Below are 144,179 nucleotides of genomic sequence, written 5' to 3'. Positions count from 1 at the left end.
CATTAACTGTTCCTTTAATTACATTTATGTCTTTTTACCAAACAAAACATCAACTGTTTACTTATATTGAATTATCAAGCGGAGAGGAACAAATTAAAATGTCATTGTCACATAAAAGTGTATACATGAATTGTTGTTTTAAGTTACATATATATATAATTAACATAAACACTTCATCAACTTGTGATGTCTAAGAATAATAAATACATTAAGCGAGAAATAACATGATTGCCTCAAGTTGAATGGAGAACGGTTGTATTTCTTGGACGCCCTTATTAGGGGTGGCCACTAACCGAGCTTCGAGATCAACTCAACTCTTATATATAGGTTATGTTTATTAATCAAGTCTAATAAGCTTACAAGCCTGATATAATAAATAAATAATTTATTATTATTATATATATATATACATATACATACACATATATATAATATATAATGCAAATAATTTTTATAATTCATAATTTTTTTGTATATAAAATTAAAACATTTTATATGTATAATAATAAATAATTTTTATAATTCTTAATTTTTTGTATGTAAAATAAAAAAATATTTTTATATGTATATTTTATTTTTAGAAAAAATTGGCTTGCAGTCGAACTCGAGCCAAACCGAACTCAAACTTGCACGCTTTGAACCAAGCTGAGCTCAAACTCAAATCTCTAGCTTGAATCGAACTTGACCCTAACATAGTTTCAGCGAATTGACCTTGAATAGCCAAATATTTGGCTTGGTTCAACTTAAATCCACCCCTAACCCTCATAATATTTAAATTGGGATTTACTCCTCATGCCAGCCTCACAAAATATCTCACCATGTATTAATTAAGAACATCTCCCATAAAAAATAACATACATTGACAGAAGATGTTTCCAATGTGGGGAGGAGACGTGCTGTGAGAAAGGAGCAAATCTGGACTGTTCGTATTTATATATTCTTGTTGAACTCTGTAAGAAGGGATCCTAATGTGTAGTTGGGCTTGGGCCCCCATTAGGTCTTGGCAACTAATGAACGGTATTTTACTGCAGAAGGGGGGAGTGGGTCCCCAACCTCCTCAGCCTCATGTAAATTTGCAAGCACATGTAGTCCATACTAGAGGTCATCATATGAGCATGTGTAAACTGGGTCGTGCTGGGCCGGTATGGCATGGCTTGCGAGCGGGCCGTGCCGTGTTGGCCCCCAGGTTGTCACAGGCCATGCCACCCTCCCTAATAAAAATTTTGAGGGTCGGCCCGGCCATGTGGGCCCATGCCATGCTGCAGATTGGACTGGCCCGTGCATCGGGCCAAAGCTATTGATTTTAAAAAAAATTGACAAAAAACTTAAAATTTTAATTTTATATGAATTTTGTGTATACAATTGCTTATATATATAATAATTAAATAAATTAATGTAATAAAATTAAAAAGTTATTTATTTTATTAATATATTATATAATTATAATTTATATAAAATATATAAATAATATATATGGGCTGTGCTGACTTGCGGGCCATGGATGACACAGCCCGCTTGGTTGTACCATACTGTACCGGCCCATGAACCTAAAACCCCAAGCCCAACACAGCCCACATTGATCATATTGAACCTGACACGGCACACAAACTGTCATGCGGGACTGTGCTGAGCTGGTCCAAGTTCATACTGGACCGCAGGCGATTTACACGATCATTGAGCAAGAGATTCCTGCTGTTACCCTGTCTTGCGTTTTTATTTTTCATAGTAATTGATTGATGGGTATGTGAGAATCAAGCCGCTTAATTATGTTGTGTGTCAAGTGTCAACTATGGGAAAAGGATTAGCTGGAGAAAAAAACATACACCCCCGGCTGGACTACCTATCACGGTTGAAAACAGCAGAATCCCATCTATGTCGTTCAATTTGTTCATATTTTTTTGGGATGATGTATAAGACTTATATACCATACATGAATGATAAATCTCTCTTCTTTCTCTCTTTCACCAGTCTCTCTTAAACATGGTTTTTAAAAACGAACTGGTTAGGGGTTCGGTTATCGGTTCAAATGGTCCATCCATTTGATTTGAACAATCAGCCCATTCTGACATAAAAAAAAATTAAAAATTGGAAAACGTTCAAAATCATTCGAATAATTAACCAACTGGTTCAGCGATTTATTGATCAAAATCAATGATTTTAAGAAAAAAACGGTTTTAGAATAAAATAAAACCAGTCAAGTGATCAATTCCCGTTTTTTCCAATCCGATACGGTTTTGAAAACAGTGCTCTTGAATTGTCAAAAAGGAAAAGCAAAAAAGTTACAACCCACCTAACCTCGCAATATCCAGTCCAACTCATCATCAAATGCCATGCTTATGTGCTTTTTTCCTCCCTATCTATATGGATAGAGATTGATGTCTTTTATATTCAAAAGAGAGTTTTGCCCCAACTTAAGTTTAGCCCATGAGGCGAAAGAGAAAAGAAAGAGGTAAGCACAGCTTGGAACTAAATGGGTGCAATCAATAGAATTGGAAGAATGGTAAGTTAAAAATATAAAAGGAGAAAGAGAAAGATAAGAACTCGAAGGCCTCCATAATCCTACCACTAATCAGGAAGAACCCCACCTCTTTAAACGTATGATTGAAACCTAATGAGTTCATTAAGACCCACAAAATGTTATAAATTTATTGAATAGACGAGAAATGGTTAAAAAGAAAGTTGGCCTTGGTATGTGTGGGTATTAGAGAGAGAAGAATCAATTAGACAGTGGGCATGGTTGAGACAAGTACGAATGGATATAAAGGAAGGAAAAAAAAAAAAAAAAGGCAAAAGCATGTCAAACGCATCGGATTCGATAAGATTGTGGAGGGGAGAACCTTTGAGAATTGAGATAAATGGAAGGAGGAAAGTGGCTTTGTGTCTCATTCATCCAAAATAGAATCTCGTATGTTATGTAGTGGGAATTTGTTCTCTGCGAATCTATCTGCTTAATCTGATTGATATCAAATTTAGCGACCCCACCATGTGTATTGTGTAATCAATTACATTGATTAGTTAAACCCTGATTGAGCACTGTTGCATCATAAGTCAACTTTTAAAGGATTTCCCTTACTAGATGGAAAGATCGTAACCACCCAGTCTTATATTGTCTCAAGAATAGAAAAGCGCGCACAAATAGGTTTGGCAGAAGGGATTATATATAATACTATAAATTCAGTTTTTTACTTTGTGAATGGAGAAATACGGCAGCCACGATTATGGATCCTTTCTAAACAATTGAACTCTATTATTGATGATGTGCAATTTAGTTGCTGTTTGCTGGAGATTGGTTTGGACGCCGTGTCAATCTGTAAAACAAGATAATCAAAGTGTTTTGGGGTGCTTTACCTAGTATGGGCAGTCCAATGCTTAAGTTAGTGATGGAGATTTTGAGAAAACTTATGGCTTGAAAATAAGAGAATGTGAGAGCTAAAATGTATGTATCTTGTAAGGCTGGAGCTGAAGTTTTTATATAGATAAACTGCCATAGACTTCACCAGCACATCTACCCGAAATTAATTTTGCACCCGAAAATGAACTCTGAATAAGCTGATAAGGCCTATCCAAGCCTGTCCAAATCAAACGAAGTCATAAAGATAAGACCCGTTGACGTACACTATAATCTCAAGAATATTAGAAACAACTGACTGACTTTTATAAGGAGGTTACATGACACCTCCATTGGTCGTTGAGTCATCCGAAGTAATCACTAGGATTGCTGAGATATCCAAGACCGCGGAAGTATCACCACATCATTCGATCGCTCCACGCATCAACTCATCATTTATCTCCAACCAAAATACGAAAGTAGTTAATTAAAGCCGAGTATATGAGCGTTGCTTTGTCCCAACTACCAAATCTGTCTCCAAAAGAAAAGACTCTGTGGGAAGTGCAATTAGGAATTTTAAATGTATAGGCCGTACCATTTAATTAACAGAGATCCGTCGAAAGATGTAGCTGCGTTTCATGTTTAAAACAGAGGTTTTTACTTAGAATTATATTGTGTGGCAACTTGGAAGAAGTTCAGATACCAATCGTTTGGGAAACATGGTGTGAATAGAATCTGATTACCCCATTTGTTCAACGGTCGAACAATAGACCACTTGTTCAAATAGACTTTTAACATCATTTCAAATAATCATTAAACTTCAAAACTTAAACTAAGAAAGGTCCTTGGAATAGGTTTTATTCTTCAACACTAAAGATTCAACCCTACCACACCTTTTTAACAATACCAAATTGAGAACAACTATAATAATTAACGCCATTGTCCTCTTCCAAAAACAAATTTGAATTCTACATCTAATTCTTGTACAAGGTGCAGGCCAGGGAGTTCCTCCTCACCTTCCTTATTTTTATTTCATTTATAAATTAGCGCATGTTAAATACTAAAAATCAATGTTTTAACACCCAACCTGGACTGGATGGTCAGACCATAAAAACTTGGGAATCAGTGTTTAGAAACCAGTGTTTTGGTGTATTCTGATTTCTAATCCAGTCTAAGCCTTAAAACAAGTGTTTAGAAAACTGGATCAAACTGGCTGGTTGGACGGGTTGAACTGTGACACGGGACCTTGGTTGAAAACTAGCTGAGCTGCCGGTTTAATAAGAAAACTAGTGAACTGGTCCTGGTTTCGTGAAACCGCCTAGGTCTTTAATCAATTTAAATTTTAAAATGTGGTTAATAAGATTTAAACTCATGGCCTATTATTTTCATATATTTCTTAATTACAAATACACTACCTCTTAACTTGTGTTAATTAATCACTCTTTCTTGTATATATTACTTTATTACATATGTATTTTAATTTTTAAAGAAAATACAAATTAAGAGACTTGAACCCTATTTATTTGTTTTAAAAATTATGGAACTTGCCATCTATACATCATATTTAAATATATTAACATTTATAAAATATTATATATATATCACATCATCACATCTCGATTCCATTGAACCTTTGACCTATGAACCACTCCCTTCTCCGGTTCCATGCACAATTCAATTCTCTCAACATTATTTAAAATAATGCTATATAAAAAATATTCACTGTGGTGAATAAGAAGAGCAGTAAAAATTAAGAGTCCTTTTCACACAACTTGCACTTGGTTGTTCAAACTTACAAGTGTTTAATTGACTAACAGATATGTACATGTACATGTACACACTCACATAAGAACCTTCCACGAATAGGCCGTTTAAAAACATTTTGGACATATATAAAAATATATATGTAGATGCATACAATTAATAAATAGGTGTTTCACATGCACAATTTATTAGGTGGGACCATTGTCAAAGTACAAGCCAGATATATCCATCATGTTATATATACATTTTGCATTGATAGCAAAAAAAGAAAAAAAAAAATCCCTGATATATACCAGAAATTAAAGTTGTCATCAGCTGATTTTCAATTGTATACTAAGAAAATATCAAAAAGGATTGAAAATACAAAAAACAAAAAGAATATTATTGTATTAAATAGTCAAAAGATCATCAAATCAACCCCTACAACATCCCACAATACATTCTTAATGATAATATAAAAAATGTTGATATTCTTAATATACAGTAGAAATGTGCTGTGAAAAGTTGTGGGGGGCAATCTTGGGGGGAGGGGGGGCTGATTAGAACTCCTCAAATTAATTGAAATATTATGAGGAGCATTAAATGAATAAATAAAAGTCATAATTGACGACCATGCAACTATGAATATGCAGTCTTGCTCGTGCATTACCCTGTTCATATCCCAAGCTTGCCTTTAAACTTTCTCAGGCGCTAATAATAACAACTTCCGTATGAACTGTGAAGAGAGCCAGAGAGGAGACACAATTACATATTGCACGTACAGCACATTACCTGCTGCTGCTTCGTCTGTTTTAAATACCTTCAAACTTTCTAAGGCGCTAATAATTTCTTCATCTTTCTTTCTCTGCAACCAACCAACAACGTAGCAAACAATCTCCCAAGTAATAAGTTGGTTTTGTGTTATTTTTAATGGAACACTAACGACGAACCTTCTTGGTAATTAATTAGCTAGCGTAAGTATGACTATACTTTCTAAAACATGATATATTAAACAATTTAAACTATTCATCTATTAATTAATTTTGGGTGGATGATTAATTGGTTGGAATTTGGAATAAGGAAATGGTAAAAGAAAGAAAAAAATGATGCATCAAAGCATGGGGTTCCAATTCCATCCCCCCTTTATTCTTTTTACCTACCATGTTTATAAAATTAAATAATGCCGGCAATTATTGACCCATCGACCAACATACTGATCGTTTGGGGTTTGGGTTGGCTGGTTTAAATCCGGACTGGTTTGGAATTTGGGGTTTCCAATAGCTGACTTGGTTTAACCACGGCAGACCCAATCCAGACACCGCCTCCTAAATCCTAATGAGAAAATACAAAGAGCTTCAATAGAAGTAGAAGCAGAAATATAAAAGGGTTTTGATGAGTTGGTCAAGGTAGCTTTCTGAAAAATCCCCTACCAATTTTGTAAAGCAAACTTGTGGAGATAGTAGTAATAGCAACATTATCGCATAAAGCTAAAGTCGAAGAAAAACATTAACATTCAAAACCCCTGTTTTCCTTTCTTCAATTGCAGTGGGCCTAAGCTGTCTCTCTCTCTCTCTCTCCATCAAGCTTAAAAGCACTTCACGCGACCTAAGTTGGAACTTTCTCTCTCTCTCTCTCTCTCCCTCTCTCTCTCTCTCTCTCTCTCTCCCCGTCTATCCATCTACAGCAGATGCAGATTCATTGAACCGTTAGTTCCACTCTGTGTTATCAGTGAACATTTTCAGAGATGAAGGGAATGGATCTCTTCTGTGCCTCTCCAGCTTCAACAGCAATATGCGTGAGCATGGATCAACGGTCCATGGTTCGCCATGGCGGACGAGCCATCGATCGCCACAATCCTCACCTCAGAGACGGAAGAAGAAGCATGGGCCTAGTTCCTTGTTCCTCCCAACCATCCACCAAGCCCAAGCCTTACCATCAAAAGAGTAGGAAGAGTTCTGCTAAGCCAACTGATTTCAACAGCCCTCCTGGTTCGTCCAGATACCTCTTGAGTAACACCGCTTTCTTCGACGTCTTGTCGGATTTTGACCCCGTCTCCGCATTAGTTCCCATCCATCCCGTAAAACCTCGGTCTGTAAAACCAGACGAATCTTCTGGCTTAAAGCATTCTTCTTCAGCTCGCTCTCGTAACCAGGTTTACCATGTCTCCCCCTCGCTCTCTTCTTCTTCTTCTTCTTCTTCTTCTTCTTCTTCTTCTTCTTCTTCTTCTTCTTCAATATGATGATGGGTTGAATGAGATTTGCAGGTTGTGGTTTTGAGGGTGTCATTGCACTGCAAGGGCTGTGAAGGGAAAGTGAGGAAACATATTTCAAGAATGGAAGGTAAATCACTCAAACATCTTACGTTAAATTACAACAGCATGGATTTCTTTTTTCTTTCTTTCTTTTTTGGAGATTAGAACGAGGATTTCTAAATGCTATCCCAGATTGTACTAATTTTGGGCAATGTCACGCCCACTTCTTTTCTGAATTAATGACCATTGACATACATACATGATTAATAATTGATGAGGTTCGGGGTGGTTCATTATATATCAGTGGCAATAGTTTACTTGATTTCAGCTCAGCTAGCTGCTGTGTGTATTAGCAATTCGATGGGGATCTGATGAATCTGATGATCTGAAAGTGAAAGAGTAAATTAAGAGTGTTAAGTAGTTGACTGATCGACTGTGATGGGTGTTGTTTTTCTTTTTTCCCTGGCTTGTGAGAGCAGGAGTGACATCATTCAGTATAGATTTCGCGACGAAGAAGGTAACCGTGGTCGGCGACGTGACGCCTTTGGGAGTGCTGGCGAGCGTGTCGAGGGTGAAGAATGCGCAGTTATGGCCGTCATCGTCGTCATCGACATCGTCCGTTGGGCTCGAGCTATTGACAGAGAGGCAGACAAAATTAACGATCAATTAGATTAGACATTAGAGGAGGGAAACGGGAAAATATGAAAAATTCTTCCATTGGGGGTTGGGGGTTGTTTTCAACTTAAAAGATGATGGTGTGGTGTGGATATGACATTTGAGATGTCAGATGTGTGTGTTAATCTAATATTATCTTATCTTGTTGTAATCAACTACTACTCATGTTGACCCGAATATCTGTCGTTCAAAACTCAAATTAAAACAGATCAAAGGAGAAGATGTTCCTCATTGGTTGTCTACTTGTCTCATGCTCTCTCTGGTCATCATTTCTTGGAAGAAACAACGGTGTCTTTTTCGGTGCTCTAAATAAATAAATCCGTTTCCGTGCAATTTTCCATGATTTTGCTGCAACAAATACCACGCCTTCGTACCTCCCCAGAACACCCTCCCCCCCACCCCACCCAAAAAAAAAAAAAAAAAAAGCTTTAATTTGTTCTGTATTCTGGTTTCTCACAATAAGTTTATATCTCTCTTTTCTCTTAATTTCTTCGTGTTCATTTCTCTTTTGCCTCGATCTCTCTCATGCTAGCCCCCTACCCTAGTCCCCAGCTGCTACAACTACAATTGATTCTAGACATTAGACATGGTTGCAGTATAACACACACATACACACTCTAGCGGCTTGCGGTATGCCGGTATTTGTATTTCTTTTCTACATGCATATCATATGTGCATGTGTTTAGTTTTCTAATTAGTAGTATATAAATAGCATCCACATACATGTGTATATGGCCGACACAACGAATTTGAACTGCAGACCTCCTCCCCTCACAATTGAGAATTGGGTCGATCTCTGGGTCCCACCCTGACTTTTTTTTTTTCACACGGGTTTGATCTTTAGCATTTTCGTAACCGTTGGCATTAAAAATATACTAAAATTCAAGAGGAATACCAAATACCTACATCTGTTCTGAATCCGATTGAAAATGGTCCATCAGAGATGGACTCCGAGAGTTGCTGAAGCAAAGCTGACTGAGGGTTTTGTGTTTGGTTAGTAACGCGTGCAGTGTGGTTGGATATGTTTCAAGTTGTCTGGTCCATCCATGATATGTCCATGGTCAATAATTCAATATCCCCTGTTTTTTTTTTGGTGGGTGCATGTGGTGGGGGGAGGGGGTGAAGTTGGAAAGACAATGATGACCAGCTTTTTCTCTGAGTGGTGTGGCTTCTGTTTCTCTGGCATCCAAACTGCACACTCAAGTACTCAATAACACAAGTGATCGATCGATGAGATGAGATGAGATGACAGCAAGGTGAGTGATCACTACTTTTACTGGTAGTCTATTCCTTATTCTTCTTTTTATTTTTTCCTCTTTGATGGTGGGGTTGTGACCGTCCTTGGCTTCCCCTTCTTTTCTGCTTTTTAGATAGTTTGGAAGGTTTAGAGGATTGATGAGAGGACAAATACAACCGAAATATGAGTGAGTTATCAAAGGCATAGCTTTTTAGGTCTAGAAGCAAGTAGAACTCCATTCTCATTTGATTTTGATGCCTTAATGACTTTAATCTCTTTGACTAAATTAAAAGACCTGAGCGGCAATAAATATATCAATTTAATTTAAACAAGATAAAGTTGAGATGATGCTCCCCATTATTATTATATATATTATGGGCCTGCGTCGTTCAATTTCAACAGACGTCGGTCGTCCTCCTCACTCCTCATCCTCAAGGGATCCACCAGAATTAATTATAAGGACTAAGAAGAGGCGATGATTTAAAAATAAAGGGAATTTCTTTAAAATTCATCATAACTTTTCACTAATTCTCTTAAACTCATTATAACTTTTCAAATCCATCAGAAAGCCCCATGTCAGTAAGTTAACGGCAAATGGTCTAACGGATGTTAATTAAATAGTTCCAAGCTCAAAGAAGAGGTTCAGAGTGCCCATTACTTTGCTAATCATAGGTGTTAAGAATTTGGGGGCAATTTGGTCATGAAAATTACATTTATGCTGATGTGGACAATTTTTGCCAATGAGTGAGTTTTGAAAAATAAAAGCTTATTAACGTGGGGCTCCTTAAACGTTTTGAAAAGTTAAGTGAGTTTACGAGAATTGGTAAAATATCATGGTGGTGAGTTTTAGACAATTTCTCTAAAAATAAATTTATATATTATCTTTTTCTTAGGTTTAAACTTTGACCACCATGTCGGCCCTTTTCCAAGTATCTTTTTTTATCCCCTTACGGACTGTTTGGTTGCATAATAACCCTACAAATGGAGAATAGATGTGAAGACATTTGCATACACAACTAAAGCTGATTCTTTGATCATAAGGCTTTTAACTAGAACTTACTTACATAGGGAGAGAGAGAGAGAGAGAGAGAAATCAGTGGCTACAAAGGAAGGATAAAGGCATTATAAGTGGCCAAATCTCCTCTGGTCATTGTTCAGACATTCTTTTGAATTTTCCACCAATATATATATATATATATATATATATATATAATAGATAATAGCTATATATCCTCTGGCCTTTCGATCCCCTGATAAATCAAAAAGTTGAATAACACTTTCTTTTTGTTGGTAAGAACAGTTGAATAACACTTGTGTGTCACAACTCTAAATTGGGAGAACGGGCGTGTTGCAGAAACTCGAGTAGCACTGTACACCTGGGAAAAAGACAAAACATTGGGCATTTTCATTGACAAAGTGATTCTGGTTCATTGTCTTTTTTTTTTTTTTTTTTCAGAGCAATGACAGGAGATGCTCACTATAGTCGTGCTAAGCTGGTGACTGAGTGTACTTGGTTTGTCCATTATCATTTAGCTTCTATCTGGTTATACAGATGTGAAAAGTAAAACCAAAAACATAAATAAATAAAAACTGAGTGTTTTCCAAATACTGCATAACTTAACTGTAGGAAAATTCAAGATTGTCATTCTTTTTAATAACTTTCTGGTATTGAAACGGCAGAAGAATTAGGACTGGCTAGGAAATCATTCAATTTCCTTTATTTGACATGCAACCAAACACTGAAGGGGGGTGGGGGGTTCAAGCACTCCAGAGCAAAGCAAATTATGTTAATGGTCAAATGAGTAATGAGATGGAATTTGTTATAATTGTACAACAGGCCTCTAACAATAATGTTATAGTTTTTGTTTTCCCATTGTATATAATTATTCTATTGTTTGTGTACTGAAAGCAAGTAAAACGAGAGTCCTAAGCTGGGAGGCACAGACACAGTGCTGTGTCTGTTCAGACCTGGGCGACAACTTTAATTTTGAAGGTCTTTACTGTGCATATCAATCAATACGCAGGGTAAATAGGGTATAAGACTGTTAAATTAAAGGGACATGATATGATCGAGCAAATGCACATGGAGATAGAGGACCACCTTCATCAACTCAATTCAAGGCATTATTCGTTCACAACTATCTAAGTTATATGGATTCGTTTACAACCTTCTACATTATTCGTTTACAACAATGTAACATTCTTCTTGGATAAATAATAGAATCACTTCTTTACCCATATAGAGTTAGTATTAAAATGGATAAAATTGTCTCATTATGTTGTATATATGTTTCTCTCAAATGGGAAAGTTATTTATCCACCTAAGGGATGGATAAGTTTTATCCGAATAAGTAAAGGTGATTTAATTGTAAGACCTACTTAATGCAAAAAGAACATTATAAAATTGGTCAATAGTAAAAAAATGGGTGTAGATGTAGTAGGCACATTAGATAAGTACAATGAGTGAGCATGTAATAGCTGTGTGATACATGTCCCGATTAATGTGCCTTTCATCCAAATATTTTTGTTCTGTTAGACAGAAATTATTCATTATTTTATTATCCTTGTCAAAATAATTAAAAGTAAAATTGATGAAAAAGGAAAACGTAAACGTCTTGGGAGTTGGAATTCATTTATATTTTCCTTTTTTATTATTTTTTATTTTTAATTATTTTGATAAAGATAATAAAATAATAGATAATTTCTATCTAACGAAATAAAAATGTTTGAATAAAAGACACATTAATGTGCTCACTCATTGTGCTTACCTAACGTGCCTACTACATCCGGACCCTAAAAAAGTACCATTAATCAATTTAACCATGCTTATTTAGGAGTAATGGAATGAGGCCCAAATGCCAAAAAAAAATAAAAAAGAAGGGTCTTGCATAAATCACACAACTTATAAAGGCCCAAGCTATAAGGTAATGGTGAAGAATTCTTGGTCAAGAGTCAAATACCCTACTGCGTGAAAAGCTTTGACAGTTTTTTCACTTTTTTTTTTTCAGTACGGCTGTAGGGGTAGCCAAGTGCATGTTGGTTTGGGTGACAGCATAAGCGTTCAAAAATAAAGGAATTCAACGAACAACGTAACTCCCAACTATCAATCATCCCTATCAACACTGCACATGCACGTACGCCACTTGAAAAAGAGGCCAAGCTCCGATTTCCTTTCTTTAATTTGTCAAGCAAGCACTCGAGGATAAGACATAAGACCACCTCAACGGCTTAATTTCTCTTTCCGTTTTTACTCTCGAACTTATGATGATATGCTAGTTCAGATCTGTTCCTCACAAAAGGCGCTTCACTCGCGTCTCACACGCACATCGTACTATGCATTGGGAACATCTTCCATACTTATGAGTTTCCAATGCACAGTGGACGTGGATGTGAGGAGCAGATCCCTAAGGAACTGATCAAACCTCAGGTCGAATACTGGACCGGGGGTTGAGCAATCAATCAATTGTCACATTCATACATTCATGTCACCCAATTACCTCCTTTCAAGTTTCAACAACTAGGGCGTACGATACGTGTTAAGTGGCAGTGCCACCAGCTTTCCACTCAAAACCTCTTAGCCCAATCCAACCCATGTTTTTATGTCAGAATTTTGGGGCCCAATCCTAATCCCGAAATCCGACATAAGCCCAGTATGTATGGTGCGCCTTACCCTTACGAAAAAAACAGGGAGTTGGGAGTTTACATTACTCCTCACAAATAGGCGCCTCACATGCACATCCACCGTGCATTAGGAGCATTTAATAAGTATGGAAGATGTTCCCGATGTATGGTAGGATGTGCGTGTGAGGCGCCAGGTGTGAGGAGGAGATGTATTCTCGTACGCGCTCAGTGGGAGTGGGGCACTGAGCGCGTAATGTTCGATCTTGAAGTGTCTTCAAACTTGCATGCTAAGGTAAGTTGTGATTCCATTGCATCCCTACTAACCCCATGAACCCATGCTAAATTATTGCATAATGTTCGATCTTGAAGTGTCTTCAAACTTGCATGCTAAGGTAAGTTGTGATTCCATTGCATCCCTACTAACCCCATGAACCCATGCTAAATTATTGCATAATGTTCGATCTTGAAGTGTCTTCAAAATTTTTCATGAGACGGTCAGAGAGAGATCATTTGATCTGGTCCCCAACTGCTTCCACAAGATAGAGATTCGGTCTACAACCAAACAAACACAGATTAATTTATATGAAAAGGAAAAAAAAAAAAACTAAATCAAATTTACCAAACGACTCCATTTTTAGCATTCTCCACTAGCGCCACTCTACCATTACATTAGTGTGGTGTGGTGGAGACAAAGCACAGCCCGTACTGTATATATACACCTCCCTTGCCGGTGTCTTAATTTTCATCCTCACACCAACAAAAATCACTGACAACAATGGCCGCCAAACGTCTCTCACTGACACTCCCTCCTCCCATTAAGATCCTTCGGGTTAGCGATTTACTCACTACCTGTAGGGAACATCTTATTTTAATTACCCATTGTAATTATGTTATAGAGGCGAGTTCACACATATGAGAGAGAGAGAGAGAGATGTCGTAAAGTCACAGAAACCATAGCATTCATAAAATTTGAAACACGGTCTCCCTCGCAAGTTGCAACAGCTATAAGTTTGGCTGGTGCAATCAAGATTTAAGAAGGAAGTAAGCAATACAAGTAAGGGGGAAAAACAAGCGAGTAAGGTAGACACTGAACTGAAGGAGGGTCTCGACGCCATCGGTCGTGTGTTGATCGGACGGATGAATGGTCTCTATGGTGGCATACCCTCGGGCGTTCTCATACTTGCCGATCCCTCCGCCAATGGCGATCTGAGACTCCACGGCTGCGGCTCGGTGGACACCAAAGAAGCTGATGGTCATCTTCATGATCACCTCCATGGAACAACGCTGTGAGTGCCATTGTGTGGCTGCTTCCATCTAAGGAACTGACCAGGTGTAGAATCCTTGCGCCTTCCCCAGCACCGAGGAACCGAGCTCATGTCCTTGGGCTAGTTCATCGTCAATCACGGTGATTCTCCCAAACATGAGCTTCTGAAGTGTGGCTCCGGCGGGTATCTGGCCGGCAGCAACGAAGGGGAGATTGTTGCCGCCATTGACTACGTTGTTGCTACAGTTGTTTTGAATGGTGGTATTAGTGGTTGTCCCGCCAAGGCCAGCCAGGAATGGAACGTTATTGCTGTTGATAACGCCGTTCGACGTTGCCACCGACGACACCATTATTTCCGTTAAAGAGTGGAAGTCCACCGTTAATAGGGAAGACACCCCCGTTGGGTCTGGAGTATGGGATTCCAATTACCATTGACTCCTGTGGTTGCAATGATGCCTGTGACCACCCTAGCCGATGGGGTTGATCCGCTCATCCGCCTAAGATATCATGCATGAGTTTCACTTTCGCTCATTCAAGGACGGACGAAAGCATCCGTCCCAAGATTTTTATTGGGCCAGCTGGATCTATTAATCCACGTCAGAGTTGCTTGTCCCAACGTTTAAATAAGAAACGATTGGTTACGGCGTTTGTCTACAATGTCAGGTTAGATCTAATTTGAATAACTCCAACTATTTTCAACTTTTACGGCTTACATCTTTACGATTCGAGTTTTTTTTTTCCCAAAATCAAAAAGCAGAAAGAAGAGAGAAGCCGAACTTACTCCTCCCCATCACATGAAAAGCACACCTATTTCCATATTTCGAACCGATTGGTTTTTATTTTTCTGTTTTATTTTTTTATTGTCCAATTTTTTTTTTTTTCATTCTGGTTTTTGTTAAGCCAATAAACCTTTTGTCTCACCATTGCAGAGAATAAGAAAGGACGACCATTGTTTTTGGTGGTGACGAGAACAAGCTTCTATTATTTTTGCTTTTTCAATCCAATTCTTTTTTTCTGTTCTGCCCATAGCACCTGTCATTTTTTATGTTTTTTTTTTTTTTCATTCTTACTTTTCTTCCACCATTGACTCCTTTCTTTCACCAGAAGAATCACATCCATTCCCGCCAATAACCCCTTTGTTTCTATTATTAAAACAAGTTTGCTTTAAGCCTTTAAACAAAAATTCTTCTTTCTCGTTCTCTGCAATGGTGAGACAGAGTTATTGACGTAACAAAAATCAGAATGAAAAAAAAAAAAACAAAATAGACAACAAAAAAATAAAAATTAACTAGTTCTTATTACGGAAATGGTTGTGCTTCCTTTCTTGTTCTTGTTCTCTGCAATGGTGAGACAAAGGAGATATTGGCATAACAGAAACCAATTCGTATTACGAAAACGGTTGTGCTTTTCATGTGCTCAGCAATGGTGATTGGGAGAAGTAAGGTCGGTCTCCCTCTTCTCTTTGCTTTTGATTTTGGGAAATAAAAACTCAAACCCTAGTAGATGTAAGTAGTAAAAGTTAAGAATAGTTGGAGTTGATTGAATTAAATCTGACATCGTAGACAAACGCCGTAACCAATCGTTTCTCATTTAAACGTTGGGACAAGCAACTCTGACGTGGATTAATAGCTCCAGCTGGCCCAATGAAAATCTTGGGACGGATGCTTTCGTCCGTCCTTGAATGAGCGAAAGTGAACTCTGCTGCATGACGAAGGTTAATGCAGTATTTGCCACGGGGGCACTGTTAGTGATGACAACCCCAGCCGCAGCAGGTGGAACCGCCACTGGTGCCATGTCAGGGACAGCAGGAGATAAACAGGTACATCAGGAATGGGTGGTGTGATGGGTTTGGTTACACCAGACGTGGTGGCAGGGGCAGGTGGTGTGATATTCCCCTCCACCAGGGTCCCAGCTTATTATCAAGAGAAAGTATTAGACTGTTAATGTAATCAAGGTTATTTCTAATATCCGTGGTTTTGGGGTCAATTACAGGTTCTACTTGTGCAATTTATTCTTTCTTTACTCTCCCCCTTAAAAAAAATTTAACATGTCCTTCAAAAACTTGATTTTCAATAATAATAATAACATATAGTTTAAAACTTATATTTTCTTTATTGATTAAATTGAAAATTTTAGTACTAAGTATCATAATATATTATACAGTTGAAAACTTGTCATTATGATTTCAATTTTGCAAGTACTACCTTTTACATTATTTATTATACACATACAAATATTAAAATGAAAACAAATGATAAAATCACTTAAGAAATTAGCTCCATGGCCAAGTTAGACATGTTTCTTTTAACCATGAGTACTTGGGCTCAAATCTTCAAATCCTTAAAAAAATTTTGGGGTTATTTAAAGACAAATTCAATTCCAAGGCCAATTCCACCAAGACCAACCAAAGCCGATTCGTTGAGTTGGTTTAGATAAGGTAAACCCTAGACCCTGAAACTGACTTGGGTGAGAATTAATTCCAAGAATTTGAAACTAAACCCTATCCTATAACAGATGAAATAAGATCGATTTAAGAACGATTCAAAATCGGGTCTATTCTATTCCGTGTAGAAACTATCCATTTGCTCACCCGATTACAAAATACAAAGTTTTCACATAATAATTAATAGATCATTACCTAAAGCTTGACCTATTTACTAAAAATCTACCGTATAATTTACCATCCATCAACTGTTTGTACTTTGTATTTTGGGAAATGATCATGCAACCTATTAAAAATTTATAACTAAGTAGAAAATACATAAGGGAATGGGCCAATGTTTTTTTTTAAACTCCAAGAAATACTCGGTACCGCTCCCATTTCAATAGTTGGAGTAAGGTCGATTTAAGACCGGTTCAAAATCGGTTCTATTCGATTCCGTGTAGAAACTATCCATTTGTTCACCCTATTACAAACTACAAAGTTTTCACATAATAATTAATAGATCATTACTTATAGTTTGACATATTTACTAAAAATCTACCGTATAAATTTGCAAGCCGTGGGCAGCATGGCACAAGCTATCGTGCCGTGACGTGCCAACCCGTGGGCCTTGAACCCTCAGCCCAATACGGCATGGACTTCCATGCCAAGTCTGGCATGGCCCGTAAGTCTTCGTGCAATGTCGTGCCTGATTAGTCCAAAATCGTGCCGGGCCGTGGGTGGTCCGGCCTGATTTATACCTCTAATTCAAATGATAAATTTCTTAAATTGTCTTTATGGTTTAACTAATTGAGTAGTTATATCCTTATTGTTTAAAAATTGACTGATGCTACCCCTATTGTTTTTGACAATTAACTAATTCTATTGTTACCGTTAACCTCCGTAAAAAACAATGCAAAATGCCTAAACTACTTCGGAATTTAGATGTTATCGCTGCTGAGTGGAGTTACAAGGCACTGCCGCCGCCGTCGCCCAGGAAGAAGAGAGAGAGATCATACTTCAGATGTTGTCGTCGTCACCTAGAGGAAGAATGAAAAGGACGAAATGTTTGCCTTTAAGTTAAAAGAAAAACTCCTTCCCTAACCTCTTCTCCCCTATTTTGAATGTCAAATATTGAACCAGCCGGAGGTTGATTCTTCTCGCATAGATGAGTTTGAGTCTGAGATCTAGAGTGGCATGAGTTTGAGTTGTGATGTGCAAAAGCCAACTAAGTTTTGAGTCTGAGACTTCCAGCAATGTGTAGCATGAGTCGGATCTCTAGAATGGAGGTTGAGATCTAGACTATATCTGTTGCGATGTGCAGCATGAGTCTAAGTTTGAGATCTGTAGGCGAAATACCTCCGTATCGAGATCAGCCACTCGAGCCTTCTTCTCTTCTCTAGATTCATCAATTTGCCTCTGCATCTCACTTCTATATCCTCTTGATTCTTCTTGAATCATTCGATATCCTCCATGAGAAACTCGATTTTCTCATCGTTCTCCCCCTTATCGCGCAACAACCTAGACTTCTCCTGCTCTAAAACTTCAATCCTCTTCAACTCAGAAACAACACCACCACCAACTTAGTTGGTATGTATCTAACTAGAGATCCCACACCTACTTATAAGGGTCTTTGTCACTGACCTTATGTTACAAGAGAGGTGATTGTAATTTACCCTGTTGTTCATGGTTACGATCAAAGTCACCTGAGAGGTACTCGGACCGGATACGAGGATAAAATGTGCAAAAGGAAAACTAAGAGAACCAGAGATTTTATAACTCCATAACCGTACGTAATTTAAGGCTAATAAAGAAATGTCACTACAAATGCATTTGATTGGGGTTGTTCCTTCTTATTTGATTTCAATATTTGACAGCAGTAGCTTTGGAGATCACATCTGAGTTGTGGGGCGTTTGTGGGACAGAGGGCGCAGGTGTGAATTCATTTAAAGTTCTTTTTTTTTTTCTTTTTTGTAAAAGAATTCATTTAAAGTTCAAAAGCAACAATTTATGAAATTAAGAGGGAATAAGAATTTCCAAGACCCCAACTCCATACATTCAAAAGAAAAAAGAAAGACGAACGTCCCAATAATCCAAACTTTACCTATATCCACATAATCAACAACACCAAGAAGTATAGGTACCGACCCTTTGATGTCGCTTCTTATATAGACAGAGAAGATGTTCGACATATTTCACAATTCACAGGCAATTAATGTTTAAATTTAATAGGTGAGATAGACAGTAAATTCCAGCAAAGTCTCCGCTCCATCGGTCTCATGGTGGTTCACGGAAGGAATGGTCTTCACCGTGGCGTATCCCTTGGCATTTACATACTTTCCGGTGCCACCCATAACGGCCAGTTGAGATTCCGAGACGGCGGTGCGATGGACCCCGAAGAAACTCAGGCTGTCAGCGTAATTGCCGCTTTGAAACATGGCGGTGAATGCCATGGTCTGGCTGGTACCGTCCTCCGAGCTGGCCACGTAGAACCCTTGTGCCTTTCCAACCAAACCGGATCCTAGCTCATGACCTTCAGTCAGCTCATCGTCGATCACAGTCATCGTCCCGAACATGAGCTTCTGGATGGTGGTCCCTGCAGGAAGCTGGGCTCCATTCACCAAAGGAACCCCGAAACCACCATTTATGACGCTGTTACCATTGTTCTGAATTACAGTTGATGAACTGCCTCCAAGGCCGGTGAGGAATGGAATGTTGTTGTTGTTGATAATTGCGCTGTTGTCGCTGTTGAGGGGAATGCCATTGTTGACGGGGAGTACCGCACCGTTTGGCCTGGCAAAGGGAACCTGACCGTTCATCGCTGGGTTGTTTGCAATTCCCGTCACGGCTCGGGCAGAGGGGTTCGACCCACCAAGTATGTCATGCATGAAGAACGACAATGGGTGCTGGGGGTCCGCATTCACCATGGTGGCACTGGTAGATGCAGAAGAAGCAACATCTGGTTGTTTGATGGCCGGTGGGCCCCCAGGTGCCACATCAGTAGTGACAGAAGTGGACACAGGTGCTATATCGGGGACTCGCGTTTCAACTCGATCGGGTATCTCCGGTGCTGTTGCCGGAGCCACTGGAGCCGGAGGGGATAATTGTTCGTCCGGTATTCGAGCTGAGGTGGCACATGTGACAGCGAGGGCTAGTAACAGTAGGTAGGCAGTAATCCTGACTGTCCTGGAGAGGGATTTGGGGAATTCCATATTACTTGTTACAAATTGCAGAAGATATCCAAAATTCTGAATTCAAGATAAGATCCTACTGAAGGATGGGTTAAGAGTTTCTATATATATACTGATGGATGGGAAGAAAGAAGAATCAATGCAGCGGTGGATTTCATGAATTGGAGTTGGTGCTTGTGGTTCCTCCATCACTGTGATGTTTTAGTTAGAACTACGAAACCTAAACCATCATCTTTAAATATAAACTAGCAAGTAAAGGCATGCAACGCAACGCATGGGGTTAAATGGAAATTTGGTTGTTTAAATTTGGGTTTGGACAATAGTTTGGGTTAACCATTCCATTTATTACACCCACTTAAAATTGGTTGAGAGATATAAAAAAGGGGATTTAACGGGGAGGGGAGATGTTATAAATTATTTTAAAAAATGATCTTATTAAAAAGAATTATGAGAGATAATAAAGGCCCATAATTTTTTTTTTGTTTACTTGTTACATTTTTAATAATTTAATTTAAAAAAATAACCACATATGTGAAAAATGAGAAGAGGAGGTCTGTGGAAAAGATTGTATCAACCGCCAAAGCACCCAAATAGAAATTACAAAACTCAAGAAGTCTGATCTAACGACTTCTTTTTGTGACAGTTTATAGTGGGCTTGGATTGGGCCTATTACATCTAGGAGTCCAAAACGTGGGCCGGGATGAACAAAGCTCGGAAGGAAATTAAACTAGTCAATAAAACTAACATAGACGAGCCACTATTGATCTCTTTGACATTAGTAAGACAATTAATCTCGACAAAGGACGTAGAGAATGCACAGAATGGTTGTGGTATCTGGATTCAATTAAAGGAAGAAGATGTAGTGAAAAAGATCAATGATGAATGATGAGAGCAGATTTGGCCCTTCAATGACAACATGACATATGGTATCTTGGAATAGCTGGATGACATTCAAACACCACATATGTGATGATTTGCCTTAGCCAAAGTGATGGAGTTCTTCTGTCGACCTAATGGGAACCTATTTGGCAGCCCCATCCCATCCACAACTTAGGGCGGCTAGCAGCACCTCATCACCAGCCAAAGTGACCTCAACATGATTGAGGTCTAGGTGGCGACCTGCAAGACGTGCTCGCCGACCAATTCTGCATGCATATCCCGTCACATCTGGGTTTCTCAGAATTTGGACCACACACCAAATATTCGAGAAAAAATCGAACAAGGCACGAAGACTAGTCTACGTGCACGACTACTTCCGAGGAATTCGAACCGGTTAGGCACGACCTCCTAGAGATCTCGAACAGAATGCACAACCTCCAACCTCAGGGGAAGCATGCACGATTTAGTGACTCTAGCTCTCTTACTCTCAAGATTACTATCTCGCACAACCAGATACTAACTTAAGCATCGGAGCGACCACACCGGATTAGCCACCACAAGTTCTCTGAGCTCTCCTATCTTGCAATTCGATCGGCCAACTAAGCAACCGACATCCGAGTTGCCATCCAACTAGGAACAACCAGATCGCGCACAATCAATGACCACTTAAAAAAAAAAAAAAACTAATTCTCTATAAAGCTTGACTAAAAGTAATAAAGAGGGTCCCTTGGAAACTTTGTTATCAAGGAGGGATTCAACACTTCATCTGCTTTGGATTTGGGACAAGAAAGCTTGTGGACTAGAGCAATGGGTGTCATTTTCTAAATCGTGTTCAGATCTCCCACCCACACATAGTGTGAAGTTGTTTTAATCATGTTTGGATCTCCTATCCTCAATAACCCTACCCTACCCACATCACTACATCTGCACATTGAAAACATCTCATGTATTTGCATGTGTTAATCACATCTATTGACATTCATCAGCTAGAACACCATATTTCAAGTTTACGACCATCTGGGTGTCTGACTTCATGCGAACTTTTAAGGTTAGTGCAGGAAATCACTAGAATTTTCATGGTCTTTGTTTTTAAAAACAAAACAATCCATGTTGTCCAACACCCCAAAGTTGTCCGTACTTGGTTTTTCGCGGATACCATTCCTTCTTTTGCTAGTTTAAGCCACTCTTGGTTTTCCTCCCACTACAGAGATAAAAGAATTAGTCTTTGACTTGAATCTAATATCAACTAAACATAAAACCTTCATATATTAACATATATGCAAAAGATGACAATTCAATCGTTGAAGATGTTACAAATTACAATTGCTTAGATTTTTTTCCTTTGCATTATATTCCTGATTTGCTTATTATTCCCTTCTTAACTGAGCTCTTTTTGATACATGTATATTTTACTATAAGCATACATGTTGTATCAAATCGGTCTAGAACAGTCCTGGCCTAGGGTTTCTTTGCACGCTCGTGAACTCTCCAATCAACTCATCGAATAACCACCTCTCAATTTCTGTACCCACCACCTCAATATCATCCCCAAGCTCCAAGCACACGTCTCTACCTAGAATTTTCTCGGGTGAATCAACACTGACGTCTCTTTCCTGGCAAACCAGCCACTTCCATAGCTCTTCCACGAGTGATTCTCTGCCCCACCCAAGGCAAACCATTTTAATTGATGATTTCACCCAGGGATGTGGGTCTATCTGTGGCCCTAAAATCTCCATCAACCCTTCGTTTATACGATCAAACAATAGCCTTCTATCTGACCTCAACCATGTCTGCTCGTCATACTTCTTCTCTAGCTTCTCAAATACCAAAGGACTGACAGGACATTCTGAGGAGTACCAGGTCGATAATGCCAATTCACGGTCCACATCACGTAAACATAAATCTGAGTCGAGCAACATATCAACTAGGTAACTAAAGCATTTATTCTCTTCAATTCTAAACTTAACTGCAATTTCTTCCGCCCCCATAACACCGAAGGAGCCTTCTCCAGTCTCTTCATCACTTGAGACAGCCACTTCAAGTCCCTCGTACGTATCTGATGACTCTAACTTGAGAAGTTGAAGTTGCAGACGAAGACCTAGTAGGGAGAATATGGGAAAATTAACATGTAGAAATGGTTAAAATCATATGATAAATGAATTAATTTGAGTCACTAACCACGGAGGTCAGCACTGATTTGCTCAAAACACTCAGAACCAGATGTTGTCTCTTCTGCAAATGGTGGTTCCAGAACTGAAATAGGACTAGGTTGCTCAACCCCTTTGGAACTTGCAGGAGATTCAGGTTCAGGAACAAGGCACTGTGCTGGAAGTAAACTTTCTTTATGACTCTTCTTCATTGTTTCCTGAAAAATTATAACGGATCAATTTTCAAATAAAATGATTTAGGAAACATGAAACCACAACAATTTTATTAAAGAGGAAAACCCAATGGAAAAGACAATAAACTGTTCCAAAGCTGAAGTGAGAAAAAAAGGAGTCATCTCTAATCTCTACAATCACCATACAACCATAGAAAAGAAGAAGAGTACCAAGCACACGACACAAGCAAAATTATCATCACCATTATCATGTGCCACTTGATGATTAAACCATACAACGCTTGTTAAGTCTAAATTCTGAAAAGGTTCCAGGGTAATTAACCTCAGCTGTGCATTCAGTAAAGATGCCGATACTGATTGGAGTTCAATTCATCTTGGTAAGTCAAATACATGCCAACCTTCAGACACTTGTGCACAATCCAGGCAATAATAGTGGTGTAAGAAAGAAGTAATGACTTGAATAGATTAAAAAAATCTTTCTCTGCATTCATATACAAATGCAAGAACAAAAGGCATAAAAGAGATCACAGTCAAAAGAGATACGCAGCCCAAAGGTAAGGTGAAAAACCTAGGGGTGTAAGAATGTAGTTATGACTTGAGTAGAGTAAAAAACATCTTGCTCTGTATCACTTGTATATAAATGCAAGGACAAGAAGCAAAAACAAGAGATATCACAACCAAAGGACATAATACTGCACAAAGGTAGGGTGAAAAACCCAGAGGTGTAAGAATGTAGTTATGACTTAAATAGATTAAAAAAAGAAAATCTTGCTCTTATATATGGATGCAAGGCAAAAAAGTGATATCACAGCCAAGGGAGAAAATGCAGCCCAAAGGTAGGGTGAAAAACCTTCCTAAAGTGATTATTCGGAAAGTGGTTTTACAACCTTTTGGACAAAGCTCTTTGGATGGATGTATGTTTAAGCATTCCGTGTGGAAAGCAGGAAAATAAAGAAACTGGTTCTGAAACTTGAAATTTTAGTATATTTTGAAAAACTGTTAGAAAATCCCTAGCAAATAACATAGCTAATACGTTCAATTCTAATTGCATCTAGAAATATCCAAATGCAATCTGCTGAATTATTTTCTAGTATATTTTATTAAAACACCAAAGATACCAAGCCCCCATAAAGAATGTTAAGCAGCAACATTTTAGTTCGATCAAATCACAAAACCTACAAGACCAGAAGGTCCAGAGCCAATATACTAGTTTAAGCTTGCACTAAGATACAAGGATGGAGACATTCAGAACAAATTTGACAAACCAACCTTTCAGAAAATCACCCAGCCCCTGGGCTGAGTAATAAGTTACTGGTATTTAAATTGTTCGAATTATAAAAGTCTCCATAAACAAAAAACATACCGTGTTAGTATGTTACAATATATATTGATACAAAATAGGTCCAAAGGATGAGTTACAAGTTTCAGCACATCAAGCAGGCCGATGTCCAGTTCAGTCCAGTGTTTAAAAAACTAATCAGGAAATGGAACCACTTTTCCATCTTGGTGAAAGATCAGCAGTTCTACAATCTAGGTCCACCCAGGATATCGAAAATCAAAAAATAAAAAAAAATATATAGACGTGGAAAAATAAAGAATATTAAAGAAAAGAATAAAAACTGGAAATGTATCTAACAATATATATACAACATTAAGTAAAAAGAGTGACAAATGAGAACTATTGTTATTAATATAGAAATGTCTAAAAAAATAAAAAGTCTGGGCCATGACTCATTGACTGGGTCAAGTGGTTCAGCTGTTCAACCAGATGGGTCACCAGGTCATTGGTTTAGTTTTGACAAAACTGCTAATAACTTAGAACTTGAGATAGGATGTTCTCAGGTTCCAACAAAAGCTTGCAATGCTGCAAAATGTTGACGACTGGTAGAGTCTAATTTTAGTGTTTCATTTGACTGCAGTGGTTTCAACATGGTGCATGATGTTTACTAATTACGTTGTTTGATAATTCAAAAGGAGGACTATAACATGCACCTAGGATTGGAGATGCTGGGATAATTAAGCACGACCTTTTCCGGTACCCTGTTTGATAATTCATAACAAAGGAGAGATTGGGGAGGATGTGCCCATGGAATTAGAGCTGCATAAGCAAGACAGATGGGTGCATCTGGAGTTTAATATGATAGGAAAATACCAGATAGATTAAAAGGAAAGTTCTATTAAACAGTTGTTATCCAGCTATAATTATGGAGCAGAGTGGACAACCATGAAACATGTCCAAAAAATGAATTTGACATAAATGTGTATATTGAAACAAATGAGCCATTCGAAAGAAGACCAGTAAGATGGTTTGGCCGCATGCATAGAAGACCATTAACAGAACCAATAAGAAGTGATTTGTTGCAAGTTACATGGGCTAGAAGGGCTAGGACTAGGAGTAGACCATAAAAGACATGGATAATGGTAAGAAATTATTTAAGTGCTGATGATTTAACAATGGATATGACAGTAAACAGAATGGAATGGCAAAACATGATTCATGTAGCCAACTCCATATAGTTGGGATACGGCTTAGATGATGATGTGTAAGATTGGGCGTGTAACATTGTGGTGATGGTGGAATTAGATAATACTTCTGACTGACGCTTTAATATCTTCTTCATACATAGTTACAGTAAATAGTGATTGATACTGTGAGTGTTTTTATAGGAGAAATGGCAGGAAGGAAGGTGTTCAAGATGCTAAAGGGAGAGAAAATAGAGCACAACAATGATGTTTGAATTTTAACCAAGTTAGTTGTGTTTAAGGCTAAGTTGACTTTGAGTCTGAGAGCAAACGATAGCAAAGATTAGGTGAATATCCAGTCCATGCCACCCAAGACCACAGATGGTTGGGACCAACATTGGGTAACAGCCTTTAAAGCTGACTTTAGATGAGTTGGGTAAAATTTGTCAAACCTGGATGATTCTATTAAAACCACCATTATTTCACAAAGTGTCTCGGTAAAAAGGCATTTTACTGGGTTTTGGAATTTTTGAAACTCCAAGGTTCGAAAAGCCATAAATGGAGATGGGTCATGAGTTGAATGGTACAATCATCCAGACCAGGCTTGACCATGTCTATCAACACTGAGTTTGATTATGTCTTAATATTGATATTCTACTGTTGGAGTTAGATAAAGCCTCCAATATCCCCATACCTTCATTCTACATGTAACTAAAGGTGGCTGCCTTTATTTACAGAGTAACAATTAGGATTAGATTTGGAAGATGCATTATAATAGAATACGAAGAAAACAAAATAATAGATTACAAATTAGAAATACATAGGAGTATAAAGATTTGCTATAAAGAGGTTAAATCCCCAACCTCCAAAGTCTCAAAGAGACCATAGATACTACACTTCTAGAAGTGATCTTGTCAATAAAATGATTGTAAAGTTTTTTTGTCCTCATTATTTTTCAGGGTGTTCATAAGATGAACTCCATCTACCAAGCACCTCAAGATTGAAGCCAGATACAGGAATTGGAACAGGATCGTTTACGATATCACATCCAAAGGAATGAAAATATAATACAAAACAAAGCATTGAAAAATGTTTAAAGATAGGCATCGATCAGAGTAAACAAACCTTCGGAATTGCTTCCTTTGGATCATGAGAAGAAAAATCTGCTTCTTTCTCTGATATGACACAGTTAAATGGTTTAGGCAGCTGCTCCATCTCCTCAGCAGTATTAGAAGGCATGGATGAACTCTCAGAGTCAGCAACAGCCTCCCTTTCAACAACCAGCCTTTTATCTGTGATATTAGCGGCCAATGGCCCAAGAGCCATAGGATTTTGCTCTGCTACTTCAAGGTTGTTCCTCAGTTCAACCAGGCTCTGACTTTCTTGTATAGCATGACTCATCTCCCCATTTGTCGCAAGAGAATGCTGAGATTTTTTACTGCTGCATCTGAGGTTTCTAGGCAAGGAATTAACTTTTTTTATGGAACTTACCTTTCTTGACCTGTAACTTTCCTGGTTGACAGTACCTCTTAGCATCAAAAACCCATCCTCATTGCCAATAGATTCACCTCTGGTGCTCGATGATAGACTTCCAAAGGCAGTAGATGAAGTGGGAACAGATCTAGACCTTGGTAGACTTCTGTTATACACATCCTTCCAACCATCTCTGCTGCTAATTCCCAAAGGACTGTTACACCTTGCAAACCCATCACTCCTAAACCAGTCCTCAGAAGTCAAGGTCATTGATCTGGTTTCTTTGTCAGACATAGCTAGCATTTCACCCAGAGTACTGCCCTTACTAACTAATCCCACTTCTTGAAACCTATGAGTCATCTTCCACCGCTCTGAAAGTCGTTTCTTCGCCTCCTTGGTCACGGATGACTCAGTTGAATATGAAGATGATGGGGACAGGCTAGATCTTTCTTTGCATTGATGAGAATACCTTGAGGTGGGTGTGACAACCTCAGAATCATTTTCTGAGTCATTTCCTGACATGCTATATGAGCTTTCATCTCCAGCATATCCTCTGAGAACTGAGTTTGGTACCTTTAAGGAGCTGTTGCTTACATTGTCCCTCATTTGCCTAGTGATTTCTTTAGCAATTTCCCTGGATCGCCTGGTCCTATGCCTAGTATGTTCCACATCACTCGATGAATTTTTGCGCTCATGAACTTCTGAAATTAAGTCACAGTTCCCATAATCTCGAACTTCTTTATGCTGCCTGTAATTTGGTTGCAGACCTCCAGAAGAACATGCCGAGGAGAGGGATCCTGTTGTATCTGGTACCTTTCCCAGATTCGGCTTCAGAACAACAATCCGTGTAGGAAGAAGGCAAGTCTCATCCTTTCCTTCGTGACGGGAATTTGATAACTTGTAAGAATTATGAACACTATGTCGGTTGTTGCAGTAGTTAACATTGACTTTATCATGCCTGTGATGAGAGTCAATAGCATTCTTCTGTTCAGTTTTTTTCTCTGATTTTTGGAAAAGATCACTTTTTCCATGCTTTGGAGCATTTGATGGCTTTAAGATTGTTACATGAGCAGACAGTTGAGCAGGTGGAACGCTTTGCAAATTATGGAGATGCTTTGCGAACAAAGAATCTGGTTCTTGGAGAAATTTCAGTAAGAGATCCTTGTTGGAATCTAATACTTCTAATGCATCTTGAAATTCCATCGAGTGTTGAAGCTTTTCATCAGTGGAGAGACATTTTGCATCCATGAAGTTCTCACGTATAAGTGCCATTTTTTCATCCCTCTGCTTCAAGTGTGCTTTCTCCTTCTGAAATATTAGGTTAGTTTTCTTTGCCACTTTTGACGCTTCTAAGACTTCAAAGACATCCTTGAATTCTTGCTGGTCGTTAGTACCCAATCTAAGTGACGGAGCATCATATGGTGGGGTCTTCTCATTCGACCCTATAGATGCCTTTCTCTGAAGATAGGTTTGTGAGAACTTTTTCTGTTGTTTATGTACAGGATGTGGAGATGGCAGTGCATCAAGGCCCATTAATCTAGCAATAACACTTGGAGTTCGCCGCCTGGATTCCATTTCTTTAGACAATTCTTCGGCCAGTAGCTTCTTCATTGGAGTTCCACCAGCTTGTTTCAAAGAATTACACCTCAGCTCAAGCGCATGCTACACGATAAAAAAAATACACTTGCAAAATGTTATGCTATTCATTTTTTGCAGAAATCATAGAAGCACATAGGCATAATTCACATACACCACTACAAAATAATTTTTGATATTTCAGAAAACAAATTTGAACAAAAAAATAACCAAGTTAAAGGACTCCAACAAGTACAAAAAGGAAAATTTCCTTACAGGGCCTTCTTCTAAAAGAACACTGCTGCAAGAACTGGAATCAGATGCAACCTTCAAAGTGTCTACCAGTTTTTCGTTCTGTACATTTCCTGGGAACAGAACGCCATGATATCAAGATGAATTCCCAGGAGAAAGATACACAAAATGGAAATGAAGAGAAAAAAATAAATAAAAAATCAACGACTTACAGTAATAGATCATAGGAAAAATAAGTCAGAACCATGAAATAGTTAAGAGGGTTTCTGAGCTCAAAATTTACGCATGATAGAAACAATCTAAGTAGGAAAAAGCATGCTTTGGAGGTAATATGTTACAACAATCTAACATAGGAAATCACATTCCTAAATAGTTTCTTTTTCTAAGTGATTCTCACCTTGAAACTTACAATAGGTGACAAATTAGTAGGCGAAATGAAATCAAAAAATGTAAAGCAAAAAGAAAATGAAAAGAAGGAAGAAACATAAACACCAGAGCAGCTCTTTCACAAAAACTTCACGTTAACTTCTATAAAGTAACGGGGAGAAATCAATCGCGAGAAAAAGTAAATCCACAAACGAAGCAACAAGATGCTTAAATTTCAGAAAAAGGAACAAGTTTGGATGGTAGGGGTGGGAGGAGAGTAAAAACAAACCACGGCCATCATATGCCATCATAAACCAGGAGTTCATTAAAACATAGACATAATGATACCAATACCACCGCAACAATGTCCGCACCTAACTTTATGTCGAAGTAAGGCTTACTACAGCACCACTAGAAGAAAATCAAAAGCATAACCTAAAATCTAAAATGGCGAACTCTATGTACTATAAAAGAAAAAACAAGACGAGAACCTAAAGTCTAACCTTGATTGAGAACCCTCTCCGTTAGGACAAGATTAGTGCCAGGATTCTGATCAGAAAAGCTTCTGATCTTGGCCGAACATCCGTGATATGGTTTCTCCTTACCAAGCGATCTCTTGTGCTGAAACCTCTCCATTTTCAAGCAAGCAAGGATAAAAACAAAAGCGCAGGAAACGAACCTAGAATTGAAGCATGGGAAACAGGGCAAGCCGCGGAGATAGTAAGTAGAGGTAGCTCAGAAGGATCGCAGAAAACCATGGTTAGAAACCCTCGAATTTTACGTTATTTAAAATCCGGGAAATACAGAGAAACGAATCTCGCATCTGATGAATCGGAGTGGAATGGAAGTAGAGAGAAATGAGATAAGAGAGTAGAGGAAGAGTGAAGAGTGAAGAAAGGGGTTCCCGATCCCCGTCCCCTGATCGCCTCTCCTTCCGGCTTCCGTGTGTGGTTCGATTTGCGTTTTTTTGAAACTGCGACACGCAATGGCCAACATTAATATCGTTCTTTTCTTTCTCACTAATCAGCTATCAGTAGTCCCCCTCATCCTCATCCTCAGGCCTCAGGCCTCAGCTAGAGCCTAAGTTAGCCACCCCCCCATAACTTTCGCCCCCCAAAAACAGTTTTTGAACTTTCAATTCAAAATGCCCAATTGAATTTGCCCATACATACCATCCAATCCCCAGTCACCACACGGCCACACTCACACACACTCTCTCTCTCTCTCAGTCAATTCATCCTCACCCTTGAGAGTTGAGGCCTTGACCTTGAATTCCGCCCACTTGCCCTGAACACCGCCGCTGCCAATCCACCTGTCCCACACTCCCACTTGTGACTTGTCTCATGCCGTAACATGCCACGTCAGATAATCTACTTTATTTATGCAAAATCAGGGGCATTCGCGTCATTGCGTAGTATGTTGTCCCCAACCGTCCGATCGTGACAAGGACAAACCTAACTAAAAAAGTCACGGGCCCAAGTGAAATAAAGTGCCCAACTGACCTGACCTGGCCGCCGGAGATAGGTGGAGTTTGGAGTAGGCTACGACGGTCTACTATCTCCAAATGATTTTCTTCCGGTACTCCTTTCTCCCATACATCTAGACCACTAATTTCACAGAAACATCAAGAGGTTTACGATATCATCCGTCCAAAGCACTCGTACTGAAAAGAAACTCAACTCCTACTACGAACACGAGCAGAAACGAAGAAAACCGATTCTACCTCTTGTTTGTTTGAACTTTGAACTTACAAAAATAACAACAAAAAAATGGTTGGGCACCAAGGTAATAGGAGTAGGCCAATAAGTATTGGGCCAGATTTCTTAAGAAATTGACTAAATATGCCCTATTGTTTTAGCATTATATTAAAAGTATACCTATTGTTTCTTACAATTGTTTAAAATCTTCCCTACCTTCAACTTTTCCTCACATTCCATCACATATGACCGATTTTTTTCAAAAATACCTTTTCAAATGTTTCTCACTCTTGTTCTCCCCCAGTCTCTCTCTCTTATCCTCTTCTTTTTTTTTTTTTTGCTATACTACCGCTTTTCTGGAAGAACGAGGGGTTTGAAGTAGAAGAGGGATCTAAGGCTTCCAAGATATGATTTATTTCTTTGCAAAATCTATAACTGAATAATATTTGAGGTTATTTTCTTAGAAGAAGGAAGCTGGAGGAGAGAGAGAGAGAACGGTGGAGAGAAATGGTCGCCACTCTGCATTCCCCTTCATGTCGAAGACGATGAAGTCAACCACGGCTGAGAGAAATCGCCACCGCTCTTCTTCTGACAATCCCATATTCTTAGATTCTTTGAAAAATTCGGCAACCATCGGAGCTTAGAAATTAAAGCCTAGTTACGACGTGCTTGGCCACGAATGCTACAGATGTGAAGTCGACCATTGCTGAGAGTCCTTTGAGCAATGGCCACAGATGTTGCATATGCGAAATCTTGTTCTCTAGATAAGTTTTTTTTCTTTCTTTTCCATGCCAAATCTAGTAGGAGATGTAACTGTTGGAAGAGTGGCCATAGGCCCCTCACTTATCAACATGTTCGAGAATACAAAGGACATATGACAAGCCACAAGTTGATGGATTTTTCCTTATATTATTACTTATCTATTTTCTATAAAATAAAATCTTTTTGGTTGTTTTCTACATAAGTATTTCTTGCGTAGAGATATTATTATTAGATTATTAATCAGATTCATTCTAGCTCTATTAGGTCAATGGTGGACCATTTGGTCTAATATAGACTGGATGGTCAAGTGACAAGATCCTTGATCAATGAGACATTTGTCTCAATCCAGAGGAGCTTTAACCTAGTGAACCAACGGTTCTTTTATAATGTTTCTGTTAGCATTAAATGCGTAAGGAAATGTTAGAGAATGAGCCTCATATATAAGGGGTATGCGGCTTATATCCAAAGCATGAAAAAGTTTTGTGTGAAAAAGAGTGAAGATAGGTCAAAGTTCGTTTCAGATTAGCTAGTCCCTCATTGCACCCTGCTTCAAGGGCTTGTGTCTTGGATAATTTTCTATTGCTTATTTTTGCAAGTTGGATCAGCAAGTTTCATTCATTGATATTTGGGTTACGTCACGAGATCGCTCATCGATTAGATCTAGCTGGGTTTATAGGCACGTTCAATAAGAAGATGAAGGAGATTATATTGAAGAAGAGGAGGGAACATTGGTGGATGAATTGTGTACAAGTAGACCTATTCATGGGCCGGGTCGGACTTTTACTCTTCATAAACAGGATTTTGTTAGGTTCGAGCCCGAGTTCGGCCTGACCAACGGGCCTACAACTTGGGCCTAAGCCCAACCCCAATAAAAAGCCTGAAACCCGACCTAATAGAAATATGGTCACCGGTTCTGAGTTTGCGTGACTGTTTGCCAGTGTTGAGTTCGTGTTGAGGTGTTAGCCTAAGTTCACCAAAGAAAATAACAAGAAAAAGAATGGTAGCAGCTGCTAGCCTATGTTCGTTGGAGATCATCAAAGAAGAAAAACGATTAAGAGGGACAAGGAATTGAGAATGAGAAGTGAAAATTGATGGCCTGTTTGTCAGAGAAGAAAACACTTGAGAAGACATGAACAGAGTGGGAAGGGGAAAGTCAAGCTCGGGTAGGGGTTTGAGAGTTTAAAACGATGAATGTTCACCACCACCGCCGTCGATGCCTGTGTTCGTCGCCTCCCCGGTGCCTGAGTTCGCATCTGAGATTCTAAGAGAGGAGAAATGAGAAGAGGAACGAGAGAGAGAGAGAGAGAGAGAGGACTCACCACCGGTCTGCCGGAGTTCATTGGTTGCGCTAGTGAGTGTTTGCCAATTTTGTCTGCCTGAGAGTGTGAGGTTGTGACTGTGAAAACTAAGAAGAGAGAATTGAGGTTCGGTGGCTAAGACTAAGAGAAAGAAATGACTGAGAAGAGAGGGGTTAAGATATTTAGGGCTAAGGTTTTGGGTTTAACCTATAGCTTGGGTTGGGTCGAGCTTTTTTGATAAATCCTAAGCCTGGCCCGCAACATAGTCGGGCTCGGTCTTTTAGGCCCGAGGTCAAGCCCATGAGCTCAAATGTGTGTTCAAGCCTGTCCGGGGGCCAAGCCAGCCTGTCGGGCTACCCGGCCCATGAAGGGCTGAGCAAGGTACACATACAGGAGGTGGAGGGGTCTGTTGTTGCTTGCGGTGATGAAACATATCGCTCCAATGGTTGCAACAATGCCTCGCATCACCGTTGTTGCTTGAATATTAGTCTCTTCGCTGCCACATATCACCACCCCACTTTATTGAACCGAAGACCCACCTCACACGCCCAAAGCCCTTCTTCCCGAGTCCCTCAATTTATGGTAACCCTTCGGGTCTTGTTTGGACCAAAACAATGGGGTTCTCATTGGATTAGGGTGGAGATATGGGGAGAGTTCCCACCGCTGCTAGTTCGATAACGATGAGTAGAAAGCAAGGGAGACAAAAAAAAAAAAAAATTGATGGGAATAAGAAGAACAAGGAGGAGGAGGAGGAGTTTAAGACAGTAGGGATACTTTAAGAAGGACCAAACCAAGGATCTCTTTCTTCTCCCTATCTCATCTTTAAAATGGTGGAAGGACTGAAGAGCGGAGTAAACCAAGGGACATCTGATGACAGCGATGAAAAAAAGCAAATGAAAGAGAGAAAGAAAGCCTTCGAAAATCAAGCTTAAGCTTCTTCAAGTTGTCCAGTACTTACCCAAATAGGCGATAACAATGACGATTCTTGGAACTTACATATTTGTTGCATAAGTGAAAAATGTGAAAAGGTGCTAGATAAGGAGGAACTAAGGTTTATGGGTTTCATTTCCAAGAGATGATGCCATAGTGATAAGGGTTTAAACAAAATAGGGCTGCTGACGATGCTGACAATGGGATTGCCGGTTGAGCTTGAAGATCATTGATGATGTCTTCCATTGATCCAGGAGTTTAAGTTTTCTAAATGATGGATAAAATCATCTTTTTAATCATTTTGTTAAGCGAATACTAACAATAAGAAAAAATTAACCAATTGTCAGAAACAATAAAGATACTTGAAGACAATACTGAAATAATAGAGGTAAATTTAATCAATTTGTTAAACTTACATATAGTTTAAGAAATTTGCCCCAAGTATTATGAATGATAGGTGGTAGGAGTAGGATTGGGGGTTTGAAAGGGATAGTTTGTTTGGTTGCGGAGAAAGTAGAGGACGAAGGGTATAGGATTGATGGGGGTTTCGGGGAATTTTGTCTTTGGTGTCCAAACTTCAACTTGGGTCCCCCGTCCGACCGTCCGGTCCCTACAACTTTATGTATTCTATTATTTTATCATTCAATCAACAAAGTCGTACTTGTTTGGCAAATTGTAATTGGCTATTTGGCTCATGTTCTTCCTCCACCTAAATGGCTCAATCTAAATGATTGGCGTCACACGTTTCCCGGTGGAACGGCGCTGGGCTAAAACCATCAATCACATCCCTACATATGGAATTGTGGATGTATTGATATGGATCCATGTTGAATGGACGCAGTGATTAGAGTAGAGTGGAGTCACAGCAATACACATCAAATTACGTCAGCGCTGTTGCAAGTGGAATTGGGAACATCCCCCTGCATAATATTATGTATAGGATGAAATGTTTTCGAGTTAAATAAATGTGAGATCTCCTGATTTGATTTCTCCATCATCAATCAGGGATTCACGGGAAGTGATATATGTATATCCCATCCATGGCTCTGACTCATCTGTATTGTCCAGTATTATAAATCATTACCTGCCAATTTTTGAATTTATAGGTTGAAAGTAGTGTTAAATAAATAGGTGCTAATTCGAAATTGATGCCAATTGAAGGACGGGCGTTGATGAATAGAATGTGAGTTATGGAGCTTTTGAATGTATAGAGGTATGCAGCGAAAATAAAAAATGTGCACTTCTCCGTTTTTTATTCTCCCCTGTTTTCAGGTTTGATTGACTAGGAATCCGCACGTGAGGAATGCTTTTTGACTTTGGATTCCACCGTGACCTCACTGATCTGTGAGCCTGTAACCTGCCCCGTGATGCCCCAGGTATTGTATTGAATATATTCTTATTAACTTGTAAATCCTGTTAAAACTTGTATACAAAGAATGACGAGTACTTGTAATTTGAGACAAACAATGGAAAAAGTGGTATATTTTAATTTTAGGCCACCTCCAAAGAAAAAGTTGCAGTAGCGCCTACCCTAACCCTAATGCTAATGAGCTGCCCCATTTCCAATTTTCCTTGAGTCTTATTCATTCAGCATTAGTCAATTGGAATCTTGGATGTGATGGAAATGGAATGTATTCAAGCATGTGGCCCCCATTGGACATGTCGGGAGATGTTTTCAATACAGCGTAGGATGTTGTGGGGTTGATTTGATGTCGTATTAGAAATATCTTCCAACTATCCATCAGCTAAGTTTTGAGTTTTTTAGCTGACCATTAATGATCAAGATCAAACTACACAAGCACATGGAAACAATACACATCTAGTTTACTTTGCTGACCTTATTGGGTTTTCAAAATGGAGTGATTGTAAAACCCGAGGCATTCAGATTTCAGAAATCAAAACATTCATTATGATTTTTGGGAATCCAAAATCCAAAATATGCGAGGCGAGAGGCGAGAGGCGACGTTATCAATGAGAAAAAAGAAAAAGGCGACGGTGTCCATGTTTTCCTTCCTGCTGTGATTTCAATTTCAAATGCATAAATAACACGATTATCGGCCCGAGTTTTCATGAAGGATGTGGTAAGGAAAGGTACATAGAAAATCGTTCAAGTTGGGCTACAAAGAATGGAATGGTTGCCAAAAAAGAGAACAATTTTCATGCGAGAAAGACGGAAAAAAACCTGTAACAAGGACCAACTGTGAAGTGGGAAAGCAAGCAGCGGTCGGACTGTCCAGAGTCCAGACTGACTCAATCCAATAATAATAATAATAATGTCAGTAGTCAGTTGAGCAGGCATACTTCTAAATTTAATGAACCATGCATTTGGGAATTGGTGCCTGGTGGTCATGAACTCAAGCGGTCCAATCGGACAGTTGGACTGAGGGAGGCTTTTGTGGAGGAATAATGTTGTGTTGGTTGGGAATTGATGGAGGGATGATATGAAATCCAATTGGAATACCTGTCTGTCTTATTGAGCTGCAACTGGAAAGCTAAGCTTTACTGGATTTCGTGTTTTTCGAAGGCTGAAATAAGAAACTCTGGTTTATTTGATTTTCACTACTTTACTTCTGTATGATGGAGATGGACCCAAATAGCAAAAATTTGGTAAGTCCAGTTATTGAATCCGGGCGAGCAAATTTTGCATTCCTCAGAAGTCCAGGCAACAGATTGTTGGTGGAAATATAAATACACCGGAGATTTGCTGAAATCAGAAAGCAAGGATATTTCACCCCATTCACTGTGCTCCACATATGAAGCAAAGTTGTAGTGATGTTTTGCCATTATTTATGTTTCTGCTTTACTTAATCCAGTTATTGAATCCGGGCTTATTTTATTTACCACCATTTTTTGTATTTTGATTGCATTAATACGACATGAACCAAACAAAATGATCTACATCTACCCACTGAATTGAAGAATAGCATGGGAGTCATTCATCATCGGATTGGACTTTAAAAAAAAAAAAAAAAAAAGGGAACAAGGTCTGTGGAAATTCCCTATGCAACCGTCACATTACCGTAAGATGAGGAATCATGCTGACATAAAGCCCATCTATTTGTCAAAAATTGTGAAGTTTGACACGCCAACCCCCTGCTCAGTACTCACCTATTCGCCTTCTCACTTTCTCACCTCCTACGGCCTATGCCATGATGTAAAAGGAAATTCATCCGGTCGGCCTTCTTTACTAAATGCATACTGGCATGCAAATCATACAACAAAGATTAATGATTTTCTTAATAAAGTTGGTTGGACCAAGTATTCAAAAAATAGTCTATATCAAGCTGTTCCCTGGTCTAGATATCTCTAGAAGTGTCTACAATATCTATCGCTTACTTTGTAAAGGTAGATGTTCAACCAATCGGGAACTATCACTATCATATTTACAGTACTACTGAGGTCAATGAATCTGTCTCCCTCTTTAATATACTAGGATTTAGTGTTGCCATGGTCTGATTTTAATATTTCTATATCAACCAGTCATAGTATTATAACTTACCCATCATACTTCTAAACGGATCGAATTCGAATAGAATCTTATGAATAAAATAATATTTGAATTCGATTTGATATCTAATGGATATCAAATATTGTAGTTCGAATCTGATTTTGATTATTAAATCGAATATTTTATTTAATTCGAATTCGATTGATGCGAATGCGATGATAGTATTGGACGGTGATGTTGGACTATTGGCACAATGACATTCTTGCAGTATTAGTTTGGGTTGAGGGCTTTGAGGCATTGAGCAGCTGTGAAGGAGACAGTAGTGGCCGATGACCAGTGCTCGACCACTATCACTAACGTTGCCGTTGATGATGGTGGTTGCTTGGGCGATGACAATGCTGAGTCTCAATCTCGAAATATGAGAGATAGAGGAGAAGATGAGAGACGAGAGAGGACTAAGGAGAGGCGGACAATGTGGGGCAATGGCCAATGATGGGTACTCGACCATCGATTGCCAAATCATTGATGTGGCCGGTGATAGTGGTTGCTCAGGCGGCAACGATGAAGGGAGGGTTAGGGTTAAGGTTTGAAAGGAGAGGGAGACTGGAGGAGAGGTTCAAATGTTCATCAATTTTTATTCATTTGATTCAATGAGATTCGAGAACCTAGAATCTCAAATTGTTTATTTACTTTTTTTTAACCTTCTTTATATATATATAATCAATTCGGATATGTATCAGATTGGATCAATGTATATCCAGATTCGGTCCAATAATTTAATCGATAAAAATTAGTTGAATTCGATCGAATATCCAATTCGAATTATCTGAATTTAATTCGATTATGCCAAATCTAAGATTCAAATTCGGATTTTCGAATACAGTTCACATGCGTATTCCTTACTAAGAATAATTATATCAAGAAAGAGAAATATAAATATGTCCACTCAGTATTGCTTGGGAGGAGGGGGCGGTCCATCCCTCGTACTAATAAACCCTCCAATCCTAGTGTCAAACAGGATTCAATTCCAAGTGTATGCTATAATCAGTTAAAGCAGATTAGTTGGGGTAGGGGGGGGGGGGTGTTTCACCAATGTACATATATAGTTTTGTTTTATGAAAGAAACATAATTGCTATATCAGAAAAAAATGTATATATTTCCCAATATGTTATTTTTTTTTATGGGGGGGGCGGTGTTTAGAGTGAGAAAATAAACACACAATAAATAATGAATGTATAAAACACCATAAAACTAGTTGGTCCGGTATGAAAACGGAATTGGATTTGTCCAACCCCATGTAACAAATTTAGCTCTAGCATTAGAATGCTCTAGAAAAGATCCTTACTAGTCAAAATAGTATAAATAGGGGCACATGCCCAAACGGGGACCTAGAACCCAAACACCTTAAGACTCTCTCCCCCCTCTCTCTCTCTCATCTTCTTTTTTTCAACACCGAAATTTTAGAACCGGTAATCTACAAGAGCATGATCCTTTATCAAAGGATATGTAAATAACCCTTCTAGGGATTCAGCCAATTTATTCTCTCCTGCCATTACGTCAGACCTTTGAAAGCTTGATCACTACCTTGCCACTAGGGGTGGCAACGAATCAAGTTTTTCACGAGTTGTTTGAGCTCGGCTTGTGAAAAGTTCGATTCGGCTTAGTTTCAGCCGGGTTCAAGTTCAATTCAGTGGCTTGATTATTAAATGAGCCGAGATCGAGCCTATTAGAGTTCGGCTCATGAGGCTCGCAAGCCTATAGTTCCTAATTTTTTAAATATAAAATAAAAAAATTATATATATATATAATTTTTATTTTTATAAAAAATATTTATAAAATATTTTTATAAAATATAAAATGAATCGAGCCAAGCCGAGACTGAGCTTATGAACTCTTGACTCAAGTTGAGCTCGAGCTCAAGGTTCTGTTTCGAACTGAGCTTGAGCCTTGTAGAATAGTCTTGAGCCAAGCTTGAGCCTGGTACTATTCGGCCTGGCTTGGCTCGAATCCACCCTACTTGCCACACTTAGGCGGTGTTCGGTTCTGTGTTCACCTCGTGGATGGACCGTTTCGGTCCATGCCACAAGATGAGTAGGGTGTTTGGATGGTCGTGGACAGGACTGGTCCACATTATATCATGGACCAGCCCTATCCATACTATATTGTGGACCTACCTTGTCCACACCGCATATTATTGGCCATGCCATTTTCTTGTGGAGGGGGTCTATCCATGGTTTAACTTTGATATCTTGCTTCACATGCTCCCTGGAAACCCTATCTCCGACTTTGCTTCACATCATTTTACCATTGGAGGTCTCCGTCGCCTGCCGAAGATCTCTGCGACCAAAGCTCTCCACCACCGATATGTTATCTTTCTTTGTTGTTGCTTTTCTTAAGAAGAAAAACATAGAATCGAACTTGTAGTTGGAAACATAGAATCGAACTCAATTGTTAGAAACAAAGAATCGAACTATTAGAAACAATTTGTTAGCAACTTCTTTCACGATTTGGATGCTATCAAGGTTGATCATTAATTTTTGATTTGTTTGTTGAAATTTGCTTGAGGTATCAATATGGTTGTTGATAATGGTGCTTTTATCTTCTCCAAGGATCTAATTAAAAGTTTGAATCTATATAGTATATATCTTGTTGCCACGGAATCCTCTCCATTGTATACCAATGTATACTTAATTCTATTAATTATTATATTTTAATATTTCTATTATTAAACTATTAATTTATTGATGTCTTTTTTTAATATATTTATCATATATAATGCAAAAGTTAAATATTTATGATTAAATGTTTAGGTCATTCATAAAATGCAAATGAGATACATGTAATAAAAAAGTGTAGTGTGGACTGGTCTAGACCATGCCTACATAATGCCACTGTGGGTTGCCACGGAATCCTCTCCATTGTATACCAATGTATACTTAGTTCTATTAATTATTATATTTTAATATTTCTATTATTAAACTATTAATTAGTTTTATTTTTTCAATAAAATAATATTTTTAAATATTTAAAATGTATTTTTTATTTTTAATTATTTTATTATTATTTTATTAAAATTAATATTTATTGGATAATATTAATTTATTGATGTCTTTTTTTAATATATTTATCATATAAAATGCAAAAATTAGATATTTATGATTAAATGTTTAGGTCATTCATAAAATGCATATGAGATACATGTAATAAAAAAGTGTGGTGTGGACTGGTCTAGACCATGACTACATAATGCCACTGTCGGTATAGGCTGATCCAATCTACATATTTTATCTACAATTAAGAACAAATGTAGACTGTGGTATGTTGTGAATTGGTCTCTATTATAGGGTGTGGTGTGGACTAGTCCATACTCACCAATTTTATCATCCACGTTACAAAACACCCCTTAATTGACTTATAGTTACATGCAATTGTGTTTGAATAAATAGGAGCTGGTTTTTATCGTATTTGAACAAGCCACTTTTCCAAATAAATAAATATCTTTATTTCATAAAAAAAAAAGAACTAAGACCTCTTTACATATTTAGAAGATTCAAACACATACACACAAAAACAAAAATCTATTTAAAAAAGGGGTATGTTGTTGTCGCTGAAAGTGCCTTCTGCTAAAACTTTTATAGAGAGAGAGAGAGAGGAAAAAGCCTCCCAAATGCTAGCTTTAACTTTCATCAGTTGCCTCTACCCTCTAGGCATACGAATTCCCATAAAAATTATCCTTATTATTTTTAATGCTCGGAATGGTTATCTTGTGGCTACTGGATTGGACTTGGTGTTGAAAATTCTTTACACCCTATTCTATTCATAGATTTTATGCCATGTCATTGCAATATCTGCTTGGGTGGAAATGTGGAACAGAAACTCTCCCAAAATAACCTAGGATTCTTCCGTGTTGCTACTCTTTTACTTTTTTGACAACACATTACAAGTTATTTCAGAACCTTGACAGAGCACGCTGTTTTCATTTAGCCTCAAAACACTTGCCAAATTTAATATTAAAAAAAAAAAAACTTAGAACAGTCAATATCTCTTAGATTAATCACCATTACAGGGTGGGATGTAGGACTATGTAAATGGGTCATTAACTCATAATAAATTGGGTGACATCTAGACCCAAACTGACTTTATTAATATCTGAACTAACAGATTTAGATTGAATTTAGATCACTCAAGGTTCAAAGTATTGATACGTAATGACCTGTATCAACTGATACGTATCGTTCTGAGACCCCTCCGATACACCCATACAGTAGATGTATCAGGGTCAGACCAATTCAGAGAATGAGACCTAAACCAGCCCCTCTAAACCAGTTGTAAAAAAAATAGAAAAAAATATAAAAATGCAATATAAATTCGCCCGATATATTTTGAAACTTGAGATCAACATAACTGGATCAATTTTAAGTTCAAATTGAGACAAACAGACACCATTTACAGACCAAGGTGTAAAGCTGGTTTGTACTAGAGCGATGAACACCTGGCCAATGAACAAGTGGTCCTCCATGAGAATAATGAACAGTTTATATTCGCCACATCGTCCTTCCTAATGGTAATGATAGAGATTGACAGGTAAAGGGTTTGGTACAAGGAACTGAGGCCCTCCCTGCATGACCTGCCTTATTTGTTATTCGACTTATTTCTGCTTGGTGGTGGTGGGTAAATGGTTGGGCCCATCCAAAACTAGATAATACTCGAAATTTTGTTTGCCTAAATAATTAATTTGACCATAATTTGGTTGGATGGATATCGACCCAATTTTCCAGCCATGCAGCACAAGATCCTTAATGAATCCCCTCATTTACAAGCCATTCCACACTTTCCACGTTTACTGTATGGCAATATGATCATACAGCATGATAAGCATCAAAATTGTTCCAATGGATTGTGGCTTAGGCTGCGTTTTTACACTGAACCTTAAATGTATATATGACCGTTATATTTTGAAATCGATGTAAAAAATTATTTAAGTTTTACATCGATAAAATCAATGTAACTTTTGTAAAACTTTAAATGTGATATGGTTTTTCATCTATAATCGACATAAAACTACACTCCATCCAAACGCATGCAAAACTGAACAGAAATGTAATTTTACGTTGATAATGATTACACTTGTTTACCAAACATGTACAAAAGCAAACCGATGTAAATTTTATATCGGTTCTTGATTTACATCACATCCAAATACAGCCTTATGCTTAGTTTGAAGAGTGCAAATGCATACAAAATAATACAAATACAAGGTTTTGTACTCTACATATTTGTATTTGTACTTATTCCAAGCTGAACCTTAAAAAAAAACAAACAAAATTGTTCCAACAGATAGCAGTATAACATGATCAGAGCAGCCCCTATTTCCCATATCAGCCTTCCATAACTAAATTGCTCCCTTTTATAAGTAGGAGACAAATTTCACATTATGATAATATCATCTGCATAAACCTCTATACTTACAGCCTTGTACACATGCAATGGCAATCTTTCAACATTTACTTCCACTAACATGATTTCAAAGAGACGAGGTATACACTTGACATGCTAACCTGTTTTTCAGCAGCATCTCTAGGTAACGTTCACATTCATCATCCATGTCCAGTAATTAGTAAAAATCTTCTCAAGGGTCGCCTCTATTCGTAATTCTTACCATAGTACCTCCGCTGGCCTACCATGAGAAGTTTAAGGAACCTGCACCTCAACCATTGACTTACTTATTTTTCTTGCTTTCGTTATCTCCACTCCATATGCTACGTTGCAATTTGTTTACCGGTATGATGATGAATTCTCAATTTCATTTTGTCATATAAATTCTCTATCTCATAAAACCAAAATTGCAAACATATATACGCTTCACATAATTATGCCTATTAAATTTATCACTTTCTGCACATTTGGCAGATTTAATTTTCCTGTTCCCACTAGGTAATGCCAATTGTGAACTAATCAAACTAATAAAATGGAGAACCCTTCATTTCCATGGCATGCAGTAAAAGACGGAAAAGTGTGCCATATTGGCACTTAGCTTTTCAGATAAAATAAGTTTCAGATGCCCAAAGCCATGGCATTCAGGTGGGTTTGCAAATGATGGTTCATCTATGGTTTTCTGGGGAGTAATCACAGGTAAATTCAGCTCCTTTTGTACACTACTCCACAGTAAGCTACAACCAACAGTAGAGGTCATGTGCCTTCCTCTTCTTCACCTTTTCTCCCTTTGAAAGTAGGTTAGCTTTTGACACTTCTATTTACATAACTTCACTAATAAGAGAGTGAAGATCATCTGAACCAAATAATTCCAAAACAAAACAACTAAACGAGTCAAAATTAAGGGCCTGTTACCATGACAACGGACAGCCTACTAGGTGAAGAATTTGAATATCTCCACTAGTATGGTTACTACTGAATTCATTGTCTAATAGAAAATTATGGATTGCTATATTTTTTTTTTTGAAACAGCACACTTATGCTCGAAGCCTATGTTTTCATTTTTTGGCAGACATACATAGATATCTATTTATTGGACAAAAAAAAGTCCAAGGCCAACTTCTTAAACCTTGTATATCACAAACATGCCAGTGAAGGATGCACTTCATTCCATGAGGTGTGATACAGTGGGGTTTATAATGGGTCACTGCCAACGGCTTATACCAAATGTCATCAAAACCTATTGCAGAATGATAGAACATATAGATGTTAATTCCAATAGAATAAAGAGAAGAAAGAGTCAAGGAGAATGCAGTAATGTCTGCTGGGACTGAACCTGGTGGGAAGATTGAACTTCCCACCCAACTACAAAGTATTAGAGATCAAGGGAAACTCTCAAGGAAAACAGCATCAAGAGTGAAAACCTCCATATACTTCAGATTCATAAAGATCAAACAGTTAGCAAAATAAATAGCTCCCACCAGATTAAGCTACCCTATTTTAATGAGTGGCAAGGTATGGAAAACAGCATCCTATGTATTTATTTTGAGGGTATCTAATCCTCCCTTTAAATACAAATTCTTATGGCCATTATCCAATGCAAGTCCCATCTATCAGTTTGGTCTGCAGGAAAATAATGTTCTTGTCATCTTGCAAAAGGTATTAAATTTTCATGCCCATGTAGTGAACCATTTTTATGCTCAAGTTCAAAGCATTGAGAGCATGACAAGAGAAATCCAGGTTTAATGGTCCACTACTTTCATCCTGATGATGATTTGGGCAAGACGATCCCCACCTTAAGAAGCTCTGATGCATGATTGTCATCATTTATTTACAAATAAAAGTTCCATAATCACCAATTTAATACAATAGGAAAAGAAACTTTCTGAAAACAAATACAAGAATTTTCTTTGTCTTCTTTGGTTTTGAAAAGAATGAGAAAATAAAAGAAAAGAAAATAGATCAAAGAGAAAAGAGAAAATTTTAACTTCCTACTTTGTCTTAGTTCTTTTCCTCTTCTTACTGCTTTTGTATCAGTGTTTTTTTTCCGTCTTTGGTTTCTCTTGTTAATGAAATTAAGGAAAGCCACTTCTTTTGGATTTTCTTTTTCCTTTCTTCCATTTTGTTTGCAACCAAATGTCATGTTAGTTTCATATCGTCCAAATCATATGCAGTCAAACCTAAAGCTCTCGCCTTTATGTTCAACTAATGTTATTGCATTACAAAGATCCTAAAAACATGATGACCATTTCTAGCTTAAAGCTAGCATTTGCAGCATCACAGCAACTGAAGCGGGCAGAGAACACCCCCTACCCAAAAAACTCAACCCAACTACATCACCCTAGTGTTCTAAAAGTGAAGGGTGCAAGGCAAGGCTCATGCCTGCACAAAGTTAGACGCCACTTGTAAAAATCCAGAGGAAGACATGGGCTCATTCAACATACTAGACACAATGTTGTGTAACTGAACATGAAGATAGCAAATTCACCATATCCCACATCCGATTAATTGACAACAAAGATTGTTTTCATTCTCCACTAATAAGTAATAACCAACTACAAAATTTGCGTTAGGCAGCTACAAATTGAAAAAGGAAACCATAAATTCTTAATAGATATATAAGAAAATTTTACTTAAATAAACCACTCTTACCATTTGCAAAGGCCGAATCCCTTTCCGCTTACTCAAAAATTTGGAGAGTTACTGCACATTTATCAGCTCTTAGAACCCACTCTCTGATTTTCCGCCATTTGCGAGAGCACCTTTGTTGCAAGCATATTATCATCAAAATACCTAACATAAGGGTGCTCCTTCGGGACGAGTCGCCGATACTTCCGAAACAGTTTCTTTGCCTCGTCTTTCTTTCTCAATAAAGTATAGATAATGCCCTGACAGAGATACGGCCGAAAATCCCTGGGTTCCTCCTTAACAAGCTCCTGATAAACCTTCAACGCATCCATATAATTCCCCTCAATAACCCTAACCTGCGCGACCAACAACTTAAAATCCCTCAAATCCTCTTTCTTCTTCTCCTTGCACCTCTCCATAGCGTTCTCAATCCTCTTCAATACAGCTCCCAATTCATCAGACTCCGACTGTGACGTTGCCATTACAAGACCATGGTAAGCTTCAACAAAAAGAGGGTCATTGGATAGAATCTCTTCGAAGCCTAATTTCGCCAATTCGACATCTCCACTGTAATTCTGAAGGTGAGCTTTCAGTAAAGGCCATTCTTTTTCGGAGGGTTCAATTTGGATAAGTCGATCGATGATGGCGATCGCTTCTTGAAGCTTGCGAGTTTTGATCTTGACATCCATAAGGGACCTGAGGGCTTTGACATCATCAGGATGGGAGTCCAGATACTCTTCGATGGTACGCTCTTTCTCTTCATCGGAGACGGCTTCGTTGGATACGTCGGTGGGTGAGGTGGTGGGAGCGGCGAATGAGGGTTTGCTGAAGCGGTTGAAGAAGAAAGCGGCAGCGGTGAGTGTGAGAACGAGGCCGGTGGTTTTGAGGAGAGAAGAAAGCGGCTTTAGAAAATCGAATGGTGGTTCCGGGTGGTGGTCTTGACGGGGAGTTAGAGGGAGAGGAGTAGAAGAGGCTCTGATACAAGTTTTAGGACTAAATTGGTTGCTGATGGTGAAGGAAATAGAGGAGACGGATCTTGAGGATCTTGACAAGGATGGACAGCAATACAGTGGTTGCTGATGGTTGTAGACTTTAGCCAGACTCTCCATTCCTCCTTTCTTCTGCTCTTCTTCTCGGTGTTTTGCCGGGACTGACTAAACTACTGAGGAGGAGTGCGGAGCGAGGGCCGGGGAGGCATTTCCAAAACCCTCACTCCGTCCGTCGTAGTCGTCCCTCCCTCCCAGTTGATGTTGAGCCGAAGCTCGCTTCAGCAGCTTAATACCCAAGTCATGTGGCAGGCGGCAGGCCCAACATGTCAACCTGACAAGTGACCACCAGGTCTACCACTATTCAGGCCCGGCCCACCAGTGTGAAGATGGGGAATTGGGATGTGATGACTGATCACTGAATCACTGATGGGAATGGGATGGGCTTCATTGGTTTGGGTTCAGTAAATCGGGATCCATATCACGTTAAAGTGGGTTTGGTTGGTTCAGTCGGGAGAGATATGACATAATTTTAGCCCATCAAAACCACTTTGTTTAATGAAAAATTCCCGATTAATATCCTATATTTTAGGCATAGAGTCACTTTTGTCTTTGAACTTTAAAATGCAATAATTCAGTACTTTAAATTTTAAAATGTGATAATCTAATATATTTTAGGCATAGAGTCACTTTTGTCTTTGAACTTTAAAATGCGATAATTCAGTACTTAAAATTTTAAAATGTGATAATCTAATATCTGTCGTTAACTAGCTGTTAACCATCCGTTAAGTGGTATTTGAAAAAGACACAAATGCCCTTTAAGTGTTATTTAATTTTCTTTATCAATCATGTAAACGTTGACAAAAAATTAATAATCCTAAATATTTGCCTTTTTTATTCAAGAAAGTTGGGGTCACGTTTGAGTGGGCATTCTAGTGACCTCAATTTTCTTGAATAGAAGAGGCAAGGATTTGAGAATGCTAATTTTTTGTCAATGTTTGGATGGTTGATAAAGAAAATTATATGACACTTGAAAGGCATTTGTGTTTTTTTTCAAATGCCACTTAATGGCTGATTAACAACTAATTAACAACAGGTACTAGATTGTCATGTTTTGAAAGTTTGGGTACTGAATTGTCACATTTAAAAGTTTAGGGATCAAAGTGGCACTAGGCCCAAAGTACAGGGTACTAATCGGGAATTTTTCCTTTAAGAGTACTCCAATGTTCAAAATGTGTCAATCCAATACCTATTTTTAATAATTGTTTAATTAGTCGTTAAGTGACATTTGAAAAGACACAAATGATCTTCAAGTGTCATCTAATTTTCTTTATCAAACATCCAAAGATTCGCAAAAAATGAACAGTCCCAAATCCTTGCCTCTTTTATTCAAGAAATTTGGGGTCACATCTGAGTGGACATTCTGGTGACCCTACATTTCTTGAACACAAGAGTCAAGAATTTTGGGAGTGTTGATTTTTTATCAATGTTTGGATGGTTGATAAAGAAAATTAGATGACACTCGAAGAACATTTGTGTCTTTTCAAATGTCATTAAACGATTGATTAACAATAGATACTGAATTAGCACATTTTGAAAGTTCGGATACTGAATTATTGCATTTTAAAATTCAAGGACCAAAGTGGCATTAGCCGAAAGTAGAAATTTTCCCTTTCTTAAATTTTGATGGATTTTCATTGGTTAGTGTGCTCTTTATGCATACAATGCGTTAAGGCAAAGTAGGCCCGGTCTGTGGTGGGTCAAGGTTCTTCCTGTATCATTAATAACTGGTGCCATATTTGAACTAAACACAAAATTACCTTAATCACTGGGTCATAAATTTAGTGGACTGATTAATGAGTTGATTGACCCAATCTGGTGCCACACTCAAATAGGAGTAAACCCAGAACACACTAGAGACAAGCCATTTCACTAGGACCTTTCAGAATGGTTTTACTTGTTACCTGACCATCTCTCCAAAATGGAGAAAATCTATATGCTCTCCAAATTCCGGGTGATACTATACAAGTTATGGGAAGCAAGGAACCAATGGATCTTTCAAAAGAAAAAAAATTCACCCCTTGAGAATCATTGAATCAACTTGCAACATCCTCAGAATATTCAAAAACAACAAAAGAAGAGAATGAGCACCCCGACACAAAGTTGAATTCAGTCACTCCCTCATTTACCTTGTACACAGACGGCTCATTTAATGAAAAATCAGGTCATGTAGGAATTGGATATGTACTTAAGAGCTCAGAATAAAAAACAATCATAAAAGCGCAAGGAATAGCATGCAAAGCAAATGGGAGTAATGATGCAAAAATTAGGGCTCTAATTCAAGGTTTGGAATCAGCAATCGGTCATAATTGCAATCATTTAATGGTCTGCTTAGACACTGAAGGACTAGTCAAGAAACTCAAGAACCATTCTCTTGATCACTCATGGGTGGATTAACACAGCACTTTCAGTCAATAGAATTTGTATATATCCCTCATACAAAAAACAAACTAGCTCACCTCTTACAAAGTTTGTTTTTATGGGGAAACAAAAAGATACTATGTTCTAGATTATTCTGATGTACAAATAAGCTTTGAATTGATAATAGAGCAAGAAACAAATGATCCATATCATCATCATCTTAGATTATGGGGTTAGCAAGACGAATCCTGTTTGGCATGTCCGTTGCTAAATTAAGGATGTTGATATCATGTTTTATCACCTTTATCCAAATCATTTTCAGTTAGCCTAATTCTTTTACCCTTTCAGCTTCTAATAAATCAATTTTCGTAAGAGGTGTTGTAAATGGTGTCTCCAATGCACGATTGCACATGACCAAACTATCACATTTTATCAACCTATTGGATTTATGCTTAAGTTCATTCATATGATTTCATTTTGGATCCTAGATTTACCACTTGTTCATTTTTGCATTCACATTTTTATTTTGCCAAGCAACATTTTGGTCTATACAACATATTTAGCCTGATAATTGTTTTACAGAAAATTCTTTTTAGCCGAAGTATTCATCTATTATAAAAAGATTCATGATACATCTCTCCATTATGTCTATCCTATTATAATTCTTTAAGTAACATTCTCCTCAATCTCTCATTTGTTATGAATTATTGAACTAAGACAATGAAATTAGTTACATTGAATTATCTCTTGATTTTTTATCCCAAGTTTGCAAATTTGTACTCCTATTATCAAAGTTTGTAAATTATTATCAAATTTCTTAAACTATTCTTATGGTTTAGCTCACTGACTAATTTTATCCTTACTGTTTACATATTGTCTTAAAGTACTACTACTATTTCTAACAATTGACATTGTTGATAAGTACTAACGGAAAGAATTGAAATATTGAATTTACCCTCCACTGTTCTTCAAATTTTAAAGTAAAATCTAAGCGATTTTGTTAGCATTTTAACATGTAGTTATCTGAATGGTGTTGATGCTATGTATCAGAATATTACTATTAGCATGATACTTGCGAAAATCCAGAAACCCCAAATTTATGAAGCATTTTAAGAGATGTGGTATGGTTGTTCAGTCGGGCAGAGTTGCAGACCACGAGAGATGTGGTATCTTCTTGAAATTTTAGAAGGTGCGCTCCATATTCTGAAATGCATTCCTCAGTAGATAATATGCTTCTTTTCTCAAACAATCATTAATTGCATCTTCCAACAGGTTCTATCATTTCCCATTGCTGTCTGGCCTACTTTTACCATATCCTTTCCCAATTGTCCATAAACCTAATTTTACAATTAACCTTTTGCTATTTACATCAATTAATTAGTACCATGTACCAAACCGTTTCATTATTCTGTTCCCAAACGGGGATCGGTTCTATTTCATTTCAGAAGTCTAAAAGTTTGCACTTTATAAGTATGTATAATGCAAATACTAGGTTTAAAAATATCATCTATACTTGAATATATTTTTATTTCTACTATTCTTAAATTTGACCTAAAAAATGGATTTAGTCAATTCTCTAAAACTGCACATAGGGTTCATAAATTTAAAAATGAGTGCCTAAATGATGAATTTATGTAAATCTCCAATAGTTCACTCTACAAATATGGCGAGGGAAATGGAGCGGTTTTGGGTTGGACCCAGTCCAAATCAGAATCAATTTGGATGGATTAGCGAATCAATAAGACATAAGACATATTGAATTGGACCGCCAGTCCAGACTTAATGGTCCAAAGTATCTCTCGGACTGGATTGCATATGTTCCATCCGTAATGAATTTATATCTGATTGGGTCAAATTGAACAATTCTCTAGTCCATTGACAAAAAATAAACATACAGGTGTCAATAGATCAAATTTGATTTGAAACCAATTTAAATTAAAATCCATTTTAGTTCAGACATTAAATTGGTCCGATCCAAAATGGCCCAAAGCATTCATTAGATTGGATTGAATTGGACTCTTGTCAAATTGACACCCCTAGGTTGGGTACATAAAAGGAAAGCTAGTTGGGCACGTTTCATTGTATATAAGGTGAAAACAATAATCTTAAGCACAATATAACTCAAACTCTAGCTTGTTATGAGCCTTTAAAGTTTATGTAAATACTTTTTTTTGACCCAAGACAAGAATTTATTTAAGTATTAGGGGTGGCAATTTTTTACAACCACTTGGATTAATCTCTCTCTTTCTTCGGTTGAGCCAAATGGTACCTTCAAATCATATAAAGTTTAACCTACCCAATTTATAATAAATTAATAAATGGGTAATGATCATGGGACTTCGGGAGTGTTGATGAACTGAATGGTTTTCAAAACAAAACCCCGTTAAAAGCAAAAGCATTCGTATTCAAAACAAAACTGATGAAGGAAGATTTGGCCTGATCTCATAGTTACGCAACATGTGGCAAAGGCAACAGCTCGACACAAAAACACGCCTAAGGCGTGAGCACCAAGGGGAGAAATCGGCTGACTGAACTCCCCTACCAGTGGTCCGAAATCCCTACTAGGAGCGCGAACTCACCCTTCGGCCCCAAACCAAACAGTAATCCGAACTGGCCTGCATGTAACAGTTCGGGACATACGTCGCCGAACTGGCCTGCCTTATAGCAGTTCGGCACACCTCGCCGAACTGGCCTGCCTTATAGCAGTTCAAGACACACCTTGCCGAACTGGCCTGACTTATAGCAATTCAGGACATACCTCCGAACTCAAGACTTCGCCTTGCTCACCACTCCACCACATCGCCCTCAGGACACCAAAACCAAACAAATCGTATCATGCCTAACACCGAGGAAGTCCGTACCCAAGGGCGGCGCACCTGACTGACTTGGGATCTGACGCTTGACGGCCACACTCCAAATAGCCACCTGCCACCGCCTCTTGACACCGCCATCTCCAGTTACAGAGACGGTTCCGACAAAAAGCAGTGACGGTTCTGTCCCAGCAGAAAGGACGATACACGAACTGACAGATGCAAGGGTAATCATACCCGACCTGACAAGGGCTTCAGAGCGAGTGCACGAAGTGGTTATAAAAGGCCCCCTACCCCCAATAACAAGGTATGTGAACTTTGCGCCATCTGGTCTTTACTTTGCCTTTGAGAGAATACTAACTTGAGCTTTGGAGTTATCTCACCGGGTTCCCCCCGGAGTTCACTCATCTTCTCTGTTTTAGGCCCCCCGTCGCTCTAGTCAGAGGCGAAATCGTTGACAGCTAAGACCGGTCGGAATGCGCTCCATCAATTGGCGCCGTCTGTGGTAACGCTCCTAAAAGCCTCCCTCTAAATCTCTATTACCTACCCTTCTTTCAAAAACTCCAACACCCATTGCCTCCTCCAACAGTGCTGGACGTGGAACAGAAACGACCACCACCGGAGAGCAACTCTATGTTCCCGCGGTGTGCATTGGGCAGTTCACCATCCCTCTTTCAATGGATGGGATCCCCAGTTTGAATGTGCCACAAGCAGTGGCGCCCTTGAACCCCCCTTCGTTGAACATCCCTCTTCCACTCCCTATTGAAACGAACTTCGCTGAACCAACTGCTGTCCCACTGGCAACCCGCCAGAACCAGCTGGACAATCTAATGCAATGCATGCGGACAATGCAAGCCCAAATGCAACAATTCCAGCAGCACCAACTCCAGCAACACCAGGTACTGCACCACCTCTCCCAGCACCATTACCAGCAGCAGTTCCCTCAGCTACACCTAAACTAGTCACCGCTCCCCCCGGCACCCTATTTCGAAGCCGGTTAAGGCCTGCCCTCAAGGCGGATGACCTCACCGAGGAGAAGCTTCCCAACCCCAAAACCCCCCTAATAGCCAGGCCTCATCCCCAGGCCGAAAGCAAAGAAAAATCACCCCCGCCTCGTAGCTCGCAGGAGGGTCAGGAACCTCGCCCACAAAGTCACCTCGGCGCTCCAGGCCCGATTTCCCACTCACGGAGAACCGGTTCAGTGCCCTAGCAGCAAGCCAACAGTCTGGGCCCATCGAGCTCGACAATACGGAGGCCAGCAGCGCCAACACCAGGCTCGCTCAAAGAAGGCACCGGCGAAGTCGCCAAACTACTACCCGTGTCCTACCCGAGCTCAGAGGCAAGGAAGAGACGAGCTCGGAAGAGGTAAAAACCATCCCAATTCTCTCAGTTCCTTCCCCCCTTTCATCAGAACTTCTAGCAGTCCCCCTACCCAGAGACTTCAAACTTCCATCTCTGGACAAGTATGATGGGTCCTTTGACCCCAATGACCACGTCGACGCATTCCAATCACAAATGCACCTCACTAGGGCCAGCGAGTCATGCATGTGCGAGGCCTTCACCACCACCTTCAGGGGGGTGGTTCGCACCTAGTACCAAAACCTAGCTTCCGGGTCAATAAGAAGCTGGGCCTAGTTCGTGCAGATCTTCACTGCCCACTTTGTTACCAACAAGAGGTGCCCCAGAACCGAGGAAAGTATCTTTGGGGTAATCCAAAGAGAAGGAGAGCCCATCCGGAGCTACATCAAGCGGTTCAATGAAGCATGCTTGCAGATCCCTCGGTTAGACTCCGCGGTACAGCTTGCAGCGGCCAAAAGAGGGGTAACGCACAAAGAATTCAAATGGCACATGGTGGCCAGCCAACCAGCAACAGTGGCCGACTTCCTCAAGCTTGCGGACAAGTTCATGAGAACAGAGGAAGAGATCAACCAAAGAACCGAAGGCGGGGTTAAAAAAAGAAAAAGAGAAGGCGAGGCCTCCAACCCAGGAAGCAGAAGAAGCTAGACCCGAGAGGTGAAGCCAAGCCAGCCGTTCCGAGCTCCCTTAGCAGTTCGGACAAATTACACGCCGTTAAACACAAAGCGGACTGAGATCTTGATGACGATCAAGGATGCCCCCTACATAAAGTGGCCACCCCGCCTAAAGAGCAACCCAAACGAAAGGAACAAAAATCTATGTTGTAGTTTTCATAAAGATCACGGTCATAGTACCGAGCAATGTAATACTCTCTGCGACGAGATAGAGGGACTCATCCGTCGCGGGTACTTGAGAAATTTTGTACATAATGACAATAGTAATAAAGCAGGTCGGCAAGGGGAACACGGGAAGGATATCCCCGAGTCGAGCAGCAGACCGACCGAAGCCTTGCAGCGACCTCCCCCAGAAGAGAGGCTAGTTCAGTGAACCATCCACGTAATAGTGGGCGGTTTGGTGGTGGCAGGATGCACTTCGAAAGCAGCACGGACGTCAGTTCGCGAGGCAGCCCGAGAGGAGTAGAACCCTCCCAAGAGGCCGAAGACAGAAGAACCGATCTTTTTTATAAAAGATGACGCGCGAGGTGTTCACTACCCCCATGACGACGCGCTCGTCATAAAACTAAGGATCAGCGAATTCGAAGTCCAGCGTGTACTTGTGGACTCAGGCAGTTTGGCGGACATCCTATTCAAATTGGCATTCGACCAATTACAGTTACAGAAAAGCGAGTTGAAGCCCACGCACACTCTTCTAGTGGGCTTCAGCGGAGAGGAAGTCAGGCCCCTGGGGAAGATAACAGTACCTGTGGAAGTCGGCACGTGGCCGTGCACGGTAAGACTCGACCACGATTTCCTGGTGGTCGCGACCCCCTCCCCATACAATGCCATAATAGGGCGGCCAAATACGCACATTCTGCGTGCAGTGGTCTCCACCTATTATCTAGCAATGAAGTTCCCCACGGACCTTGGTGTGGGGGTAGCGCGGGGCGACCAACTCGAGTCCCGCAAATGCTATGTTGTCGCCCTAAAGGGAAAAACCAAGGCAACCGACGACCTCGAACTAGAGCGTCCTACGGAGCAGGGCGAGGAACGAGCTTCGCCCACTGAGAAAACAGTCGCAGCCCCGACCTCGGCTACAGATCCGGTGCGAACGCTACAGATCGGTGCTTCTATTAAGGAGCCTCTACGAACCGAACTGGTGAGTTTTTACTTCAAAGTTTAGATATTTTTGCATGGTCCACGGCGGATATGTCCGGTATTGACCCTGGCCTTATAACTCACAAACTTAACACTGACCCTGTAGTTAGACCCATTAGACAGAAAAAATGCAACTTAGCGCCGGAGCGTTGGAGGGCGGTCGACGAAGAAGTCGAAAAGCTCATCGCAGCGGACTTCATAAGGGAAGTTGATTCCCGAGCTGGGTAGCCAACCCAGTGCTGGTGAAAAAAGCTAACGGCAAGTGGCGCATGTGCGTCGGCTACACCGACCTGAACCGAGCTTGCCCAAAAGACTGCTTCCCCTTGCCCCGAATTGACCGCCTAGTGGACGCGACCTCGGGACATGAGCTGCTAAGCTTCTTGGACGCATACTCAGGCTACAACCAAATCAAGATGGACCAGTCTGACGAAGAAAAAACCAGCTTCATTACCGAGTTCGGCCTGTACTGTTACAAGGTCATGCCCTTCGGACTAAAGAATGCTGGGGCGACCTTCCAAAGACTTGTAAATAAGCTATTTTGGCCCTTAACCAGCACGAAAATAGAATGTTATGTAGACGGCATGGTCATCAAAACACAGTTCTCGCAGGAATTAATAAAAGACTTGGATTATGTCTTCCAAATTCTGTGTCAATATAGAATGAGACTAAACCCAAACAAGTGTGTCTTCGATGTCACCTCGGGTAAGTTTCTAGGGTACATTGTCAACCGGCGTAGTATTGAGGCCAACCCAGACAAAATAAAGGCCATCCTTGATATGAGACCACCCCGGAAAGTAAAAGAGGTTCAGAGGCTAAACGGCTGCATAGCTGTTCTGAGCCGCTTCATGTCCAAATCGACAAACTGCTGCCTGCCTTTTCTTTAAGGCAATCAAAGGCAAAGGGTTCGAATGGACCCGAGATTGCCAGCTCGCGTTCGACGAGCTAAAAGCCTACCTCGCCATTGTGCCAATCTTAGCCAGATCCAAGGAGGGTGAGGTCTTAGAACTATACATCTCGGCAAGCGATGAGGTGGTCAGTTCGGTACTAATAAAGGAAGTAGATCGGGTCCAGCGGCCCGTCTATTACGTTAGTAAAATTCTGCAGGGAGCAGAGACGAGATAACCGCAGATAGAAAAATAGCGTACGCACTGGTGATTTTAGCTCAAAAAATCCACCCGTACTTCCAAGCTCACACCGTTGTCATCTTAACCGACAAACCCCTAAGACAAGTCTTGTTGAAGCCTGAGGTCTCTGGTCGGCTGATGAAGTGGCCATCGAACTCAGCAAGTACGATCTCTAGTACAAACCACAGACCGCAATTAAGGCTCAAGCCTTAGCAGATTTTATCGTCGAGTGCACTTTTAGCCATGAAGCCCCTCAACAGGTTGAGCCCGAGGTCCCTAGTTTGGGCGAACCCGGAGCTCCCAAGCCAATAGAGTCTGAACCCCATGAAGTAGTAGCCAGTGTGGCATCTCTCCTGGTCAGGCCAAGCGCAAACTGGGATGAGGAGCCCTGGATCCTTCACGTAGATGGCTCCTCGAATCAGCAAGGCAGCGGGGCCAGAATAGTCTTATGCGGCCCGGGTGACACAAAATTGGAATACGCACTACGTTTTGAGTTTGCGGCATCTAACAACGAGGCAGAATACGAAGCACTAATAGCCGGATTGAACCTAGCGCAAAAGGTAAGAGCGAAGCACATAGTCATCTGCAGTGATTCTCAGCTCGTGGTCAACCAGGTTACGGGCGAGTACGAAGCATGCGAGCTCTCCATGATCGCATACTTAGCGAAAGTAAAAGAGGCCCTGCTCAACTTCCAGTCCCACTTCATCAAGCAAATCCCGAGGTCAGAGAACGCTGAGGCCGACGCTCTGTCCCGGTTAGCCAGCACTAGTCGCAACAACATGAGAACCGTGAACATAGAGGACTTACCTCGGCCTAGTATTCTTGGTGGGGCAGAGGAGGTCGCTCCCGTCCTCGAAGCAGAGCCGAGCTGGATCGACTCACTCGCGAGTTTCTTACTAGATGGAACCCTCCCTGCAGACCGCAATGCAGCCAAGAGGGTGCAGCGCTAGGCAGCCAAATACGTCATAATTGATGAACAGTTATACCGACGGTCCTACACGCTCTCCTACTTGCGTTGCCTACGACCTACTGAATCCGAGCTCGTACTCCATGACACTCATGAAGGTCTATGCGGCGGACACCTGGGGGGCAGAGCATTCGCCCAAAAAGCACTTCGACAAGGATACTACTGGCCAACGATGAAGGCAGGAGCTGTCGAGCTCGTTAGAAAATGCAATAAGTGCCAGAAGCACGCCAATATCCACCATCAGCCTGCTTCCGACCTCAAATACCTCGCCAACCCATGGCCCTTCGCACAATGGGGCATTGACCTCCTGGGGCCATTCCCGCCAGCAACAGGTGGGAGAAAATTCCTAGTGGTGGCAGTATATTACTTCACAAAGTGGATAGAAAGTCGAACTTCTGGCAACAGTTACGGCCCGAAACAAACAGAACTTCTTTTGGAAGAACTTAGTATGTAGCTTTGGGTTACCTCGGGTACTGATCTCCGGCAACGGCAAGCAGTTCGAGGATATGAAGTTCCAAGAGTGGTGCCAGAACATGGGGATTCGACAGAACTTCACATCAGTCGCACACCCGCAGGCAAACGGTCAGACAGAAGTAATGAATAGAGCCATCCTGCATGGACTGAAAGCACGTCTAGATTGAGCTAAGGGGTTGTGGGCGGAAGAGCTACCAAGTGTTTTATGGGCTCACCGAACTATAGAAAAAACCGCCACAGGAGAAACCCCCTTCAACCTCACCTACGGCACTAAAGCAGTAATCCCGACGGAAATCAAAGTACCAACATTGCGACTACAATCATTTGACGATCAGACGAACGAAAATGAGTTATGCACCAACCTTGACCTACTAAATGAGGTAAGGGACCTCGCACACATCCGGACAACGGCCTACTAGCAGCAGGTAGCTTGGTACTACAACGCCAGAGTAAAGCAGCGAAGCTTCCAGGTCGACGACCTGGTCCTTCGTAAGATTATGGTGCCCGAACCCGGCGTGGAAAAACCTGGACCAAATTGGGAAGGGCCCTATAAAGTAAAGAGAGCGCTTGGGGGGGCATACGAGCTTGAAACCTTAGAAAGCAAACAAATACCCCGAGCATGGAACATTGTTAACTTAAGGCGATACTACCTATAAACCGCCAAGCGAAGTGGACGAAATCGCTACAAGAGCCTTAGGGCCAAGATGCAGAGCCAACAAAAGGAACCTCGGCATAAGCAATCAAAGAAAAGTCAGGCATATTATCAACCCGACAAAATATCAGTCAAGCGGAGCAGAGACCACCGAAACAAGTCACGGGAGTACAATAACCCGGGCAAGAAACAGATTGGCATATTATCAGTTCGACAAAAAATCAGTTCAAAAAAAAGAACAACTCTTTAACCGAAAAGATTGTCTATTCCATTGCAAGAAAAAAGGGAGTACAAAAAAAAATTTACAAGCCCGGATCTACTTCTTCCTCATCAGAAGGCACTTCAACAACACCCGAAGGCCCTGCCTCACCCTCAGAATCCGGCTCGCCATCGGCAGCATTAGCCATCTCCTGAGTTATATGCGAAGTGGATATGGCACTAATGTCGAGGTCGGGATACGTGTTCCGGATCATCCACCGGCTCAGCTTGAATCCCCTTCTGTAAGAATCCACCATCAGGTCGTCAAAACGCGAAGAGGCAATATAGTCTTCAACGGCTTTCTTCTTGGCATCTTGAATTCCTTGGGAAAAGATCTGCGTTTTCTCCCTGATGTCCTCCTGAAAATATTCGACCTGATGCTGCAGGTCTAACCTCAAGTCTGCCATGTGCTTGACGACTACCCCCATGGCCTCGGCATCCCGCTGAGACATCACCTGCCTGGCCATAGCAACGCAAGCAGCCTCTTCAGTAGCATAAGCGGCCGCCTCAGCAGCTCGGGTATTCGCCTCGGTGGCACGGAAAGCCTCTTCGGTAGCATGAGCGGCCACCTCAGCAGCTCGCGCCTATCGCAAGCTCCTCTCCACCTGGGCCGCTAAGGCATGAATAGAAGAATTCACATACCAAAAGAAACAAATGAGCGACAACAGCAAGAAGGATAGAAAATGAAGAAGGCAGACGAAATCTGACTTACCACCATAGCATGAGTTACAACATGGCAGGCGACCTAATTCAAGGGAAGATCGGTCCACGCCGCAATCTCCTCGGGGAAAGTAGCCTCTCTACTCTTCTGAAGAGCGTAGTTCGGCAAAAACACGCTCCTGAACTCCCCTTGAGCTCCCGAACTCGAGGGCCCAGCCCACGTATTAGCGGACCCAGAGTGAGCAGGAGCACTGGAGTAGGCGGCAGCACCCGTGCGAGTGGTCTCAGGGTGAGGCGCCCTGGCTGCTTCATGCATTGGAGGAGCCACCACGGGCTCCCTGGGCAGATCCTCCAGCGTGTGGCCTGAAACTTGAGGCTCCTCATCCTGGGGCAGCTCGGCACGAGTTCGCTTAGCGACCTGCTTCCTCCTCTTCATGCCTTGGAACAGGCGCCCCCCGCAAGTCCTCTCTGCGTCCATCACACCTGCCGAAAAGAGTTCGGCATTAGAAAAAAACGAAGGAACAAAGCAAACAAGAAACCTGAGCTAAGAAACCTACCCGAACTTAGACTGGCCACAATAAGCTTGGCCTCCGTTAAGTACTGATGGCACTTTAAACCTTGCCGTGCCCATTGTCGAAGGCCCTTCACCGCCTCTTTATCGAGAGTGACACCAGAATCAGGAGTGGCCTCCCCCACCCGGTCTGAAAAGGCCACCCTTGTGCACTTCGCACCCCGAAATAATCCCGCTTCCACGCCGGGACCTTGTTAGGAAAGGGACCTTGTTAGGAAGTTCGTGCAGAAGCTTGAAACCCGGGCGAGGAGACAGGTAATACGCCCGTCTTCCCCCGGGAAGAGAACCCGCTTGTTTTTTGAGCATTAATATAGAGGAGAATATCTCCAAGTCTAAAGGGAAGTTCTGTTCGCAAAAAAGGGAGACTGTCCCCACCGTGTTCCCAAGGAAAGCTACCCGAAGGAATGAAATAGGTATACCCCCAGGAAGATTGTAAGAGATAAGTAGAGATTGGAGCCCCTCGGGCGTCATAGTCGAAGGACCAAACCTGTCTAGCATCCGACCTCGACGAGAGGTAGACGCCAAACTACCCGAAGCAACTCGGCCTACGGGTTCAAGGTCATCCTCAAGTTCCACCTCAGGATCACTAAGACAATCTGGAGATACGGCTTGGTTCGTAGAACCTACATCAGTCCTACTTGAAGAATCGTCTGAGCTATCAAAGCTAGACATCGAGGAGAAAATGTGGATTTAGGAAGGTACTCATCGGAAAGTTTTGAAGGCTCCGGAAACTGGAACAAGCCAAAAGCCTTGAAGGCGAAGTAACAAGCCTAGACGCGAACTGAAAGGCTTGGACGTGAGCTCAAGAAGCAAACTGCAGAAGTGACAAATCGACTGGGGTCCCCTACTATTTATAGCTACAGTAACCAAGAACCAACAGTGCAGATCAAAGCCAATCCGACGGCCCGCATTCGCGCTGACCGCACGTCCCCTGAGATCGAGACGTGATTGGCACACGTCTCTTCGAAATGAACGAAACGTCAGCGCACGTCTTTTTGAAACCGACGATGCGTCGGCGCACGTCTTTCCGAAACTGACATTGTGCCGCACACGTCTCTCTGCAACTGACAAAACTGCCAGCACACATCCCCTCAAAACGACAGTGGCATGCCTTTTTCAAAATTAAAAGACTCGTTGTCATGTCCCAGCGGCGCGATTTTTTGAAATTGAAAATAAACGCGCGCTGCCACGCCCGTCAACATTCGTAATCAGAAGGCACATCTCCTGCCTTTTTCAGACGCTCCAGAAAACCGAAGAACCCTGGCAAAAGCACCTCGCGCTGTCAAGATTCGAAGAACGGGACAAATCCACCTACCATTTCGCAAACTCCCCGCGCCAGGGCAAGACCCTTTGACGCGAGGAGTGGGGGGCAATTGATGAAGGAAGATTTGGCCCGACCTCACAGTTACGCAACACGTGGCAAAGGCACCAGATCAGCACAAAAGCACGCCTAAGGCGCGAGCACCAAGGGGAGAAACCGGCTGACCGAACTCCCCTACCAGCGGTCCGAACTCCCTACTAGGAGCCCGAACTCACCCTTCGGCCCCAAACCAGACAATAATCCGACCTGGCCTGCATGTAACAGTTCGGGACATACCTCGTCGAACTGGCCTGCCTTATAACAGTTCGGGACACACCTCGCCGAACTGGCCTGCCTTATAGCAGTTCGACACACCTCGCCAAACTAGCTTGCCTTATAGCAGTTCAGGACACATCTCGCCGAACTAACCTGCCTTATAGTAATTCGGGACACACCTCGCTGAACTGGCCTGCCCTATAGCAATACAGGACATACCTCCGAACTCAAGACTTCGTCTCGCTCACCACTCTACCACATCGCCCTCAGGACACCAAAACCAAACAAATCGTACCATGCCTGACACCGAGGAAGTCCGTACCCAAGGGCGGCGCACCTGACTGACTTGGGATCTGACGCTTGACGGCCGCACTCCAAACGGCCACCTGACACCGCCATCTCCAGTTACAGAGACGGTTCCGACAAAAAGCAGTGACAGTTCTGTCCCAGCAGAAAGGACGACACCCGAACTAACAGATGCAAGGGTAATCATACCCGACCTGACAAGGGCTTCGGAGCGAGTGCGTGAAGTGGTTATAAAAGGCCCCCTACCCCCAAAAACAAAGTATGTGAACTTTGCGCCATCTGGTCTTTACTTTGCCTTTGAGAGAATACTAACTTGAGCTTCGGAGTTATCTCACCGGGTTCCCCCCGGAGTTCCATCATCTTCTCTGTTTCAGGCCCCCCGTCGCTCCAGTCACAGGCGAAATCGTTGACAGTTAAGACCGGCCGGATTGCGCTCCATCAAAAGCCATCCATATTAACAACCACCCCTAATAAATTTATTCACCATGAACGTTCTTGCTTGCCGATCCATTTCAATTTATAACAAGTGTCTGAAACCTAAAAGAAAATGTTGAAAGGCTCCTCCGCTCCTTTAAGGATTAAAAAAGTCACAACAGCCATGATTCAGAGATTCTTAAACTTCATATGATAACATGGGTTAATACGTTAATGCTATGTTTGGTTTGAACAAAAAAGGTAGGGAAATGAAGAAAAAAATAGGAAAATCTATACAAGATTTGCCAAGGTTTCTTTATTTTTTTCTTCCTTTCTCTACTTTTTCCCTCAAACCAAACACAACCTAAGTGGCCTTAATTTCCACCTACTGATGGTATAGAACAAAACTGAATCTGTTATATCTATAGTTCTTTTTTCTTTTCTTTTTTTTTTTCTACACAGAATATTAAGTCAAGAGGTCCAATTCATTATACCAAGGGTTCGACTATAATAGCAAACAAATATAATATCAGAAAAACTTATAAAACCAATCAACCAATATCATAAGTACGGTAAGTAATAACCATGTCTTTCCGACAGCATACATTATTAGATTTTCCCTTATTTTAAACCTAAGAATCTTGTCAAACCTAATGAATCCCATGGGCCTAATAGGCCAGGCCTATGTTTTCACTTTTAAACCTTTACCTCATATTGCTCTAGGGCTTGGGGTGTGGCCCTAAATCATACTCCACCTACCCGAACCAGACATTAAGGGCATCCTTGTACTTATATTTTTTCACTTGATTTTCCATTCAAAATGCTGAAGAGTAATATTATCATGCTGGGAAGTGAGTTTGAGACAGGCTGCATTTCCTCCCATGTAAACCCTTTTCTATAAAATTTCAGCACTAGTGCAAATAGCATCACTCTGGGTTTCCTACACTTTTTTTTTTTTCTACAGTTGTTTCTTGCACCTTCATTCAGTGTCTTTTTACTTTATACCACTGTTTTCAAAATCGGACCAGAAAAATCAAGAATTGGTCATTTGATCGATTTCATTTTCTTCTAAAACCGTTGATTTTTGTCAACAAACCATTGAACCGATTAGTTAATTGTTCGAATGGTTTTAACCGCTTTCTAATTTTTTATTTTTTGTCAGAACAGGCCCGAATGACCAACCGTTCAAACTGATAACCAGACCCCTGACCGATTCAATCACCGATTCATTTTTAAAAACCATGGTTTAGACGTATAAATACGAATAATCATATTTAATTTGATTTGTCATTAATCAATAACCATATTGGCACCTAAACAACGAGAAAACTGTGGCTGTCCATGTTCCACAGCCTGAACTGCCCAAAGAGTAGCAAGGAGAACCTTTTGGTTCCGTAGGATCTCTGACTTGTTGACTTGTTGTAGCAGAAACCCATCAAATCTCCTTGACACCAAGGTTGGTTGGGGGTTATTATTATTATTATTATTATTATTATTATTATTATTATTATTATTTAATTTCTTACTTTTTCTTTCTGTCACCTTTATTCCAAAATCTTGCAATGTAGTGTATATGTGGTAGCTTGGATAGATATTGATCACATACAAATATGATTGGTGGTGACAAACTTTTTTCAGTATTTTATTTTTTTATTGGATGGTGGATGCTGAAACGATTATTAAATGGTTCATAGACCCAAGACTGAACCAATTATTAACTGGGAATCTGGGATGATCACGTCAGATAGTTAACGTCAGACTCAACTATCTATAGAATTCACCCTCTTAGATATAAAATAAATACACGGAAAAAATTACAAGAAAAATTAAGATACCTTTGTATTCATTATTTAACTATATATAATTGATTTGAATCAGCAATAACCAATTTTAATACAATTATTCATCAAGACACAAATCATAAAACAAGAACTGATATAACCTATTTGATCGATTCAGTTCCATGGGATAGACCAAAACCATTGACGACTCTATTTTGAATTTGATGAAGTTAGAAAGAGAACTCGAAGATATTTATTTGGTGTAAGATTTTGGAGATGTGGGTCGACCTCGGGGTGACTATAGCTACTCTCCATCATTGTAATTTCACGTAATAAAAAGGGGTGTGCCATTAGCAGTGAGTTTTTATTCTGTTAAATAGAAATTATTTATTATTTTATTATTTTTGTTAAAATAATTAAAAATAAAAACAATGAAAAGGTAAAACTCATTTATGTTTTCTTTTTTAATTATTTTGATAAAAATAATAAATAATTTCTATTTATTTAATATAATAAAAACGTTTAAATGAAAAATATATTAATTAGGACATGTGTGACAACTATTATATATTCACTCATTATACTTATCTAACATGCCTATTACATCGGGACCCACTAACAGTAACAAGGAATCCGGGACAGTTTGTGAAAGGATGAATGGGGGACACCATAGCCACTCCATTTCACATGTCGCTTTTTAATTTTTGGTTCCTTCTTTTTTTTTCTCACTTTAGTTGTTGGAGTGGGGATGGGAGAATAATCATAAATCAAGTAATTTCATAACTATTCTCCCGAAAAAGCTGGAGGCTGGGTCCAACGTGGTGACGCCATACGTTTTGTTTGTTACTTTGTTCAAGTTCACCCTGGTGATCACCTGCGAAACTCGTTCCCAAACATATAAACGTTTACTCAGTCTGAGTTGTTTAGCCCAGTTTTGTGAGAGCTTGAACAGTGAAACAGGTGAGAGGTGACCCACCAAAAATAATAAATCATAGCAGACGTGGGGGCATATGATTCATACCTGTTTCATGATTATTGAATAGGGAAGTTGTCTTAAACTCGTCATATCTTTTCAAAACGTCCAAAATTCAAAACTCCCCATGTCACTAACATGTTTGTATTTTCTAAAACTCACCTTCGGATATATTATTGTTAATGTTCATCGGCCCAAGTTGTCCATATCAGCAAAAATAACAGTTTCATGACCAAACAACCCCTGACTAGCAAGTTAGAGAAAAATGTTTTGAATCTGTGAAGGAATGAAGATTATGGTCAAAGTTCCAGAGATTTCTAATGTTTTGAAATATGTAAATATGCATTGTAAATTTTGCAACTTGTAAATTCCCATCGAGGGCTCTTCAAATTTATGCAAAAATATTTTTTGTAATTTTTTTATCTAATTCTCCAAAATATTTTTTTTGAAAATTTCTTGCAATATTAGTTGGATGCAATGGCTAATTTTTGTTTGATTTTTTTGAAAACTTTTATCACTTTATTAGTTTTTCTGCAATATTAGTTGGATGCAATGGTGACCATTGTCTTTTTGTTGTCACACTTGGTTTCGTTTTGGCTGGTACTGTTCTAGACGGTGGGAGAATCTGTGGCAATGGTTTTCACATTCTCAGATAGTGGAAGAATTAGCAGCAATGGGTTTCATATTCTCAAACGATGGAATAATCAACAACAATGGTTTTCTATTTCTCAGATGGTGGAAGAAGCAGTGGCAAATGGCAATGGGTTTCACTTCTTAGACGATGGAAGAATCAATAGCAATGGTTTTCTATTTCTCAGACGGGGAAGAAGCAACAGCAAATGGCAATGGTTTTCTCTTTCTCAAATGGTGGAAGTAGTGGAAATGGTTCTCTTTCATTCAAACTATTAGGATTTTGGGGTGAAGAATGATGGGGGTAATTTTGGGATATTGCAAAATGGGTCGAACATAAAAAAGGGTAAAATAGTAAGTTAGCATCTATTAGTCAAATTACTGTTATCTCATTGATATGGGGAGTTTTGGACGTTTTGAAAAGTTATAGTGAGTTTAAGAGAATTCATGAAAAGTGGTGGTGAATTTTAGACAATTTCCCTATTGAATAATATTAAGGTTGTATTCAGAAGTAGTATTGTTTTTACCTTTAATTTTATCTTGATTGACTAACTTTGGGCTTCATTTGGAAAGAGTTTAAATATAAATATGCAAGGTTCATGAACATGACAATATTATTTGTATTTGCTTTGACTATATTTGTATTAATGCTCTCCTTCAATGCAAAGTTTGCATTTTTCTATTTGAAACCACACTCATAATGTGATGTGACAATACATGTTTTACATCAATTTTTATTGTCACTCAAAACTTTTGAATACCAAACACAACCCAAGTAAATCATGAGACCACTTAAATTCAAACTCAACTTTATGGCATTTGTTTTCCCTATTTCAGTGTGAGAGCCCTGCCATGGCTGAAGCAATGGCTATATATAAATTATAGGTCTCTCATTAATTCAAGAGTTTCACTTATCAATGTTATTATTGATGATGATGTTTATAGCATTTTCCAACTCATGTTGGTGGATGCTCCCTTTCCGCCATGGTAGTTGTTCTATATAATTATTGCCTACAAGATTCTGTTATCTCACCTTCGTCCATGCTGAGTGAAATAAGTGCACCGGACGGCAAATGTTGCTGCTCCCTTAATTGCTAGCTAGACGGGATTTATCTCTGCCTAGACCTTTTACTTGGCCAGTTCTTCTGGATTTCTTATGTAATACTATTGCAATGCATGTTTCATTGAGCTGATGAAATTTTGCCTACTGGCTCTTCCATAAAAAATAAAAAATTCAAAACCTACTCTCTCCTAATTAATTTAAGACATCTCTCCTAATGCCTCCCATTAATTACTTTATTATCTTTATCAAAATAATTAAAAATAAAAACAATGAAAAAGAATTATTGTTTTTTTATTTTTAATTATTTTTCTCTAACGGAGCAAAAATGTTTAGATGAAATACGCATTAGTTAGGACATATGTCACATAGCTATTACGTATTCACTCACTGTACTTACCTAACGTGCCTAATACATTCAGACCCGTTTCGAATAATTTCAATTAAAAACAAAAGATTTTAGAAGAAATCCATGGATAATTATATGAAGAAATTTTGGCGTATGTTATTATTAACAAGGCCATTTTATAGTCCACTCCGCCTCGAAATTCATAAATTAATTTCTTAAATGTATTCATCTCCAGCCCCTTTGTCAACAACATAACCCCCCCCCGGCATGGAAAATCTTTCTCCCCTTCACTAACCCAAACTATAATATAGCATTACGAATTGTGAGGTGTACTGAATTCACATAACCCATGTTGACGAAGGGAGTACACCTTCCAATATCTCAAAGGTACATGTGTTTTGACTTCTGTAATAACAAACAGCGGCTTGGGATGTGCGCCATTTAAAAAACTATATATGTTTATTCGTTCCTGGTATATCAAAAGACCAATTGAGATTTGAGAGGCACACCAAAACAAATGCGAAAACGAGAGATGAATAAAGTGCACATAGAGGAAAGTAAATGGGGGGATAAATCAACGATTTAAACTTGTTTGTCTAGTTGTAAAGATGCAAAGGAGTGATTTTGACACATCGAGGGCACACCTTTGATCATGTCTAAGGGAATATATTCTTGAATGAATTGATTTGTGGATTCCAATTTGCTCATTTGCTGATGATTTCTGTGATTTGGGACGTTCCAAAGCTTTTAGAGAGATGATTGTTAATTGGGAATGAGTTTGAACTTGAATTTTTACATGACGTTGGCATAGCATATCGATGCTAATAAGTAATAATATTGTTGTTACATCGCATACTTCTGGGTAAGATGGCCTCATTGAGCTTTATTATGTTTTGTTGAAGAAATCAATGATTCCATAGACCTTTCACAATCAAAAGGAGTATGCCCGAATCATTTGTTAAAATATATTAATGGTAAATAAAGTAAAATTAGAAGGGTCTGGATTCAAGTCCGGTGGACAATAGCACTCCAAGTCTCCGACGTTGTCATACACACACTGACACACGCGCTTTAAAACTCCAACCCTTAAAAGAGTGGTAGTGTTCTTTGTTTCCTAGTATTCACTATTCTGTAATCAATAGGAATATCGATCACCGGAAAACCAGCAAAATGACTGTGGAAGTTTGTGTGAAGGCTGCCGTTGGTGCTCCTGATGTCCTTGGAGATTGTAAGATGGATTTCCTTTTCCATTTTTTCTTTCATCTCTCTCTGTATTTGTTATGTGTTTATCCTCTCCCTCTTTTTTACCCTCTGTGTTGTATTACTTAACTATTCACGGGTTTTCTTTGGGATTGATCGGTGACAAGCAGGCCCTTTCAGCCAAAGGGTTCTTCTAACTCTGGAGGAGAAGAACATTCCCTACCAGATGCACTTGATCAACGTCAGTGACAAGCCTCAATGGTGAGAATCTAATCTGACTTCTGTTCATTTTATTTCGCATTTGTTTTTTTTTTTTCCTTTTAGCTTTTACTCAAAAGAATTGATACATTACTTTTTCCCATCATTTGTCTTCATGTTTGGTTGAATCTTGCTTTGCTCCTGCCTCCTTGGAATGAATAAATTTGTAATTGTTATTGTTGTTTTGATGTTTGGTTAGGTTCTTGGAGGCAAACCCAGAAGGGAAGGTTCCCGTACTTAAATCCGACGACAAATGGATCTCCGATTCCGATGTCATCACCCAGATTATCGAGGAGAAATTTCCCGACCCTCCTCTCACTACTCCCCCTGAATATGCCTCCGTGTAATCTCTCTCTCTCTCTCTCTCTCTCTCTCTCTGCTACTGCATACATTTTTGTCTTTTAAATTCGTTTTTAGCTTGTATAGCATATAGTTGTCACTGTAGAGCTCCTTTATTTTTAATAACTGTGTTTTTTCCTTTTTTCTTTTGGGTGTGGGGTGGTTGTTCCAGTAACCTCCTCTCTGATAAATGATAATCCTTTGTTATAAGTTGTTTTCCCCTTCACCAGTCAGAATAGAAATTACTAAGCTTTTCAATCGCCATGGGCAGAAAACGTATATGTAGATAGTCTCAATGTGTACCATCTCTTCTCAATCTAAGTGACAACATGTTTTTACGTGTTATGGTGTTAAAATACGTTTGAGATTGCAGGGTGTCCAAAATATTCCCTTCTTTTGTCAAGTTCTTAAAGAGCAACGATCCCAATGATGGGTCTGAGCAGGAATTGTTGGATGCACTGCGCTCATTGGATGGCCATCTCAAAGCACATGTACCTGCTCCTCCTATTCATGCCTATCTTATGGTCTTCTTCTTTCTACAACGTTATTCATTTTGATAATTTTAACTCATCAATCTCAGGGCCCGTACGTTAATGGAGAAAAGGTTTCAGCTGTTGATTTGAGCCTGGCTCCCAAACTCTACCATCTTGAAGTTGCTCTTGGCCATTATAAAAGCTGGGCCATCCCAGATGATTTGTCCACTGTCAAAACTTACATGGAGGTACGCATATATACCACTGCACGGTAGAATAGAATTGCCTCGAGTCTGTTTCTAGCACTCCTCTTTGGTTACCCACACACACACAGATATAAACATAGATCAAATGCTGTCGCAAGAACTCCAGGAACCAATCATATTGAGTTTGTCCACCCAAAAAGAAAGAAAAAAAAAAAAAAAAAAACATATTGAGTTGAGTTCTGGCTATAAAGAAAAACAGAGTAGACTTTGGTTGCAGAGGAAGTCAGTGATACCCTGCTTTTGGGATCTGAAAGGACCGACCACTAAGGAGAAGTAAAAATTGAACTCTACCTATTAATTATATACATAACAATTCATGTTGCCATATAACTTTGGGACCTGGAAGAACTCCAAGTCTAAAAAAACTCCAAATTTTTTGTACTGAATAAAGGATTCCCAACCATGTTTCCATCCAATGGAGTCTCTAATCTAATGTGTAGGTGCCTGGATGACTTTCAATCTCCTAGCTTGCTCAGAAGATGGAATGATATATATGCATGGCAGTATCTAAAGTCATCTTCCCCTCTTTTTACTTGTGCTTCATTTCTATCTACTAAAATATTTTAATTTATGTCAAACAATATGTACTTTAACTCTTTAAGTTGTGTTCATGCATCTTACTATGCTTATCTTTCCTCCTCTAGGCCATTTCTATAAGCTCCACATCCAATTAATTAGCTGCTTTTATTATTAAGCAAAGGAAAATCCACTTTAATTTCAATGAAAGATATATTCTCTTGTTAGCAATATGACACTTTAGTTGCAATGAGATTCTTGAGGTGTGGTAATTGGCAACTAAGTATTTGTAGTAATCAACTCTTAATTACATTTCCTTTGCTTCAAATAAATATGGTAACAGACATGTCTCGCCTTGTCTACTGACGATGGTCTTATGTTACTCTGTGCAGTCACTTTTCTCTCGGGAGTCTTTCATTAAGACCAAGGCTGCAAAGGAATATGTAATTGCAGGATGGGCGTCCAAGGTTAATGCATGAACAACATTGAACAGTCTCTGTCTTTATTTGAATTTGCATGCAATATTGGATGGTACGTAGTAAGTAGTGGTATTATGTGTTGTTGCTTTTATGGCAAATGGAACCAGAAAAGGGTCATTTGGTGCTTCTTGGACCTGTCATGGGGTTGTGTTTATGAACCTATTTGCTATCACTTTTAATATATATGCCAGCAATTAAGCAATAAATTGCCTTTTTTCTTCTTCTTCTTCCACGTACGCTCTTTATTAACTAAAGACTGCAAACAAACAACCTTCATCAGCCAATCCTGTTAATAGGTCAGTGCTCCAACTTGTGCCGGGTTAGCCTCAATCCAATCCATAGTACCAAACCCAATCTAAGGGGATGTTTGGAACTGTGGCCGTTTAAAAAAAAAACGGTATCATGTCAGATTCACATAGACGTTTCAACAAACGCTCATGTATCTCATTGTTTGGTTCAACCGATTATTAAAAAATCGGGCATTGCCTCGAAAATCAGGACCCCATTGATGCATGAAACGCCAAATTTGACTGTTTGGTGGGGCATTTCAAGAAACAACAGGTTGCATGATTCAGCGTGACATTGTTATTTTCTATTCTGGCAACAATGCCATGATTTCCGATGACAAGAATACTATGGCAAACACTGAAGATGGTTATTCCGTTGTGGGGTTCGATTATATTACGCAAACAACCTCTCCATTATACCAGACTATATACCATGGTTTTTAAAACTAGACTCGACTAAACCGGATGGTCGGACTGAAAAAAGTTGGGACTGTTTTACCACAGAACCGTCATTTCACCAAAAACTATCAATTTGTTTAATAAACCGCTGACTTGGGCAGTCAAACCGTTCGAACCATCAAATGGTTTTGGCCCTTTTTTTAATTTTTTGTTAAAATAGGCCGTCCATTTGGTTCAAGTAGTCAGACCTTTCGACCTGAGAACCAGACCCTTGATCGGTTTGATTTTAAGAACCTTGCTATATACTTAATGAGTAGTCACCAAAAATTTATTTCTACTGGCTTTGAGATAAATAAAAAATGAAGGCTACAGAGTACATCAAGAAAGTATGAGTGAGTGGTATTTCTAACTTTATCATCTTTTGCTTCTTTAGGCTTCAACCCAAGAGCTAAAAGAGACTTCACTCCCCCATCATCATTGGCAGAGATAAGAAGAGAGCAGCCAATAACCATCTTCATTGTTTGTTGTACTATTTTTGTCACCGGAAATCATGACATTGTTGTCTGAATAAAAAAGAAAATTAGAATAATGATAAGGGTAGATTTGGTCCTCTCCTAACATTATGACACATGTCATCTCAAAACAGCTATATGGCACCTCGGCACCACCTAAGCAATAACTTGTCTTAGCCAAAATGATGGAGTCTTATCTGATGACCTACCTCCGCGTTGATACCATATCAGATCTATGTTTTGAGAAATGTCAAGCTATTGGGGGAAACGAGAAATTGTCACTTCCCTCAACCGTTCCAATCACAAAACTAAATTGAAAACAATTCCGTTTTTCAGCATTTGTTAAATAAACTATTGAACCAAACAAGTGGTTCAATCTTCACAAATGAGTATTGAGTGGGGCCCTAGTGGTCTAGTAATGGGAAAACCTAGAGTGCATAGACATGGCAACGTTTTTTCAGAAAATGCCCATGAAACCATGCATGTGCTCAGACTCCTATCTTTTGCATAGATCAGATTGGTGCCTCACCCAACACACCCCACATACACATCTCAGTGAATCAGGAACATCTTTCGTACTTGTCATGGGGAGATGTATCCAATACATTGCTGAGGTGGGATGTGGGGTGCTGATCTAATACACGGGCAGGATTCAGTCCTCCCTTACAAATTTTATCTCCACCCTAAGGATGGACTGAATTATAAAAACCCCAATTCTCTTTTATTATTTTGGCAAAGAAAATTTATCTTTTTTATATTTTTGTATTATAATTCTTTTTTTATTTTTAAATATTTTATTATAGAAAGAATGATGGTTCGGCCCAGGGTCAGAATTTTTAGGCCCAAAGTACAGTTAAAATAGGTGCCAAGCAAGAATTAATGCGTATAAAATGGGGTATTTGACATTTGAATGTTTATAAGTCTGCAATGGAATTCATAAATCTACAATAAACCTGTCCGTATTTTTCCATTTATACAATGGACCTGCCCTTTCTTTTCCGTTTATTATATTGTTTGTGACGTTATGGGTCGAATTATTTGAACTGAAAGGAAAAGCGGTTACGTTTTGATGATATGTGACATTTATGGTTTAACTAAAGCATGGTGTGAAGGTACATTTGTTGTTATCTTTGACAAACGATTAGGGGTTCAAATCTTCTTTTATGTGCGTGTTTTTTATTTTTTTCTAGATCAAACATTATAGACCAAAACTTTCAGTCAACTTCATTGCTAGTAGTATAGAAATAAATATTTCATTGAAAATTTTGGAGGATCATGTACGTAGCTGTAGAAGACTAGGAGGGATGGACTGGAAATCTGGAAACACAAGGTAAAAAACAATAATGAGAAATTAAATATTGTTTTACAACAAGCCATAAATGAAATCAAATTAAATGCGTAGTCCAAGTGATTTAATGGACATTGATTAGATCAGGGGAATAGGACAGTGTTGGCCAACCAAGCTGGAGTCTACCGATGTGCTGGATTGCTTAAACCACTTCAAAAGAGGCTTATGTCTATGTGGCAAACATGTGCAATTGTACCCTTTCATTGATTGCCCTCTTTCTTACCTTACAGTTAAATCAATCTGACAGGCTAACACTCCTTTTTCTTTTTTTTTTACTTATTACACCTGGATGTCGTATAAATTGGATGACAGTTTGATGGTCATTGGATGAGATCGACAGAAAGAGTTTCCAAGACAAGACACGTCAGAGAGCCCGGCAACGGACTCCAACGGTCAAACTACCATTAAGCTGACGGATGGAAGAAAGCTAACGAGGAGGAAATCAGATCTAGTATAGAGCGATTATGCCAAAAAAGCAAGTTTACCTTCTAAGGGTGAGAGGGATCATTTTTTATCTTTATATAGGGTCCGAGGCTCAGTTGTGGCATGCCCCACATGTTTGAAGATGATATGACTTATTCGTCTGTTGCTTAGAAGCATACCCACACGGCGTCGTGGTGCCTCTTATTTCATTTCCTAGCCCTGCAAAGTGGAGGGAACCGGGTTTATTATTGCTAGGTGGGTGTCATGTCTGTACATGTTTCGGGGGTATTAAGTGGTGCCAACAGATATGGAGGGACGTGCCACATAGGCTGAAATTATGATGAGGTTGGTGTTGGGACAATCAATGGACGTCTCAGGCCACAGGTTGCCCATGTCGGAGAGGTAGGTCGGTGTTCAAGAAAGCCAATGGAGGTGAATTCTGTTCCTTAAGCCGATCTGCCGGTTTGCTTTCAAAGTGAGGACGGAGTTAGTGTGGGCGGCATAAGCCGATCTGCCGAGGGATATTCAAGCTTGGTTATGCCACATGTGATGTCTAGGTGTTATATGACGACTTTGATGGCCAAGTGGCATATTATGATTGGAGGCTAATTCACCTCTCATCATATTAGTATTTCTGCCGATTATGATTAATGCTCTCCAAATATATGTTTGGCATCAATATTGCAGTTGCAGCATCCTTTTCTCCGTTGATGTATGGGTTGGAAGGCACTGTTTTCTCCTTTTTCTTTGTTTGGAATTTTTGTTGTTAGGTAGAACGTTTTCTTGAGCAACAACAGCTTTTTCTATTTGATACCAATGTTTCAAGAAATGTTTTCTGTACTACCCATTATCTAGTGCCACATCACTGCCCTGTTGGCAATGCCAACAATGAGCTGCATTTACAAGAAATGTCAAATTTGGCATTGCTCCAAACCATGCCTTTTCGATTTCCGAGGCATGGCTTGGAACACCATTTTCCCTGCAAAAATAGTTTCCAAACAGATAACTATTTCTTGAAGCACGTTGCTCTTGGAACACCATTTCCGAGGCATGGCTTGGCACTGTTGCTCTTGGAAACGGCAACAATGCCAAACAGCCGCCAAGTTAAATCCTTTTTGTGCACACTAGTTGAAGGTTGAAAGTTGAAATCATCATCTTGTTATTGCCCGCCAACTGTTTGTTGAACTTCTTAGAGGGGAAACAATTCTCAATTTGTTTGATCGGTCTGGCTCAACTTACAGCACTTTGTTTGGGCACTTGGAATCTCTGCGTGTTTCATTTATTTTTTGATTTGTACAATCACTTGGGAGTTGGGATACAGAAGAACATCCCTGCAAAACTCACATGCAGTGTTTTACTGTTATTAGAAGCATGACGAGGCAGTGATAATGCTACAATAAATAATCACAAACCGCTAAATGACTAACCTTTTCTTCTTCTGCCGCTTCCATGGTGTGAATATCCAGTCAGGCAACCACTCGTTTTCGCCATTAGCTGGGCTATTTATGATGTTACGGAAAGAGCAGTGGGGAATGGGGATTATTACTTATTAGTGAGTCCATTAGGCCACGACGAAAATTTTTCTAAAGCAGGTGAGATTCGATAGAGTTGGCATATATTCAAATTTAACCAGAGCCCCCTTACAGATAGAGCTTTTAACCAGTGGGCTGGTGTCAGATTCGAGTTAATGCCGGTACAGGTAACAAGTTTGGGGAGTTAACATCCTCTGCCACCACCACCAATGAATTAAAGCCGCGTCACTAGGGGTGTCAATTGGGGGGTTCACATCGTCTCCATCCAAATTGATTTTGGACTGAATGGGTCCAATCCAAAACCGGTCCATTGGCACCCTTACGTGTCACTAGGGGTAAGTGTAACGGAGCGGTGGTTTTTCACTGGACTGATTCCGCAACCCATTTTTTGCACACACTCTCCGCAGGTATTGTTTACCATTCAAGAACAGGTTTAAGAAGAAAACCTTAAACCGATATTATTTATTATTTATTGTTTACTAGTTTCTACCATAGACTGAGAGTCACTTATTCCTTCTCGACCATCTTTTCATTTTTCTCGAACAAGTGTATCATCCCCTTGAAGCCAATATGATCCCCTCCTTGATCGCATTGAACCGGTTAGTGGAGGAAATAGGTCCTTTCAGGCAGCGTATTTTGGTCGAGGCAATGCTACCCAGAGTACAGCAGATCAACGCACCAATGGTGATCTCAGTTTGATTAGGACCAGTATTCCAGAATATAATACCGATCGATGCATTAGAAAAGAAAATATAGAAGCATCTGTTGCCGATGAGCATATTGTACTTGGATTTACGGGAGACAATAGAGTAGACACAGAATGAAAAAAAAAAATTAAATGCATTAACTTTAATTGGGTCTTTTAGGAGTTCTACTGCTATATTTTGCTTAAGTAATGGTTTGTTTTGATGGGGATCGATCGTCTTGATATCAAGTCAGTCAATTTTCTGATGAACCTTGGTGAATGTGAAGCCTTCCTCAACAACTACTGTACTCCATTCTTTAATATTTGAGATGGTAACTCTGGTATACAAGTACTAGGCTACTAGCTAGTGGGATAACCGTAAACCATTCATGGAATTGGAGGCGTACAAGTTACAACCTTACACTTCACAGATCATATAAACCTTTCGGACTTGACTAAAACATACTAAACTGGAATATCTGGCCCAAAGGTTTCTTTCACCGTGTCCACTTTAATTTTGCAACGACAATGTTGTTCTTCCAGTTCCATCTCATCTCATGGACGCATCTTGGGTCCCAGTGTGTCCCACTGCCATTGATGGAAATTCGTTTTTTCTTACCAAAGAGGAGTAGAGGAGTAGAGGACCACCGAGAAATTAATCAGAAGTGTCCTGTACGTACGCCGCTGTTATTTTATATCCAAGGTCCTCGTTCACGTTCCTTCTGCACATGGACGATGGATACCCATTATTGTCCTGGTAATGGGTATCCATTGCATCTCTGAAACTTTTTTACAGAGAAACGAAACAAACAAATTTACCTTTGTTTTAGTTGTATGAAATATTCATGCAGTTAACCCTTAAGCGCGTCTCTTCACATGTGCTACGAACTCATGAGTTTTGCCTGATTGCCTATATAAACTGAAGTGGGCTAAACAAAAAAAAAAAAAAAAATACAGGCTCTCGCTGCCGTTAGATAGCCAGCATTCTCTCATGGAGTTCTTCGTATCGTGTGTGCTTTGTATCATCGGTTTCTTTACTTTGTCCCTGCTCTGGAGGTTGGTTACCCAATGGAGAGATGGGGAGTGCTATATAATGCACTATGAGTGCTTCAAGCCAAATGATGATAGGAAGCTGGACACCAAGTTATGCGGCGACATCATCCTACGCAACGAGAGTCTTGGGTTGGACGATTACAAGTTTCTGTTGAAGGTAATTATCAACTCCGGCATCGGTGAAGAGACATACGGGCCCAGAAATATCATACAAGGCCGAGAGGAATGCCCAACCCTTGGGGATGGGATCCTGGAGATGGAGGAGTTCTTCTTCGACACCCTCGATAAGCTGTTTTCCAAGACGGAACTCTCTCCGTCGCAGATCGACGTGCTTGTCGTCAACGTATCCATGCTTGCTCTGCAACCTTCTCTTACGACAAGGATTGTCAACCATTTCAAGATGCGGGAGGACGTCAAGGTGTATAACATATCGGGAATGGGATGCAGTGCCAGCCTCATTTCCATCAATCTCGTCCAAAACATCTTCAAATCCCACAACAAGGCATTTGCTCTGGTCGTGACATCGGAGGCTATCGGACCCCACTGGTACACGGGTAACGATAGATCCATGATTTTGTCCAATTGTTTATTCCGATCGGGCGGGTGTTGTATACTTCTGACCAACAATCCCAGTCTAAGACATAGAGCCATGTTTCGATTGAAGTGCCTTGTAAGGACGCATCTCGGCGCCAGCGACGACGCCTACGAATGCGCGATGCAGCGGGAAGATGCCAAGGGAAGAGCAGGGTTTTACCTGGGCAAGAATCTCCCCAAAGCTGCCAGTCGAGCCATGGTGGAAAACCTCAGAGTAATATCAACCAAGATATTGCCCCTAAGAGAACTGCTACGATACCTACTCGTATCACGCCTCCTTCCTCGACCACCCAAGAAGGGTGGAGTACTCAAAGCATCATCATCAAGCTTAAACTTCAAGACCGGAGTCCAGCATTTCTGTCTCCACACCGGTGGAAAGGCGGTTATCGACGGGGTGGGGAAGAGTCTGGGGCTGACGGAGCACGATCTAGAGCCAGCAAGGATGACTCTGCATCGGTTCGGAAACACGTCAGCCAGCAGTCTCTGGTATGTTCTGGCATACATGGAGGCGAAGAGGAGGCTGAAGAAAGGAGACAGAGTGCTGATGATGAGCTTTGGGGGAGGATTCAAGTGCAACAGTTGCTTGTGGGAAGTGGTTAGAGGTTTGGAGGGTGACAATGTGTGGAAGGACTGCATCGCCACTTACCCTCTAAATTCTCTGGTCAACCCATTTATGGAGAAATTTGGTGAGATCAACCACTACACAGAGGAGACCTTTACAATTGAAGCTTTCCGCTCTTCTCTTCAACCAATTTAATATATATATATATATATATATATCAATTCTCTTCCATCTCTTTTTCCCCGTATACTTATTTGTGAGGTAGACCTACCTCGACATATTGTCCAAGTATGGTGTTGTTTGGTTAATAAATTTTTATTAGTATTATTAATTCGTACAAATGAATTAACTCCCTCCTTCCGACGGCTTTCTTTCTTTGCCGGTGAAGCCTTCGCCACATTCATTGTTGAAGTTCCAATTTTCTTGTGGTTACTCTTCTGTTTCCATATGTTTCCCAATAGGTAAGAATTAAACCTTCTCAGGAGTCTCATTTAGTATTTGGCCTGGTTATCTATCGTTCATCATTCTCCCAGTTACGTTGTTGATCTCAAGTTTAATTTTATGGTTCAACTGTGCTCCAGATCTATTAATTTGACAATGCAGGAAGATGTGGTCCACGTCCTCTAAATCCTAGTCACAGCCAGTTTATCATCATTTGGTTAAAGGGGTCCCCCCATTCCCTATTACCGCATGACACCCTGTGAAACACTTACCCCCATAAATGCATCTATCCATGTTCCTTTATCTTTTATGTAAATAAGTCAATGACCATTTTATCCATAAAATTTTATTATTAAAAGGGGCATTCTTGTCTCATTAAAGTGTTGGCAGCTTTTTCCTTAAGTTGGAAAATTATTTATCTACATAGGATATGAATAGGAAAATAAACTTCCTTGATCCTCACATAAATTTAAAAAAACAAATAGAATTCTTGATTAATGGAAACACCCTTTAATAAATAATTTAACATCGCTTTCTATACCTAAATATTTTTTTCTCGTTTTCAAATGCTTATATCATGTACAAAACACAATATTCGTACAAGACAGTTATCTCGACACACCAAACAACCGCTGTATGATTTGAGATGATGAAACCAATAACAAATTTGATTAATATACCTTTCCCAGATGCGCTCTACAATATTTATCATGAGGTCCAGAAGGTTAGTCCTGAGTTCAGTCTCCCTAGATGTGGAGTGAGATTAGTTGCTTCTCCTACAACCCAAGATTCTCACGTACTAGTCTTGTGACCCCATTGATCAGCGAGTGGAGTTGCAATTGAAGATGACAACTCTAGACTTTATTGGAGTGACTTTGCCTGGGGCCGGTTTAGACAATATGAGAGATTAGTTACAAACTAGAGGGTTAATAAACCAAGCAGAGCGTCCATGTTTCCAAGATGGTTCACAATGGTGCTTTGATAGTTTAGATTGTCTTCTTGTCTGCCGAAGTTGTGCTCTCTCTCTCTCTCTCTCTCTCTCTAGTGTTGTTTGCTGAGTATTAATGGTTTCGGGTTGTAGTTTGTGTTTGGCTGGTATGGCCTGTGTCTAGTTAGTTTAGATGGTGTTTGGTATCAATATATCTTTTGGAAGAAACGGTGTCAGCTCAGCATTAGAGATGCATTTAGCAGAAAAACTCTTAAAAAGTTATTTGGCTGAACCATTTATCTAAATAACGGCTCTCTCAAAAAATCGTGTGAACCATTTATTAAAAGAGCATTAATTTTGATGTTTTTTCATTTTCAAGATCGATTTTTCACTGTTTGACTTATATAGCACTTATTGGCGCTAAAATATAAAAAAAATCGTACAAAACATTTAAAACAGATATTGTCTCATTTTTCAAGACAAAATCATACAAAAAGTTTATCTTATAAATGCCATCTATACCAAACAACCTCTTAACCTCCTCTTAGTGAGTGTTTTGTTGTGGACTTATGGTTAAGACTATCTTGTCTGTTTTTTCGTATTTTGACTTTGAGTTCATTCTGTTGAGCTTTATTTAAATTTTCTTTGTTCTCTCTATTAATATAATTTTATACTTTACCTTTTAAAAAAAAAATAATGAAAATAATAATTTTGGTGGTGCCTTCAATCCTTTCCTTAGTTGCTGTTTTTAGCTTTTTAATATTTTTAGGAAAGATGGTGGAAATAGTAATGCAGTAACTATGTATATATGTTCTAGAAACAAGGTAAGAATTGCAGCGGTGGGGAAATGAAAACGATTCAAGTGAAACAACTGTAGTGAGACCTAAACCTTTTGCGTAGCGAAGGGTTTTCCAGTTTATTTTTTAACACAGAAGAAAGACGTCCATTTCATAAAGGCCTCCACGTGGCATTTATTGTCCTACTACATTTTTTTTATCCATGTGACACCCACAATTACTTTCTATGGGCATTTAATGCATCACATCGACGTGGGTTCATGTCATGGTTCTAAATTTTGGTCCCATTGGATCCATGCATGGTCAATAATCTTTTTTTCTTTTATAAAATTTTTATAAAAGTTTTGTCTTCACATATATTATATTGTTGACTGTGTTCCAACGTTAAAATTTTGAAAAATTTCACCGACATGCAGCTGAAATCAGGAACAAATCGTACATGTTAGCCCAGCCACGAAGATCCAACCTGTATGAACAGACAAAATTGAATCTTTAGCTGCTGATGATAGTTGAAGATTCAATTAATGAAATGCTGATCTGGCAAACCCAAAATCAGTCCTTTGGTTATACTCGTGCGATTAGATTCCATGTGCGAGCACCCATTTCCAATAATTAGTTATAGTAATTAATTAATAATTAATAATAATAATTACTAACTAACAACAATAATTAATTACAGTAATTAATTACTAATTTATAATAATTATTATTAATTAATTACAATAATGAATAGTGTAATTGTATAAATACTGTAATAATAATTACTAATTATGTTACTAATTAATAGTATAATTATTACAGTAATAATATAATTATTGTAATAATAATTACTAATTATTACTTTACAGTAATTATGATGCACGATCCGATCGATCCTAGCAGCCGGTAACCTTGCCTATGACGGAGCAGGAGATGCCTGAAACAAGGAGGAAACAAGAGATTCCCGGTGGGAATGCTCCGATGCTCAAGTTAGTACTCTTGAGAAGGCAAGGAGGATGAGAGATTCCGAGACCAGAAGGCGCAAAGTATCACTTACCTTTTACTCTGGGGGAAGAGGGCCTTTTATAACCGCCTTGGTGCACTCACTCCCAAGCCTCTGCCAGATCAGGTGTAACCGCCTCTATGGGGGGCAGGCATAACCGCCACTGTCTTCTCTGTCAGGGCCGTCTCTGTAATAACTGAGATGGCGGTAGCAGGTGGTCATTGGAGTGCGGTTGTCATTTGTCAAATCCTTGATCAGTCAGGCGCACCGCCTCAGAATACGAACTTCTTTGTCAAGTACGGTTATTCAATCCTGCAACCTGGAGCTGAAGTGTCGGAATGGTGCACGAGGTGAAGTCTTGAGTTCGGGTAGGAGTGTGGCCTGGACTGACCCGAGGTGCCAGGGTGTGGCCCAGACTGACCTGAGGTGGATCAGTCCAGGCTTCGCCCTTCGCGGGGTTCCTTGTTAGGCTCGGGATTTCTAGGGAAAGCTCGGGTTCTACCTCCTAGGAAGCGTGGGTTCCTTTTGAGGAGCTCAAGCCTCTTCTTGGGATATGGTTGTCGTTGTGCCGAGCTGACACTCCTGCCAGGTCATACCCAGTTGCTTCCACGTGTCGCACAGCCAAAGGGTCGGGCCAAATCTACCTCCATCAAGTAATAATATAATTACTAAGTTACTTTCCAAGTCTTACACCAATTATTGCTTTATAGTTTGCCTGGTTGAGACTTACCTCACAAAGTCAAAACCCGCCATGGGAAAGCCCTCTCTAACGGGCATTGAGCCTAAGTTGATTCTAACAAAATGTTTATGGCCTAAAAAGAGATGTAATTAATTATAGTCTAACAATCAATTTTGACATACCCCCTTATTAATCCTGTGTTTTGATTATAACAAATTCATTGAGAGTATTGATATTGTGAAAAGACAAGTGTGCAATTTTCTCATTTGAATTGAAAAGAATTGATAAAAGGCTCATTGAAATCATTGATGATCTAAAGACACACAGAAGTAACTATATCAAATGATTGATTGAACTCTCTCCAAATAAAAAACCAACACTACTTTGAACAAGAAAAGGGAGAAATAATAAGTTCTAAAGTTTTCAAATTATTTTATTTATTTTAGGCCTTGATGTAGTCATATCAAGATGCACAACAATGGGCCTAACTAAGACCTACCTCAGTATTACCAAAACCTTAAATATTAGGTGATTAGGTTTTTTTTAGATTTTAATGTTAGCTTAATTGTGAAAATTCTAAATATGGAGGCCTAAAAAGTTAACTCCAAGATCTTAGAAGTCATCCACTTAAAGTTTCTAAGGTCGGGCATTGTCAGTAGTTGACTGCCCATAAGGTAATAATCAACGACTTGTAATAGCTAAGCCTAATGCCACACTAGCTATGGCCTATATGGTCAACTATAAAACAAAATTTCACTATGTCAAATAGAAGATAGCAAGTTGCATCAAGTTGTTGACTCTAAGAAAAAATTCTCTCCTACGAGTAATAGTTGCCTATTTGAACCTAGTAATTGATTATTTTACTTTTGACAGGTTGAAACAGTCAACTACTTTTAAAGGTTTAATGGCTCTTTCCTCTTCTTGTAAGCCTTCAGCGATATCGGTAACAAGGTCTAAACATTTCTAAGAATGATTTAATCTTTTTTCAACGGCTCTATAATGGTCACAAGTTCTCTAACCTTGATTCATGTTATATATGTATGAGTTTGAAGTGAAAAACTGAAGATGGTGTATTATGATAAAAAAGTTCTAAATGACAAATAGAGCAAAAGTAAGATAGCAACTTAATTTGTATGAAAAGATTCTAAGCTAAAAGAGTTTCATCATTGGAGAAAAAGCTTAAGAAAGGTATTTGTGCAATATAGATTCTCCAAGAATCATTTGTTTCTTCAAGTGTTTACCTCATATTTGTTTGTGGACATTCTTGTATTTGAATAATTTGTTATGTATTTGCAATATCAACCTATGTCTAAAAATGAAGAGCGTCTTTATCGCAAAAATAAGTTCAAGGGCAATAGTGTCGCAACTCATGAGTGATTGTAATTTACCCTATAATCTTCATTATATATAATAATGATACTTGCATTCGCTTCTATAATCTTCATTATATATAATATCGTTGCTTGCAAATGGTAATTGTTCAAATGTTTTAACCTTTAAATCCAATTGGTGAATTAAGACATTCAAAGAAATGTAGTAAAAACAACTCTTCTCTAAGCCTTGTAAGCGGTATTTCTAAACCTTGTATTTGCACTACTCTTTCTAATATAAACATAGCCTCTTCATTTTTCATCCTTTGTTTTCTAATGTATACGTGCATGGTACCTGCCCTTCTACTAAATGATATAATTACATTGCAGAAGAAAAAAAAAAAAACAGTGAAAAGGCAATGATGATCAACAATTAGGGAAATGCAAAGCAAGAATAATAATATATAAGAAAATGTGGGAGAGAGATCCAACCTCCCCTACCAACACTGCTGCTACAAGATTTTTTGTTTTTGGTAATTCTGCTAGAGCTAGTTATATTTGGTTATTATTTTAGGAGACTAATTGCATAATTTCTATGCGCATAACTGGAGCCAACAAACTATCCTTCTCGCTAGCTAATAGTCTGTCCTCCCCTCCTCTCCCTTCCTTTCAATTTCATAGTCAAGAGTATCTTCATGTATTTCACTATTGGAAAATTCATCTATAAACTGCCTCTAAAAGTTGAAAAAATGACTCTAAAAGAAATAGGAGACAGTCAGGCGAATGCCTCTAAAAGCCCTGTCACTAAATGTTTTAAAGTTGCTTGGTTGAACATTAGAGGCACCTCTAAATTAGACTTTTAGAGGCACATATAATTGCCTTTATTTCACTAACACAAAAACTCCTGTATAGAGGAATTTATAAGTACCTCTGAAAGTTCGATTTAATGGCACATTTGAATGCATCTAAATGATTTTGCAAGAATTTTATATGCCCCTAAAAGAAATCTAAGAAAAGGAAAAATCTCAACTAGAGGCACTTTTGGCTGCCTCTAAAGATATATGCTTTAATATTTAGAGGCACTTTTGGCCACGTCTAAAAAGGTTCCAATTTTAAAAAAAAATGCAATTTATTGTGAATATTATTACATAAAACCTGTATGAAAAATATACATATATAATTATACCAATTGATACACCTGTTCGAAGAATTGAATTGAATAGATTATACTAATAATTCTTGAAAACAGGTTTTAGAATTGACTGGAAACGCAACAAGGGATAATAAGAAGACAAGGATAGTGCCGAGGCATGTTCAGTTAGCGATGAGAAACAATGAAGAACTAAGCAAGTTGCTGGGTGCCGTTACGATCGCAAATGGTGGTGTGATGCCCAACATTCATAACCTCTTGCTGCCGAAGAAGACTGGAACCGGTTCTTCGAAATGTGTTGTTGCTGATTGGAGGTGTGTATAACACACTCCAATTAGTTGGGACCTCTTCTTAAATGCAGAGACTGCTTTTTTATCCAAGGAGGACTGTATAACACACTCAAACCACAAGTTGTCAAAAAGCCAAATTTTACCACCATGACACAAAAACAGTTTGTCCCATCTGAGGACAAACTTGATAAATAGCAAATAACCAATGTCATTTGATGTTGCAGATCTTGTAGCAATTTGAAGGTTCAAGCATAAGACTGAGGAAGACACCAAGTAATGCAAACTCCAAGACACCAAATTTGCTCACCTTTTAATCGAGAAGCAACACTTCCATTTTGACATATAAGGATAGACGAGAAGCCTTTCATTCTGTGTCATACAGAACCCACAAAGTCGAAGGAGATTCCGATGGACAGCCAGGCTTATCATCTCAATTTCTGTTTGGATTTGGACTTCACCACCAACTGTATTGTAGTCTTTCAATCTTTTGACTGCCACAAGAGTCCCATCTTGCAAGCAACCCTTGTAAACAATTCCAAAGCCACCCCTTCCTAGAATGTTCTTTGGGTTAAAATGGTCAGTTGCTGATCGGAGTTCCTTAAACAAGTACCTCTTCAAGTGGCCCAAACAAACCTCTGGATCATATTGGTCTGCCATGAAACATTTTAGCTGAGAAATGCAGGCACAATGTGCATAGATATGCACAGAGAAAAGTAAGTTCTTAAGATAAATAAAGCCTTATCAGCATGGTTAAGGAGTTGGTCATTCAAAAAATAAATAATTAAATCTTATATGAGAAGACATCAAATACTAAGCCATGCACACTTTTTGTATCAAGTAGCCATCAAATAGGTACAGGACAAGATCTCCTGGATCAAAACTAGCATCCTATCCACCACACTCATTTAACAGACCTAAAAAACCACAACAAAGGTTTTGAAATTACCCCATGATATGTTGCTTTCTGGCCAATAAGATGTTTATGTGAAATCTACAATTTTATATATCAATAAAAAAAAATCTTCAAATTTATATCCCTGTGTTGGTACTTCCATGCACAACTCCTGTATTGTCATGTGGCACATCAAGGATCAGATTGCTTAATGGACTCACACCACTTTCTTAATGACTTTATCTTTTAATTGGTCAACCACCTAATAGTGCAAATATAGCTAAAATGCAAACCAATCAAAGATCCCCAATTTCCAAATTTATGGTCCAAACTATAGTTTAAAAAACTCACCCAATGATTAAAACAAGGGTTCATAGATCAGTCAAAGCATGTCCAGGGATATGACCCTATCAGCAATGTACTCTCCAACTGAAATACTAGAATCTACTAAGAAATATTAACTAGCTTCAATGCCTTCTAACTATCGTATCTACATGCACTGATACAAGAAATCATCCTGGAAATAGTATCTTGAATAAGAAGAGGTACTAACCATTAACATCAAAGAAAATCTGCTGGTTGTGTCCGTGCTGCCACCAGAGAAGCAACCCAACAGCAATGATGATAAGAGAAACTGACCCAGTGCTAGCCCCAAATGCAATAGCCACATGGTGGCATTTTGCTACTCCAGATTCTGATTGAGCTGGGAAACCCAACATGCCTATAGCTTAAAATATTCATCCTATTCAAGTGATCAAAGTAATCTTTAAAACTAGTTGATTAGGTACATATATACCTCTTAGAGCATCTGGTGGAAATGAAAGTGGCTCTGGTGACAGAGCAGAACAGTTGTTTTCAGTGTTTGGTCCACAAATTAAAGGGTTCTCAATAATTCTAAAGAAGGATATAAATAGATAGCGTTAAAAATCAAACATAACCAAAAATGGAAAAAAACAAGAGAATGAGAAAAAGAAAATCATACTTGAAAGTTCTGGCGGATGTTTTTGGCAAGGAACCACTTAAATTGTTATAGGAAAGGTCCCTACAGTCAGAGTTCACTTAAACCAGTGAATTTACAGGTTTATGAATCAATATAAAAACAATTTATTGTTAACTTAGAGAAAACAAGAACAAATGAGAGGATATAGACATACACAAGGGTGAGACCTTCCACATTGGACAGAGACTCAGGGCAGGATTCAAAAAGACTGTTATTATTTAACCGCCTGACTTGTTTAAAAGGCCAGAAAACACAAGTGATCATTAGCTTGTCTCTAAGAAAAAAATTTAGCATGAAGGAAAAAAACAGATGCTATCTTCATCACTTTTTTTTTGCTGGGTCTATAGCGACAATTCTCATGTTTTCATTTGGATTTATATGTAAAGGTGCTATCTACATCACTTTTTTAGTTGTCAGGAGGGAATTTGAACTCAAACAATTGATGTGGGTCTCATTTTTTTCAGACAAAGTCTATTCTTTAATTATAAATCAAACTTTAATATAATGTCCTAAATCAGATAAAAAATGGAGTCTAGAAATTTCAAGACTTGTCACATGGATAGTGGATAGTGGGTCCCCAAATAAAATAGGTATATATAGTTCTGTAAATGATTTGAAAATTTTAAAATCTAATTTATGATAAAAGATCAAGGAAGTGATTTGGGGGACTCTGTCTGCTGCAAGCAAGATGTGTAAAAGAGATCATGAAACCCTTTTAAAAGTCCCTACTGTTTTCAACAATTAGTGGGTGTTAAAATTGCCATGTAAGAAAAAAGAACATGTTCTTAAATTGTGTTTTTGTTTTAAGAAGCAAAAATAAGTTGGTTTTGTAAAAAACAATTCATGTTTTTAAAACCATCAAAATGATGATTTAAAAAAAAAAAAATCAAATGTTAGACTTAGAGTACAGATGGTGTGTAATTTATGAAAGTTGGTGAGATATGTTGTATGATTTAAAGCAAAAACATGATATTAGAACCAGAAATTTAAGAACCCGTTTGTGGTTTCAGTAATAAAAGAACATGTTTACAACCAAAAACATGTTTTTCCATGTTTTGTTTTAAGAAACTCACAACAAGAAAAACCTTTTTTTTTTCAAACTAGATAGTTTTAATTTGAACCACACAACAAGAAAAGAAGTTACATTGAAGAACACCCTTTAACATGATTACTTCTGAATAGGTTTCTAGTCCCTGCAGCTACATGTTTGAAAGAAAAAGACACCCATACATATTATGAGAATTTCTTAGTTACAAAAAGTATATATTATGATTGCTATTATTTACAATGGTTTTTTGGTTTTTCACAAGGAATATGCATTTAAAATGGGATGTGCCCAAATAAGTCTCAAGGGTTCTTGAATTTTATACAGCAATAAAAAAACGGAAATTTAGAGTTCAGTCCACCTCAAAGATTTTTATTAGATCTTATGAGTTTTATTTACCAACAACTCTGCTATTTGCTAAATATATTATTCTGAAATTTTGGTTCATTATTCATTGACAATGATCTAATAGTATAAATGGTTTTCACCGACTCCAACTGTTAGATAGCAAAGATGAGATGGGTGTAATTTCTACGTAACAATGATGAACCAGGACAACAATTAACCAGTTTGATAGGATATCAGAATGTTGGCATCAAGCACCATTTCACATTAACCAACACCTCCAAAGATGATTTTCTACCTCTGAAATTTCAAATTTGAACAAAAATGCAGAATTGGCAGCCTTAAGATTGCTATAGTTTCCAATTTTGCATATGCTGGACATCTACACAAATTGCTAAATCCCAAATCTGAAAAAAATTAAATGATTACATCCCTGGGTGCTTTTGAAAATATATGAGATTTTATACTTAGAGTTGAAGAGTAAGTTGGGGGAATTACCTAATCCTACTTGGTGCATAAGACTTCTTATGACTGATTGCAAGTAGACCTGTTCATGGACCGGGATCAGGTTTAGGTTTTGCCCAAATTTGAATAAACCTGAATTAGTGTAAAGCCAAGCACAATGGACTGCCCATGAACAGGTCTAATTGCAAGGCTCATAACTAAGTTCTCCAAACCAAACAATTGACAGCTAACCTGTAACAAAGTTTTAATGCTCACCAGTCAATCTCCAAATAAACCAAACAGGTCTAATAGATCCATCACATGGTTCTTTTCTACCATTAATTAAAATCATGCAAAATATAAGAGAAAAAATAAAGGGATTTTTGGGCTACAATCCCCCTCAGAAATCTAATTTGCAGATCCCTCCTAGTCTACTAATAGCCCCCCCCCTATAAACTACATCCTGCCCGTAAATTTGGCATCAATCTACGGGCAGGATTCAGTCCACCCCTAGTCTACTAGTAGCTCCACCTTAGGGGTGGACTGAACGGTAAAAACCCCAAAAATAAATAACTTTTTATTTTTAGTTGTATCCAATTTATTGAAAAAAACCGGTAATTCTACTTATAAGGAAAAAACATCATTTTTCATATTCATGCATTTCAAACCTTCATACATGAAAATCTGTTAAACCTTCATACATGCATAACATTTCCCTACCTCTCCCTTCAAACCAACACAACCTTGTATAGGTTGTTTTCTCTATCTTTTCCTTTCTTTCCCTACCTTTTCCTTCAAACCAAAGACAACCTAAAAGGATATTGAAAGATCCTAAGTCACTTTGCAGTTGTGGACCTCTGCACCAAGCTTAGGCCAAACATGGGTTTTTAATTGTATTGGTGAGTATCAATTTGTGTGGACTAGTACTCCTTGACAGCATCAGCTGAAACAATTTGATACCTAACAAGTAACAATACGAGCCATGAAATAGCATTGAGACAGAGTGATTCCACCACACATGCAAGCATTATGTAAAACCGATACGGTTTAGAAGCAAATTACTTTGACAAGCTAAAAGAACTTCTCAAGAGTAAGGCTGCCTTGGGTTGCAGTGCAAATCTGAACCAGATGCAAATATTGCATCCAGTTCAGTTTTGTATGTCTGTTTATAGTAACCATGACTTACATCCCTATCTGATATAAAATTTATACTTTTGTTTCAATTGCACTGATTAAGGGTGTAAAATTTGCATCTCAAAAACTGATGCAAAATTTGTACTATATTCTTCATACCTCAATTCTCTCATATAAGTAGGGACAACATATATGCTTCCTACCTCACTCCCAAGGAAATAATCTTCCTACTTCCATTCTATTGGATGAAACCACACCATTTTATTTTCTATTTTACTTTTTACAGATAAACAAGACAAAGGTTAAACCTGAAGCAAAATCAAACCAGAATTTACACTCGGCCCATTTGCACTCATGCATTTAAACTAGTGAAATTTGCACCGAAGAAAATTGCATATAAGAAAACATATAAATTGTGTGCAACTAATGTATATTTAACCATATATGAAGCTCCTATGTCAAAGAACCCATTCACCAATCATCAGCATGAAAGCAAAACTAGAGAGAAATTTCAGATGGGAAAAGAATTATATTGTTTGAGGGCTCATAATTTAACAATGGATATGGAATTAAATAGGGAATGGCAAAACAGGACTTATGTAACTGACCCATATAGTTGGGACAAGGCTTAAATAATGATGATGAATATTGAATAATGGAGGAAAATAAGTATTCATGGAAAAGAGGCCAGCACTCACAAAACAAGTTGGAATTACATTATAACAATAAAGTGAAAATACCAAACGTCATTTGGATAAGGATTAAGAAACAATAAGCAAACATATAAAACTGAGCCATCTATGACAAAGAGAAGGCTCTTACACTATTTCTTGCCCTCCAAAATTTTTTGAGCTAGTCACTAATCTTAATGGATAAATTTTAGAAGTAAAAACTGTGGAAATATTATCAAATGATCAGAATGTAAGTAAAGTTCATTGTCGATGAACTTCAAGGCCCAATATACCACACACACAAAAACTAAGAGGTAAAACACCCATCTTTAACAGTCCAAATTCAATTAAAAAGACTTTATGTTTTCATTTACTTTTAAAATCCACCAACAAAACACAAATTCAAGAAAAATATCACAAAAAAAAAAAAGAAAAATAAACTAAATTAATAGACACAATGCTAGAGCCATTCTCTTCAATGTTATATTAACTGGAATATGAATATCAGAAAATTCAAGAATTTACCATTCAAATCATAAAAGGGAATTGTAATAAAAAATAAAGGAAAAAGAAAAGAATGAAATTCAGGAAATAAGTTTTACCCTTCATCAGTGAATCCATCCTGTAAGGACCAAACCCAAAATATTATCCTTAATATATGATGAGTCCACTTGCAAGAAATCTGCATTATTTACATCATTCAACATTGGGTATGGTGAAAACAAAGATGGAAGCAAATTTAAAGAAAATAAAAATAAAAGAAAAGGATAAGAGTAATAGAAGTCCTAAACAGTTTCAAGTAGTAACTTGGTCAAGTGAGAGAGTAGATACTTCTCGATGTATCTCTGGAACTACAACAAATTTAAAGAACAGCGAGATGTTCGTCCGAGAGAGAAGAGAGAAAGCCAGGTTTGCTTCAAGCGAGAGGGTCGTCTGCCAGTGAGTTTTCTTGTTTTTTTTATTTTTTTAAAGAAAATCATGAAGTAGATACTTCTCGATGTATCTCTAGAACTGCAACCAAAATAAGAGGACATTAAGTGCAAATGATGTGGATGATGAGCTACACAGCAATTTCTGAAAACAAAACAAAGGAAATTGAAGTCAAAAGCCAGCCAACTTCATTGCAAGTAATTGCCTTAACTAGTTCTAGTAATATGATAAAAAGCAGATGACAGTATGTCTTGCCGCCAACAGCTCATCACTCTTACGCATCAGCAAACCCAAGCTCAGAGAGTTTCAGATGAGATCCTGTATAATCAGCGAAGAAAGCATCCTCATCCGCAGCATATTTCTCTACAAAAGGACGGAAGGCAGGATCACTCAGAAGGGCCTTGTCCGATGGCAGCTGGATAAGTCCTTCCTTCTCACCACTGAGGAGCTCCTTGAAGTAGGTGTTATCAAAGATAAGAGGGTTGGAAGCCCAAGCTCCTACAAACCCAGAACGCTCCTTGTGGCACCTTCCCAGGGTGTGGCCGCCAGAGAGAGTAACAATATCCTTGTCACTGAGTCCCATTTGTACAGTAAAAACTTGCCTCAGATGGTCCGAACCCTTAGTGGCATCAGGCAGACGTCCTTCTGGTGGTGGCTCAGGCTTGTCCTCTCTTCCAGGGTGGAATGGAATCTCAGGCGCTCCGGTAATTTCAACAGCAACAACACCGGCCAACTGGTAGAAGTCAGCATACGACAAGGTTGGGAACTGTTCCTTGATGGGCTCCAAGAGCCGAACTATGATATCAAGACCGTTGTTGGCCGCATGACCAAGCTCCGCTGAGTGCTTCATGGTTCCGAATGGACCTCCTGTCTTAGACTTACATCGAAGGTTCCGGCCGAGTCTTGCATTTTCTCGACTGCCTTCTGGTATTCCTCACTCACGGTTGGGTAGCACTTTCCCGTGGCTACAATTCCTTCTCACGCAACAGAAATGGAAGACCAAAACCCTCTAAGAACGGATTGAGAATGGCACGAGCAGACCACCAGAGAGTTTTCTTGTTATGCGCGCAATAGCGTTTGAGCGGCAAAACCTAAATTAGCGATTAATTTTGAATCCGCCAAAAATTGAAAGGGCAAAAGAGGCATTAAAATTTGCCTCTAAAAGTAACTCCATCGATCTGCCTCTAAAGACGGGAATTCTAGTAGTGTCTTTATCAGGTGCTGCACCTATATATATAAATTTAATGAGTTTAAAAGAAAAATATAATTAGATACATATGAAGAAGCACAAAGGATCGCAGAGGAAACGGATAGAGGGAGATGACTAATTTACCATGTGAATATAGGAAGCAGCAGTCCCCCATAATCCTTAATAATGATCTTTGTTTTCTTAACAGGATTCCAAAATGAAAGGAGGAGAAGAAAGCTGTAAAGTAGAGAAAAGAAACAAAGAAAGTAAGATCCAAAGAGAGAGAGAGAGAGAGATGCAGAAGAAAACAGAGAATTCAGACTATAGTATCGTGATCAACCGACGGAATTAACAGCTTATTAGTTATTTTGTATATATGAAAGGTTTAAATAAAAAATAAAAAAAAAGGAAAAGAACAAAGGAGACGTGGTACCGGGAGTGCCACGTGGGAGATGATTGATATTTGGGACCAGATTCGAACTATGGGTTGGACTCCCCACCCCCGTAGGGTTAGGGTTGGATCCAGGACCCACGATTGTTCAAATTTTAAACACACTTTGCTGTGCGTTGGTTGGTTGGTTGGTTGGTTTGCGCCCAATTGTTGTTACACACTTACACCCAGGTGAAACAGGATTCAGCCAGAGCAAATTACATTCGAACAATCATCATAACCTTGCATTGGCCCATAAAATAAACATAAACATACGGAGATATTTCCGATGCAAGGCTATAAATCAAAGAGCTTGTCACTCACGCGACGCGAGTGCCACTCATGTCTGAAGAAGAACGCCGATGCGCACTTGAGCCCGTCCGTGGTCCGTCCCTCCAGGCTCCAGCTCCAGCTGCCGGGTTCGTAGCTCCGTACAGTCACGTGAAGGTGAATCCGGATATGCTTTTCAGTTTTAACAAATCACAACCTCCATTTTAGAAACATTTCGTTTCATAATCATACGGAGATGTTTTTCATTGGCGTGAGCAGTGTCGTTCTATTAGTAGCTAGCGAAAGGCGAAAGCTGGTGGTGGTGACTGCGTCTGCCGGACGGTTGGGACCAGATCCAAATTTGATACTCCTAGTCGTAGGCGCTCAGCCTATAAATGGCTATATGTTTGTTTGTTTGTTTGTTTTCAGGTTTTTTTATTAATTTGTTTTTACTTTTTCGTTGTTGTACGTGAGTTCCACTAAACTCATCCTGCACCTCCTACGTGGGTGGATTTGACTGGTGCCTCCATACGAATATCATATGTCCGCATGGGCATGGTAGAACAGTACTGTTATAAAAGTTTTCATTTCTTGATCAAAAAGCTGGTCAATACTGTAAAAGCTTCTTCATTATCAAAGCTCATTTTTGATCGGCATGCTTCTCATTTCTTCATCATTGGGTGCCTATACAATTTTTTGCTTTCAGAGGACCGGATCCCACTCCAGCTATACAGTCTAATAGGAAATTATTTTTCATTCCCAATCACTGATTCCAATTTGATCTTTTGGCTTCTCTGATTTCTTAATCGACAAGTTAGCAGTGTAAGAACTTCTAAGCTTCGTCAGGGTGTGTAAATAACTCTTCTCTTATTTTTCCTTCCAAAAATCATGTTTATATACACCCTACGGGAAACAAAGACATCCATCATACATGGGGAATATTTTTCTATAAATTTAACATACAAGTATTAAAAATATTTTTAATACATAGCTATCAGCTAGTTAGATGCAGTGTTCTCACGGTGTGCATACGATTTTTTATTTGATAAGATCGGGACTCGACTCTTTTCCATAAAAAAAAAAAATGTCTATACGTGGTCATCCTGTTATTTTGATCAATAGCATTACATTGAGGTAAGGTGATGGAAGCTGTCATGTGTACTGGTAGGAGAGGATGGAAGAAAAGAAACGGGATCTGCTCCTCACACGGGGGTGTTTCACATGCACATCCACCGTGCATTGGGAATATCTCCCATGAATAATAACTTATAATAAGTATGGGAGATATTTTCAATGCATAGTACAATGTGCATGTGAGGCGCGAGATCGGAAGAAAGTCATCATAAAAAAAGAAATTAAGATATCAATTTTTCTTTTTCTTTTTTTTGCCCTCCAGACAAAAAAAATGCTGTGGATATTCCACGGTGGTACATCCTCATTGGAGTGCAGTTCTGGTTGGCCTAAATTAGCATTTTACACTGTTTCAAGTTCAAGCTGGGCCCATTCAAATTTTGATATTCAGCTTGAATATTTCATGAAAATCCTTGTTTGATCGGTTGATCTTCTCTTTCATTTTCTTGATTCCCCCGTTTACATTTGAAGGACAGGGCAACATTTTTGTCATGTTGCATTGTAGCTAGTCAATAATATAGTATATGTTTGGTTTTGTGGGTATTTATTGCTTTAAACATTTATTTTAACAATTTTACTTTAAATGTTTTTTACTTTAAACATTTCTTGTTTTTATTGTTTGGTTGAGAATAACTTTAAACATGTTTTTTTACTTTACATCTCAAATAGACTTATTCATGGGTCGGGCTTGGACTTGGCTTTTGCCAAAATTTCAATGGGCCAGGCCCAAAGCCCGAGCCCGATATAGTGTAAAGTCAGGCCCGAAGCCCAACCCGTGAACAGGTCTAATCTCATATTAGTACACCATAAAGTATGCCACATAAGAATTTCATTTCAAAAAATGCTTGGACATTGGGGGAAACAAGAAAGTATGCCATATTAGTATGTAAAGTCAGGCCCGAAGCCTATCCCATGAACAAGTATAATCTCATATTAGTACACCGTAAAGTATGCCACATAAGAATTTCATTTCAAGAAATGCTTGGACATTGGGGGAAACAAGAAAGTATACCATATTAGTATGTAAAGTCAGGCCCGAAGCCCAGCCCGTGAACAGGTCTAATCTCATATTAGTACACCATAAAGTATGCCACATAAGAATTTTATTTCAATAAATGCTTGGACGTTGGGAGAAACAAGAAAGTATGCCATATTAATATGTAAAGTCAAGCCCGAAGTCCAGCCCATGAACCGGTCTAATCTCATATTAGTACACCATAAAGTATGCCACATAAGAATTTCATTTCAATAAATGCTTGGACGTTGGGGGAAACAAGAATTTAGCGTTTCCCCAAATGCCTCATGCACATAAATCTAGGTGTTTATGCTTTTTAGTGTTTATTTGGTAAATAATAAAATCAAACGGTGGTTTTATGCTCAATAAACACAAATGCCCATGTGGTGGCAGCATTTTTTCAATAAACACCAACGGAACCAAGTGCCCCATAATCTAGCTTGGCTATCATAGTGAGACATTATTAAAGCTGGAACTAATTCCTCTTTCCTATTTATATGTGAATCTTTAAATTTGAAGTACGATATTTTTGTTTGTCTTGTTTTATATTAATCCACTAACAATCTAATATTGCTGATTGTACCTTGGCAAGCTGTATTCTGATAATGTATTAATAAAGTTTATCTTTTAGGCTCATTTGGAAGGAGTACAAATACAAATATATAGAGTGTAATTGTATTTACATTGCACATATTTATATTTGTGCTCTTTCCAAACTGAGCTTTAAGGCTTCAACAAGTAGCAACAATAATAATCTAATCCGGCTTGCCTATCCACACTTAGGTGATGTTTGATAAATCTAAAATTTGAAAAGTTAAAAAGATATTAAAAGTGTTTGAAATCTAAAAATAGACATAGTTGCTTTTCGACTTTTTAGAGGCTCTTAATAAAGAAGATTATTTGTGTTGGATCAAACCTTCAACATCTAAAATTTATTGATTTTACTATTTTACCCCTAAAACAAATTATTTGATAATTTTGAGTTCAATTTGCATTATTTCATAAAAATAATTTATTAAATTCAAAATGATATTGAAAAAAAAACATAAGTAAATTATAAAGAATAAAAAAATTATTAAAATAAGAATAAATTTGAAAAATACATATAACATTATAATGTAAAAATAAATTATTAAGAGTTAAAATAATAGTGAAAATAGTAACAAAGACCATGAGACAATGAGAAAAATATTTAATAATTATCAAATTAATATCTTAAGACTATTAAAATATTTAATACAATTGGAAAAAACCATCGCCATTGTTGAGAGTTGCAACGGCGGTGGCTGGAAGACAAGGAAAGAGAGAGAGGGAGACATGAATCGAAGACACGCCACTTTTGAGAGTTGTAGTGGTGGTGGTGGAGAGAGAGAAAGATCAGATGGGGCTTTTATCAAGTTAAAATAGGAGTATTTTTTACTTTAGGCCATGTCTAAAGCACATCTGAACGCATTAAGTGAAGGGCCTGGCTCTTACAATTTCAGATTTGAAAAAACCTTTTAGATCATATTTCAAATACAATACCAAATGAGCCTAACATCTGAAAAGTAGATATTTCAAACCTAAGACCTCTGAAAAAAGTTATCAAACACCACCTTAGATGCTAATAAAGCTAGAACTATTTTTTTTCCTATTGTAGTTTTCACATCAATGTATGTATAGTCCTTATTTAGTTTGCTTCTAACCAAAAAGATGAATGCATGCGGTAGAAAATGATTATTTTTATTTTCACCAATTTATTTATGTAATTTAGCAAATGAAAATGTTAACGTGAATACGATAAAGGGGTGTTACCATATATTGTTATTATTCAGAATTTCAAATTTCAACTTACTATTATAAGAGTACCTTTATAGAGAAACCAACCAATTTATGAAAACATACTTGACTGACTTTAAATTAATTCGGGTTTAAATGACATGAATCAACTCAGTTGTATTTAGTTACACTAGAGTTTCCCAAAAAGTGAAAAATACTATGCTACATAAAATACTCGCATCTCACCATTCTCAACTACTTAACTAGGGGCCTAGAAATGTTCTTATTTTGAATTTTAATAGTTAGATGTTCAAAGGACCAATAGATCATCCAACATATTTTATAATAAATAACGAATTAAAAAAAAAAGAGATGTTTTGAAAAATTAAAAACTTAGGTAGTATTCGATATTGTGTTTATATTGTGGATGGGACTGTTTTAGTCCAATTCATGAAAATAACTCATGAACAGGGATCCTCTGATCAATTTTTTGTCCATGCTTATTTTTTGTAAATGGCCCCCATCCACCGGTGGACAAAAAGGGGCAGGTGATATTCTACATCACATGCCTTTGTATTTTGTTGTTTTTTACTATTACACCCATGAAGCTATAATTTAATGATATATCTTTTAATTTTTTAGTTTAAGTTCTACTATTTTTATTGAAGTTTTAAATATTCAATAATTGTTTATTGAATTATTTATTTTTTAAATAAAATTATTTTTGTTATTTTAATTATTTTCTCATTTATTTTTTGTTAAAATAATTTTTTATTAGTTAACATGAATTTATCGATTATATTTTCAAGTTGATTTGAATTATTAGGTATAATTAATTATTTATAATCGATTATGTATCTATTTCACAAAAAGTATGTGAGATGTATGAATTTAAAAAATGTGTCTACAATTCTAAATGGTTGTGGATTGGCCCCTACCACTGGAGTGTAGTGTGGACCAATCCACACCTACCATTTTCTCATTCATGTTACAAAACACCCATTAGCCATTTTGATCCAAAATAAAGATGTAACCGCCGGCAACCTGTTAGGAAAGACAAGACAATTTCCTACAATGCAACTTATGGCAATGCACTATAGAATGAGAATTAGATTACAAAATAGGGGTAACCAGATCACCAAAGCAATCGGGAATATTAATGGAATTTTTTATATTGATTATGGCTTATAATTCATAATAAATAATCAAATGACATGCTTCCTTTTGATTATTTTTCACCTCTCTCTCTCTCTCTCTCTCTCTCTTATTACTTTGCCATGTGCTTCTAGATTCCAACACTTTGCCCTTACCAGTTACCATTGCTGATGTTGCGTGATCCAGTCGCTCCCTCGTGCTACATGATTCAGATTACTCTTGGTTAGGGCCAAGCTGGAAGTAGTTGAGCTGATTCTGTTTTGTGAGAGGAAGAGTTAGAGTGCCCAGGTCATCTTTACCCGAGGTGGGCACTCCAATGCTTAAGTCAGAGAGTGTTTTAAGAGTGTTTCAGAGAATGAGAGAGCTTGAGAGTATGTAAATCGTGCATACCTCTTAAGTAGAAATGAGTGTCTTATATAGGTATCGGTGATCTAAGTCCCCTTACAACGAGTCTCCTCTTCTCGCGGAGCCGTTTTCGTTTGATCTGGTGAGTTATTGCATTAGATACATGTCCTGCGTGGGAGTTACGTTCTGTCCGAGTAACTAGGGCATTCAGTGCAGTAGGTCAGCTAAATGGTCATGGCTTGATGCTCCGGAGATCTCAGATCGGTAATGTCTCTTCGGGACAAGTTAGTGAGCTCGCTCATAGGTCGCCATAGACTCTTGTAGCTCGGCCAGTCTTTGAGGCAAGTCACTGTGAGTTAGGAAACCTGCTAGTTTGGTCCAGCCAAGGTGAAGGTCAGTCTGTACGAGGTGCTCGAGACTAACTTGCTGAGTTGGTTTGTCTAGTCAATGCCAAAGTGTCACTTGAAGTCCATGTGTCGCTATTTGATTTAAAGGACCAAATTACCCCTCATCAATTGCGACTATAGTATATGGAATATTCAAATATGATTATTATGTGAGGCTTTATACATTTTCAAAACCCCAAACTAGCCGTATGTTATTTTAAGACCATTCTGCCCTTTTTAGCTTATAAATTCTAAAACCTTGACTCTTACATGTTTCTCACCCGTGTGGAAATGCTGCTACATGAGCAGTTCGTCTTCAACGCCGTAAATGAATGGTTAATCTCCATATTTGGATTCACCCACAGCCACAGATAGTTTGGCACCTTCCTTAACAAGGGTTTCATACAGACCATTTGGGAAGAAAACCTAGTTATATATAACCTAAGTCCACAAAGATACTGTGCTTTAGGGGGGTTGTCGAAAAACAAAGTTCAAAGACTGTCACAAGCCAAAAAATATCGATGTTTGCAACTGATAGTGGTTCAAATAAATTCAATTGATGAATAAAGACATTCAAAGAACTGATATATAAACATCTTTCAAAGTTTGTCTCTTGAATCTTTTTTCTTTTTGTTTTTAATGTATACGCGTGCATGGCACGTGTCCTTCTATTAAATGATATAATTATAATGTAAAGAGAAAAAAAAGGCAGTGAAAAGGCAAGATGATCAACAATCAAGAATTAATTAGAAAAATAAAAAACAATAATATATAAGAAGAAAACGTGGGCGAGGGAGATCAGCCTCCTCCCCTACGAAAGTGATGTCTCTCTCTCTCTCTCTATATATAAGTACAGATTAATTACATAATTTATATGTGCATATATAACTGGAACCAACAAGCTAACCACACTGTGGCTTCCTTCTAGTAGTACGCTGTCCTCCCTCCCTTTCAAAGCCAAGAACAAGAATATATCCATGTTTTTGAATATTAATATTAATTAGTCCCCAGTGGAGGACCGGGAGATCATCTTTTCGATCATCTGCTTTATCTCCATTTCGGCCATCTCGTCTTCCCTGCTCTTCATGTATGCGTCGAAGAACTCCTTGTTCTCTTTCTCCAGTTCCTTCCAAACTGCAAATTAATTATTACATCAATTTATTATATAAAGTTAAAAGGCTGTGCCATACATGAAACTTGAAGGAGAGAGAGAGAACTGTGGAAGTGATTACAGGGTTGATATTTGCATGCCTAGAAAGGGCCTCCATGCACTCTTCTTTCGTCATGTGGAAGAGAAGACACTTCTCTATCAGGTGCTGCACCTATATTATATACCCCCCCACAAAAAACCAATAACCAACTAACAATTCATCATCCATAAATAAACGCAAAGAAAATTTAAAAGAGTATATAAACAGAAAGAACAATCAAGAGAGTTGATTAATTTACCATGCGAATATATGAAGCAGAAGACTCCCCCATAATTCTTATTATAAATCTTCTGTGTTTTCCTTATCAGACTTCCAAAACGAAAGAAAGGAGAAAGAAAGAAATGCTTACTAGTTACTACAGTAGAGAAAAGAAATAAAGGAATCTAAGGAACACCGCAATTGGAGGAGAGAGAGAAAGAGAGAGAGTGATAGAAGAAAATAGAGAATAGCGTTGGGATCAATCAGCTTACATATATTTATATATATAACGAGAGAGGCAAACTTTGAAACTTTTAAATAAAAAGAATAAGGGAGAGGTGGGACCAGGAGTCCCACGTGATAGATAACTGATAATTGGTGGAGAGGTGATTAGGAAGATTTATGGGCGGTAATTCCTTGTCTCTATAGGCGACCACATGGCAGTTGGCGCCACCTTCACGTGACCGTGCGGGTCCACAAACCCGACGGGTTAGCAAGACGGATCCTCGCGCGTCCCTTCAGACGCGACTCGCACTCATGCCACAAGCTCTTTGACTACCTACATTAGTAGCTGGAATCACATCAGGATCAGACGGCTCACAGCGGTCGGTAAAAACCGTCCATACGATTGGCGCATCATGATCCGTCACTGGTCACTGGTCACTCTCTCTAAAAGTGTAAACGGTAAACTTATACCCATTCCCATCACCTTTGCATTTGGGTGTTACGTTTGGGCGCGTATATATGTTTGTTATTTTTTTCGGGTTTATGCGACACAAAATTCATTTTCCTTCCCGACTTCAAATTGACTGATAAAATGTTTTTTGGGTTTTTTCATTTCCAACAAACAGTGTATTAGTGAGGTGATGGATTGAGAGGCTCATAACTGGAACAATTAATAAGTTGCCGCGTGTAACCAACCATTGCCTGATAGGATGGGAGAACATGCCATCTTCCAAAAGGAATATAAAATGATTAAGGCCCCGTTTGGTCTGCAGAAACAGGGGTCTGGAATTGAAACTGGAATGGACAATTCCGATTCCAGTTATTTGGTTGGACAGAATCGGAATCTCATCTCTGTTCCTGCTGGAATGACATTTCCCCATTTGAGAGAATGGTCATTCCCTGCCCATCCCTTGGGAATGAAATCTCTTTCTTATTAATTCCAATTCCTATCTGAACCAAATAAACTATAAAAATAGGCCATTCTGATTCTGATTTTGATTACAAACCAAATGGACCCTAAGATGTCAATTTTCTTGTTGCTACCTAGAAAACGTCTCTTGAAATTAAAATAGGGTGAACTGTGAAAAAGACGGTTGGGCTTTTTTATCCTTGCCTACCAGAAAAATATATTCCTTTCCTCTCTTTATTTTTCTTCTTTATTTTTTCCGTTTGATAATGGCTGAATTTGCATAACTGAAAGATTTGTCACTGTCTTTTAATTGTTTGATGATATCATATAATGCAGCCATTTACAGGAAACTTAGCGGCAGCACCCCATTAGGGGTTCCTAACTTTATTGATTTTCTAACTATATCAATAGAGAGGTGGCTTAGTTGGTATTAGAGATGTGAACGGTCCAATTGTTCAAACCGAACAAATGGCCCATTTTGACAAAAAATAAAAGCCAACCAAACAGTTCAACCGCCTGGATCGGCGATTTACTAACCAAATCAACAGTTTTGGAGGAAATAACGGTTCTGAGGTAAAATGGAACCAGTCCTCGTTTTTCCATCTGACTTTACGGTCTGGTCCGATTTTGAAAAACATGCCCAAAACCACTAACATTGGGAAGGAGGCTTATTAAAGTGGTGCTGCACTATTCAAACGGCTCCTATGGGTTATTCTGACATATTACCAAAATGCCAAAAAAGAAATCTTGGTTAAACCCCTACTTGCTCAGCGCATTGTACTAATGATGCATTATATATTTAGCATTCTCAAGCACAGCTAGTTTTTTTTTTTTTTTTCTCTCTCACTTTTTAATAAACTTTCAGCCCTAACCAAGGAACATGAAATTCTATGAGCACTGACATGTGGGGTTAACAAGCAGCTATTTTAAGAGTGTTAGCACCCAATAACAGTCAGACTTTGGGACTTTTCAACATTATTATATCCTGCTTGCGTAGAACCATGCATTATAGTTGGGTTATATTTTTTAGCCTTCTGATTTCTTTCAAATGTAATAGTTTGTCTTTCCACTATTTGAAACAGTCGAATCAAACTACTAGCTGCAATCATTTCATCAGATTGAGTTTTATTTCCCAAATGATCTCCCAACTATGATCTCCATAAATTTATTAATCCAGGTTCAACACTTGCACTATGAAGTAATTTTTGTCCAAGGTTCGAACTATTAATACTGTAAAGAGTATTAGAAGGCAATTTTAAAAAATGTATCTGGATAGATATGTTTACAAAAAATGCAAAAATACAATAAAATATTAAAATGAGAATCGAAACACTAGGAAAATTTAAATAACTAATATTATTTATTTTTTTGGTTTTTCTGGTCGAGAAAAGATAATATTATTGATGAAGATGCTAAAAAACAAAGCCTTAAGGCAGATAGATAGCTCATAAGTTAACTCAGCGAACGGCCCTATCCATTGAGAGAAATGGGTCCGAGGCATGCAAACAAGTCGAGGGTGTTTCCGCAGACGGACTAAGGGTCTGGAATCGGAATTCAATAACAAACCCACCCATCCAATTTAGCCGTATAAGTACCAATTCTCCTTAAGCAAATATCTTAGTTAATGCTATTATTTATTTCTAACATTTTATGCCCTCTGCTATGCAAACTCTGAATTCCATCCTTTTAATACACCTTTTACAATAGATAACCATGATTTAACATATAAATTTTCAAAAAAAAAAAAAAAAAACAAGCTTATGAAGTCCACATATATGCTGTCTTGACCAAAATGCACATCACTACCATCAGCCAAACACTGTAAAGCTCGCAGCTCTGCCAGAGACCTGAAATTTTTAAATCCAATTCATGGACTGGTGACCAGAGAAGTAGCAAGGCAGACTTTAGGTAGTGGGACCCACACATATACCCACCATACATGCACAAGCCCTTCCACATCCATACCTTTTGTCAAGGCAATAAGGTGCCCATGGAGGGTTGCCTCACATAATCAACAAGGTAATTTGTAAATGGTGTTATTATATACTTTTATATTCTTAATTTTTGAGATTACAATAACAACAATAATACTAAAACAGATTATTAAACTAAATTATTCAGTTTGTGAGTTAAAATACTATTTTCTTTTTATCATTTTCTTATTGTTAGAGTTCAATCAACATGTATGCTATATCTTTAACCCTCGACTTCAAAACCTGAACTAATAAGCAAGAAAGAACTCAAAATTTTGTTTGTTTCTTCTTCCATCCTTTCTTTTCTACTTTTCCTATGACAAATAGGGGCTGTTTTCTGAAATTTCTTTTCTTCCATTTTTTTCATGAATATTTTGATTTTCTATGTTTAATATGAAGTTGATGCATTTTTCATGAAGATAATGGACAATTACTAGTGAAAGATAGTGCTTGCTATGGAACTAATTACCCTAAGATTCATGGTTTTCATTTTCTTTTTTTTTTTTTTTTTTTTGGGGGGGGGGGGGGGGCATGACAAGGCACCCCCTGATGCGTAGCCTCACATTGGCACCTTGAAAACTATACCTTCCAATTAATGTAATCATCCTGATGAGCAAACAACTTCCAACATATGTAAGAGATTGGGCATGGATGAAATGAACATATGCACCTGGCTGCTGATAGATGTATACATAAATCATCACAATACGAGAAACGTAGATAGATAGGACATACCATGACTGGGTGCTTGAGTATGGATATATTGTATGAATTGCTCCTACGATCATGGGAAAGCAGCAGCCGCACGTGTGGAATGCTCTTCCAACTCTCTCCGAGGGCAGGCTTTAAGATGCCTCCTTCACCACCCACCATGTGATTTGTCACCTAAAATATTGCATAAACATTGTTATTGCATAGTCCTAGAACTCTGATGGGCCCAAGACATCAGTCTAGCTAAGCCATCTAGATAGAACTGCAGCTAGAATTGATAAAGATAGTAACACTAGTAGTTTTAGCATACATGACATCCTATTGCATATCTGATTATCACAGGGAACGAAATGTTATTCTAGAGCTAGAAAAAAATTATTCTTATAGCATGATTTTTTAAAACTAGAAATTTATTTAGAAGTGTTAACATTATAAAGTGTATTGTAGAAATGTTCATGCAGTAACCAATAATGTACAGGGAGTACATGTCATCGGTTCCAACAGTGGTATACTAGGTATTTACAGGTGTCCATCTTTGGTTGTTTAGCCTCCACCAAATGACCCAACTAACACATAGGGACAAATGCATTGGGATCTGCTGGTTACCTATTAGTGGGATCCATTGCTTGATCCCCAATAGGATCACACCTTTGAGTGTGTTTACACGGGCTGTATTTTATTTACATGGCACTCGTTACTTACATGATTGAAGGTGTGTTCTTATTGGGGTAAATCAACTAATTCATGCCTGCTGATGAATTCTGAAAAGCCATTCATGCAAACAGCACTCCTTGCTCCCCCTTTCTTCTCTTCTGTGCACAAGCAAGTGTTAAAATCTAACCTCCCCCCCCCCTTCCCCACACACATACTCATGCCAAGACTCTGCCATCTATTCCTTATGTCATATAAATTCACCCCAGAATAGTATACTTCCTGCATCATCATTTGGCCCATAAATACTTGTCATTATACTCTTAAAGCTATCTTCCCAAATCCCAACAGTGTTTTTAAACCATCATTGACCCGGATAGTTGAACCACTCAAACTGTCACTCAGAGGTCAAGACGATTTGGTTTTACCACTAACCCATTAAATTGTAAAAAAAAAAAAAAAAAAAAAAAAAACGATGACTTGGTCAACACTCATTCACCCAGACATTAACCTGCTGAACCATTTGAACCATTTTCCAGTTGATGATTCAAACCACAATAACATAATATTAATCATTTTTAAATGCAGTCATTTTAGATAAAATAAAACAATAAAAAACCTAAAATGATTAAGTGAAAAAAGTGAGAGAAATCAGGAAGATGAAAGGCCCTACATCTAACAGAGCAACACCGGAATCCAGATCTGATCTTACCACTAATGAGTCTCCTCTTCCTCCATTGTTCTCAGCCTCCATTCTCACTTCCCCAATTGTATTGTAAGGGAGGCTGTCAGTGGTAAAAGAATATTTTAGTTAGAATGTAGAAATGTGGGGAGGTGAGAGAACAAAAACAGGGGCTGAGTGTGAAGGTTGCATAAGTTGGTTGGAAGCAAAGAGGGAGGAGTGAGATGTGCATATGTTAAAGAAACTAAGAGGGGGGCATTGTAAGAGGTAGGGGTGGAGAGAGAGCGAGAGCGAGAGCGAACGAGAGAGAGAGAGAGAGAGAGAGAGAGAGAGAGAGTTTAGTGGTGGGAGAAAACAAAAAAGAAAGAGGTTTAACGCCTATGGAGAAGGAAAAAAATCCAGCACTGCAATGGGCATGAAGAAGACGACAGAAAACCAGTCTTCTTCCTTGTGCAAGTTTTTTTCTCCTTTCTCTACCACCTCTCACCCCCTCTCCCCATAACATTATATACTGACATAAGAATGGATGTAACCTAAAATCCCAATTTAACTGTCAGAATGATTGTACAACCCAGATGGTTGAACCAGTGAACCATCACCCAGAAAGAAAAGCAAGTCCACTTCCGGGTTGGTTTTTATAACGTTGTTCCCCAAGTGGCCTCTAATGAAACTGAGCATCTTCCCACCAGCTGATCCGAAACCTGTAAGGATTCTGCACTTCAAATCACTAGATTACCACCTACTGTGCCTAGGGCCTCCAAGCAACTCCAACTGCAATGCCGCTCCCCCCCCCCCCCCGAAATACTTGCCACAGAAACATCGACTTTGTCCAGTTTAGTCTCTTGGATCAACAAAACATCTGGCTTCATTTTTCCAATTCTCGCACTGATTACCACCCCTCTTCTACCAGAACAAAATCCAAACGTTCCAAGATACTATCTTCGATTCTTCATATCGGTTTCAACTTTTTACTCATCTCCCCTTCCTCCTACCCTTGCATCCTTCCTCTGCTCCTCCAACATTATTGTTTAAGCCCCATGCAAGTCTTAAAATTTCCTTATATGTGCCCTTAGAGTTCTTTACTTTTGCATTAGCCCTTCCATGATCTTCCAAGGCTCGTTGCTCAATGGCGATTAATAATTTCTTCATTTCTTCTTCTTAACCTTGAAAGGACATACCACTTGAAATTCTCCAAATTTAAGGTATTTGGACAACACCAAATCTAACATCATTTCTACTTCCCACCTGCTTGGGTACGGGTTTACCCCAGTTTGCAGCTTCTGTTGTTGTGTTTTTCCCCCTCTTCTCCTTATTTTCCTTCCCAAACTTCCTAAATCCTGTTCCACTAAAGTTCCCTTCAACTCCATCTCCATCATGGGTCCTCCAACCATTTGGTCTTCAGGGAGTACCATCTGTAGAGGCGTTACATCCTCCCCCTTGAGGTTTTTGTAAGTTTGAAGCTATAAGGGTTCCTTCCTCCTTCCTTTTGACCAAAGCCATTTCCTTATTTGGAAGTGTTGGCATTACATCATCTTCCACTAGCACCTTCCCTTTTCCCTCCATCACTACTGGCTTTGGCCTCCATTGTCAACTTTCCATTCTCTTTGAACTTGATACCTCCTGAATTAGGGCTTTTCCCATCAAGTGGGTCAGATGGCCTGGCCTTTTTGGAATTTGGATTACTCCCCAATTTGGGTTTGGTCCTTGTTGTTGGATCAGAAGTTTTTCCTGGTTTGCTTCCTTTAGTAAACCTTCAACTTGGGTAGAGTTTGGCAATTAAAACCAGTAGCACGTAGCTTGGGATCATCCATTTCCAGGATACACTCTTCTATTAATTCTTTTAGTTCTTGTTTGGAGCTTCACCATGCATCCACTTCATTTAAATTTGAATTTTGAATTCTTGTCCAACCTACCTGATTTCTTTCTGCAACATCTGATATCGGACGATTGTCTTTTAATCTCTCCTGCTTCTTTAGTCTGATTTAATGACTACTACCGATTTTCCCTGTGGGCACGATTGTCACAACCACAGATTCTATTTGTCCATTGACCACTGCAAACGGATCTATGAAGATGAGCCGCAGGGATTAGCTCCAACCGAATGTGATAGTATACATTATATCCCTCACCACTATGCCAACTGTTTCCGGCACCAACCCTTTTCAACGAACCTGGATTCCCACCCATTCAAATGTGGCAATATCCGGTCCTGAGTCACCCATTTGAATGAAACCACTGCAGTAATCCCCAATTGCTTCTATTACACCTGGGCACCATAACAGCAGAGGAAGACCAAATATTTGTATCCAAATGCCGTCTTCCCTCTCCAGCTTGGTTGTGGGATCATTTGTGTAGAAACCTGCACTACCTCTCCACCAATCCAATGTTGAGAATCTTGAGATTGTGCAAGGGGTCTTTTTTGTTCCTTTGTATTTGGGCACCCATATGAGGGCTTACTTGTAATTCCTCTCAAAAATATAAATTCTCTAGTTTAAGAGAGTGAACAGTAACTCTCTCCATTTGAAACTTCCTTTCTCTTCTTCTCTTCTCTTCTTGTTTACTTTCTCAATAAAACCCTAGATATTAAAATTGCTATCAGAGCAACTAGAAGGTCTTGGGAGAGTCTTTCTATACTGGTTTTTGCTCGGGTGATGAGCTGTTGATGTCAGACCGCCATCGGATGATGTCAGCAGTCCATACAGGTGGCGGCAGCAATCTCTAAAATCTGTATAGTTTGATTCGCCCTGATTTTGGAATGAATTTTGGTATATTCCTCGTTGTGGTTTGATGCCTCTGATTTATTGTGGATTTTTCGAGTAGAAAACCACAGAAATTCCAAATCTGGTTTAGAGGCTTGATTCTCTTGTTTGATGGGTTCTCATCCTACAAAACCTAGTTCTTTTAGGTTGTTTTATATTTTGGGAATGACAGGAAGTGGTCCCATATTTTTCTGAAAGTTTTCTTCTCCCTCTCTTTTACCGCAAGCCAGCTTTTTGTCCCCTTTCTAGCCTTTAACCGAGTTTGACCCTTTCTTTTGGGTTTGCTTGTAAAACAGTTGGGTGTTGGGGTGGTCCTTGGTTGCTAAGATGGTTGTTTGTGAGGTATGACTTGAAAGAAGGAGAAGAAGAACTGTTTACTGTATTAGAGAAGTAATACAGGTTCAAAGAGAAGAAGAAGAAGAGAGAGAGAGAGAGAGAGAAGAAGAAGAAGAAGAAGAAGAAGAGTGAAGAGAGGAGAAAAGAGAGAAGGGGTTCGATGGTTAATGATCTGCCGCCCCATACACTTCTTTAATTATAGCTTTAGGTTCCTTACAAGAATAGGAAATAAACAAAAATTAGAAACAACAAGGCCAGCTAGTCCACTTAAAGAAATTATAAAATTCTAATAAAAGAAATTAGAAACAACTAGGTGTTGGTATGAAACCACACACACTAGAGCCTGGGTGTGGGTATGGAACCCCACACTCATGGCTAACCAATTATTTCTTCACTCCCCCTCAAGTTGGGAGTAGATATTTGTCATGCCCAACTTGCGTAAATCTGTCTCCAAATTGCTTTTTGTGACTGCTTTGGTGAAGAGATCAGCTAACTGCATGTCTGAGGCAATGTAAGGAAGGCATACTTCTTGAGATGTGACTCGCTCTCAGATAAAATGTCTGTCAACCTCGATATGCTTAGTCCTATCATGCTGTATTGGGTTGTGGGCAATACTAATTGCAGCTTGATTATCACAATACAGCATCAGACTCTTCTCATAATCAACCTCCAACTCATTAAGTAAGGATCTCAGCCATAACACTTCTGCAACACCATTGGCCATGGATCTGTATTCTGCTTCTGCACTGGAGCGAGCAACAACATTTTGTTTCTTTCTTCTCTAGGAAACAAGATTTCCCCCCACAAATGCACTATCTAGAGGTGGACCTCCTATCATCAACACATCCATCCCAATCCGCATCTGTATACACTTCTATTTATATGACCATTATTCTTGAAGAGTATATCTCTCCCTGGACATCTCTTTAAGTAGGCAAGGATCCTTTCTACTACAAGGAGATGGGTAGTCCTAGGAGAATGCATGTATTGACTGACAACATTGACAACATAAGAAATATCTGGTCATGTTAGACAGAGATAAAGAAGTTACCCAACCAGCCTTCGGTACATAGCCTTGTCCTCAAGGAGTTCTCCACTTTCTACACTTATCTTATGGTTAGGCTCAATGGGAGCATCAACAGGTTTCACTCCTAATTTGCTAGCTTCTTCCAATAAGTCCAGAACATATGTTAGTGTCGAGTATGTAGGCTTAATTCTGTCTTTGTGCTTGTGTTTAGGTGTTGATGTGTAAGTTTATGTTAGATTTAATGTCTCTAACTTAAGTAGGGTCATATGTGACTTTCCACATATTTTAGTAATATAAAATACATTTGGTCGAATGGGAGAGTGAATTTTTCCCTCATTCGAACCAGAATCTTTGCTCCTTGTTTCTCTTCTGCTCTTCTCCTTTCTCTCTTTTTCTCCTTCTCTCTCTCTCTTCCTTGATTGTTATCAGTCTAATAGGCAGATTGAACACTAACACGGTATCAGAGCCAAACTGAGCAAATCGGATCTGCCCAGAATTCTATTATCTACGCACCCAACCTAGGGTTTTCTCTTGTTTTCTTCACCATCATCTAGAGATAAGGGACAGGGCTGAAAAGGAGTGATCGCCCTCTTGCCTTGGAGGTTTCTATGCGTCCAGTTGTGGTGTTTGTGGTTGGTTGCTGCAGTTCCTAAGAAGCCCTCCCCTAACCGATGAAGAGAAGAGGCCTGATTCGTGTGGTGCAGTGGGTGTCTTGTATGATTTGATTTTCAGTGATCAGGTAAGAGGTTTTATGCATTTTTTTTTTGTGTGTGAATCAAATGATAAGTCTATTTCAGACTGTACGGTGGGATTTCAGATTGTAGTTGTTATGGGCCCGGGCGTAGGATCTCGTCACGGGTCGATCCACGAGGAGAACCTCTAGCTTCCCCTTGCCCCTCCCTTTGCGTGCAAACCCTATCGTGGTGTCCTAATGGTGATTTGTCCAAGAGATCACCCTAACTCTCCTCAACTCTTTTCTTGACTGAAAACTAAATGCCTTTATTCTCAATTCACAGCTCCTTAAATAGGAGATTACAAGAGGTGAGAGCCCCCCTGTAGGAGGACTCCTTGTAGGATTCGACTACTTACAGATAAGGCTAGGATAAATAAAACTCCAAGATCAATCAAACTCCTACTTCTAATAGATAAACATACTCCAACTATTCTTCTAATAGATAAAGTAAGATAAGAGAGACTACTAAGGATAGGATAAGATAAACTGCCACCATGTGGGGCCCTCCTTACTACTCCTGCCAGCGACGGTACGTCCTCCCCACGAATGCATCCCCAACAGTAGTGTGCTAGGGTTTGTGCACCCTTCAGTGTGATTCGAAGGAGGGGTGTTCCTCAAATAGTGTTGGGAAGTTTCAGGCAGTCATGGAGTTGGGTTTGTGGTGTAAAGAGTGAAATTTGCAGTAGTAGTAAGTGCTGAAATCAGGGCGTAGTGTGACCTAGTGTGCAGTTTGCCGAATTCAGCAATATCAGAATTCAGCAATGGGAGACAACAGTGATAGCAAGACTGGTGTGATGGTTCCTACTGACTACCTGAATGTTCAAATGACTTCCATTAAGCTGAATGGAGAAAATTATGTACCATGGGCCAAATTTGTAGAAGTCTTTCTTAAGGAAAAGAAGAAGGTGAAGCACATAAAGGATGAAAAACCTTCCAATAATTCTCCTGAGTATGATGATTGGGAGCAGGCAGATGCACAGATCATCACAAGGTTATGGAATAGTATGGAACCCAAGATTAGTGTAAATTTCATGTTCCTTGATACTGCCAAAGAAGTGTGGGACCATGCTAAGAAACTGTATTTGGGTCAAGACAACACAACCAGAGTATATCAGTTGTACCAAGAATACTTTAATCTACAATAGGGTAATCAAAGTCTTGAGGAGTACTATGCTAGTATGATAAACATTCATAATGAATTGAATGTTTATCACCCCCTCACTTTTGATGTCAAAATTCAGCAACAACAGAGAGAACAACTTGATGTGTCAAAATTCAGCAACCAGTGCGGATCTATCGAGAACCCTAATATTTCCGATAGATAAGCTCTAGCAGTATCCAGAGGTTGTGGTGCTAGAGGTGGAGCTCGAGGAGCTCAGTTTGGCCGTAGTGGTAGTACTGGACCGGCATATGACCGGAGTGGTGGTAGTGGACCTATATATAACCGTGGTGGTGGTCGTACTGGAGGTCGATATTCAGGGGGAACATGTGGTAGAAGACGTAGTTTGGGTCCAAGGAGGTGTACACACTGTGGTATGGATGGGCATACCATAAATTATTGCTATGACTTGCATGGTCCACCTTCAGCTTGGGCCAATCATGCCGTGACTAGTGACAGTAGCTTCAAACAGAAGAGCCATTTAGCCAATCAGGTACCTCCTCATCCACAAATGTTGCTGGGAAGGAGATGATGAGTATTCCCCGTGATGAGTATGAGAGGTTAGTACAGGCCACTCTCGCACACTTAGGTATGGCTTGTTTGACATCCACACCCCATCCCTGGATTATTGATTCTGGAGCCTCCAATCACATGACTGAAACTCCAGGTGTGTTTCCTTCCCTCTCTCATTGCTCAATATCACAATTTGTTACCCTTGCTAATGGTTCCACATCCTCCATTTGTGGTGTTGGTAATGTTGACCAAGACCCTGTATCCCTATCCTCAGTTTTGTATGTCCCTAAATTTCCTTTTAATCTTATGTCTATTAGTAAGTTGACCACGTATCTTAATTGCTCCAAAGGGTATTCCCAAACCTATGGTATTGATTACACAGAGACTTTCTCTCCAGTTTCTAAGATTGGTTCAGTCCGTGTTGTGATTTCTCTTGTTGCGATGTATGATTGGCCCCTCTATTAGCTTGATATCAAGAATGCCTTCTTGCATGGTGATCTGCTCGAGGAGGTCTATATGGAGCAACCACCAGGGTTTGTTGCTCAGGGAGGGATGGTAAGCTGTGCCGGCTACTGAAGGCCATTTATGGGCTTAAACAGTCTCCTCGAGCATGGTTTGAAAGATTTAAGAGGTAGTAAAGAAGTTTGGTATGAAACAGTGTCAAGTTGACCATTCCGTCTTCAGTCATGACTCTTAGGCAGGGAAAATCCTATTAGTGGTGTATGTAGATGATATTGTCATTACCGGGAATGATAAAATGGGCATTGACAGGTTGAAGATCTTTTTGTAGGAACATTTTCAGACAAAGGACCTTGGTAAATTGAAGTATTTCTTGGGGATAGAAGTAGCAAGATCCAAGCATGGTATTAACTTGTGTCAGAGGAAATATGCTCTTGATTTGCTTGAAGAAACAGGTTTGTTAGGTGCTAAACCAGCTGAAACTCCTATGGAAACAAACACTAAGCTAAGCAGCGATATGGGTGCAGTGTTTGAAGACCCTGGAAGATACCGACGGTTGGTAGGTAAACTGAACTACCTAACCATCACTCGGCCAGACATTTCATTCGCAATTAGTGTGGTAAGTCAGTTCATGCAGAAACCTCTGGTTCCACATTGGGATGCGGTTATAAGGATAGTAAGGTATTTAAAGGGGGCTCATGGTCGCGATTCGATATACAGAAATGGTGGAAAACTTGAAATAGAAGGATATACTGATGCTGATTGGGCAGGTTCTGTATTTGATAGGAGATCTACCACAGGCTATTGCACTTTTCTTAGGGGTAATCTAGTGACATGGAAAAGCAAGAAATAGACAACGGTGGCAAGAAGCAATGCAGAGGCAGAATATAGAGCTATGGCACATACTACTTGTGAATTAGTGTGGCTAAGGAACCTTCTACAGGAGATGGGATACACTGTTGATACTCCAATGAAGCTCTACTGTGACAATCAGGTTGGAGTTCACATTTCCTCTAATCCGGTGTTTCATGAGAGAACTAAACATATAGAGGTTGACTATCACTTTGTTAGAGAGAAGGTGCTGAGTGGAGTGATAGACACTGCATGTGTCAACATAGAGATTCCTCTAATTCGGTGTTTCATGAGAGAACTAAACACATAGAGGTTGATTGTCACTTTGTTAGAGAGAAAGTGCTGAGTGGAGTGATACACTGCATATGTCAACACAGGGAACCAGTGGGCAGATTTGTTTACTAAATGGTTGAATCAGGGGAGAATGGACTACATATGTAACAAGCTGGGATTATATGATATATACTCTCCAGCTTGAGGGGGAGTGTTAGTGTCGAGTATGTAGGGGTAATTTTGTCTTTGTGCTTGTGTTTAGGTGTTGATGTGTAAGTTTATGTTAGATTTAATGTCTCTAACTTAAGTAGGGGCATATGTGAATATTCCACATATTTTAGTAATATAAAATACATCTGGCCGAATGGGAGTGAATTTTTCTCTCATTCAAACCAAAATCTTTGCTCCTTGTTTCTCTTCTACCCTTCTCCTTTCTCTCTTTCTCTTCTTCTCTCTCTTCCTTGAATGTTATCAGTCTAACAGGCAGGCCGAACACTAACAACATACTTCCTTTGGGAGATGAAAATGCCATGCTTAGATCGAGTTACCTCAATTCCTAGGAAATAGTGGAACTTTCCTAGGTCTTTCACTTCAAATTCCTTGTAAAGGTGTTGTTTAAGGTTGTCAATTTCACTAGTGTCACTTCCTGTTATCACAATGTGATCTACATAGACTACAAGTAGAGTTAGGGAATGACATGTCTTCTTAAAGAAGAGAGTGTGATCTGACTAAGCCTATATGTATCCGAATTTGTCCAAAGCTAGTCTAAACCTATCAAGCCAAACTCCATGTATACTTCCTCTTGCAAGTCTCCGTTGAAAAAGGCATTCTTAACATCCAGCTGAAATAGTGGTCATGAGAAGTTTGCAACAATGGAGAACTCTAATAGTGTTCATTTTTTGCAACAAGTGCAAAGGTTTTTGTATAGTCTATTCCATAAATTTGTGTGAATCCCTTTGCAACCAGTCTAGTCTTATACCTCTCTACAGTACCATCAGCATTATATTTCCCAGTAAATACCCATTTGCATCCAACAGGTTTCTTCCCTTCAGGTTGGTTAACTAGTAACCATGTGTTGTTCTTGACAAGAGCATCCATCTCTACTTGCATTGCTTTCTTCCATTCAAATACACAAAGAGCTTCTTGCACTTTTCTGGGTATAGGAATAGCATAAATAAATGTCAAGTAAAATCTGTAGGATTCTGAGAGACAATTATAGGAAAAGAACTTGGAAATGCAATGGGCGGGGGATGAAGTGCAATGGCACCTCCCTTTACGAATAGCAATTGGAAGGTCAAGGTCATCTATCTGTGAAGGCTGAACATCTGTAACAGTAGGATCAACAGTGGGAGTAGTAGTAATGTCTCAATCTGGAGCTGTAGAAGATGTTGGAACTGACCTAGATTGTCCACCACTTTCTGTGATACACTCTCAACTCCCTGTATTTTTGACAACCTACTTCGCAACTCCCCCCCTCAGTAACTAGGACAGGTAAAGGAACTCTTGGAGCTGAAACTGAAATCCCTTCCTCACTATTCTCCCCCTGAGGAGAAGCCTTATAATAGTAGGCCATATCCTCAAAAAAGGTGACATCCATGGACACAAAGCACTTCCCTGAAACTAGCTCATAATAGCAATATCTCTTTTGATTTTGTGCATACCCAAGGAAAATACACTTGGTGGCTTTGGGATCAAACTTGGAGCGATGAGGTCCAATGATTTGAACAAAACAAGTACACCCAAAAGTTTAGAGGGGAATAGTGAATATGCCCTTATCTAGATATAGAAGATTGAACGGGGCTTTCATGTTTAGGACCCGTGAAGAAACCCTATTAATGAGGTATATGGCTGTACAGATTGCATCTCCATAGAAGCGTATGGGAACATTGGAGTTGAACATGATGCTTCTGGCTACCTCTAAAATATGCTTGTTTTTTTCTCAACAACCCCGTTTTGCCGAGGTGTGTGAGGACAGGTGCTCTGATGAATGATCCCATGATCAAGGAGATAGGATGACAAGGGTTTTGCAAAGTATTCCTTGGCATTATTAGATCTAAGAATCTTGATCTTGATTTCAAATTGAGTTAGGGTCATCTGATGGAAAGCTTAGGTCAGAGAGGGAACCTCATCTTGAGAGTGCATAAGATAGACCATGAAAAACGGGTATAGTCATCAACAAATAATAAGAAATATCTGTACCCCCCCATGGTGAGAGTATGGTAGGGCCCCCAAACATCGGTATGCACAATATCAAAAGGGATGTGCTTCTTTTATTACTTAAAGGATAAGATGATCTTATGTTTTGCAAGGTCACAACTTTCACACTTTAACCCAGACACTTCTACTTACTCAAACAAGTTTGAAAAAAGACTCTTTAAAGACCCAAAAAATAAATGACCTAAGCAATTGTGCCAAAGCATAATCTTACTACAAGACTGAGAAACAAACAATTTCCAGGCTTCACTATGCTCCCCCTGTGAACATTCCAGCAGGTAGACTCCATTCATCTCACGGCCAATCCCAATCACCTTCGTTTCCATATCCTGAAAAATACACCGATCGGGGAAAAAGGTTACCGAACAGTTTTGATTTTTAGTAATACTACTAACTGAAAGTAAGTTAGCACTAAGCTTGAGAACATGCAAAACTGAGGATAGGGTGATGGTATCTGATAATCTAATGTCTCTCTTGCCAAAAATTGGTACAAGAGAGCCATCAACAATAGAAAATATCTCTCCCAGAGGATAAACAATGGGTGCTAAATAGAGTAGATATGCTAGTCATATGATCTGAAGCACCTGAATCTATTACCCAGGAAGGTCTAGTATTACCTGGGACAAAAGCATGGCAAGCAGTAGCTCTTGTACCTATATGAGCAAGGGCCGAAGTAGGCTATTGAGCTGATGTAGGCTGAGCTGAATTACTAAATTCATTTTCTAGTTGAGTCAGAGTAGCTCGGACTACAGTTAGGGTATCTAGAGGAGTGCCTCTTGTGCCTCATGAAGTTGTACTATTAGTGTTGACAGCCATATTAGCATTCCCTATCTTATTTCTAAGCTTTGCTGGAATTAGATGAGGGTACAACTTCCAACAGGTGTCATTAGTATGTTTAGGTTTCTTGCAGTGTTCACATACTAAGTCCTACTTAGCTTCCTTCTTCTCCTTATCCCCCCCCCCCCAAATTTAGGTCTAACTACTGCCAAGGCTGATTCGGAGGGTTGTTGCTGCAACGTAACCTTTCTCCTGGTTTCTTCACTATGCACTAGAGAATAGGCTTGTGATAAAGTCACACTATCTCTTATCAACAACTGTTGTCTCACAATGTCATATTCAAAATTTAGACCAACTAGGACTCAAAAACTCTGTTAGTTTCAACCTGCTTTCTATATGTTTGTGCATCTTTCTGACTCTCCCACTCAATTGTTTCAAGATGGTCAATTTCATGCCATAGGGATTTTAAGGTTGAAAAGTAAATAGTACATGCTTCTCTCCTTGCCTCAGAATTTTAACTTCACATTTTAGCTCTAAGCCCTAGCAACATTAAGGGGCTGAAGTAGGTTTCCTTCATAACATCCCATATTTCCTTAGTTGTTTTGGCCCACAAGTAGTTTCGGCCGATGTTTGGCTGCATAGAGTTGCACAACCATGTCATCGCAAAAAAATTCTCATGGATCCACCTAGCATAAGTAGGGTCCTCTTTGGAGGGTTCCTTCACATCCCCTAAATAGCCATCATGGCTGATTGGGCCCATTCCAAGTAGTTTGATCCATCAAACTTAACAGTTATAATATGAAAGGTACCTGAAACACCAGTCCCAAAAGCACCTTCCCCTTGGTTCTTGTACTCCATTCTAATTTAAGAAGAGGCTTTAAACTAAAGTGACAAGTAAAACTGTATTTCAAGGCTGATAACAGCTGACCTAGGACAATGATTTTGCAGTTAGATAATAGCCAACTACGGTCCTGGGATTGATATCAATCTTAGACTAATTGATATCAGTCCTAAGATTTTCCATCCGTACCTCCCTGAATGAATAACAAAGTCCTTTTGAGTATCAATCTCAAGAAAAAGCACTTTATGAAGAAAAATGCCCAAAAAGCTTATTGCTACCTTCAGTCTTCAAACTTGATCAACCGATTATTGCCAGCACCTTGAATCTTGATCAAAGAACCAAGAAAAAGCTGATCGGCACCTCCAATCTTGATCACTCAATTCCAACATGATTCTTCCTGATTACAAGAAGCTCTCTCCAATCTTTGGACAGCTGCTAAAGCCTTCTTGCAACCTCCAAGAATCAATCGAAGTAAGGATCGTTGTGAACTTTCAGCCCTAAACAATTCTCATGTTGTCGGCTGAGTTAAATCCACATGAGAAACCGTAGATCTAAGGCTCTAGTACCAACTTGAAAGAAGAAGAAGAAGAAGAAGAAGAAGAAGAAGAAGAGTTGTTTACTGTATTAGAGAAGTAATACAGGTTCAAAGAGAAGAAGAGAGAGAGAGAGAGAGAGAGAAGAAGAAGAAGAAGAAGAAGAAGAATGAAGAGAGGAGAAAAGAAAGAAGGGGTTCGATGGTCAATGATCTGCCGCCCCATACACTTCTTTAATTATAGCTTTAGGTTCCATACAAGAATAGGAAATAAACAAAAGTTAGAAACAATAAGGCGAGCTAGCCCAACTTAAAGAAATTGGAAACTTCTAATAAAAGAAATTAGAAACTACTAACAAAAGAAATTAGAAACTACTAGGTGTGGGTATGGAACCACACACTCGTGGCTAACCAACTAATTCTTCAATATGGAATCACCAAAGGCTGTTAAGATGGGTTCTAGTGTGTTTCTTGGAAATGTTGATGTTTCCGGTGGTATGATAACCACCATAAAACTTGATGGGACCAACTTTTTGGAGTGGTCTCAATCGGCTAAACTTACTATCACAAGGAGAGGTAAGTTGGGATTCATTGCAGGCAAAGAGGTGAAGCCGAAAATTGAATACCCTAAATTTGCAAAGTTGGAACAGGATAACTCACTGGTAATGTCTTGGCTGGTTTGTTCAATGCAACCTCACAGTGCTCGTAACTACGGAATGGGATCTGCTCCTCACACATGGGCACCTCACAGGCACATGAACCATGCATTGGGAACTTCTCCCGTGAATAATAACTTTTAAGAATGAAAGATGTTCCCAATGCATGGTAGGATGCTATTTATCAAAAAAAAAAAACAAAGCATTGTAGGATGTGCGCGTGAGGTCGGTGTGAGGAGCAGATCCAGTCTCCGTAACTACATGTTCCTTTCGACTACTAAAGATATTTAGGATAGGGTTGTCGCCACTTACTCACAAGTTAACAATACTGCTAGAGAATATCAACTTAGGAGAGAAGCTTATAGTCAAAGTTCAAAGTATTGAAAACGCCAAGTGTATCGGAAAGGCAATTTTAAGAGACATATCGAGATACGCCTTGGATACACATGCCTATCAAAGAAAAACTAAGATGCACATAGATACACTTGGAAACACTATAAATACTTTATTAAATCATAAAAATACATCAACAACACTAAATATAAGACCTCAACGAAGCAAATATACATTAAATTAATATATTCTGAAGCAATATATTATAGTTAGTTATAATTTCATTAAAAACCCTATGATTAACTATAATTTATAAGTTATAATTCTTAGGTTTTAATGTTTTATGGGATGGGAAAAACCCAACTCCCCTATCCAACCATAAAACATACATTGGCACAACTTCTAAGTGAAAATAAAATTAATAATTGTTTATTATTTAAATAATATATTTATTAGTAATTTCCAAAAATTATAAAAAATAAATAAACATTATATAATATATTCAAAAAATAGTTATTAAAGAATAAATTTCAATTGCTTTGTGGATATGACAGATCATCTATAGAATTATTATATATTCAATCATTGTAATCAAATGATAAAATATAATTAATTATTTATTTTTTACTTCTAAAAATAAAAAAATAATAATTATTAAACAAGAAATTCCAATTGGTCAATGGATATGATAGATCATCCATAGAATTATAATATATTCAATTGTTGTGATCAAATGATAAAATATAATTAATTATTAGTTATTTTTTAATTATAAAAATATATATATTAAAGAATAAACTTCAATTGCTCTATGGATATGATAGATAAATCCATAGATCTAAATCATATTTAGTCTTTATAGGTAGAGAAAAATTACATTTTCAAGTTTTTTGTGAATTTATATTTTCCCCAAATATCTTCATTAATTTCCATAAATCTATTGATAACACAAAAAAAAATGTGATTTTGAATGTAAGGAATGTAGATCAACATAAATTTAAACATTCAAGAAAATTTGAAATTTGAAAAAAATTGAAAATTTTTCTTGCAAATTTTGTTTTTTTTTTTTGCAAAAACATTCAAGATATTATAAAAATTTGAAAACAATTACCTTTTTTTTCAAAATTTGAAAAATCTTCAAAAAAAGGTAACGATTCACACTTGTTTCTTGCAAAATTTTGTAAATCTAGCACTCTAGGAATGAGGTTTGGAGTTTTTAGAGTCATTTGGGGGTGAAAGAAGCATTATTTCACGGAAAAGAAGCTTGCTTTCCCACTTTTTTTTCAAATTTTTGTCGTATCTTTTTTGTCAACACGCTACCGATACTCCCCGATATGGGTCCGATAAGCATGAAAAAAAACGAGACACTTGATTTCCATGCATATCCCGTATCTGTTTTTCAAAGATACAATACAATACACCCGGCGTATGGTATCAAAATTTTAAACCTTGCTTGTAATATGCTTTAGGGGGATAGAACAATGGCTATGTACTTCTCCCCTTTACAATCTCTTTGGGAAGAAATGGACCACTTGAAAACTTTTTAGTGGAAGGATCATATAGTACAAGAAGTACATTGAGGATGGGGTCTTTGACTTTCTGGTTTGCTTGAATTTAATCTGGAGTTTACTTATACTAGGCAACATATTCAGAGTGTGGGCATTGTTTCTTTGGCTATTGCTTACTCTCTTGTGCAAGGGAAAGAAAGTAGAAGGGCAGCCATGATGCAACCCTCTATGATTGAGCACTCTACTTTTATGTCATCTAAGCCTAGGCCAAGTGGTATAGTAAGCATCCTATCGCTAAGAAATCTAATGATGTCATCTATGAATATTGCAAAAAGTCAAGGCATACTAAGGAAAGATGTTGGCAACTCAATCCTCACTTGAAATCAGACAAGTTTAAAACCGGAAGGAAAGGCAATGCTCGTTTGGCCACAATTGGTAACGAGGGTCAGCCTTCTAATGTGACCATTCCCTCTAATGACTCCTATGAGGTGATGGATAAACTTCAGAGTCTTCTATTGCACTTGGAAAAGAATGGAGCATCCTCCTCATCCGGTTCTAATAATCCATCCAGTGCATATGCTAACACATCTAGTCAAGTACTACACTTGCTTGTTCCACCTCGAACTCATAGATTATTGACTCTAGGGCTAGTGCCCATATGATTGATATGCCTTCACACTCATATAAGTTAAAACCCCTGGGAAGGGCAAGATTACTATTGCAAATGGATCTTAGACCCCTATCTTGGGTCAAGGAGAAATCAAACTTACCCATAATCTTTCCCTTGGATTTGTTCTTCATGTTCTTCAATTGATAAAAGCTTACTATATATCAATTCTCTTACTAAGTCGCATAATTGTTCTTATAACCTTTTCTCCCACCCATTGCGTTTTTTAGGATTTGAGCACGGGGAAGATGATTGGAGGTGGGCATGAAATCGATGGAGTCTACCTTTCATACATAAGTTTGATCCTAAGTCTATTAAATGTGTTTTCCTTGGTTACCCTCTTGTTTGGAAAGGTTACAGATGTTTTGATCCTTAGGCTGGTTTGAGGTATGTTTTAGAGGATGTTACCTTCCTTTACTCCTCATCCCTTTTTCAGTTATCTCGTCTGCCTCTTTAGAGGGAGATTGCCAGTGAAGATTGGACTCCATTCTGCGTTTTTTTCCTGATTCTATGTATACTAGTTCTTCTTCCTCTCATCCTTGTAATGAGGGCATTTCTTCCCCTCCTCCACCTCCTGTATGTCGGCCTCGATCTCGGTAGCAATTCTTCATTAGGCGTAGTAAGAGGGTGGCTCTTGAAGCTAAATGCCCACCACAATTTAATCCCTTGGATTCGGGTAATCCTAAACCTCCTAGTGCTTCTATTGTTGACATTGATCATTAACTTCCTATTGCGGTGTTTTGAGGAAGAAGAGATTAGGAAGGCAGTGTTTTTGATGGATAGATCCAAAGCTCCAAGCCCAGATGGTTTTACAATGGCCCTTTACCAAGATTGTTAGGAGGTGATAAAAGTTGATCTTTGTGAGGTTTTTAATGAGTTTGCACTACAGAGAAGCATATAGTTGAGGCATTAATGCTACCTTCTTGGACCTTGTTCCAAAGAAAGTTGAAGCTATCCATCCTAAAGACTTTAGGCCAATTAGTTTGGTGACTATCTATAAAATCCTGGCGAAGGTCCTATCTTTGAGGATTAAAGAAATCCTTCCCTCCAGTATTAATCAGGCTCAAGGGGCTTTCATCCAAGGTCGTCAAATAATTGATCAAATCCTGATTGCCCGTGAACGTGTGGAGGAGATGAAGAGGTCCAAGCATAGAGACTTTGTTTGTAAGCTTGACCTTGAGAAAGCCTATGACTTGGTGGATTGGCAATTCCTACTTAAGGTTTTGAGGAAGTGTGGGTTTGGAGAAAGATGGTGTAGTTGGGTTTTGATTGTGTTATCTCTTGTCACTATTCCATCCTAGTAAATGGGGCGGTGAGGGAGTTTTTTCCGGCTAGCTAGGGTATTAGACAAGGGGACCCACTTTCACCTTTTCTCTTTACATTGGTAGCTGATGTGTTCAGTCGAATTAACACTAGGGCTAATAGGGAAGATGTGGTAAGGGGATGGGGAGTAGGTACAAACCGAATTCCAGTAACTCACCTTCAGTTTACAGATGACTTGATCTTCTGTGATGGAGGCTTCGGTGAGAAGGTGGAAAACTTGAAAGAATTGATTAGAGCTTTTGACGGAGTTTCCAATTTGAAAATCAATCTAGGAAACAGTTGCATAGTCAGAGTCAATCTAGACTTTGAGGAGGTTGAGGCGGTTGCAAATTGTCTTGAGTGTTCCATTTCGTCCTGGCCTTTGTCCTACTTAGCGCTTCCGTTAGGGGCAAACCCTAGAGAGTAGGTTTTGGACCCCAGTCTTGGAGAAGATCGAAAAGAGATTAGTTGTGTGGAAGAAAAATTATCTCTTTAGGTGGGAGGAAGCTACCCTCATGAATCTACCTACCTATTACCTCCCTATCTTTAGGATACCGCCTAGGGAAGCGAAGAAATTGGAAAAATTGATGAGAGATTTTCTTTGGGAATCGAGAAAAGGTAAAAAAGACCACTTAACTAGTTGTGGGTTGTGGGTTGTGGGTAGAAATAAAGAGGAAGGAGGATTAGGGCTCGAGAATGTGCTTAAAAAGAACTCAGCTTTGTTAGGGAAGTGGCTATGAAGGTGGCCTTTTGGAGCGAGATAGACTCTAGCACGAAGTGGTGAAGAGTATTCATGGATGCTCAGAGAGTGGTTGGGATGTTCGTGCATCAAGGAGGGCTAACCTAGCTACACCATGGAAAGCAATTCACAAAATTCTTCCATAGTTCCTCAATTGTATCAGGTATGATGCTTGTTCTGGTAATTCTATTCGGTTTTGAGAGGACATTCGGGCTGGAGATCTCCCTCTAAAAGACTTCTTTCCATCCTTGTACCTTGTTTCTTTGTATAAAAAAGAGGCGATCTCAAAATTCCTTCCATCGATTTTAAATTTGTCAACATTTTCTTGGGATCTTGGTTTCCATAGAGGGTTAAGGGATGAGGAAATTGAGTGTTTGTCTACTCTTCTTTGTCTCCTTGATAAGGTTTGTTTGGGTCCTCCGAAGCCTGATAAAAGGATTTGGGCCATTACCCCAATGGGTCTTATTCTTGGGGCTCCTTTTTCAATTTCCTCTACCAAACATCCTCTCAACAAAGTTTCCCTTCCAAAGAAGTCTAGTGTAGGTCGGTCCCCCCCCCAAGGTTATGGCTGTGTTGGGAAGTGTGGCATGGTAAAGTAAACACGATGGATAACCTACAAAAGAGAATACCCATCCTTTGTATTTCACCAAACTGGTGCATTTTTTGCAGATCTCATGGTGAGGATTGTAATCATCTATTTTTATCTTGTAGTGTAACTGTAGAGCATTGGGTTTGGCTTCTATCTTTGTTTGGGTGTAGTTGAGATATGCCAGCAGAAGTAAGCACAATCTCTAACCCTTCTTTTTTCTCTTGGCCCCATAAAAGAGGAAGGAAAATGTGGAGGTGCATGTGAGCAGCATTGTTATGGATAGTATGGGAAGAAAGGAATGCCAAGACTTCCAAGAAAAAGGAGCAGTCAAGCCTTAAAGGATTGCATTATGTACAAGTCAATACACTAGTTAAAGACTCTAGAATTATTTAACCATTTCTCTTTTACTGATTGTTGGAAGGATTGGATGTTGGTAGCAAATTGTTCCTCCTCCAAGGTAAGGGTATTGACTAGTTGGGTCCCCCCTCCTCTTGATTCTTTGAAGCTGAATTTTGATGGGAGTAGCCAAGGTAACCCAAGTCCCTCTTGGATGGGAGGTGTATTGAGGAATGAGGTTTGAGAGGTTGTCTTACTCTAATCTGGCCCTTTGGGTGTTGAGAACTCTATCCGAGCAAAGCTATTAGCTGCAATACAAGGAATACTTCTTGCAAAAGAAGTGGGCATGGAGCAGCTTCTGATTAAAGGGGATTCTAAGACAGTGGTGGATTGGTTAAATAATCCAGAGGAAGTCACTTGGGGCTACAAAAATGAGTTAAAGAAATTCAAATGGCTGACAAGAAATATGTCTATAACAGTACAATGGGTTGGGAGATTAGCTAACGCATTTGCCAATGTCTTGGCAAAACAAGGGACAAATAGGGGAACATTGTTCTGGGCGCAACTATAACTCTTGTTTAACATCAACATTCATGTAATCTCTAATGTAGTTTATATATTTGTTGTATGGAGAGGCGGCACCCCGCGCCTCTAAGGGGATTTTCATGTAACCAATCTTTGAATTAATGGAAGATGACTTTATTTATCAAAAAAAAAAAAACTTCATAACATGTATCAAGTATCTCATACTAATTATGTGCCATATGATGCTCTCTCACCCTCCTATTATGCCTATATTTTTGTCATCTCCTCTGTTTCTATTCCTTGCAATGTAGTCTCCTCAGTAGAAGGAAGCTATGAACCAAGAGATGGAGGCCTTAATAAAGAACCAAACTTTGGAGATTATGCCTCGTCCCAAGGATAAGGTTCCTATTGGGTGTAAGTGGGTGTACATTATTAAGCACAAAGCTAATGGTTCAATTGAAAGGTATAAAGTTCGCCTTGTGGCCAAAGGATATACCCAAATCTATGGGCATTGACTATCTAGAAACCTTTGCTCCAATTGTTAAGATGAATTCTATTCGTGTGATTATGTCACTTGCTGCCCACTTTTCATGGCCTTTATATCAGATGGATGCGAAGAATGCCTTTCTTAATGGAGATCTACAAGAAGAAGTATATATGGACTTACCTCCTGGAGTAAGCTTCCCTAACAGTGAAGGGAAAGTTTGTCATCTGAAGAAATCTTTGTATGGCCTCAAGCAATTCCCTAAAGCCTAGTTTAACAGATTTAGAAATGTTGTTTTGAATATTGGATTCTCTCAGTCTCAAGCTGATCACACCTTATTCATAAGGAAGTTCAATGGTCAATTGACTATGTTGATAGTATATGTTGATGATATCATTATGACTAGGGATGACACCTCAAGTATCTCTCAAAGTCCTTTCTTGCTTCAGAATTTGAGATAAAGGATCTTGGTGATCTTAAATACTTTCTTGTAATTTTTGCAAGATCCAAAAAGGGGATCCTCCTCTCTTGAAGAAAGAATGTTCTTGATTTGCTCCATGAAGTTGGGAAATTGGGATGCAAGCCTACAAAAACTTCAATTGATCCCAATCACAAGTTGAGTACCATTGAAGGAGATGTTCTTCTAGACAAAAGCAGAAAGTGGTTGGCTGCCTTCTTTACCTCTATTTAACTAGACCTGATATATCATATGCAGTTGGGGTGGTCAGCCAATAAATGCATGAGCCCAGAACCTCCCACATGAAGGCTATTAATAGAATCCTAGCTAATTTGAAGGGATATCTTGGTAAAGGGATGTTTTAATCCAACCATGGGTATCTAAAGGTTGAGGCCTACCCAAATGCAGACTAGGTAGGGGCTATTGATGATAGAAGATCTACATCCGGTTATTGTGCCTTAGTTGGAGGTAATGTTGTTTCACGGATAAGCAAGAACAATCAATTGTTGATCGATCTAGTGCTAAGGTAGAATATAGGGCAATGGCCCATGGAGTATTAGAATTACTTTGGTTGAAGACCTTATTGACCAAGATAAGCATCCAAGCTGAACTCCAATGAGATTCTACTACAACAATCAAACAGCCATAAACGTTGCCCACAATCTTGTGCAACATGACCGTACAAAACTAGCAAGAGCCGGTTTCTAGTTTTATTTCCTCTCCAGCTGCTTCTTTGGCCTTAAACTAGGATTTTGGTTTCTGGAGAAGGTTACGTGATGATAAAAGTTCTTGTGTATCAAAAATGTTGTCTTCACTTGAGTTTGTCCTAAATCCTTTCAAACCTAAAACAAGAATTTGAACCCCTAACCCGAAAAGCATCTTCACCTGTTCTTATTTCTTCAAGTCCCTCTACTCCACTTTTGCACCCTAGAACTTCCCAATTAAAGAAATCTGGACAAGACCCATTCCCCCAAATATTGTTGTTTCTGGATGGAAAGTTTATTATGGTAAGATTAATACCTTTGAAAACCTACAAAAGAGGAGACCAAAATGGTGTTTATCCCCTAATTGGTATGTTCTTTGCAACTTTATGGAATTGGATTTTTATGTTGTTTGAGTGTAGGTGGAACTTGTCATCTAATATTAGCATGTTGTTTAGTCCGTCTACTTTTGAATGGCACAAAAAGAGAGGGAGAATTATGTGTAAGTGCATAAGAGCAGTGATGTAGGGTGATTTGGCAAGACCTAGTAATAGGGGGACACGTGGACATGACCTTACTAGTAGGGTGACAACTAAGTCCGACACACCAAGTCTGCAATGGATCGAGCTCGGATAACCAAACCACCTCGAGGCAAGTCCACCTCGGGACAAGTTCACTTCGGTGCACGATCGCATCATGACCACCTCAGTCCCAAGGCACTTCGGCATTTGTACCAGGTCGGGTCCAAAGGGCACTAGCTTGGGTAATATTAACCGACCACTGCATGGCAACCCCGAAGATCTCGTCACCAGATTCCACGCCTTACGAGATCACGCCTCATAACAACTAGCATTATCTCCCCCATCCGATTCGGGCGGAAGTGATGAATCTTACTAGTTGGCAGTGTTATCCCCAATTAACGCGGAACGGACCTCATCGTAACAAGGATCCCGATACCACTCCGCAAAACCCGCGAGGACTCCACTATATAAAGGCTCCAGCCCCCGGGGGTGAAAGGTACGCGTAATCTCTGCTCTCTAGCCCTCTTGCATTCTAAGCTATTATCCACTCGCAACCAAGTACTAACTTAAGCATCGGAGCAACCTCGCCGGGTAAGCAACCTCGGATTCTCTTATTCGCTTTTTGCATATCAACCGAGTTTGTTGTCTACTGGAAGCCATATCACCTCCAGCTAGGAGCAGCCGGATTGCGCTACATCAAGCAGCTTTATTGTGGACTGTTTGGGAAGAAATGAACGCCAAAATTTTTTGTGAAAAAGAAGAAGCTTTTTGGAAGTTAAAGAATGTATTTTGACAAGGACAATTCAGTGGCTGAAAACTTTAAATCTCTTTGATGCATACTCTTTCTATGACCTATGGAGGAGCTAGTTAGTAGTGGCTAATACTTCTACCAGGAAGAACAGCTATGTGGTTGAATGGATGCCACTTGGGGAGGAGTTTATTAAGTTGAAATTTGATGGGAGTAGCCGAGGTAAGCCTGGACCTTTGGGTATAGGAAGAGTGTTGAGAAATAAAGACAATAGCATTACATCTTTGTATTCAAGTCCTACAAATGTGGGAGACCCTTTAAGGGCCGAATTACTTGTCGTTGTACAAGGAATCAAGTTTGCAAACCAGCTAGGAATAGAGCATCTGCTTATTGAAGGGGACTCCCAGGTGATAGTCGATTTGGTTGCAGGATGTATAGAGATCTCCTCAAAAAGGTTAAATGGCTAACAAGGAATACGACAATTAGTGTTCAATGGGTAGGCAGATCAGCAAACCCAATGGCTGACTCACTTGCAAAAATGGGGTTTTTCGAGCTAACTTTATTTTGGGCTCCTTTTAATTTCATTTGAACTTATCATTTGTAACTAGTTTTAAAGGAAAGGTCACATATGGTGCCTTTCCATGGGTTGCATGTAACTTATTTGTTAGATTAATAAAATCTTACTCATTTATAAAAAAAGGATTGTACAAAACATATCAAAGTGGATAGACACTTTATCAAAGAAAGGATAGCAAGTGGAGAGATTTTCTTGTCAACACTCTTGGCCGAATAGAGAAAGAACAAGAATAATCTTAGAAGTGTCAAGAATGAATGACTCCCACCTCAAAGAGTCTCTTATATATTAAAGGATATGTACAATTACAAGAATGCCCATACAGGGCTGAAAGGGAAAAGAAGAAATAAGATGTAAAAGTAATATACAACAAAGACTATAGTAATAAGGTACATCAAGTTATAGTCTCCACACCCCCCCTCAAACCGATGCCTCGACATAAGCATCAGTTTGTCTATAAGAAAGAGATGTCGAACTCTAGTCATAGCTTTGGTGAAAATATCAGCAACCTACATGTCTGAGGCTACATGAGGAAGCAATATAAACCCAATAGTGAAGAGATCTCCGATAAAGTGGCAGTCCACCTCGATGTGCTTGGTCCTCTCATGGAAGAGAAGGTTAGATGCAATCTTGATAGCACTTGTATTGTCTGCATAGAGAGGAATAGTAGGAACCTGAATGCCAAGATCCATAAAGAAAGACTATAACGAAACAATCTCACTACAAACCGAAGATATGGCCCTATACCCTGCTTCAATGGAAGACTTGGAGATTGCTTGTTGTTTCTTACACTTCCAAGAGATGAGTGAATCACCTATAAAAACACACCACCAGACGTGGACCTACGAGCGTCTGAACAACTAGCCCAATCCGCATCAACATATGCTCTCAACTGAATGGGAGAGGAGGAGAAGAACAGTCCTTGGGAAGTTGTGCTTTTAACATATCGAATGATGCAATGAAAAGCAATCATATGAGACTGACGAGGAGCAAAAACAAATTGACTAACAACCTGGACAGCATGAGAAATATCAGGCCGAGTCATAGTGGGATAAATGAGGGACCCCGCAAGCTAGCGACATAAGGCAGCATCAAGAAGTAATGGACCTTTAGATTTAGATAGCTTAAGATTTAGCTCCATAGGTGTATCAACATGCTTTTCATCATTAAGACCAGCAAGTTTAACAAGATCAGAGGCATACTTCTACTGACAAACAAAATACCCTCGATCACTGTGATGCACTTCTAGTCCCATGAAATATGTGAGAGGCCCCAAATCCTTCATGTGAAAGGAATTATGAAGTAAATAGTTTCAATTCACAAATGCCTTCAACATCATTCTCAGTCAACATGTCATCAACAAATAGTAGGAGAATGGTAATACCTTGAGGTCGTCGCCTAACAAATAAAGAGTGATCAGAAGAACTCTGGCTATATCCAACAACAACGACAACATCGCGAAAGCGTTCAAACCATGCCCATGGAGCTTGTTTTAGACCATATAGAGATTTTTTTAGGCAACATATTAAAGAAGGATCACTGCAGTATCCGGGAGGAGGCTTCATGTAGACCGTCTCCTTCAACTAACCATGAAGAAAGGCATTCTTCACGTCAAGTTGGCATATGGTCCAAGACTAAGCAGCAGACACTGCTAAAAGAACACGGACTATGGTGATCTTTGCAATAGGAGCAAAGGTTTCTTCATAGTCAATACCATACTCTTGACTATATCCTTGGGCAACTAAACATGCCTTGTATCGATCAAGAGATCCATCAAACTACAGCTTAATGTTGTAAACCCAACAACTCCCAACAATGGATGCATCTGGAGGAGAAGGCACAAGATCACAAGTGTCATTCTCATGTAAAGCATGAATCTCTACATCCATGGCTTCCTTCCAATGAGGGCTACTATTAGCTTCCTAGTAGGAGTGAGGAACATCTGTGGAGGATAGGACAGCAAACAAAGAGCTATGTTTGAAGGAAAACAATAGCGGTCAGAAGGTCTAGATATACGAGTAGAACGACGAAGATGAACAAAAGTATGAAGAGTGTCTGAAGTTGAGGTATCATTTACAGGAGCAGTGGTAGGATGATGATCTGAACCAAAAGGAAGGAGAGTCGCAGGTGCAGAGATTGGAGCATGTAACCGCTTGCAAGAGAAGACGAGAAAGTCCTCAGCAGAAGGAGGTGGAGCATCCTGTGAATCAAAGTTTGGCAAAATAGAAATAGACAGTGCAAACAATCTAACAATTCCAACAAAAAATAAAATGTTCTCAAGGAAAACAACATTATGTGATATACGAATGCAGCGAATAAAAGGATCATAACAAAGAAATCATTTGTGGTCAAGACCGTAACCCACAAAGGCACACATGACAAACTGTGCAGACAATTTACAACATTCACGAGAGGGAATATGAACAAAGCACACACATCCAAAGACATGAAGCATAGATAAATCTGGAGAACGACCAAATAACTTCTGAAAGGGAGACATATTACCAAGAACTGAGGAACAATGTAGTTGATCAACAACACAGTTGTATTGGCTGCCTCTACCCAAAAGGAAGGTGGAGTATGGCACTCTTGCAATAATGTCCTCACAACACTAAGGATATGTCCATTCTTGCGCTCAGCCACACCATTTTGCTGAGGAGTATCTGGACAACTTCGTTGCACTTGTATTCCATGATCCTTCAAATAGGATAAAAAATCTCCATTAGTGTATTCTTCTCCTGAATCTGAACGGAGAATACGCACTTGTGGTTGAAACCGAACCCGCACCATAGCATGAAACAACTTAAATGTTCGGAACACACTTGTGGTGAAGAAAGTATATCCATGTGTACCTGGTACAATCATCAATGAACGACACAAAATATTTGTATCCAAGCCGAGAAGAGACAGAAGCAATCCAGACATCACTATGTATAAGCTTGAAGGGAGAGGTAGCATGCTTAGATGTGTGAGGAAAAGGTAAGGTACGACTCTTACTTAAGCAACAAGAAACACAAGATGTATCAAAGGTGTGCAAGGAACTTTATTCTTAATAAGGCCATAATCAAACAAAAATTTTAACTTTTCAAAATGTAAATGACCCAGACGCTTATGCCATAAGTCCCAAACATTATTTCTATGATTCAGAAAGGAACTAGAAGTGGAGGAACTGAAATAAACTGATGATGCTGCCGTTTGAAGCTTCTCAAACTTCAATGCAAACAGACGGGGCCCAACCTGCACCCCTTCCCTTTCACCTTCCTAGTGTTCTGGTCTTGAATCAAGCATCCATCCTAAGAGAAAATGAGAATGTTACCTTCATCAATTAATTGGCCAACAAAAATCAAGTTTGTAGTGAGATTAGGAACAATAAGGGTCTTGGTAAGAGGGAAAGATGCAGTGGGTAAAAGCTTAAGAGAAAGATCACTACTACCAATGATGTTTAACTTTTCACCATTGGTAGCAACAATATGTTTGTGAAGGATAGGCTCTTGTCATGTGATTAGTAGCTCCATAGTCAATGATCCAAATATGAGAAGGAGAAGCACAATAACCGGAAAACTCACCAAGTAAGCCAATAGTAGAAAGAGTAGAAGGAATAGCAGATGTTACCAGTTGTCAAATGTTTTGCTCAACCAAAGATGCCAGAGAATCACCTTTAACAAAAGAATCGCCACTATCAGAGGCCATTTTAGCAAGAAAACAACAGTCCATGCACAAGGATATCAGAGACAACCAAATTTAGCAATCAAGAAGATGATAGTCCAAAAAAGGCAAGTTTTTAAGACTATCGAGTCTAAGGCCTTTCAAATATGAATCTGAAGTCTAAATCAAATAAATGAAGGCAAGAAAACCCTAGGACAACACCAAATCTAGGGTTATAGGTTGATCGAGTCAGCTGATTGAGAGATATTTGTGATTTACCAATACATCAGACATCTTCTTCACGAACAGGGAGGTATCTTATGCTGATTGAAGCAGCCCTTAAAAACTCCAAACCAGAAATTGAGTGTAGGGTTAAGGAGAGCTTGAGAGAACCCTTCGATCTGGAGAGAAAACTTAAATTGCAAGCTGATGTTGAAGGCCTAAAGTCCAAAAAAGGTTGCAATTCAAAAATGGAAACTGTAAGTGTTGCCACCCCAAGAAGAAGATCACAACTCTTTCAAAAACTTCACCAAATCAAATGATGTTTGTATGTGGAATAGATCAGGTCTAGGCAACACCAGATCTGAAGTCCAAAGCTGTTGCAGTCCAAAAAAAGAAACTTTACAGTGTTGCCGCCCCAAGAAGAAGATCGGAACTCCTTTGAAAACTTCACCAAATCAGATGTTGTTTGTAGGGAGAATAAATCAGGTCTAAGAGACACCAGATCCAAGTTTGGCCTCAAACCAATGTCTCCCAAGATAGATCTAAAGAAATCTCTCCTGTTGGTTGTGCAAAGAAGAAAGAGCAAAAAAGGGTTGATCAAGACAGCCCTAATACGGCAGGTTTACTGCTTCTAGTAAGGTTCAAGAGAGCGACAAAATAGATCAGAGAGCAACCTGCTCTGATACCATGTCAACACTCTTGACCAAATAGAGAGAAGAACAAGAATACTCTTAGAGGTGTCAAGAATGAATGACCCCCACCTCAAAGAGTCTCTTATATATTAAAAGATATGTACAATTACAAGAATGCCCATACAAGGCTGAAAGAGAAAAGAAGAATAAGATGTAAAAGTAATATACAACAAGGACTATACTAATAAGGTACATCAAGTTATAGAGTCTCCACATTTCTTACCCTTTGTAAGGTCGGAAGACCAACTGACTAATTCTCACTAAAGGCCTTCATCATCCAAAGCTTGCCAAGAACCTAGGCAAGCTGAGCATGATTGACATATATGCTCAACTTGAGGGGGAGTGTTGGGATTGTTTGGGACTTTGGGTGCAAGGGTATTCTTGTCTTTTTTGTTCTTTCGTATTTCGGCTCCCATATGAGGGCTTACTTGTAATTTCTCTCAATAATATAAAATCTCAAATTTGAGAGAATATGCCTAGCTTGTTTGCTGAGGAGAAGATAAATAAAAATAAACTTTGGATTAACTTTTTTATCTTCAAACCCCTCCTTTGGATTCCACTCTTCCGGAGACCACTTTTCAGATGTACTTATAAATGGCCAAATGAGAATATCAAATGTACTGATAGCATGGGAATATCATAGACAATCTAGTAAGGAAGCTTCATTAAATGTAATTATTCAAAATTTATTGCATTACTGATGTGAATATAATGTTTCATTGATATTTTATTTCATCAATGAATGTCTAGGTACCAAAAAGTTACAAGAGTATACATACAACTAGCCTACAACAAAGAATGTCCAATGGTAGTTCATAGAGCCATTAGTAAACTAGTGGTAACTCTTGGGGAGGTCAAGCATAACCTACCAGTACAGAAATATTGTATTCATGTGCTAATTTCTTTAGCAAAAATCCAGCAAATATCATCAAAGAATGTCCTGCATTTTCAATCCAGTATGATAAATCAATGAGAATCAAATTCAGAACAAATTCATCTCCTGCCAAATATGCAGGTAAGAACCAAAAAAAAAAAAAAAACTGTGGCACAAGCAAAAACAAAATGCACCTATACAAGTTTAAGTTCAGTATTGACAGCTGCTGCTTAGTAACCGGGGAATTAATTAAAAAGGGCAACCCAAGAAAAGGGAAGGAAGGAGAGAGAGAGAGAGGGGGGGTCTCATGCACCAATATATAAAATGGTGCATATAGGTGCCAACAGTTGTTCATTCTATAATTTGCATCTTCTGGGTGAGAGTATGCTCTTTAGTCAGTCTAGCAAGACTCTTTCTACTTGTATTCTGAAAAGTTCCAGAGTGATTGATTGATTTAATATACTATATGACATAGTATGTGTATGACTGACATATACTCTCTCTTTGTACAGACCACATTTTCCTCTGATTAATCCAGTTTTTTTTATATTCTGATCAATACAGCTTCACTTACCTACTTTAAAGGGGAAAAATTACTGGCTAGGTTATATTAACACAATACAAGATGCTTTTAAGATCCTATAAAGATACTAAACTCTGATAGGACAAATAGAATGTGCACTGGTCTTTGTCTCCTATTTCAAGAAAGGGTTACTTGGACAGAAATTGGAATATAATGCTAGTTTTTGAATGGATAACAACTTGATGAGATAACTTGTTCTGGGATGACATTAACTAGGAAAATCAACACATTTCTAATGATCTAGTTCAGGTCCCAGACAAACTGTTTACTCCAATTCAGCAGTTAGCACTTACAACTCCACTTGGCAGAAGACCTGTCTCTGTGCACTTCAAAGTTTCATAACAAAACAGAGTACTTTAGATTCAAGCCAAAGTGGCAAATTTGAATATGTTGCCTATCAGTGACTAAAACATATATTCTGGTCAATTCCAAATTTATCTGAACAAACAAGAGAAAAAGATAAAGAAAAAGAAACATAAGAAGAGGAAAGGAGAAGGCAACCAAGTTAATGATACTAAATAAAATTTCCCCATGCAACTCAATTATTGACAAACATCTCTGTGTAAAGAAGATCTGATTTTGGATACTTATGGCACCACTTACTGGCAGGTTTTGCTTTATTCTTGCCTAAACCAAGCTTATTTACTCGGTAAACAAATGATTGCAGCAGCAGCAATAAGAAAAACAATAACATTTTCTGGTAATAAATAAAAAATAAAAATTTTATTGAAAAGATAGAAGGTACAGAGAAGGTGACAAGATATCACTCATAACAAAGGACAAAAACTTATAACCCAAAAAAACCATAACCCTCCAAACCCCTTGAAATACAAAAATTCTTTCCTCCTCCTTAGCCCTAACAAATCAAAACACCCTTGCTGTCTAAATCCACTCCCCTCAAAGAACCCAAAGTTTGCTCCCTACTCCATCCATACACAACCCTAACAACAATCCTTGCTCATCAACACACCATAAAAAACTTCCTTCACTCACCAGAATCTTCTCTAATTCCCAAAACATTTTTCTTGCAAAATCTTCCTCTCCTAAAACAGATTTCCCCAACAAATTGCTTACTTGGACTTCAGTTTCCACTATCTTTTCCAAATTCACCATCTTTTTTCTATTTTTCTAACTCAATCTACAATCACCTCCTCATCTTCCTCTTTCCCCTCCTCAGACTTATTCTAATTCATCTTTCTCCTGCAACAAAGCCTCCTCTCTTACCCCAACACCTAATTTGTGAGTTTCAGGATTAGAGCCCAACTTCAAACATTTTTTATTCTGACTTGAAGGTGCCTTTCCAATATCCACTCTATCCAAACAGACCTTGTCTTCAAACAAGCAACCACGCATTATTCACCACAATAAAATTTCGAGGTAAATACATCCAGTAAGATAACTTGCCAATAAACTTTCCAATGAGAACTTCTCAAGGTAAAAATGTACTACACAATTATATTATCCTTAGAATAACCAATATATATATATATATATATATATATATATAATCCTTGGAACATACAAGGATGTATAATCGTTTACCATGTGCACCATTGCCACCAAGAATTGGGGTTATGAGGGATGAGATGGAGTCAATAATAAGCAACCGCAACTTACAATCTCCAGTATTTACCTGAATCAGTTTTCCAGAATTCAATGACAAGAATTGGTTTACAAGATAATGCCATTCATAGTACTTGGAGAAATACCTGAAATTGCAATTTGAGTTCTAGTTGACGCAACACATCCAAGAGGGAGAAAATATCAAACACAGATTGGCATAATATGCTGCTCATAACTCTTTCAAGACCTTTTTGTGTCACCTGCAAGGAAAAACTAATGAGAAAAACCCCCATACAAGAATGGGGAAAAATAACAGAAATAATAGACCAAACCTCCTCAACAGGTGTGTTGAAATGTTGATTGATAAAGCATGCCATGCGCCTAGGTGAAAAGGAGTTGCATGTATCTAAGAACATAACAACACCCATGAACTTGACTGCAACATTTGAAGCAGCCTGTAGGCAAACCTGAACATATTTGCAGGATCAAATCCGACAATAAGGCTTTGATCTACCAATTTAATGAGTGACCAAAGCAGCATAACAAGTAATATAAAATCCACATAACAACCTGAAATTTAGGACCATTTATAATTGACCAAGTAGAAAATAATCACTTTCAGAACAATGAAATTCTTACTTGTGTTTTACCAGAAGGTGATGGCCCAACTAGTTCTGTTACATGACCCACACGTAATCCACCTTGTAGAAGTATATCAATCCTGACCCACATTAACCATAAAAACTAAGTCTCTTAATAGCAAGATATCCTGGGCGTAACATAAGTACAGAGTTGGATATTGAGTTCAAGTACCCTTCACAACCAGTTGGCAGGACATGCTTATTCTTTTGAGCATCTCCCAACAACTCCACACCATTTGACCATGGCTGATGCTGACTTCCTATGATAGAGATAACTTGACTAATTCCCTAATTGAAATATAGTATAATAAGGGAAAGCACATTCATCATATGGTTAAAGATTATCACAGAGAAACACTAACCTCTCTCAATTCCTCTGAAGAAGACTGTTGTTCTGCAGAAGCAACTAATGAATAGAGGTCATGAACAAGAAAGTCTTCCACTGCATAAGATACATACATGAAACATAAATTTAATAATTCAAGTATAAAATGCTAACCAGACTCCTTGTGCATAGAAACAATTGAATGATAAACCAATCTCAGGCACATACTTTAATTGAACCACCATTTCTCCACACAAAATATTCCTCAGTATTTGTTATTCTCTTGGAGCTTAATACAGATGAGGATTAATGTAATTGACAATTCAGAGAAAATTCTGATACATCAATAATATAGATTAACCCAGTGGTTCAATCTTGTCCTGATATAGCAGACAGCTTGACTTGCAAATTCCCGTCCATCAATAATGAAACAGACAGTATATCAACGTTTAGTTTTTCTGATGGAACCATAACTTGCTTAAGATAAGCCACAGGACCCTATTAACTGCACATCAGTTGGTTTCAATATAATGCAGCGAACCTTCCACTGCACATCAGCAGTTTACTCCTTCAGTCTGCTGATCCTCCTTGTCTAAAGCCTAAAAATTCTAATATGCCCCAACCCATTAACGCAGTTAAGTTTTTACTGGATATTCAGAGTGCAAGACTTGGGCGAAGAAATTGAACCATTTCAACATTGAATCTTAGGGCATTTAACAAAGCCAAAAGTCATTAAAAATCAAAACATTTATTGCACCAATTCAAGTGTTACAAAACAAATTCCAGATTTTACAAAGTCGGTAATAATGAAGTTCAAGCACATGGAATAAGAGGAACCCCAGAGAACCCCCATTCAGTATTGTAGAGAATCAACTAAGTAAAGCTGGGAAGTACTTGTCCCTTTTAACAGTAACTAGTCGGGCCGCCAAATTTCAAACAGAAAAGGAAAATTCATAGGAGTACAAAAAAACGATCTCATAAATGGATCCAAACTTAAAAGCTAGGTTTCTTGCCACTTAGAAATCTAGATAGCAAAACAAAACCCTAAAATGCTAAAAATCTTAAGTTGCGGAGATTGTAGAGGAGCCCTTCAATCGATCACTATTTTCAAGAAATGAAAATCTTAAATGACCCGAAGGCAGAGTAGGACCTGAATAAATGCCGTGAGAAGCACAAAACTGCTGAAAATTGCAGTCGATAATTGGAAACTCACGCTGCAGCGATTTTAATGGAGCCATTTCATTCAGAGGCTCTCGTGCATGCGTTACAACAATAAAATCAAATATTGTAGTTTACTGGTTTGGTGGGGATCCTTTTTTCTGGTAGGCAGTTTGGCGGCAATCCAGATCTGAAAGAGGGGAGGCATTGGGCTTTAGGGTGCCCTGCCCGCTATACTCTATCGAGTTCTGCAAAGTGAGCAGCGTCAATGCTCCGCCATGTTGTGATTATCCCGTATGTACATTGATTTGAAAATCGGCTTTATATTTCAAATTATAAAAACCTCGTAAGATCCGATATGAAACACGTCATTCGTCCCACTTAATATTTCAAACCGACGGAGCGCCCAACCTACTTCCATTTTTTTTATTTTCATTTCCCTCCTGCGTTGTATCCCATTTTTCCTCTCTCGTTCAACCAAGCAGCAAACATGCTACAACCACCGACATTTTATCTCTAATCGTTGAGATCACAAAGAAGCAACCGGAGGCGATTTTTTTAAATCTAATAGATCCCAAGGAAAACAATTGATTTCATATATTCCGATTTATCTATCACATAGGGAACAAAGTAAATGATATAACCAAACGAAAATAATGAAACAAGTGAACTCAGTTTCTAGATTTCCAAATTTCAATTTCCAGGTGCTCTCTCGTTTATCGCGGGGCACATAGTGGCTCTACATAATTGAAATGTATGAAAAACTATCTAACTTTGAAAAAGCTAATGGCTCTTCATCATGTTGCCACTTTTGTTAGCTTGCAAGAACTATTATCGGATTCTAGCATATATGATCTATTAATGTTTCTCCTCGTAAAGAAACGACTTTTCACTTTTCTTTCTTACTAGTGAAGTGATATATGCAGCCTACAAACAGATTAAAAAGAAACTGATGTAGCACGATCCGACTGATTCTCAGAGATGTTCATTTCACCATTCTGCCCGGTGTTGTAGGAGGATGCCATGGATTCTGAGCTTGAGATTTTTAAATGGAGACAAGGGCTTTTAGTAGCAGTTTTCCACAGATGGCGCCAAATGATGTAGCGCAATCCGGTTGCTCCCTGCAGGAGATGATCTGGCTACCAGCAACGATGGGCTCGATGAACCTGCAAAAGATGAACCAAAGAACCTGAGGTTATTTACCCGATGGAGTCACTCCGATGCTTAAGTTAGCACTTGGTTGCGAGCTGAAAATGATATTAGATTGTGAGAGAGCTAGAGAGCAGAGATCACGCCTCCCCTCATCCCCGGGGAGTGAAGCCTTTATATACTAGAGTCCTTGTGGGTTCGGTGGAGTAGTTCCGGAATTCTCACAGCGACAGTATCCGTTTCTGTGTTAGTTGGGGATAACGCTACCAACCGGTAAGGTTGACCATTTCCGCCTGAATCAAGGAGTGTGGAGATAATATTAGTTGTTATAAGGTATGATCCCGTAAGACACGGAGTATAGTGACGAGATCCCCGGGGTTGCCATGCGGTGGTCGGTCAGCATTGCCTGAGCTCGTGCTCTTTAGATCCGACCTAATATGAATGTCGAAGTGCCTTGGGACCGAGGTGGACTTGTCCCGAGGTGGTCTGGTTACCCAAGCTCGACCCATTGCGTACTTGGCGTGTCAGGCTGAATTGTTATCCTACTAGTTAGGTCGCTAGTTCAGCATAAAGGTTGGTCGCCAGGTCAGCGTCAGTGCCAGGTCGCCAATTCGGGACACCATCATCTTGGCTAAATTGTTGCCTAAGTGGTTCCGAGTGTGACCCATTTGTTCTGAGGTGCCATGTGTCACAATATCGTTGGAGGGCCAAATCTGCTCTTATTAGAAATGATGGTAAATCATACGGATTTTGTTCCTTTTATTTTTAAGTGAAAAGAGGAACATGTATCTAAGTTCTAGGTATTGGGAGTCGATGAGGATGAGGAGGATCCCCTATTTCATACATACAGTAGTAGATTAGTGAACTTGGGGAGTTGAAAACTTAGTGAAGCTTGTAAGACAAATTCCATACATTTCTATCACCTGAAAAAAAAAATCACGCCTAATCCATGGGTAATGGAGATTTTGCTTCCCATTTCAACTTTGCCAAACTCCGTGAAGAGCAGCAACAAGGTTGGCGACGAAGCAGAAGGTGATGTGGTCAGTGAGGATCGAGCAAGCACGAGGGCCAGTGATCTGCCCCTAACCAACATTAATTCCTTTTGCCTCTTTTCTTTGACCTTTTGTTCATAACTGATAGCCCAAGCCTCCGAGCTCGGTTTTCTTGGAACTTCTTTCTCTTCTTTTGTTCTTTTTTTTTTTTTTATGAATGTACCTAACTACTCTTTGTTGCAATCAAGTGTTCCCATTAAATTGTTAAATGCAAAGAATTTCCAATGTGATATTAGATCGGCTTATGTACCATGTTCCAAAATTATATGAAAATTCGCTAGAATGGGGTCAAAATAATTCATGAGGTAGTCCGCGCTCTTATATTCAAATATGAGCTTCGAGGTAACCCAGGGAGTTAAAACGATAGTGACCTAGAGGTTGTGGCCGAGGTGTAGGCTCCTGACCGAGATGTTCGGTTGCCTAATTTAAGCGAAGTCATCATGCAAATACTATGAAAACAAAGTTCAATCCCTGCACTGGGTTGTTTCTCAGTGAAATAATGTCAAGATGATGCAAATCAAAGAGAGCTAAGTAAATGAACTTAAAATTCGATGTGTGAATTAAATTGAGGCTTTAGGCTTAATTAAATCGAAGCATTCATGCTGACGAAGTTTCAAAAGTGAGTCACTTGTTACATGATGAGCTCGAAAATTCTAGGCGTAGTATTTCCTTAGGTTCTCGGCATTCCATGTACAGGGTACCAACCTCCTTTCTAGGGTTTCGAGCTCATAGGCACCGAGACCAATGACTTTTTTCACCTTGTATGGGCCCTTCCAGTTTAGCCCGAGCTTACCTGAGTCTGGCTCAAGTACCATGACTTTTCAAAGGAGAAGGTCACTAACTTGGAAATCTCACCTTTTAGGCCCGAGCATTATAGTGAGCTACCATTTGCTAGTATGCCATGACCTTGACTTGAGCTCGGTCTCTTATTTCTTCGACGGGGTCGAGGTTGGTGCATGGTTCATCATCGTTACCATCCTCATCATACGCTAAGTGTTGGTACTTCGATTTCGGTGGGTATTATACACCGACTGCATAAGTGAGGTGGAAAAGGGTCTCGCCATTGGCCATTTTGTAGGTCATTTGATATGCGTAGAGGATGCTAGGGAGCTCGTCTACCCATAACCCATTCACTTGGGCCTATTGAGCCTTCAAACCTTTTAAATATAGCTCGGTTCGTTACCTCGGCCAGCCCATTTTCCTAGGGATGGACCATGGATGTAAAGTGTTGTTTAATCCCTAGCTCGTTACACCAGTTCTGAAACCCGATGTCTTCAAATCATAGATGTACACTTCAACTTTGTTTCCTATTAATTAAAAAAAATATTTACAAGTCTTTGATAGGTTGCCCCCGACATTTTTAAGGCCAAAGGGTATGACCTTGTAGTAGCACAAGTCGATCTCAGTTACAAAAATAGTTTTTTCTTGATCAATGAGGTCCATCGAGATTTGGTTATACCCTGAGTCGGTCTATCTGAGGAAGCAAGAAGTAGTCTTTGGGGTAGGCTCTATTAAGGTCGGTGTAATCTATGCATATACATGACTTTCTATGGTCTAGTAGCTTCTTGACCTCCTCGTCTATGGTCTTCCATCGATCAGCGATGAAGTTTCTTTTCCTCAATTTAATGGATCTAACCAAAGGGTTCACATTCAATTAATGTGTTATCATAGAGGGGTCTATGTCAAACATATCGATGGCCAACCAAGCAAAACATCAGAGTTTAAGGCTAGGAATCTTACCAATTTGATGCGTTGTGGCTTCTCAAGGAGCGACCCGACTTGCACTTTCTTTTCTGGCTTAGTCTCAAAAAGAGGGATCGGGACCGTCTCTTCGGCAGGCTTGCCACGCCCTTCTTTGGGCTGCTCAAGTGGGTTGAGGTCGACGTCCATAGCCAAGGGTTGTTTGCCCTTGCCTTTCAGGGTCACCACATAACACTTGCGGGACTCAAGTTGGTCCCCTCTAACTATGTTGACCTCATGGTCAATCGGGAATTTCATCGCAAGGTGGTATGTTAATCCCACAGCACGGAGAGCATGGAGCAGAGGGCAGCCTACAATGGCATTTGTAGGGCAATGGCGAATCGATGATCAAGAAATCATGTTTTAACCTCTACCTATTTGGGCACACAACATCCCCACTAAAATCGACAAGAGGTGCATTAGTTGGTGTAAGGTCCTTCGTCTCCAACTTCATATTTTTGAAGGCCTCTAGGAATAGGATATCAGTTGAGCTCTCACTGTCAATGAGTATGCACTTTACCCCATACTTGGCGATGATAAGCTTTACGTCCAGCATGTCATATGGGAAATATACTCCCCGTAGATCATCTTTAGTGAAGGAGATGGCCTCTTTGGACATCAACTTCTTTGGAGGGCTTTCATCTTCATGCTACAACTCTTTAATTGAGCTTTTCCCTGTCGATGTATTACATTTGGCCACAATTGACCCTTCAGTAGTAGTAGCTATCACCCCCGCGAACTGCTCCTCTTCGTCTATTTGGTTGCACTATTTCCTAGGCTGCTCAGATGCGTGTTCTTCCTTCTTTATGAATTGCTTTAGGTAGCCCCTTCTGGTTAACTCCACGATCTCATTTCTAAGATCTTGGCAGTATTTGGTGTCATGACCCATTGCTTTATGGAAGTGGCAATACATGTCTTGGTTCTTGTTCTCCGGGTTTCCCTTCATGCGAGGTGGCCACTTCAGGTACTCCACCTTCTTGATCAACATGAGAATCTCTCTGCCTTTTATGTTAAGTAGTGTAAAACTATGGTACTTGGTTGGGGGAGTTCACGATCTCTTGGCTGACGACTTCAATCTTCTGGGCAATCTATGCTTGCGTTGTCCTCTTTTGTTGCTATCCCCATGGTTCTCATCTATGTTTTTTCCTCTTCTTGTCTCCTTGGTCACCTTGGTCCATGTTTCCTCGATCTGCCATGAGTTCTTTCGCGTTCATGTATTTTTGTGCTCGGTTGAGGAAGCTCTTCATGTTTTGTGGGGGATTATTGGCCAGGGAGACTCTGAGGAACCGGTTTTGTACTCCAAGGGTCACGATAGTAACCTTCACTGTTGGGTTGAGGTCCCAAATTTGTAGGCACTCCAGGTTGAATATGTTCATGTACTCCTGAATACTCTCTCCAGAACATTGTTGAATAGATATCAAGCTTGTCGCGGTCTTTGTGTATCTTTGGCTAGTGGCGAAGTGAGAAATAAACAAGTCAGAGAACTGTTTCTAACAAGTGATGGAACCTAGAGCGAGCCTGGAATACCACATCTAAGCTTCTGGTGGAACGTGGTGGGGACACATATTGGCCTCTGAAGCCCCCTAAATAAGCATGAGGGCCCTGAAGCTTTCAATGTGGTCCATAGGATCTGTCATGCCATCGTAAGTTTCAAAGTTCAGTGTCTTGAAGTCCTTTGGGTGTGGCTCTATAATGATCCCGATGGACAAAAGAGAGAGGCGAGCAAGTTTAGGGATGCCAGAGGTTTCCACATGGCTTGCCAACTGAGTAGTGGTGGTATGTAGTTCAATGCAAAGTCCTAGACAATCAAGTATCGAGGTGTGGTGTGGATGTCTCCTAGGTCAGTTGTGTCATAAACGGGCTACAGAGCGGGATGCCTCGATTTCGAGCAAGGTGGAAGTCTTGTTGTGTGCACTGTCAGGAACATATGTGTGGTTGTGTTGCATCGACGTCACTGTTTGGGTATGGCTTCTCAGGGAATGAGCTCAAGAAGGTTGATGGTTGTAGTTCGAGGCAACTTGCTTTGCACAATCCCTCGCGTCGGTGACTTGTGTATTCCGGTTATGGGGTTGGTCCTTGTTATTGAGGTTCTGCTTGTTGGTGGTGTTCGACAGAGGGGTTTGTGTCGGGGTTTACATGAGGGGTTGTTGCATAGCAGCATTGCGTTGTTCTCATGTCTACATCCGAAGGTTAATGCCTCGCACATAATTCATTAATTCTTGAAACTGTTGGGGTTCAACACCCACTAGGACTGTCGAGGGATCAACGGGTGTAGTCCTAGTGGTGTTGGTCTAAGCATCCTTTCCGTTGTGTGTAGTCATGTTGATTAATTAGGGGATTGATACTGAAAGCGGTGGGAGATGATGATAACTTTTTAGTAATTCCCACAAATGATGCCAATTGATGGTCCTCTATCTACTCAGGTCTTTGAGTGAGAGCAAGGAATGGCACAAACCCTGCAAGAGAGAGAATGTCAGAGAGCCTAAGTGATGAGCCCAGGCAAGGAAGATCCGACGGTTAAGTTAGTGCTGAATTAGACAGGTTGAGAAATAACTTTGAGCAAAGAGAGTAGAAAGAGCAAAGAGAACTAGAGTATCTTATCAAAGAGTGTGCCTTGCAAAGGTGAAGAAGTCCCCTTTTATAGTCAGGGGATGATCAAGGTGCTTTCGAGATTCTCGGAGGTGATTGATCTTGGCGGCTGGATTCTTAGGGGCCCATGGGAAAGTTCTTTGGATGGGTTGCTTGCCATTTCCATCAATTGCTCAATACATTCTTGAAGATCTCGGAGGCATTAAGTACTTGGAAACACATTTCTCATGCTAATGTGGCAGGTTGGGGTAATTTTGTCGGAGTGCTAATCCACACCTAGGTCGCCTGATATCCCGAGGTTCCCAAGGTGGAACTGATGTCTTAGGCAACTTTTGGTTTGAATGTTGTTGATGATTTTCCAAGGTCACTTGAGAATACACAGATCCACCATGATGGCAGATGATATTCAAGGTCCCTCATGCGAGTCCCGAGGTCTATGAGGTGACGTGGCGTTAGGTGGCCGATGTGTCGATTTTGGCCATCATCAGTACTTTAAGATAATAGTCAAACAATAGGGATATAGTCAATTAGTTGAACCTTAGGGTACTTTAAGAAATTTACCATAAAAAATAAGCAATTCCCAAGTACCATTCAAGAGAAAATGATTACATATTTCTAGAGAGTGTAACAAAGCTCTTCATATTCATTAGGGTTCTTAGTTGTTCAC

The 144,179-nt window shown here is 39.2% G+C and overlaps 7 protein-coding genes, 1 long non-coding RNA gene and 4 pseudogenes across 19 annotated transcripts; 4 read left to right on the top strand and 8 right to left on the bottom strand.

Moving 5' to 3' along the window:
* The first annotated feature begins 6,566 nt into the window (after positions 1–6,566).
* Positions 6,567–8,237, top strand: LOC148868203 (protein SODIUM POTASSIUM ROOT DEFECTIVE 2-like). The gene is made up of 3 exons (XM_088967175.1): positions 6,567–7,223; positions 7,335–7,410; positions 7,802–8,237. The coding sequence occupies exons 1-3, from the start codon at positions 6,816–6,818 to the stop codon at positions 7,990–7,992; spliced, it is 675 nt and encodes a 224-aa protein (XP_088823301.1). The 5' UTR covers positions 6,567–6,815; the 3' UTR covers positions 7,993–8,237.
* Positions 8,238–13,878: 5,641 nt separating this feature from the next.
* On the bottom strand, positions 13,879–14,632 carry LOC148868202 (dirigent protein 9-like; annotated as a pseudogene).
* A 3,936-nt stretch (positions 14,633–18,568) lies between these two features.
* Positions 18,569–19,766, bottom strand: LOC148868201 (dirigent protein 25 pseudogene; annotated as a pseudogene). Its single transcript, XR_016108003.1, has one exon. The product of XR_016108003.1 is annotated as a dirigent protein 25 pseudogene (transcript).
* Positions 19,767–21,853: 2,087 nt separating this feature from the next.
* LOC148868200 (uncharacterized) lies at positions 21,854–30,231 on the bottom strand. Its single transcript, XM_088967334.1, has 5 exons — positions 29,585–30,231; positions 28,740–28,828; positions 26,541–28,550; positions 22,790–22,976; positions 21,854–22,709 (listed from the first exon to the last, which is right to left on the bottom strand). Exons 1-5 carry the CDS (start codon positions 29,715–29,717, stop codon positions 22,054–22,056), a joined length of 3,075 nt encoding a protein of 1,024 aa, XP_088823460.1. The 5' UTR covers positions 29,718–30,231; the 3' UTR covers positions 21,854–22,053.
* Positions 30,232–42,360: 12,129 nt separating this feature from the next.
* Positions 42,361–46,567, bottom strand: LOC148868199 (protein SLOW GREEN 1, chloroplastic-like). The gene is made up of 2 exons (XM_088972953.1): positions 45,303–46,567; positions 42,361–42,917 (listed from the first exon to the last, which is right to left on the bottom strand). Exon 1 carries the CDS (start codon positions 46,385–46,387, stop codon positions 45,365–45,367), a length of 1,023 nt encoding a protein of 340 aa, XP_088829079.1. The 5' UTR covers positions 46,388–46,567; the 3' UTR covers positions 42,361–42,917; positions 45,303–45,364.
* Positions 46,568–66,951: 20,384 nt separating this feature from the next.
* LOC148868198 (glutathione S-transferase DHAR2-like) lies at positions 66,952–70,197 on the top strand. The gene is made up of 6 exons (XM_088968829.1): positions 66,952–67,688; positions 67,831–67,921; positions 68,118–68,261; positions 68,631–68,748; positions 68,838–68,978; positions 69,905–70,197. The coding sequence occupies exons 1-6, from the start codon at positions 67,631–67,633 to the stop codon at positions 69,989–69,991; spliced, it is 639 nt and encodes a 212-aa protein (XP_088824955.1). The 5' UTR covers positions 66,952–67,630; the 3' UTR covers positions 69,992–70,197.
* Positions 70,198–75,482: 5,285 nt separating this feature from the next.
* LOC148868197 (3-ketoacyl-CoA synthase 12 pseudogene) lies at positions 75,483–77,727 on the top strand (annotated as a pseudogene). The gene has a single exon (XR_016106562.1). The product of XR_016106562.1 is annotated as a 3-ketoacyl-CoA synthase 12 pseudogene (transcript).
* A 3,008-nt stretch (positions 77,728–80,735) lies between these two features.
* LOC148868196 (putative histone H2A.3) lies at positions 80,736–84,218 on the top strand. Its single transcript, XM_088968419.1, has 4 exons — positions 80,736–80,875; positions 82,087–82,156; positions 83,773–83,987; positions 84,188–84,218. The coding sequence occupies exons 1-4, from the start codon at positions 80,736–80,738 to the stop codon at positions 84,216–84,218; spliced, it is 456 nt and encodes a 151-aa protein (XP_088824545.1).
* A 48-nt stretch (positions 84,219–84,266) lies between these two features.
* On the bottom strand, positions 84,267–86,119 carry LOC148868195 (protein CLAVATA3 INSENSITIVE RECEPTOR KINASE 1-like). Its single transcript, XM_088968418.1, has 5 exons — positions 86,010–86,119; positions 85,838–85,897; positions 85,652–85,749; positions 85,409–85,558; positions 84,267–84,613 (listed from the first exon to the last, which is right to left on the bottom strand). Exons 1-5 carry the CDS (start codon positions 86,117–86,119, stop codon positions 84,267–84,269), a joined length of 765 nt encoding a protein of 254 aa, XP_088824544.1.
* A 4,319-nt stretch (positions 86,120–90,438) lies between these two features.
* Positions 90,439–91,465, bottom strand: LOC148868194 (L-ascorbate peroxidase 2, cytosolic pseudogene; annotated as a pseudogene). Its single transcript, XR_016108150.1, has 2 exons — positions 90,636–91,465; positions 90,439–90,505 (listed from the first exon to the last, which is right to left on the bottom strand). The product of XR_016108150.1 is annotated as an L-ascorbate peroxidase 2, cytosolic pseudogene (transcript).
* Positions 91,466–98,829: 7,364 nt separating this feature from the next.
* On the bottom strand, positions 98,830–99,786 carry LOC148868193 (uncharacterized). The gene is made up of 3 exons (XR_016107207.1): positions 99,553–99,786; positions 99,336–99,425; positions 98,830–99,237 (listed from the first exon to the last, which is right to left on the bottom strand). It is a non-coding gene; the product is annotated as an uncharacterized LOC148868193 (long non-coding RNA).
* Positions 99,787–102,225: 2,439 nt separating this feature from the next.
* Positions 102,226–137,552, bottom strand: RAD51D (DNA repair RAD51-like protein). Of its 9 annotated transcripts, none has more exons than XR_016107201.1 (13): positions 136,975–137,552; positions 135,862–135,941; positions 135,672–135,787; positions 135,498–135,579; positions 135,191–135,325; positions 135,005–135,118; positions 134,838–134,928; positions 132,708–132,778; positions 130,892–130,935; positions 129,357–129,479; positions 115,204–115,318; positions 103,356–103,505; positions 102,226–102,494 (listed from the first exon to the last, which is right to left on the bottom strand). XR_016107201.1 is itself a non-coding variant. In XM_088969613.1 (12 exons), exons 1-12 carry the CDS (start codon positions 137,060–137,062, stop codon positions 102,456–102,458), a joined length of 1,083 nt encoding a protein of 360 aa, XP_088825739.1. In that variant the 5' UTR covers positions 137,063–137,552; the 3' UTR covers positions 102,226–102,455. The 9 variants fall into 9 exon arrangements, 3 of the variants coding, with proteins under 3 accessions (XP_088825739.1, XP_088825738.1, XP_088825741.1); XR_016107202.1 differs by having other exon boundaries at positions 115,224–115,318; XR_016107203.1 differs by lacking the exons at positions 129,357–129,479; positions 130,892–130,935 and adding an exon at positions 104,695–104,767.
* Positions 137,553–144,179: the final 6,627 nt, after the last annotated feature.

This window comes from Nelumbo lutea, chromosome 2 (assembly GCF_056320005.1).
Source record: "Nelumbo lutea isolate HS-2025 chromosome 2, American lotus-T2T, whole genome shotgun sequence".
Lineage (NCBI taxonomy): Eukaryota > Viridiplantae > Streptophyta > Magnoliopsida > Proteales > Nelumbonaceae > Nelumbo > Nelumbo lutea.
Note: the sequence above shows the minus strand (reverse complement) of the source record. Positions and strands in the feature narration are given on the sequence as shown.

Coding starts and splice junctions, on each gene's coding strand:
- LOC148868195 (XM_088968418.1), bottom strand. CDS start 86,119: ATGATCACTTGTGTTTTCTGGCCTTTTAAACAAGTCAGGCGGTTAAAT. Junction 85,898..86,009: donor GTGGAAGGTCTCACCCTTGT/GTATGTCTATAT, acceptor CTCTGACTGTAG/GGACCTTTCCTATAACAATT. Junction 85,750..85,837: donor ACATCCGCCAGAACTTTCAA/GTATGATTTTCT, acceptor ATCCTTCTTTAG/AATTATTGAGAACCCTTTAA.
- LOC148868200 (XM_088967334.1), bottom strand. CDS start 29,717: ATGGAGAGGTTTCAGCACAAGAGATCGCTTGGTAAGGAGAAACCATAT. Junction 28,829..29,584: donor GGAGAGGGTTCTCAATCAAG/GTTAGACTTTAG, acceptor TTCTGTTCCCAG/GAAATGTACAGAACGAAAAA. Junction 28,551..28,739: donor TTCTTTTAGAAGAAGGCCCT/GTAAGGAAATTT, acceptor TTTATCGTGTAG/CATGCGCTTGAGCTGAGGTG.
- LOC148868199 (XM_088972953.1), bottom strand. CDS start 46,387: ATGGAGAGTCTGGCTAAAGTCTACAACCATCAGCAACCACTGTATTGC.
- LOC148868196 (XM_088968419.1), top strand. CDS start 80,736: ATGGCGGTAGCAGGTGGTCATTGGAGTGCGGTTGTCATTTGTCAAATC. Junction 80,876..82,086: donor GGAGCTGAAGTGTCGGAATG/GTGCACGAGGTG, acceptor TACTTTTGACAG/GTTGAAACAGTCAACTACTT. Junction 83,988..84,187: donor TGTGTTGTTGCTGATTGGAG/GTGTGTATAACA, acceptor TTGATGTTGCAG/ATCTTGTAGCAATTTGAAGG.
- LOC148868203 (XM_088967175.1), top strand. CDS start 6,816: ATGAAGGGAATGGATCTCTTCTGTGCCTCTCCAGCTTCAACAGCAATA. Junction 7,224..7,334: donor CAGCTCGCTCTCGTAACCAG/GTTTACCATGTC, acceptor TGAGATTTGCAG/GTTGTGGTTTTGAGGGTGTC. Junction 7,411..7,801: donor ACATATTTCAAGAATGGAAG/GTAAATCACTCA, acceptor TTGTGAGAGCAG/GAGTGACATCATTCAGTATA.
- LOC148868198 (XM_088968829.1), top strand. CDS start 67,631: ATGACTGTGGAAGTTTGTGTGAAGGCTGCCGTTGGTGCTCCTGATGTC. Junction 68,262..68,630: donor CCCCCTGAATATGCCTCCGT/GTAATCTCTCTC, acceptor TTGAGATTGCAG/GGTGTCCAAAATATTCCCTT. Junction 68,749..68,837: donor ATGGCCATCTCAAAGCACAT/GTACCTGCTCCT, acceptor CATCAATCTCAG/GGCCCGTACGTTAATGGAGA.
- RAD51D (XM_088969612.1), bottom strand. CDS start 137,062: ATGGCTCCATTAAAATCGCTGCAGCGTGAGTTTCCAATTATCGACTGC. Junction 134,929..135,004: donor AACTCAAATTGCAATTTCAG/GTATTTCTCCAA, acceptor AAACTGATTCAG/GTAAATACTGGAGATTGTAA. Junction 103,506..104,694: donor GAAGAGGAGACTCATTAGTG/GTAAGATCAGAT, acceptor GCAATATTTTAG/GTGACAAATCACATGGTGGG.